This window comes from Xenopus laevis, chromosome 3S (genome assembly GCF_017654675.1).
Source record: "Xenopus laevis strain J_2021 chromosome 3S, Xenopus_laevis_v10.1, whole genome shotgun sequence".
NCBI classification, from domain to species: Eukaryota; Metazoa; Chordata; class Amphibia; order Anura; family Pipidae; genus Xenopus; species Xenopus laevis.
The window spans coordinates 81,315,249-81,449,434 of NC_054376.1; the positions used below are offsets into that span (position 1 = coordinate 81,315,249).

General features: G+C 38.0%; 2 protein-coding genes and 1 long non-coding RNA gene across 6 annotated transcripts; 2 read left to right on the forward strand and 1 right to left on the reverse strand.

The window, feature by feature from the left end:
- Nucleotides 1-20,336: 20,336 nt before the first annotated feature.
- On the reverse strand, nucleotides 20,337-27,771 carry LOC108713116. Its single transcript, XR_001935111.2, has 2 exons — nucleotides 27,421-27,771; nucleotides 20,337-20,599 (listed from the first exon to the last, which is right to left on the reverse strand). It is a non-coding gene; the product is annotated as an uncharacterized LOC108713116 (long non-coding RNA).
- On the forward strand, nucleotides 26,860-39,553 carry gpr85.S (G protein-coupled receptor 85 S homeolog). Of its 2 annotated transcripts, none has more exons than XM_041588548.1 (3): nucleotides 26,860-26,951; nucleotides 29,763-29,808; nucleotides 38,780-39,553. In XM_041588548.1, the coding sequence occupies exon 3, from the start codon at nucleotides 38,838-38,840 to the stop codon at nucleotides 39,021-39,023; it is 186 nt and encodes a 61-aa protein (XP_041444482.1). In that variant the 5' UTR covers nucleotides 26,860-26,951; nucleotides 29,763-29,808; nucleotides 38,780-38,837; the 3' UTR covers nucleotides 39,024-39,553. The 2 variants fall into 2 exon arrangements, with proteins under 2 accessions (XP_041444482.1, XP_041444483.1); XM_041588549.1 differs by having other exon boundaries at nucleotides 26,864-26,951; nucleotides 38,777-39,553.
- LOC121393077 (probable G-protein coupled receptor 85) lies at nucleotides 26,875-94,808 on the forward strand. Of its 3 annotated transcripts, XM_018255883.2 has the most exons (3): nucleotides 26,875-26,951; nucleotides 29,763-29,808; nucleotides 92,138-94,808. In XM_018255883.2, exon 3 carries the CDS (start codon nucleotides 92,311-92,313, stop codon nucleotides 93,421-93,423), a length of 1,113 nt encoding a protein of 370 aa, XP_018111372.1. In that variant the 5' UTR covers nucleotides 26,875-26,951; nucleotides 29,763-29,808; nucleotides 92,138-92,310; the 3' UTR covers nucleotides 93,424-94,808. The 3 variants fall into 3 exon arrangements, with proteins under 3 accessions (XP_018111372.1, XP_018111375.1, XP_041444481.1); XM_018255886.2 differs by lacking the exons at nucleotides 26,875-26,951; nucleotides 29,763-29,808 and adding an exon at nucleotides 90,577-90,985; XM_041588547.1 differs by lacking the exons at nucleotides 26,875-26,951; nucleotides 29,763-29,808 and adding an exon at nucleotides 91,224-91,432.
- The last annotated feature ends 39,378 nt before the right edge of the window (nucleotides 94,809-134,186 follow it).

Below are 134,186 nucleotides of genomic sequence, written 5' to 3' on the forward strand. Positions count from 1 at the left end.
GCATAGAGGTGGGGCAGGTAATATTTGATTGACAGTTTAGATATTTAAACACCTTTATAACAGGTATGGATGTTTTAATGAAAAATTTTTTTGGGGTTCCATATTTAATTTGGAAAGGACTTTCATTATGCAGTTTTTTATGTGTAGGTGACAGGTCCACTTTAAGAAGGAAACCTTCATTACCTGGTTCCTCATTTGTGTAGAAAGATGAAAAATATGAATTCAGAATCTGCTTTTATTTTGTTTTTATCAACCAGCTGACCCCCCTCTGATACTAAAGGTCCCACCCCTTCCTGCTTCATTTTTTTACTATTAACATATATGGCACTTCTAAACAGGATTTATTGTAGCAGGTTGCTGGACAAAAAGGCATTTTTGTCAAGCAACCTGCTACAATAAATCCTATTCATATCAACCCCCAGCTGTGATAGAATCTCTGCTTTCAGTTTAACATAATCCTTTTCTCCTGTTCACTTAGTCAGGCAAAAAAGTCCAAAGGCACACAGACTGTTCCAAGCAAGGAACACCTTGCACGTTTAATCCGGAAGTACAACATGGCCTGGATTTCTTGCTGTATATGACAATTGATCTAATGTTGCTTTTTCAAGGCAGATTTACTGGCCTCCTCCTATGTATTACTGTGAGACATTAGTAATCTGGTTTCTTATGCAGTGTGCTGTTGCATAGCCATAGCCTCTTCATGTCTTTTCTGTTGCATCATATTAGCCTGAACCAGCATCTTTATTAATTCCTCCATTACTGCTGTCATGAATAGGCACTGCTTATACAGGTGTCCATTTCCTTAAGATCGTGCCCGCATTCCACACACCATATGTGGGAATTCACTCAAATGGTAGTCTCAACAATAACTTGACAATGTAGAAAGGTAAGGACTTCCAGGCAACTTTAATGTAAATCCGTATGTTTTATTCACAACGGAGTGTTCCAATAAGTTATAGCTTGTAACAGAATTAACAGAAGTTGTGCTTATGAATCAAAACAGCCTTGTTAACTGGCCCACTGGTCACAGAGGTCTTGCACTTTTCAGCAATGCTTTAGTCCCACTTAGGCAGTTAAAGGCAAATTCACTAACCAGCGGAGTTGCGCCAGCAATGGCTTCGCCGCACTTCACAGTAGAAAAGTCCAGGAAGTACTCGCACACCCTGGCCTTCACAGAAAGCAGAGACCCCTGGTGCACAGCGAAATGGAGGAAACGGCAACCTCACTATCCAGTGGCGACAAGAATTCACCGGCACACAGGTAATGCAAGCAGGTTAAACCTTGCTAAATATTTATTGCAGCATGCAACGTTTCTGGGTTACCCCCTTTATCAAGCATGCTTGATCAAGAGGGTAACCCCAAAACGTTGCATGCTGCAATAAATATTTAGCAAGGTTTAACCTGCTTGCATTACCTGTGTGCCAGTGAATTCGCCGCACTTCGCCGCACTTCACCTGGCGAATTTTCCCCCGCGCCCCGCAAATTCACTAAAATGCAGGTTGCGCTCAGCGAAGCAAAAGGTAGTGACGTTGCGCTAGCGAAAATTTGCCAGGCAAAGCCAAGTTGCGCTATCGAAGGGGAATTTGCATACAGAGGGAACTTAAAGTTTGAATGGACGCATATGTTACAGCAAATACATAAATCTACACAAGCCCAGGGAACCTTAATAAATGCAAATAGAGATGTTTTATTGCCCTACAAATGTGCCCAGAGAATAGTTTATGTGCCATATGCTATGAAAAGTAGGGGGGAAGCAGGGTACCCAAAAAAAAAAAATTCGTCCTTTTGCAGCCTGTCACTCATGAAAATGGAAAAGACGCCAGCATTTTTTGGGACTTGGAAAAAATTTTACCTTTTTTTTTGAAGTCCTATATACTCTATTGCACTTCGCCAGGTCTGAGCTGGCAAAGGCAAGTCTGGCGTAAGAGGTAACATTCAGTAAAATCCACTTCTTAGTGAATTTGCGTAGTAAATAGCCCTGGCGAAAATTTGCCTGGCGTTAGAGTACGAATTTGCGCTAGTGTCTATCTCCTTCGTTAGCGTATTTTCGCCAGCGCCCATTAGTAAATAGTATCGAACTTACTTAATGCTGGCGAATTATCGCCAGCGTTCACCACCGTTCGCACCTTAGTGAATTTCCCCCTTAGTCTATACCTTAGTCTCCCAGAGACTTGTCCCAGGAGTATATCCAAAACGCTTAATTTTACAGCCCTCCCCTAGTTACCTCACACACACTCAACCTTCCTGCGTTTTGCAGAGAGTTTCCCTCATGCAGGTGGTGACACCACTCCCAAACCTGCAGTGCTAATTAACTGCAGACTGTTCATAGCATCTGTAATTCTCTTTACAGTCTGTGTCTCAAAGATCATTCTGGGAGATATGTACCTTTCGTCTAGAGTTCTCCCAGACACTATATAATAATGTGCAAACTTTGACAGTATAAGGGCATCTCTGTAACATATTAAGTTGGAAATGATTTTCACAAGGTTCAACACAGAACAAAAATGGGACATTTTTAAAATGCTGCTTAATAAATATACATGTCAGTATATTCCTGTTGTAAGCAAGGAATGTTGTTGCAAAACAAAACTGTTGTGGTTCAATAGAAATGTTGGTATTGAGGTGGGTAAAAAAGATCTGCTTTTAGGGCTTTCAAGTCATCTATCAGGTACAAAGAGGCCAATAAATCATTCAAAAAAGCAGACAAGCTAAAATCTATATGGAAAAGGTTATTACAGCAAGCAGTAAAAAGAATCCAAAATAATTTTTTTAAATATGTAAATAGTAAAAAAAATAAGCAAGAAGGGGTGGGACCCTTCTGGACCCTCAGCTGGTTGATGAGTACAGAAAAAAAGCAGAGGTTCTGAACTCATATGTTTCCTTGGTCTACACAAATGAGGAACCAGTTAATGATGGTTTCCTTCTTAGTCCTAGTAATACAACTAATGTTGCATTGTTCACACAAGGAAATTCAAAAGAGACTAGAACATGTAAAGATAAACAAAGGTCCGTCGCCGGATGGTATTCATCCCAGGGTACTCAGAGAGCTTAGCTCTGTGATTGCCAAACCACTTTACTTAATTTTTCAGGATTCATTGAGGTCTGGCACTGTGCCAAGAGACTAGCATATTGCTAATGTGGTGCTGCTATTCAAAAAGGGATCCCGTTCTCAGCCTTAAAACTATAGGCCGGTTGGTCTGACAGTGGTTGGAAAGCTTTTTGACATGGATATTAAGGGATAAGATACAAGACTTCATTGCTAATCATAATAGTTTGAGTTTATACCAGCATGGTTTTATGCATAACAAATCTTTCCTTTTTTGAGAAGGTACGCCAGGACCTCGATTCTAGGAAGGCAGTGGATATGATCTACTTAGACTATGCTAAAGTATTTGATATAGTGTCACAGAGAAGGTTACTGGTTAAATTAAGGAATGCTGGCCTGGAACACAGTATTTGTACCTAGATAGAGAACTGGCTAAAATAGATTACAAGGAGTGGTGGTAAATAGAACATTTGCTAATTGGATGAGTGTTGTTAGTGGGGTACCACAGGGCTCTGAACTTGGTCCATTGTTTATTAATGACCTGGAGGTGGGCTTTGAAAGTGCTGTTTCTATCTTTGCTGATGATACAAAATTGTGCAGAACTATAGGTTCCATGCAGGATGCTGCCACTTTGCAGAGGGATTTGACTAAATTGGAAAACTGGGCAGCAAACTGGAAAATGAGGTTCAATGTTGTTAATGCAAGGTTATCCACTTTGCTGAAAATAATATAAATGCAAGTTATACACTAAATGGCAGTGTGTTGGGAGCTTCCCTAACTGAGAAGGCTCTTGGAGTTTTGGTGGCTAACAAGTTTTCTAATTCTGGGCAGTGTCATTCTGTGGCCACTAAATCAAATAAAGTTCTGTCTTGCATTAGAGGGCATAAACTCAAGGGATGAAAATATAATTTTGCCTCTCTATAGGTCCTTGGTAAGGCCTCACCTGGAGTATGCAGTGCAGTTTTGGGCTTCAATCCTAAAGAGGGATATACATGAGCTTGAGAGAGTGCAGAGACGTGCAACTAAACTAGTTAGTGGAATGGAAAACTTAAATTATGACGGTAGACTGTCAAATTTGGGAATGTTTTCTCTGGAAAAAAAATGCTTGAGAGGGGACATGATTACACTTTACAAGTATATTAGAGAACATTATAGACAAATAGCAGGGAACCTTTTTACCCTTAAAGAGGACCATTGCACCAGTAGCCACCGCTTCAGACTAGAGCAAAAGAAAGGTAAACACCAACATTTTGCAGAAAATCTTTAATCCAATATGTCATATTTGGTCAACAGCACTTATCAATTCTAGTACTATTCTAACAGCTTTTTTATGCTAGATGGCACAGGCCATTCTGTTAAAAAGTTTCTTACTGTATGGACTCAAATACAATGAAATTTTAAAACCTATAAGATTACAACTGACATCAGAATTTCAGAACAGCTTTTTTCCTACCTGTCGGATTTAATCCACTTTCCTATGTGTATAATGAGAGAAAATTGCACATGGTTTAGAAAAGCACAGTCTTGAAGGGAAACTAAAATAATGGATATCTATTGTACATTTTAGCTAGGTAATGTAATATTTAAAGAAAATTGTTGTAAAATGTTATTTATATATGTACTGTATATTGTAAATATTCATTAATGGAAAATCTTTATTTCTATTTCAAATTTTCAATTAACATATTGAAATATTTATTGCTAAGATAATAAAACACCATTGTGTTAAACTCGCCAATTAATGATGAAAAAAGTTTGCCTACTTTGGAGAAAAACATTTCACATACTTGAGTGCACCAAACATGGCCACCCACACAGGAGCTCAGTCCTGGGGCAGGTGGCATACCATTTACAGGGTATGCCAAACATCTTCTTTCCAGATCACCTTTTCTAACTCCTGGAACCACCCTATCTATCACTTGAAATGAAACACAACATTTACCCTCGTGTTGTTCAATCAGATGCTTAGCAAAACCAGAACTTTTGTCCCCTCTGGTGACACAATTCATATGTTCAGATATTAATTTTCTAACTGGTCAATTCGTTTTGCCAATAATTCCACAAACACAGGCAATTAAATAAATAACACATTTCATGCTGCAATTGGCATAAAATCCAATCTTATACCTTTGAGGATTGTTCCTAGCAGCAAATTCCTTAGAAGTTTCATCAGGCCAACAAGACAGTTCTGTAGGTTTATGGTCCAGAAACAAACTGGGGGATTTTTAAAACCCGGTTGGGATGGTAGTACTCTCCAATGTTTTTGTACTACGTTCCGTGAAAATATGGGCTATCCCTAGAATATGTGGTGGTGGTAATACGAGGAAAACTTGAATAGACTACTGAACACTCATGTCTGTCATTAAAAGATGTCTTTGAATTTTTGTCCAAACCAGAGTATACTTTTACTCTGTAAAAGATTCCCATGATTAGCTCCCACGGCTCTCTTAATATCTCTTTGGGCATAGCCCCTTTGCAGGAAGCAATCCCACAAAGACATAGCCAGGTGGTTAAAGGAGTCCCATGTAGTACAAATTCTGCACAATCTTAAAAACTGACCAAAATGCATCCCTGTAGGACATCCCTGAAATTACTACTGTCCGCATGATGCAGAGTATTGTGAGTAATAGGTTTCCGGTACAGATCAGTACCTATCGTATCTAAATCAGCTGTAAATTTAATATCCAAATAAGAAATTTCACTGGGATTCATTTCACTGGTAAATGAAATACCCCAACCTGTGGTATTACAATTACTGACAAATCCTTCAACAGAAGAATGACAATCAAATTTCATTAATACAATCAATGCTATCCCTCAGGTATCTGGGCAATCTGAAAATCATGGGTAACAGTAAACCAATGCTAGATATATTTGTAAACCATATCAGGACTTAATGGGCACACAATATTATTTGTATTGCAAAAAAGAGCAAAACTGCAAAAAAAAAACCTTGATTATGACACTGAATAAATTATACCCCTTATAAATGTACTGAAGAGATTAACTGAAAAATACTGTATTTTATTTTAAAACTTATAATATAGGAATATGTAGCTTGATTTTTATATAATTATAACGAGTTAAGGGACACACAACATAATTTATTTATAGAATTATTTTACACCACCCATGACTTTGCAAAATCTATTGAAATCAACGGGAAAAGAAGGGTGAATATAAAGTATAAACTGTTAAAATTGGCAAATTAAATTGTTTTTATGCCCTACTTTTTAATAAAACTTTTATAAATATCCCCCTATAAATGCCTATGAATGTATGATAAGGTCTTAGTGACAGAAATATTGTGTCTGCATGCTATGTTTAAAAGTTATTCAAATTAGCAATTATAGGAAAAAGCAGGAGAGCTGGAAAGCAGGAAGTTGTATTCTGTTCTGTTATATTAGACATCTGGTCACTTCAGCCTTTAAAGATTACATTTTTGACCAACAATATTAGAATTTTTTTTATTTTGCACAGCCTATTTACCAAGTTTTTATAATGCACTGAACTGTTCCTTTAAAATGAATATATAATATGCTTATTAATGTACTGTAGATCTGGTTTATGATAGCTGAGGTATGTATAGGCAAGAATTTAGCACTGCTGGATGGGCATGTTGCCAGCCAGATGATCTAAGTATTTACAGATATATAAGTCTCTATAAGAGAAGATATAGGCTAGACAAAAATAGCATATTAATAGGAGATAAAGTAGGGGAAAAAAGCATTCATAGTTTTACCCTCTTTATGTTTAATTTTAGATTATAAAATAATCATGGTCACTGTAAATGCTACTGTAACAACTCACCCTGGTGGTCTAGTGGTTCGGCGGGGACGCCGTGCCGCATCTTCCTGTGCACCGGTTCCTTAGGGCGCGAGCTGTGCGCATCCTCTTGTTTTATAGGCGCATTCAAGCTGGCGTGATTATCCCTGGTTTGACCCCTGCCTGCCTGATTAATCTTAATAAGACCTGGCGGCATCCAATTAGCCGTGGGCTCCTCCCAAGGTGAAAGTAGGCTGTTAAAGAGCCGAGACCAGGGAGCCTAGCATTGGTTCTGGATTTTGGGTGCCAATCGTAACAGCAACATTCTAATTATTACAGCATGGTCTGCATATTATTTTTAAAATACATATTAAATGACATTATTGTCATATTTGTATTTTACCTTTCCCCAAGAGAAAAAATATAAACATTAAAAAAATATAAATCAATTTTGTGCTGTATCAATACTAAATTAAATACTTGTAAAATTTTACCACATGTTCCTTAAATATAACTGATTACTTTTTAGGTTCAACAGAAATCTATTGATATGAACACTGCAACATACTACATTTATGTTTTAAGTAATGCCTTTTAACCTATTAACTTTTTTGGTGAAAAAGTAGGTTTTTTACTAATCCTTAATTGAAGAGGATCTAAATCTACTTTAACGGAGAATGATACCAAATCTCTTCAAATACAGAACTCACTATATATACACACAGGGTATTGTTATACAGTAGCAATCGTTAACAAGGATTTTTTTTTAAATAAAAAAAAATGAATGAAAGGAATTCAAATAAATGATGGTTTTAATTTGTGGAATCCCTTCTATGAGTAGATTAAAGTTGCTATTTTCTGCTACCAATATGAATATAATCAATAACTAGAGTACTGTAAAATAGTTCTGCCTTTCCTCAGCGTCATTTTTAAGCAGAATATTAAAAAAATGATACAGTCTGAAATCCAACATATTTTACTGGTATAACAGTGACATCCAGTGGTCATAATGGAAAATGAGTATCATTTGCTGTTTACATACTTATAGGACAAAGAAAACAGGAGACTGCTCCATGTACTGTATCCTCAGAGATTTGGCAACATGCATTATTGTTCTGTGGGTTTCAGCATTCACCACTGCGCTATATATATGTGACCTCCTGAAAAAAAAATCTCCTGCAAAAAGCTCTGGTCAAAATATGAACTTCATGCTGCAACAGCTAAACCCCAACATAACTTCACAAGAACCAAGTTTCCCTGTTTAGCTGAAGAACTAAGAATCATAATAGCTTAAAAGACAAGGCAAAAAGTTTTCAGCACAAGCCCTGATCACTGAGCTCATGTTGAGTTGAGTATGCTGCTCCATAAATGCACTTAAAAAACATCTAGCATTTTCTAAAAGTTTTGTGCTCTTTTACTTTTGGGGCATTTCATGGGGATGATAATTAGGGGCCTTTCTGAGATCTAGTTTTTGCCTTGATTCATAAAATTTCAGCATGTGTGCTCAGGTTTTTAAAATTCAAATATTGAACAATGTATTATATAAAAAATATTTCTAAAACACAACAAAAAAGAAAAACCTGGCAAGATGTCATAGAAGTTATTAGCACTTTGACAAAAATGTACCTCAGATGTACAGCATGATATCTCCCACATCATTAGGTACTACAATAAAAAGTCCCATAGGGGTGTTTGCTTTTCTTTTGCAGAAAACACTGTTTTAGTACATAATGTTGTCAAGCACTGGGCTAAACTGTTTGGGAAGGATTCCCAGTGCACCCCCATTGCTCTGGGAATTGCTATTGTACATGTATGGTCACATACATTTTTCATTAATGTGATTTGAATTAGGAAAATTGATACTTGTTACTACTTTTTATCTATCTATTTAATCAAATTCACAAGTTGAAAATGTCTAAAGGTTTTTTGTTAACATAATAACTACACTATGTTTCTAGCTGCTGTCATTTACTGTTTTCATGTCTGTGCATATTTTATTACAATTACAAATATTTGTTTCCATGGTGCCAAAAATACAAAACGTTCATCATCTCATAAAATGTCATTGTTACATATTAAAATTTAACCACAAACTTATTTTTATATTTTTCCAGACAAGTGAGAAAATAATTTCTGCTCATAAAAAGTATCAGAGGGGTACTGGAGGAGCAATGCATTCAGTAGTTTGTGGAACAAATCCAGGGCAGCAACTTGTCTGCAAAGTTCTTTATTGGGAAGCTGAGTTACACAACATGTTTGTGTAACTCAGGATTTTGCATAAAACGATGTGTTCTATTTTGATAAATGTGACATTAAAGCGCAACACACAAACATTACTACTCCAGCAGAATTGTGCACTGAAATCCATTTCTCAAAAGAGCAAACTGATTTTTTTATATTCAATTTTGAAATCTGACATGGGGCTAGACATTTTGTCAATTTCCCAGCTGCCCCCAGTCATGTGACTTGTGCCTGCACTTTAGGAGGGAAATGCTTTTTGGCAGGCTGCTGTTTTTCCTTTTCAATGTAACTGAATGTGTCTCAGTGGGACATGGGTTTTTACTATTGAGTGTTGTTCTTAGATCTACCAGGGAGCTGTTATCTTGTGTCAATTTCCCAGCTGCCCCAAGTCATGTGACTTGTGCTCTGATAAACTTCAATCACTCTTTACTGCTGTACTGCAAGTTGGAGTAATATCACCCCCTCCCTTTCCCCCCCATTAGCCAAACAAAAGAACAATGGGAAGGTAACCAGATAACAGCTCCCTAACACAAGATAACAGCTGCCTGGTAGATCTAAGAACAACACTCAATAATAAAAACCCATGTCCCACTGAGACACATTCAGTTACATTGAGAAGGAAAAACAGCAGCCTGCCACAAAGCATTTCTCTCCTAACGTGCAGGCACAAGTCACATGACATGGGGCAGCTGGGAAATTGACAAAATGTCTAGCCCCATGTCAGATTTCAAAATTGAATATAAAAAAATCTGTTTGCTCTTTTGAGAAATGGATTTCAGTGCAGAATTCTGCTGGAGCAGCACTATTAAGTGATTCATTTTGAAAAAAAATGTTTTTCCCATGACAGTATCCCCTTAATGTAGCCACACATTTGTGTGCTAAAACTGTACTGTGCTTATGATCACATTATATATATCCTCAGTGGAACCAGACAAGGGTGCCCCCTTTTCCCCCTATTGTTTGACCTAAGCAGGGTGCCCCCTTTTCCCCTATTGTTTGTCCTAGGCATAGAACCCCTGACACAAAGAATTAGAAGCCCCCCAGACATTCATGGTCTTCAAATACAGGAGCAGCAGTATAAGATTGTCTTGTACACAGACTACAGTTATTTTCTCTTTAACTCGTCCTCAGACATCATTCCCTAACTTACTGAAGCTGAAGGAGGGCTGGAGAGACTAAGGTTGAACATAGTTGTGTGGCCAACATAGAACATAGTTGTGTGGATTCTGTATTCGGCCGAATCCTTCACAAAGGATTCGGGGGTTCAGCCGAATCCAAAATAGTGGATTGGGTGCATCCCTAAAAAGAAGACAGGATAGGCCACATGAGCCCATTGGGGGCCAAGGGGAGTTATAAATGTGGTAGGCGTAGGTGTATAAGCTGTCATATAACATATTAAAGTATCTAGGGAATTTGTCAACTGTAAAAAACACTAGCTACAAAATAAGGGATTATATAAACTGAAATACAGCTACAGTGATCTATTTGGTGATATGCCTGAAGTGCTAAAAACAATACGTGGTGTCAGGCCCTTACCGTTTGCGCACGTCCGTGCGTTCCAGCGTGCGTTCCAGCGTCATCATGGAGGACGCGCGTCGACGCGGGCGCGCGTCCGTCGCGACGTAATGACGCCGACGCAAACGCGCCAAACGTGCGCAGCGTCTGACGCCGGCGTTGGTATTTCTGTCCGTTCCAAATTCCTCTCAGTGCTCGGACATCGCTCTAAGCTGTTGTAAGAAGCCTTTGAATTATTCAACTTGAAATACTGGTTTTGACCCTTGCTTTTGCTTTCGACTCTTCTTCTGTGACAACCCTTGGTACCTCGCTGGATCTTCTGATTCCTTGTTGCCGACTTCTGCTTCTCGTTTGACCTCGCCTCTGCTTGAACCCTGGTGCCTTGCTGAACTGATTTCCTGTTGCCGAACCTCTGCCTGCCTCTGATTACGGTCTGTGGTTAACCCTTGATTGACTGTTGCTTCTGTACCTCTGCCTGCTTATAACTAAGTCGTGTTTAATTGACCGGATTGAACCTGTTTACTTGCTGGCAACCCACTTCTGTCTTCACGTCACTACTGGGAAATACCAACTCCTGTGGCATTACACCCAAACCGCTGTGCCATTTTCAACGTACTGTTGTATCCTGAATCTTCGCTCACGGTACTTCCCGGCACAAGACTCTACACTTCACTAACCACAGGCTCCCATACTACACCCCCATTGGTCTCCCTAGTCCCCAGCCAAGGGTGTATTAGTGGGGGAGCCGTAAGGGTTGCCTTCGTACCACGCCAGCTTCAGCTTCTCCTCACCCGTGGTTCCGCCTGGTTCGGTAAGTCTGACAGTATGTCCGAGCCCTATCAACATGAACCACTGGAGGAAGCTGGCATTCTAGAGACTTTGTCCCAGCAAATGTCGGTTTTGACCAGAGCTGTACAAGATTTGCAGGGTGGTTACCAGGACCTCCGTGCCCGCTTAACCGATCTTCCTGCTGATGAGGCTGGGGCATCCTCTCCCGGACGTCTGGAACCGAAGATTTGCCTACCAGAGAGATTTGGTGGGGATCGCAAGCAATTTCGGTCCTTTCTAAATAGCTGTAAATTGTTGTTTGCTATGAAGCCTAGAACCTATCCCGATGAAAAGGTCAAGGTGGGAGCAGTCATTTCTTTTCTGCAAGGAGAACCCCAAACTTGGGCTCATCGCCTGCTGGAATTGGATAGTCCCCTCTTGAAAGATGTAGAGACTTTCTTTGCCTCTATGGCATCGTTATATGATGATCCGCAGCGTCCAGAGACCGCAGAAGCTGCCTTACATGCCCTGACACAGGGGAAACGTCCAGTGGAGGACTATGCGGCTGAATTTCGAAGATGGGCGGTCGACACGACTTGGAACGAGTCTGCCCTCAGACACCATTACTGAGTGGGGCTCTCAACTCAGTTAAAGGATGAGCTGGCTCGAGTGGGTGTTCCGGTGGCTTTAGATGAATTAATTCTACTCACCATTCAACTCGACAGACGCCTAAGAGAAAGAAGTGCTGAGAAGTCTCCTTCATCTGTATCTCCTGTATCCTGGATGGTCCCAAGGGCACCCCTGCTGGGTACCTCGGTTGCTCCTCCCTCTGTTTCAGCAGCCGAGCCAATGCAACTTGGTTTGACTCGTCCCAGCTTGACTCCGGAGGAAAGGCTTAAGAGAAGACGCCTGAATTTGTGTCTTTATTGTGGTGCTGCTGGACATTTGCTGCGGACTTGTCCCCTTCGTCCGGATGGTAACATTTTTTCTACAGACTGTGGTACTAAATTTTCTGTTCAGTCTAAAGACACACACATTTCTCTTTTGCTCTCTCTGCAGTGGACAAGAAGACAAGTGCAAGTCTCGGCGATCATTGATTCTGGGGCTAGTGGTTGCTTCATCGATTCTACCTTTGCCCGTAAGCATGACATTCCTTTGCGCCCTAAATCCAGATTAGTGATGGTTCGGATGGCGGACGGCTCACCCCTCAGTTCTGGACCTGTTTCCCTAGAGACTAAACCTCTAAATGTGTCAATAAACGGGTCACATCATGAAATCCTTAGTTTTGACGTGGTTTCTTCGCCTCTGTTTCCAGTTATTATTGGGCTACCGTGGTTAAGGGTTCATAACCCATCTATTGACTGGGGCTCTGGAAAGTTATCTTTGTCTTCTTCCTTTTGTGTTAAAAATTGTGTCCAAGTGGAGCCATCCTCTTCTCAACAAGCCTTAGTGTGTGTGACCAAAGATAATCGAAACATGTTAACCGTGATTCCAGCTGCGTATCATGAATTCTTAGACGTTTTTAATGAAGAACAAGCTGACATTCTTCCTCCTCACCGGCCTTATGATTGCCCTATTGACCTATTACCTGGTTCACCCATTCCATTTGGTCGCATTTTTCCTCTTTCTGAACCTGAGCTTAAGGTATTACAAGAGTACATTGATGCGAATCTCGAAAAAGGGTTTATTAGACCCTCTACTTCTCCAGCTGGGGCAGGAATTTTTTTCGTGGAGAAGAAAGACAAGTCATTGCGCCCCTGCATTGATTATCGGGAACTGAATAAGGTCACCATCAAGAACAGGTACCCGCTTCCCCTTATTCATGAACTTTTCCAGAGATTACGTTCTGCAACTATTTTTTCGAAACTAGATTTGAAAGGGGCCTACAACTTGATTCGTGTGAGAGAAGGGGATGAATGGAAGACGGCTTTCCGAACTCGATATGGACACTACGAGTATCTGGTTATGCCGTTTGGGTTGTGTAACGCGCCCGCAACGTTCCAACACTTCATTAATGACATTTTTCGGGACATCTTGGACTCTTTTGTTGTGGCATATTTAGATGACATTTTAATCTATTCTTCCTCTTTAGAAGAACACCGCAGACATATGCGTGAGGTTTTTTTTCGTCTTCGTGCACACTCTCTGGTGGTTAAAGCAGAAAAATGTGTGTTTGAGAAAGAACAAATTGAATTCCTGGGCTTTGTCATCTCTACTGGTGGTGTGGTCATGGATGCAAAGAAGGTTTCAGCTATCCTGGATTGGCCAATTCCAAAGGATCGCAAAGCAGTTCAGAGATTCATTGGGTTTTCCAACTTTTATCGTAAGTTTATACGAAATTTTTCTGGTATCATCAAACCTCTTACTGACCTTACAAACAGAAAATTAAGTTTCAGTGGTCAGTGGCGGCACAATCAGCCTTTGATCGCCTGAAGGAAGCGTTCACCTCAGCTCCAATTCTCGTTCATCCGGAACCATCTCTTCCTTTCATTGTAGAAGTGGATGCATCTGAAGTTGCAGTGGGGAGCTGTCCTATCTCAACGATCTATTCCACAGGGGTCGTTACATCCAGTAGCCTTCTTTTCAAGGAAATTGTCAGGAACGGAACAAAATTATGATGTGGCTGACAGAGAATTATTATCTATCAAGTGGGCCATAGAAGAATGGAGGCACTTTCTGGAAGGTGCGGCGCATCCAGTTTTGGTTCTTACCGACCATAAGAATTTAGAGTACTTACGCTCCGCCAAAAGACTCAGACCTAGACAAGCTCGTTGGGCACTTTTCTTTTCACGTTTTCAGCTCCACATAACCTATCGTCCGGGATCAAAGAACATTAAAGCTGATGCACTGTCTCGGATGTTTTCACAAGAGTCCTCCCAGTCCTTTGAAGCCGATCCGGTTCTTCAGCCAAAATTTTTTCTTTTACTGCAGAATTCTTTTCTTCAAAGAGTGAGAGAATGTTGTACTCCGAATTCCACTCCCAGTAACCCGATATTAATAGCCCAAGATGGGTTGTTTTATTTCAAGAACAGACTTTTTGTACCACCGACCCTCAGGGTAGAAGCTTTAAGTTTGGTTCATGATCTTCCACTCGCAGGACATTCTGGGTTTCGTAAAACTCTTGATTTGGCACGACGTTATTTCTGGTGGCCCACGTTGGGAAGCGATTGTGCAAAATTTGTACGCTCCTGTGAGATTTGTGCTAGATGCAAGGGAATCTCCTCCAAACCTTTAGGTCTCCTTCATCCTCTACCTGTGCCTGATCGTCCCTGGAGCTCAATTTCAATGGATTTTATCACAGATCTTCCACATTCTGAAGGTTGTTCTGTTATATTTGTAGTCGTTGATAGACTGTCCAAGATGGCTCATTTTGTTCCTCTCTCTAGCATTCCTTCAGCTTCTGCATTGGCCAAGACGTTTATTCAAGAGATCGTTCGCTTGCATGGAATTCCGAAAAACATCGTCTCAGATAGAGGGGTGCAGTTTACATCAAGATTTTGGCGAGCACTATGTGAAGGTTTACGCATTGACCTATCCTTTTCTTCTGGTTATCATCCTCAAACAAATGGCCAGACAGAGAGGACGAATCAGACGCTAGAACAATACCTGCGATGTTTCTCGTCTTTTCTTCAAGATGATTGGTTCTCACTCCTTCCTCTAGCAGAATTTGCCTACAACAATTCCATTCACTCCTCCACCAAACAGTCTCCTTTTTTGCCAATTTTGGGTTTCACCCAACGATGATTCCCGGGATTTGTCAGACGGTTTCAGTTCCGGCGGCTCAAGAGAGACTTCAGTTTTTATCATCTAACATTGAGACCATTCGCCAAAATCTGCAAAAAGCTCAGTCAAGCTATAAATTCTTCGCTGACAAGAAGAGAGCTCCGGATCCAGGATTTAAGGTGGGGGACAAGGTTTGGCTTTCAACTAATAACCTCAAGATTAGTTGTCCTTCTAGAAAACTGGCCCAACGTTTCATTGGTCCTTTTAAGATCATTCAGAAAATTAATGCTGTTGCTTTCAAACTTGCTCTTCCAGAAACCTTGAAGGTTCATCCTGTGTTTCATACAGCATTACTAAAACCTGTGGTTCCGAACCAGTTTTTGGGGAGAAGATCTTTTGCTCCTGATCCTGTTGTCATTTCAGATCACGAGGAATATGAAGTTGAATCCATTCTGGACTCCAGGGTTAGAGGCAAGAAGCTTCAATACCTAATTAAATGGAAAGGGTATGGGCTAGAAGAAAATTCGTGGGAACCCGCTTCACATCTTCATGCTGCTGACCTTGTAAAAGATTTCCATCGAAAATTTCCAGCCAAACCCTCTCAAGTTCACGTCCAGAGGCCGCTCCTAAGGGGGGGCAATGTCAGGCCCTTACCGTTTGCGCACGTCCGTGCGTTCCAGCGTGCGTTCCAGCGTCATCATGGAGGACGCGCGTCGACGCAGGCGCGCGTCCGTCGCGACGTAATGACGCCGACGCAAGCGCGCCAAACGTGCGCAGCGTCTGACGCCGGCGTTGGTATTTCTGTCCGTTCCAAATTCCTCTCAGTGCTCGGACATCGCTCTAAGCTGTTGTAAGAAGCCTTTGAATTATTCAACTTGAAATACTGGTTTTGACCCTTGCTTTTGCTTTCGACTCTTCTTCTGTGACAACCCTTGGTACCTCGCTGGATCTTCTGATTCCTTGTTGCCGACTTCTGCTTCTCGTTTGACCTCGCCTCTGCTTGAACCCTGGTGCCTTGCTGAACTGATTTCCTGTTGCCGAACCTCTGCCTGCCTCTGATTACGGTCTGTGGTTAACCCTTGATTGACTGTTGCTTCTGTACCTCTGCCTGCTTATAACTAAGTCGTGTTTAATTGACCGGATTGAACCTGTTTACTTGCTGGCAACCCACTTCTGTCTTCACGTCACTACTGGGAAATACCAACTCCTGTGGCATTACACCCAAACCGCTGTGCCATTTTCAACGTACTGTTGTATCCTGAATCTTCGCTCACGGTACTTCCCGGCACAAGACTCTACACTTCACTAACCACAGGCTCCCATACTACACCCCCATTGGTCTCCCTAGTCCCCAGCCAAGGGTGTATTAGTGGGGGAGCCGTAAGGGTTGCCTTCGTACCACGCCAGCTTCAGCTTCTCCTCACCCGTGGTTCCGCCTGGTTCGGTAAGTCTGACACGTGGGCTGTAAAAATAGTGCATTAAAAATAAAAATAGTTATCATGTTATTGTGGTATTGTCCGCTATTGTCTTTTTTCCCTTTTTCCTTTTTTTTTTTTCTTCTCCTTTTTCCTTTTGTTTCTTTATGGTTCTTTCCTATCTCTTCTCTCACTAATGTTACAGTATTGTGGTAATAGTCTCCGACTGTATTGTTTTAGTAACTGATGAGACTGTTGTACGAAGACAAGCGACATAATGTATCGATTACTTTACTTGTACTTTACTGTGAAAAACAATAAAAATTGTAAGTTACAAAAAAAAAAAAATAGTGCATTAAAAGAACGGATACAAGAACATCTAGGTCAAATTAAGAATCCAAAAGCTATTGAAAAAAGTAATATAACAAGACATTTTGCACAGTGCAATGGAAGCAAAAGCGCGTCAGGCGCAACAATTTTTTAATTGTTAGGCAGGGACATTGTTTCCAGCTTGGGTCGGTGAATGGTTGCAAGGGTAGAATGGGTGGAAGAGGGTGATCTGAGTGCCGCTCAAAGTACAACCTAACTCTGCCGACATCTGTAAATCTTGCAGAGGTCCTGGGTGACGAACACTAAAGGAGAAGGGTGGTGTGGGAGGAAGCGGGCAGTTGGCTCTATATCTATTCCTCCTTACTGAAATCCAGTTATTCCTCCGTTAACAGGATACAGGGTCTAGCGTTAAGCAGAAGGGTGATGTGGGAGGAAGCGGGTAGCTTCCTCCTCACTGAGATGCAGCTTTACTTTAGGCGAATGACAGATAATGCCATTTGCATATATATAGAACCTGACTGATGCGATATAGGACACTGCACCTGATTATAATATAAGAATAGCACGGCTCAGCCCACAGTATAACTCTCTATTTATCTGAGGCACTGGGTGGAGCGAACTCACGGGGCCCCATTACAAGCATCTCAAGTGAGGTGTTTGGGGTGTATCAGCAGTGCTGGACAGCATGCACGCTTAGATAACTGTGATGGTGATATCCATCGTTCTGTATTTATATATCTTAAGTGACGAATGCAGGTCGGACTAACAGTGCCATAATCCAAGTATACACACCACCAATTTCGCTCTAATACATGATATCACCGACAATAGATTTAGTCTAGATTGTATGTATTGTGATTATTAATCAAGCTACAATCTAACGTTGTATATACTGTCTACAAGTTGTTGACTTCGAGTCTGTACAGCTTCCTCTCCTAACCTTTCTTTTAAAGAACATTTTTGGGTATTTTATTGTTAATGGTCATAAGTAAAAGTTACATTTTATTATTCCAGTGGGATCTCAGACTGAGACAGTGGGAAGGTGCAATGGGAAATACTTTTTCTTTTCTTTTCCTAATCTATATACCATGTGACCCTGCACACAACTAATTTGTGCTTATATCTCCATCAATGGAAGGTGCTACCTACTAATCCACTAACTTTTAGCAAAAAGGGAAGTATTTTGGATCTTTAACCTACATACTCGCTTACCACTTGGTCTTAACTATGAATTTGACGTGACATGTTTTACTTAACTTATAGCGAGGTTATATGTAAGGCAAAGGCAATGAAAGTGAGTATGTATGTAGACTCAATTGTGTTTGAGCCAAGAGAGTTGAGCATCAATCCTGATCTATACTCTTTTTGCGGTACTTACTGTTTTAAATGTTTTAATCAGGATTTATATGCTCTTTGATACACTGAAAAACTTTGATACATTTTGCTATTGATTTCTCGACTGTGCTGAATGTAGGCATACTAAAAAGAAAAAATCAGACCCTAACTACAGTATTTATAAGTATAATGCTGCTCTGACATCTGAGTGTGATGTGGCAACATGTGATTGGTTTTAAACTATTAAGGGAGGTATTTTCTTGGGTTTAAATACTGTGGATAAAGTTGATATCATTAATGTCTATGAATAAGTACCAGAGAATATAACACCAGTTGGTCTTTATGCCTAATCTTTTAATTCTATGCTAAATAAAAGTTAACAGAGTTTTTGGGATATAATTTTGTGTTTGATATATGTGCCCTGTGAACTGGGGGCTATATCCCAGCAACCATGACCCTTTAGACAGGCCTTCTAGACTGCAGCAGATAAGCTTTATTTCATTTTGGATTCACTGGGCTGGTACCATACCCCATTATTGCTCCATAAACTGTTCCTCTCACCCGGTATGCTGGAGATGCAAGGAACAGGAGGACTCTTTATTACACACGTTGTGTGGGTGCTGTAAACCAACAGATTCTGTCAGAGGGTCGAGGAATACTTAGAGAGGGTGATCAGAATTTTTTTAACTTAATCAATTTTGCCCTCATGGTACATTTTTAGTAGGTAGAAAAAGTGATAGATGTGGATAAATGTTGTCATATAAAGATATATTTTTATTTTGTAGAAAGTTGCTTTTAAAAAAACACTTTTCTACAATTGATGAATGAAAATTTAGTGAGTTTAATCCTATTTCACATATGACAATCCTTTTGATCTATATACACATGAACAAGTCTTGAATCAGGGTGATTTGATGTTTAATCAAGCTTTGGGATATAACTTCGAGTTATCAATTCAAACCCCAGAGTACATTCAGCCCAACTGCCCAAATTAGTCCAGCTGTGCAGATATTTGGTGAACTAGTAATGAAAGATTTCAGTTTATTATCTGATAGAGGCTTCTCAGATAAAAAGAGAGAATGGCTATTAGCGAAATTAAAAATGGGATGATGTAGTAATCAAGGCTGCTGACAAAGGGTGCAATATAGTTCTATGGTCAGAAACTATGTATATAGCTGGAGAACTCAAGCAACTAAATGAGGTCAGTTGTCATCAAGAATTACATTATGATCCTACAGACGTACAGCAGACAATACCATAGTTTGCTAAAAGACGCTAGAGCTTCAGGATTTATATCCAATATTAACCCAATAATTCCAACTTTGTTGCCAAAGGTACACAAGAATAAAGATAAACCTGGCCGGCCAATTATATCTGGCAACGGTAATCTATGTGAGATTGCAAGCAATTATACTTGGGTAACCATGGATGTCCAATCACTGTATTCTTCTATTCCACACACAAAAGGTCTAGAGGCTGTAAACTATATGTTACTTGATTCAGGTCTTTACTCTCATGAATGTATTTTTTTTTAGTTTCAGCCTTGGAATTTCTTTTAACACCCAATTATTTTTATTTTAATGTATCTTACTATCTCCAAAAACGTGGAGCAGCAATGGGTGCTGCATTTTCATCGTCATATGCCAACCTATATATGGGTTGGTGGGAGCATATCCATATTTTTGGGGATGGTAATCCGTGTAGCAACTGTATCGTTTAGTATGGTTGCTACATTGATGATCTTATATTCATTTGGCGTGGTTCATCTACCAGTCTAACCACCTTTTTTTTTTTGTAAACACCAACTCTTTAAATTTAACATTCACGTTAATTCAAAATCCTAAATCTATAGAATTTTTAGATATTACACTTATAGGTGTGCCTAGTCTGAGAGGGATTGAAACAAAAGTATAAACAAAACCATCTGCCGGTAATACCATTTTAACAGCTGACAGTTGTCACCCCCGGCATACTAAAACCAGTATCCCTTTTGGTCAGTTCCTGCAATATAGATGTAATTGCTCTACATTGGAATATTATGATGATCAGTCTATTGTTCAAAGCAGAAACTGATCAATAGAGGTTATTCTGTAGATGTAATTGAATCGGCTTATCTTAAAGCACGTTCATGTGACAGGAATAGTCTTTTTTCGGGAGCAAAGTACTCTAACAAAAAATTCTGATTGAATGGTAATAAGGACAAAAACAATCCGATTTATTTCAGTACGGAGTAAAGTTTAGAATATAATGATATTTGTAAAACAATACATAAACATCTCCCAATATTGTATAATGATCCCATAATGAAAGACATTTTGTCCAATAGTCAATTAAAGTTAGTTTCTAGAAGATCCTGTACCCTGGGAAATAGGCTATCGCCCAGTATGGTCTCCAGTCCCATTTCTTCTCCTTCAGACAATTGGTTATCCACAAAGGGCACCTACAAGTGTTGGAAATATCCCTGTAAAACATGCAAAGTTATCTCAGTTAGCTCTGAATTCATGTCTAATATTACAAAGTATTCAAAAAGCGAATGTATAACGATTGCTGCAGTAACCATGTAATATATCTATTGGAATGAAAGTCACGCTTGAAACAATATGTTGGCCGTACAACCTGCCCCCTTAAGGATAGGATAAGGGAACATTTAAATGTCATAGAAAAAGGTGACCCTAAATCCCCTATATCAAACACTTCAAAACATGCAGCAGATGGGGTACTTGGGATCTAGGTGCCAAAATTATTGAGAAAGTACACAACCCACTAAGAGGGGGAGATCCACTGCGCCTTTTAAACACCCGTGAGGCTTTCTGGATATTAACTCTACACACACGTAGTCTGCATGGCTTAAATACTAGATTTGAGATCTCCCATTTTATATGAAGTGATTAGTCATTTGCTTAATTGAAGTAGAAGAAGAACTTTTGATTTATTTATAGTCAATTTATTAGTCGTTTGCTTAATTGAAGTACAAGAACTTTTGATTAATTTCTATACACTTTGTTATTATCTTATAATATTTTTAAAGTAACTTTGTATTTATATTTGACTAGACAACCCTTTTGAGTGGATAGAAACATTAATGTCGATTTCATCTATGTTGAAATCTAATTACCAAACTCTGCCACTGGGGGTCACTCTGGCATCGGACTATTTAAACTGTTTCTATGGTATTTGTTTTATGCTCATGATTAAGGGCAGCTGTGCCCGAAACTCAATGAGCTAGCCATGCTACGTGTTTTTTATATATGGATTAAATAAAGATTTTCGTTTTTTTAGCTAGGTCTGGTGTGTGGAACTCCACTATTCTCTTCTCTACTATGTGAGATTGCAGGCCAATTTATTGATGTGAAACTGCCCCCTTTGTGGTATCTTTACCCTCAAGGATATTTGGTAGATGTTCTGCGAAAATTACAAAACATCAGGGTAAATAAAAATACATTACTAGTCACGTGTGATGTTACATCACTATAAGCGAATTATGAATTAAACATAAAGCAGGCATTACAGCTTTTAAGTCCTTCCTTGAAGGTGAGAGTAATTATGCAATAGATAACAGGACTTTTCTTACAGATCTTTTAGAATTCTGCTTAAAACACAACTATTTTGTTTTCAATGACAAATACTATTTACAAGTAACCGCAATGGGGGCCCCCTTCACGCCCACATATGCAAATTTGTTCTTCGGATGGTGGGAGCAAAAAAAAATGTTTTTGCTGAGAAGACAGTGGACTTGCTATATTGATCAATGGTTATGGTATATTGAGGATCTGCTTATTATATGGGTAGGTTTGGCTAAATCTTTACAACAATTTTTCAATGCTTAGAATGATAACAACTTGAATCTCAAATTAACTTATACTTATAGTGTTCACAAATAGATTTTTTGGATATCTCTATAATAAAGGATAAAGATGGCCTCCTCCAGATTCTTTCTATAGAAAAGAAACTGCAACTAATTCTACCATGCATTTCTTTTGTTAAGAAAGCCATTCCAGTTGGAGAATTCCTACGAGTTCGAAGAAATTGCTGAATTTATTGTTTTAAAAAAGATCACGTGAATTATCAGATAGACTAAAAATACGTGGTTACAGTAATAAAATTATTAAAAAAGGGGAAAAAAGGGCACAAACTTTAGGCCCTAAAAATACTGCAAATTCTGAAACTGCGAGATTTATTACAAATTACTGTAATTGGTGGGATACCATCAAGACTATTCTAAAAAAACATTGTCGAATACTGCATATAGATTTGCGATTACGTGATCATATTGGAGCTTATCCACAGGTTAATTCAAGACGTGCCCCCGATTTACAAGAATCACTTTAATAACAGAAGAAACTATCACATTCCCAGAATTGCCCTAAAGGTACATTACCATGTGGATCATGCAATATATGCCCATATATCAATAATATCAAAGAAATAGAGGACAGATATGGTACGACACATTACCTTAAACAATGGAATAATTGTAATACTGCAGGAGTAATAAACATTGTCACATGCCCTTGTGAATCATATATTGGGAAAACAAAAAGAACTTTAAAGAAAAGGATTTCTGAACATATATCTAGCATAAAATCCACATATATTACTTTAAGTAACATGCAATCTCAGGGACAATCCAATACAGGAACAGATTGAATAAACTGAAAAGAGTGACTCCTTTAGGGAATAATTTTTATTTACATCATGAAGGAAACCCTGATGGAATAACAGTGACAATCTTAAAAAATATTTCGCTAGGTATCAGAAAAGGCAATTTAGAGCGAACACTTTTGTCTAAGGAATGCCGATGGATCTATGAACTTATTACTTTGACTCCATGTGGATTGAATGAAAGCTTATCATTACATACCTATATTGGTAGATAACAAAAAGTTTTTCACAGATATGTGATAATCAATGTAATATGGTTATGACTTTAGGGGTGTAATATTGTTTTGTTTATAGCTAAAGTTCCTTGATTAATGTGATTAATTTGCTCTAGGCCAGGGGTCCCCAACCTTTTTTACTCGTGAGCCACATTTAAATGTAAAAAGAGTTGGAGAGCAACACAAGCATGAGAAAGTCCACGGGGATGTCAAATAAGGCCTTTGATTGGCTGTTTGGTAGCCCCTATATGGACTGGCAGCCTACAGGAGAGTCTGTTTAGCAGTACACCTGGTTTTTATACAACCAAAACTTGCCTCCAAGCCTGGAATTCAAAAATAAGCTCCTGCTTTGAGGCCACTGGGAGCAACATCCAAGGGGTTGGAGAGCAACATGTTGCTCGCGAGCTACTAGTTGGGGACCACTGCTCTAGGCATAGAGTAATAATTGCGCTCAATGTTGTTATGAAAAAATAAGCACAGAGCAACAAAATCATGGCAGCATAATAGAAATCTGTATATTGCATTCTATCGTTTTAGTTACTCCCTTATAGAGTTGTCTTTAAAACATAAACTCCAAGGGGATCATGCCATGGTCACTGTTCACTAAATGCTCACACAAGAAAATACTAATAATGATAAATTCAGTATTGTGGCCTTTTGTAAATTTTAATGGGAAAGAGATTCTCAGCATCTTCTCTAGGCTACCCATATAGCCAGTATGTGTAAGAAAATAGCTTTTTTATTTTGTAATACTTGTTTGATTTCATTATATTATTAAGAATAGACTCTCTGAGTCTGAATTTTCTAGTAGCTGGCAGAAAATGAGGACTAGATTATACCATATTTTTATTTATAAACAACTGCAAATAGAACTTTTCTATGCAATGTGTTTTTTGCACCACTGATAACGCAAATATACTACAGGTAGTAAATGCAAATAATTAAAGACAATCAAAAATAACTAAGATGTCCAGTGATTCAAAGTGGCAAGTGTGTGATCAAATTAGTAAACAGATCTAACTAAAACTTATCAGCAAACTTTACCCACTGAGAAAACTATCTGCTATAGAAATGTAAAGTAAACACTGTTATTGATAGAATAGCTTTGCACATTGGTACCTAGTGCAACTTTCAGCATTTTTCCAGAAGAGGGCACTAAAACTCCAATTAGAGAAAAGATTTGGTAATAATATGAGTTCTCGGCTGAAGTGTAGATATCTAGAGATTATTTGCTTAATTAATTTAAAATTAAAGTATCTGAGCAAATGACAAAACAGAAAAAAAAACTGCAGCTCCTGCATCCACAAATTAATAACTAGAGAATTCTGAGAAATGTTTTTTTCCCCCAAAAAAAGCTCTTCTAAATGTAAAAACGAAAATCTAGTTAATCAGTACACGGCAAAAAAACGCCTCTGGTAACTTAGAATTTTATTTTATAACACGGTACCACAGTTTTTGTTTCATATTTTAACACAGAAATTCTGCCCTGCTAGCGATGCAGCCCCCCCCCAGACCCACACTGACGCTAAAAATTGAAAACACGGAGCGAGAGGGGGGGCTGCTAGGTGCAAGTTATACATGTGGCTTGTATTAATTGCACAAAGAGCATGGGCAAAGCAAAGAAGGAGAAACAATAGCAAGAGATAACACTGCCAGCTTGAAAGGCAATAAAAAGCTACACATAGCTATTTAACAATTGTTTTGTCATGAAATCAGGGCCGTGGCCAATTACAAGAGGAAGCAGAAATCGGAAAGTTGGCTCTGATATTGAGCTCTCAGCACTAGCGTTGCACCCCCTTGATCCCTTTTCATCATAAGTTCAATGAATTGAGCTTGTGTTAAACTTACTTTTTGCAAATAGTTTTTAAAAAGAAACTATCTTTTTTTGCAGTTTCTTAGGCTAAGCAGGGCAAATATTGCTACAATATTAGGAGTGGCACAATCTACAGTTTGGTACATCCTGAGAAAGAAAGAAAGAAAGAAATAAAGCACTGGTGAACTCAACAACGCAAAAAGACTTGGACGTCCACAGAAGACAATGGTGGATGATGGCAGAATCATTTCCATTGTGAAGAGAAACCCCTTCACAACAGCCAAAAAAGTGAACAGCACTCTCCAGGAGGTAGGCATATCGATATAAGTCTACCATAAAGAGACTGCATGAAAGTAAATACAGAGGGTGCACTGCAAGGTGCAAGCCACTCATAAGCCTCAAGAATAGAAATGCTAGGTTGGACTTTGCTAAAAAACATCTAAAAAAGGCAGCACAGTTCTGGAAAAACATTCTTTGGACAGAAGAAACCAAGATCAACCTGTACCAGAATGATGGCAAGAAAAAAGCATGATCCAAAGCATACCACATCATCTATAAAACATGGTGGAGGCAGTGTGATGGCTTGGGCGTGCATGGCTGCCAGTGGCACTGGGACACGTGTTTATTATCCATGATGTGACACAGGACAGAAGCAGCCGAATGAATTCTGAGGTGTTCAGAGACATACTATATGCTCAAATCCAGCTAAATGCAGTCAAATTGATTGAGAGGCCTTTCATAACACAGATGGACAATGACTCAAAACACAGCAAAAGCAACCCAGGAGTTTATTAAAGCAAATAAGTGAATTGAGCATGTATTTCACTTGTTGAAGACTAAACTTCGGACAGAAAGGCCCACAAACAAACAGCAACTGAAAGCCGCTGCAGTAAAGCCTGGCAGAGCATTAAAAAGGAGGAAACCCAGAATCTGGTGATGTCCATGAGTTCAAGACTTCAGGCTGTCATTGCCAGCAAAGGGGTTTCAACCAAGTATTAGAAATGAACATTTTATTTTCAGTTTCTTAATTCGTCCAATTACTTTTGAGCCCCTGAAATGAAGTGATTGTGTTAAAAAAAAGGCTTTAGTTCCTCACATTTCTATGCAATTTTTTTGTTCAATCCACTGAAATAAAGCTGAAAGTCTGCGGTTCAACTGCATCTGAGTTGTTTCATTTAAAATCCATGGTGGTAATGTACAGAACCAAAATTAGAAAAAAAAGTTGTCTCTGTCCAAAGATTTATGGGCCTAACTGTATATAAGATGGAGAAGGGCTAGGAAATGGCTAAACAAGACTTTCTGTGACAGGCCCAAATACACAGATGCATATATAGCAAAGCATGCAGCAACTACTATAACAGGCAAAGGTGATTTTCATGAAATAATCCCCTAAACTAGCATTTCATACTATTTACCAAGGATAAAATGATATAAAGTTTTTTTTTTTCTCTGGCTGGCATCCAGTCCACTTCAGTCTCATCAGGCAGCCATTTCCCTCCCTTGGCTGCACAGCACACATCATTTCACTGCAAATGTGAACTTGCTTTTCACCTCATTTTCACAGTCAAATACAATTAGTGGAAAGAGTGGATTAGAGGCTTTGCTCTTTCAGCACAAAACACGAAAATGCCCTGTTTTTTTCCCTCAGTATCCTCACATTTGTAACTGTAATAAAACAGACTAATATCTGAGCTACGCAATAAGTCACACTTCACAAATTGCATTGGATGGGAATGTCTGAACCCTCAACCTGCCAAAGGATAACGCTTAGTAACCCCAATTATTCGTTTCCTCGACTGTACTACATGCGAATGTTTGCTTTTTTTTTTTTTTTACTTCATCGTGTGAATTGTAGTAATTCCTCTGCGGATGTCTATGACTTTACTGTTGTTCGCTAAATTCTCCGGTAAATGTAGAAACTAACTACCCTTTAAAGTATTTAGTTCAAACACTACGGAAGCCTTTGCTTCCGGGATTCGGCAAGAGCCAATCTAATCGCAGTGTTTGGCGCGTGTATGTGTGACGTCAGAGAATTAGTGCAGGTGGGGATCTCGGGAAGTACCTTGTTGAGCGGCCTCAATTCGCCAGTGAGTGGGTGACTTTGGCCAATTATCTCTGCACAGGTAACCGAAGGGACAGTTTTTCTATGAGTTTTTTTTATTTTATTCAACGCTGACAGAAAGTGCGAACGTAAAACATTTGTAAAAAGGAAGTTGAAAAAGGCAGCGTTTCTTTTGTATTTGTTATTTCCTTGAAAATTGTCCTCTAGTGGCGCAGGCTTATCGCGGGTTTGTTTTGCTTTCACTTACCCTTTATTTCTTTCTCACATTATTATACAGCGTGTAGGTAAGTGTTTGTCTCGGTCGTGTGGAAGATATTATATAGTAAACATGTATTGCCCTGATGACATATGGTTCCTGCGCTTACAAATGAGGCGGCTTCATTACATTTTAATGGGCTCAGCCATTAGTTGGCTCTGGAAAAAAATCTTTCTATATATATATATATCTCTTTTTTTTTCCTTATTAATAACATTGGGATCAACTATGATTGGCAACCCTAGCCATTAGCCTGCGTCAATCCCAACCTTACCTGCAATTTGTCGACTTCAGTGAACAGCCCCGTTCTGCTTCCTTTGTTGTCTCATCCACATTATAACGCACAGATATGTCTTTGGGTGATTTTGACACACAGGAGGATAACCTTTGTTTCCCAGAAGTCTTGTGAGTGCACATGCAATATGATTCTACACTTCCATGTGTAAAGCATGGTAGAAATGCCATATTTTTGCTAGGGAGGAAGTAGAGGAAGTCACCTGTGTTTATAGGAAATACATTTTACCACAGTTAGTACAAACCGTAGTATTAGCCATTATGTAGCAGTATATAACCCACAAATAGCAACACTCAATGGTTGGGAACAGGGCTGCCATTAGAAATCACTGGGCCCTGTACAACAAAAGTTTCTGGGCCCCGCCCACACTGGCGCCCAAGCCCCACCCCAGATCCCGCCCACTCCACCCAAGCCCCACTCCATCCTGCCCAAAGACCACACAGACATCAGCGCTAAAAAAGGAACCCCCCCCCCACACACACACACAAGTTATAAAAAGCTATTGATGGTCAGGGCCCCCTTATAAGTTAAAAAAAACATTGGAGCCAGGGCCCCCCTTACAAGTTAAAAAAAAATTGGGGCCCCAAAAAATATTTTTTAAAAAAACATTGGTGGCAGGGGCCTATAGAATATTAAAATAATACATTGGTGGCCAGGGGATTAAAACACAAATTGGTGTTCAGTAGAGTTGAACTCGTGGCTTCAGGACTTCATTTTCGCCTCCTTTAGTGACTTCGGGTTTTTTCGCCGATTCGGGCTTTGCCTATTTTCGTAGCTTCAGGAGTTCAGCTTCAGCTGTTTCCGTGGCCTTGGGTCCTTCGGCACTTCCGCATTTAGGCTCTTCGGGATGGCCGCACGGCTTCGGAGCTCTCAAGGGGGGCCCGGCTCTTTCAAAACTGCAGCAATGCCGGGCCCGGGACACTTGTCCTCCCCTGATGGCGGCCCTGGTTGGTAAGGAAACTCACCATTTTAAGGGAATTTTTCTGAACCCAAACAGTAGTCTTAGCCTTTATGTACGTTATATAACCCACAAATAGCAACATTCAAGGGTTGGGAAGGAAACTCATGGTTTTAAGGGGACCACAATATAGCAAAATAAAATTATGGAAACTTAAAATCTAGGAATGTAAAATTGAGGTTTCATTGAATGTAAAAAAAAAACAAAAAAAACACAGTAAGACGTAGGTGACAGATGTGACATCACTATTATTCAAGAATGCTGGGGAGCTCAGTTTTATTCTTTTTTTTATCACCACCTGCAGCCTACCTGACTACCTCCACTGGGCCCCCACAGATCACCTGTGTAGTCAGGAAATTGGTGCTTTTTCTAATGAAATCCTCCTTGCAAACGTGCAGTCCCCCACATATGGGATGAGCTCATGATGCAAGCAGCCATGTTAAGGCAAATAATGATGTGTCTCAATTTCTTATTATGCACTTGATTGTGATGTAGGTTTGGTCTAAGCCTCCACCAACTGTACAGCATACGCACATAGCAAGGAAGCTGAGGCGCTCTCAGTAATGAGCAGCTATGTTGGGATTCACACATGCACATAGTGAGTGAGTGCACAGCTCTCTCATTATACAGGGATGCAGGATCAGTACATACATTCCATGATCCTACATACATATGCATAATGAGCAAGTGATAAATGCCCATCACCATTTCACCATTCCTTAAGATAACCCACCTTCACTGACTCACATTAGGAAAGAATTCTTTGCAGCTCTCTATTATATTGTATAATTATACATATCTTAAAGTTAAAGGAAAATGATGCTCCCAGAATGAATACAATTTATATTATTTTAAGTGACCTATTAAATAATTTTATCATACTGAAATGTATATTTTAATATTGCCCTTTTTGTCCCTGTGGTTTGGGTTATGTGAGACAAACCACTAGGGAAATCAGAATCCAAGAACACAAAAGTAATATCCTCCCATTCTAAGAGGTTCCTCTGCTTTCCAGAGAATCAGTGCACCACCCACTTTAGAAAATGTTATGGGTATCATGTTTTCCCTTTAATCTTTAAAAGCCACCGTTTTAACAAAAGCTATAAAAGATTAAAATGTATATATCAATCTGTAATTCTATCAATTCTTACTAAGTTATATCAGGAATAGTGATGTGTGAATTTGACATGCTTTGCTTCACTGCAAATTCACAAAATGGCAGCAAATTTTTTTTTGATGCGTGACAATTTTTTTCACCCATTTTAGTATATGGGCATCCTTTACGTGGCGAAAACTGGACTTCAAATGAATTAAAAAAAACTCCAAGATTATGGAGGCTGATTATGATGTTTTGTCTTTGCAGGTCTTGAAGAGTATAACACCAGCAGTATAGCCAAATTAATATAAAGGTAAGAACTATATTGATGTTATATAGCATTATATGTGATGCCTAATCAACGATATGTGTAAGCTTAATTGAAGATCTGAAATGAGTTTACTGTTCCTAGGTAGGCACGGTACACATACAGAACTAATCAAGGTCATTTTTCTTTTAAGGAATACTATATATTTTGCACATAGTTTGTTATCCATTGATGATTTTGGCATTTTGCTGTTACTGAACACAGTAAAGATTGGTACAATAGTATCACACTATGTAAAATCAAGTCTCAAACTTATTGAACCATGTGTTAAAGGGGCAGTTCATATAAACTTTTTAGTATCATGTAGACCGTGTTATTCCAAGGCCATTTACATTTGGTCTTCATTTTTTTTTAATTTTTTTTTTTAGCTTTTTGGCAGCTCTGCAGTTTTAGATGCTGGCAGTTATTTAGTTGCTAGGTTTCATTTTACCTTAGCAGCCAGATTTATATATGACTGGAAGATGAATAAAAGAGGGTCTACAAGTAGCATTGTAAAGGTTAACCTGGCTCTATTTGCTCTCAGGCACGCAGACAAGAGTTTTTCAGGGACTATGGATTCTATGCATACTAGTATTTACAGAATTTCTTACTTATATATAAGGTATACATATTCATTTTTGTACATTTTCTCTGTTCATCCCTTTGGAATATTAAATATAAAATGTAATAAGTTGCCCTGTTCTATACATACAAACCCATAACCTGAAAGAAAGGGTGTAATTGTGACTGTGCCTCGTGCTTTTATATGGTCATGGAACTCCTCGGTGTGTGTGTGTTGGAATAGGAAAAAAAGTTATATCTTAGGTTAGTTCCCCTTTAAATGACAATTCGCTACTTCAAAGCGTGGAAAGTATCCTGCGTGAGTTCCCCTTTAAAGGACCAATAAATCTTCCAAGCATGCGTGTGTGTGCTTATTTCAGAAGCTTCCACCAGATCTGGCAAGAATGCCTACTTATAAGGTAGTAGATTTTGTTATTGCATATAATAACCGCTATTCTCCCCTTCTCCTCAGCAGCTCCGTTATGCTCCAACATAGAAATACAAAGATTCCATAGCGTAATACTGTTTTAATATTAAACATTTAAAAATGTGGTAAAATGTTGCACTCGCATTTAGTTTCCATAAATATAATCATCCATAAGTAAACTTTTTAGCAGGTTTCCCCCGTTGGATCTTGGATAAGAGTATTGCTGGCATCTCTTTCTCCCTCGTGGCTTTTTCCTTCAGCTCACCATGATGTCCCTCCTGCCTGATGGATCTTGGGGATGTTTGGTTATATATAGTATAAATTCACCTTTCTTGGACGTTTGTCAGTTTCCCAACTTTCTCAAGGGTAGTGGAGTGCTGTATGTGATCAGCTCTGAGATCCGCTCTTAAAAATAATCGAATTTGGGGCAAAAAAACATTGTGGGCAGAAAAGGAAATTGAAAGTAAAATGGACAATGTCATGTAGAATAAGTCAGATGTCTGTCCTGCTGCACCCGGAAGTCCCATAGCATCAAGATAAGAGGATGTAAAAAGATGACCACCATATGTTTAAAGAAAGACTGCCAAAAAATATAAGTTAAAAATATTAAAGCCTTCGCAGCAAAAGAAAATCATAACATAAACAGACATAAATCCAAACTTTGAAACAAATCTGTTATTTTAGGCCAGGGGTGTCCAAATTTTTGGCTTCCCTGGGCCACATTGGAAGAAGAAACATTTTCTGGGGCCACACTCGAAATACACACAAACACTAACGCTAGCTTTTGACTGATTTTATTGTAATAGTAAAAGAAAAGAGGGTATCATAAACCTAGTGAGATTTTTGGCATTGTGTTTGAGAAACTAATTTATCAATATCTGGTTCAATGGAAGTAGTTGCAATTCTCAGTGAATTCTCAAGGTGCTCATCAATTTGGTTCTAATTTTACTCTTAGGGGCAGCTTTATTAAGGGTAGAATTTTGAAGTAATGGGAGTTTTTTTAAACTCTCATAACTTCGAAATTCGAATAAAAAAAAAAAATAGGTTCTAGGAAGTCCACCATAGGCTAAAACACCAATTCGGCAGGTTTAAGAATGCAAATGGTTGAAGTCGAAGTTTTAAAGAGACAGTACATGATAAATTTCTATATTCAAGTAGTCAAATTATTTTCAAATTTGAATCGAATTTTGACCTATTCGATAGTCGAAGTACACAAAAATAACTAGAAATTTGAATTTTTTTACTTCAAATTTTCACTTCGACCCTTGATAAATCTGCTCCTTGGTAAAAAAAAAATACTTGAAAAAAGTTGCTCACAAATGTAGGAGCTGCATATATTCCTAGCATAGCGGGTGATCCCGCTGATGAATGCCTACCTGCCTTTGTGAGTAACTGTATGCTCACTTGTTAACTGCTTTTCCTGCCACACACCGCACATCCCATGTAAAATTGAAAGCACACAATTGGCAACCACGCACATACGCTCTCTTTGCGTGACATTGCAACATGACGTTCCCTAGATTGGCAGAAGTTCAAAGTGGGCCACATTCATATCCATCCTGGGCCGCATGCGGCCCTCGTGCCGCGGGTTGGACACCCCTGTTTTAGGCGTTAATATTCACATAAGCGCCATCTATTGGTTAAATTAAGCATTACCGAGTAATCACCATCTGTTGATTATGATAGGAATTACTGAAGAGAACATTTGTTGGTTATAATGAACATCCACATCTATGGATTATTCTAAAGAACTGCAATTATACAAATCCTTAATACAGACAAATAGTCATTTGGAGTAAAGGATATAATGTATAAATGTACATTAATGGACATAAGTTCATAAATACAAAAATAAAACATTGATTTAAAGTATGACAGTCTGATTATTGTGGAAGGGAAAGGATTTTTATATCATAAATCCGATAATTAATACAGGTATAATTATTTCCAATTTAACATATAAGTTATTTAATGTGTAAAACCTCAATTGAACACCTGCTAGATCACTGTTATGTACTTAAAGGTGTTTAGACAATATTATCTCCAGATATTGTATTAGTATTTTGAGAGAGTTTACGTGGGCCAATATATCATTCAAATTAAGAGCTTCTGTGAATGAAGCTCTCTGGAATCCAAACATGATTGTAAATATGGATCAGACTTTATATCCAATATTACATGTAATACAGAACATGGGATTACCTTTATTATTAAATTTCTTTGCAAGTGAATTGTTTGTATGAATCCTTGTACCCATTTTATATTTATCCATGGTATTCTCAATCCTGTATAGATTTAGATCAATGGTGGACATATTAGACCTAATGTATTTGTCTGTTTTTAAGGCATGTTTTATAGCTTTATCATTTAACCAGGTTTTATACCCTATTTTAATAACATAGTAACATACTGATTTAGGTTGAAAAAAGACACACGTCCATCACGTTTAACCATTTAACTCTATTTTAACCTGCCTAACTGCTAGTTGATCCAGAGGATCAAGAGGATACTGGTAAATAAAGCATTAGAGAGATGATTATATGATCCCCTTATATATTTATACATAGTTATCATATCACCCATTAAGCACCTCTTCTCCAGTGTATACATCCCCAATTTGGCCAGTCTTTCCTCATAGCTAAGATTTTCAATACCTTTTATCAGCTTAGTTGCCCTTCTCTGTACCCTCTCTAATACAATAATTTCCTGTTTGAGCACTGGAGAACAAAACTGTATCGCATATTCTAGATGGGGCCTTACCAGTGCTCTGTACAGTGGAAGAATAACCCCCTCCTCTCGTGACTCAATGCTCCTTTTAATACAGCTCAAGACCTTATTTGCCCTTGTTGCTGCTGACTGGCATTGCTTGCTATAGCCAAGTTTATATCTACAAGGACTCCAAGGTCCTTTTCCTTCATGGATTTGCCTAGTGCAGTCCCATTTAGAGTATAAGTGGCTTGGATATTTCTATATCCCAGGTGCATATGTTTACATTTTTCAACATTGATTTCATTTGCCACTTAGCTGCCCAGTTTGCCAAGTATCCTGCATCCGGGATGGAGTTAATAAGATGTTTTACAAGTATATTGGCTAGGGATGCACCTCATCCACTATTTTGGATTCGGCCAAACCCACAAATCCTTTGCAAAAGATTTGTCCGAATACCGAACCGAATCCTAATTTGCACATGAAAATTAGGGGTGGGAAGGGGAAAACAGTTTTTACTTCCTTGTGTAAAAAAAAAAATAAAGTCACGTGATTTCCCTTCCTGCCCCTAATTTGCATATGCAAATTAGGATTCGGTTTGGCCAGGAAGAAGGATTTGACCCAATCCGAATCCTGCTGAAAAAGGCCTGAACCGAATCCTGGATTCGGTGCATCCCTAATATTGGCTTCTAATTTATTAAAGTGTGAAATACAATTCCTTCTCAGCCTCAAGTACCCCCCCCCCCCAAATGATATCTGTCATCGATATAAAATTTATTGATGAACAGGTTTGCACGCCACTCATTGGTGGGGCCAGCTGTAAGTATGTTTCCCATAGGCAGAAAACAAATTGGCGAACCTGGTCACCATTATTGTTCCAGAAAAATGCCAGCAGCACACTGAATAAGGTTGAAATAGTGTTCAAAGATGAAAATTTATTAAGCGCATATGGGCTTAATACATTTTCATCTTTGAACACTATTGCAACCTTATTCAGTGTGCTGCTGGCATTTTTCTTTTTCTGAACATTGATTTGACCCGGTGACAGGAGTAGGTCTCTCAGTACAGCACCTGACACTACAAAAGTTTGATTTGAGGAGGTGAGCGCTTAATAAAAGTGAGTTTGACCATTGTTCCACATATTTGGAAATATCAGTTAGCATATACTGAACAATCTAAAATAAAATCACTTTGCTTTTAAAGGGCTTGTCCACCTTCAAACATTTTTTTTTAGTGTTTTCAGATAGTTCACCAGAGTAAGATTTTTTCCAGTCATTTTCTATTTGTGACCATTTTTCTAATACTGAAGTGTAAAGTTTAATTTTTCATCTTCTTATGTCTTCCTTAAGCAGCTGTGGTAAGGGTGGTCGCCGAAACTGTTCTAAATTGATACATATAGTTGATACTTTTTAATCTGCTAAACAGAATCCCTGAGTTTCATTAAAGACAGCTGTTATAATTTATACAACAGTTGCTAATCCACTGATTCTGCTGAGAAATATATCAACTAAATGTAGCAAATTGTAACAGTTCAGAATCTAATAATGCAGTAAACCAACTAAAGTAGAGTTTTACAGTCAGTGCCTGGGGGTTACATGTAAACAAGATGTATTTAAATAGATAAAGTTACAAGGATGATTTTTTTTGTAAATATTTTTGTGAACTTGATATTTCACATTTTTAAGTTTAGATGTAATTAAAAGATTTAATACATTTTATGAGTATTTGAAAACTGATGTATTATAAGGATTGAGCAATGATTATTTTGTGTATTTTCTCCTTTCACACAATATACAGACCAGTTGTAGTGGTTTGAGATGTTCATTGGATGCCTGGAAGGCATTACTGTTTTTATTAATGTTATTCTCAGGTAAGTTGAAGACATTTGTCGAAATCTGAACACCCCGTGTCAGTAAAAACATTGTTTTCCCAAATCATTTTTTTTTTAATATATGGCTTTAATGATGCAAACCACACATCACTGATGCTAAAAGTCTCTTTGTTCTTTCCTCAGGCAGAGGATTGCCAACGCCAGTGCCTGTGTGACATTTACGACTGAACTGGTACTGCTCGTGCCTTTCCACCCCAATCTTGCCAGCCAGTCTTGTCAATATAATTCAAGTTAAACTGGAGAGGAACGGCATGCACAATTCCATTTCAGTCCTGAATTTCCTTATTGGGTTCCTGCAAAATACGTGATGCTCCGCTTATTTGTATCTTCAAAACGGAATATTTTTTTACAAAAAAGAATATTTTAAAAAAAATTCTGACAGGGGCTGTTCAAATTTGGACAACTTGAAGGTACACATTCTCTTTAAAGTAGAAGAAAAGGTAAAATCAGCCGGGGTATATGTCAGGCAACCCCAGTGTTTACAATCGCTACATTGGCCCCCAGGCCGGGGGTACTTTTTTTTGGACCCCCAAAGCTATTTAACATAATAACATAGCTCTGACAGTAATGTACCCTGTACCTGTGTATTCTTCAGCAAAAAGTTTCAAGGCTAGTAATCATAATCACTATGGGCTGTCTCACAAATAGTCCCCCCTACCCCCCCCCCTTGTGCTTCTAACATTTTAGAGGCAGAAATAAACTGAAGGGCATTTTGTGCTCTTTAAACATTAAGTGTTTAATAACACTCTGGCAGCTAATAAATGAGTAAAGCACCCAACTGATTATTCTGTGTGTGCTGCTCAAATTTGCAATACATTCTGATGCATTAATTTCCTTAGAATAACATGAATAAAATCTATTATGAATGAATTCTAAGTTTATCATTAATAAATTAAGGACAATGTTAGCAAATGTGCAAATAAAATGTATAATATACTTTTGTGCTAATAATTTTTTTCGTTAGACTTCTTGGAGTTATGAAAATGCAAAACTCAGCAGGCAGCAATAATTGTGCTCATATCAAAAAGGGTTGCAGTGTTATCTACTTTAAACTACTGTACACATGCAGTGGGGCTAAATTGGCAAATCGTTCCGTTTTCATATAACAAAAAAAATGCAATACACAGTGTGCCTCTTACTGATAACCATAAAACATCTAATCTAAAAAATATGGTAATTTCTATTTGCTGTTCTTTTAACACTTAAGAATAGTACAGCTCTTTGAATCAGATGAGCTCTTTTCTTCCATGAGTTTCAATGAGCCATTTTTAGTTAAAGAACAGTCCACAGCTCTTTTATAAACTGGCAAAGAAGTTCTGTTTTGGTGAACAGGGGCAAATAATCCACTCACCCTGTGATAAAATATCATTGTGTCTTGCTTTCTGTGTTTATCACATTCAGAACATGCAACACTTTCAACTCAAACTTTCAGTTCTTCACTACTGTCTCACTTAAGAGGTGTAGTGTTGTGCTAAATCCCTACTAGGGCTGCCACTTTTCTGCCAGAGCCTAACTGGCCAATGATTTAGGAGAGGAGGAGGGACTGAGATGGGCAAGCAAATTACATGGGGTGGAGTTAGCACTCAATCTGGGCAAGACTTTGACAAACTGGGTAGAACTATGACGTGGATGACCAGCTAAAACCAAATATTCTTGAGGAGACAAGATTGAAAGGGTGTAGGCGAGATGGAGGTGGTGGGAAGTAGGGATTACAAATGTATTGCCAAATTCTTTGCCGGTAAATTTATAAACCCAGCCTGGCTGGTATTTTACCATCTAGGCTAGTGAAATAGCGACCAGGTGGCAAGTCTATTCCCTATTTATGCATGCCCTACAATAGTCAAGACCCTGGTCTCAATCCATTAGAGATATGGAGTGCATTTGTCATCCTTTTAACTTAAAAACCAGAAGTACTTTAAATCTCAAATAATACTGCCGGAAATCTCGTCAGAACAGTGTCCAGCATATTAATGTTATGTTACATAAAACAAATTCTAAACCATGACTAGAAATAAAGAACCCAGCTTTATGCAAATATCCATATACACATGGATCACAATTCAGCACCTGGAAACAAATATAGAAGTAAACTTAGATCTACAAAAGGGGAAGAATTATACTGTGGTAATTTCAGAAATGATCTGGGCATCAAAATAGCCAAAGTGCTTTGCAGAACTCATGTAATTTACAACATACAGGGGGTTATTTATCAAAATCAGAATTGATCTGATTTATCTAAAAAAAGAAGTTCGACCAAACTAGAATCCAAGATTTGACCTTATTTTTGTTTAAAAAAAGCACAATTTCATTGGATTGGGGAAAAACTCGATGAAATTGAGCGAAACCCCAAATCATACAATATGTTTGGATCATTTTCCTGAATCAAATAGGTTTCAGATTTTTTCAGGATGAATGGGGCCTCTCCCATTGATTATATACAACCTCGGCAGGTATGAGATGCCCGATTTTCGGAATCTGAATATTTCCATCCTTCGAGGTATAATAAATCTCGAAAAGTTTGATTTTGTTTTCACTAAAAATTCGAATTTTATAGTAAAAAAAAAACCCTTACATTTTTCGAGTTTTTGTCATTCGTACTTCAATAAATAACCCCCACAATGTGTTGAGTGCATCTAAACATAGAAAGTGCTTGGGGCAATCAAAGTTCCAAATTACAAGAAGTCTATCTTCTATAAAACAGTACATGTATAGGACCTATTATTCAGGATGCTTGAAACCTGGGGTTTTCCAGATAAGGGATCTTCTAATAATAATAATAAGATGGTTTTGCTTCCAATAAGAATTAATTATATATTATTTTGGATCAAGTACAAAGTACTGTTTTATTACAGACAAAAAGGAAATATTTTTTTTGAAAAATTGGATTATTTGATTATAATGGAATCTATGTGAGACTGCCTTTTTGTAATTCAGAGCTTTCTGGATAATGGGTTTCTGGATAACGGATCCCATACCTGTACTATGTCCTTGATCCTAACTAAAATATAATTAATCCTTATAGGGGCAAAAAAGAAAAAACACGCTTTGGGGTTTAATTAATGTTTAAATGATTTATTAGCAGACTTTTAAATTATCTTTTAGGCATGGAGATCCAAAGTACTGAAAACCCCTTATTCAGAAAACCCCAGGCCCCAAGCATTCTGGATAATGGGTCCCATACCTGTACTGAGAAGTAATTTGTTTTTGGATCAAATGATTATCCTACAGTTGTTTTCAGGCACTAAATGGTGACTGTGTGAATATATGGCCTGAATATGTTTGCAAGCTACCATATATATCCCATCTAGAAAAATAATTGTCTGTAAAATACAAACCTGATATTTAACTAAACATGTGCTTCAACCTTAATTTTTTGTTTTCTTTTTAAGCAGGAAAAAAAACGTTCCTTTTGGGGCCCAAGTGAAAGCAGACCTTATAAACTTGCAGTAAATGGCTTTCCCTGGAGAAATGTACAAACTGTTAACAGCTTTTGCATCACTGTTCTTTATGTTACCAGTAGCTGAAGCAATGGACGAAGGAAATACAATTGCCTTGCTACTTGGAGTAGTGATTACTGCAATAGGATTCTGTGCATGTTTAGGATACTATGCAAGAAAGAGAGATGGACTTCACTAATAATTTTCAATAACATGACAAATTGAAACCGATGACTTCAGCTTTTGGCTCAGAATTAATAAACATATAATTTTTACAATGCATAATATTTTGTATGTAGAAGAATAGTACAACATGTTTTTTTCATATGCTAAAACTAGCCAAAGTAAAACAACAACAACAAAAAGAAAGATATAATATGGGAGTTTTTTTTATTGCCTGCTTTTTTCTTTTGCATATTAGATTTCTTAGTTCTTTTCCTAACATCGCAGTTCTTGCTGCTGTGTATATGGTAAGCTATTCCTGAGAATGCTCTGGTACTGTATATAAAATTACTACCATATGATACCATAACATTTTTTAGTGAGGATGGGAGTGCTGCAGGTTTGTTATTTTATAATGGCCATGAGCAAGAGATGTCATTTTGTTATAGATATTTGCCTTTATTGTTGTAAAGAATATAAACAGAATTTTTGCATATGAAATATATTACTTTATTTGTTGTTGTAGTAAATTGCTTTTTAATCTATTTAATAAAAAGCAGCTACATTCATAAAGTGTCCCGTAACAAAAATACTGAACATAAATAGAAATCAATATTAATTTTTTTGGAATTTTTTTAAAAATCATTTTATTTATTGCGAAGATAAATGAGCTATTGTGGTATATATTTAATATAGTCTCCCAATACCATCTTGATTGCAGTTAATTGCGTTACTGTCACGGGACTATAAGACCAGCTCATCAAATAAGTATAGAGAATGAAACACGCACCTTAGAGCATGTCAGGGGCTATTCACCGTATCTGAACTACCCCCCTGCCTTGTTATTCCAACATTATTATCATAAAAGAAATACACTTATATCACTAGCTTGAGAACGAACTATACCAAATAAGAAGTAAAGATTATTGTACATTACAGTTATGTTCATGAATATTTAAGTGTTGTTCACCTTTGAGTTAATGTTTAGTATGCTGTAAGTTCTGAAACCATTTGGATTTCATATTTTATTTGAGTTTGTTGAGTTTATTTAGCTTTTTATTCAGCAGCTCTCCAGTTTGCAATTTCTGTAATCTTGTTGCTAGGGTATGAATTACCATAGCAACCATGCATTGATTTGAATAAGACACTGGAATATGAATAGGAGAGGGCTTGAATAGAAAAAAAAATAATAGAAAATAGCAATAATAATAATGTAGCCTTACAGAGCATGTGTTTTAAGATGGGTTCAGTGACCTCCATTTGAAAGCTGGAAAGAATCAGAAGAAAAATTAAAATAATTAACAAAAAAAAAAGACCAGTTAAAAAGTTGCTTAGAACTGGCCACATTATAATATTCTAGAAGTTAATTTAAAGGTGAACCACCCCTTTAAGGTAAGATTGCATATTTACTGCATATTTATATTTTATAGTTTGGAGAAGCTATTGATATAATTTTGAGTTAGAGTTGGGCTATACAACTGGAAGTTCATGAGCCATTTGGGTTCCAGAGAATTTCATGGACCCATTCCCCCCCCCCCCAGTTCAATACTTTTTATTTCTGTTTCCTCTGTGATAATAAAAAGTACATTCTACTTGATCCTAATTGGGTTGTTGGGTTCATTAAGGGGGTTATTTACTAAAATCCGTACTTTTCTCATTTTATTAAAACAAATTTGACAAAAAAATTCCCATCAACAATTTTACCTTGTTTATCAATAAAATAACTTCAGAAAAATTTGGTGCAGGAAAAGACTCAATAAAACTGTGAAAAAATTTGAGACATACAAATTATAGGATTTGATGCCCGAAAACCACAAATCGCAGATCAGGATATCTTCCGGTTGTAAATGAGACACATGCCATTGACTTCTACATGACCTTGGCAGATTTGAGATGGAGCATATATGGATTCAAACTTTTCGCAGTCTCAAAGTATAATAAACCATGAAAAAAAAAAAAACATTTCCCCAACCAGAAAAATTAAGATTTTAGTAAATACACCCTAAATGTTTAAATGATTTTTAGCAACTTGAGGTTTGGTGATCCAAAAATATAAAAAGATTTCTTATTCAGAGAACACCAGGTCCCAAGCATTCCGTATCCTATACTGTACCTGTAGAAGAGAAATTAGATATGGGGCGTGTAAGTCAGTTAAAAGTAGGCACAAATTTCCTTACATATGTTAATTTTATGTTGGGTTTACTACAGATGCAGGAGAAAGTTTAGTACACTTGAGAGGGGCACTTCATATATAGAAGATATAGTTATTTACAACATTTAAAGGGATACTAATATGGGGGAAAAAAAATCAAAATTAATCAGTTAATAGTTCTGCAGAGCACAAGTCATGTGATATCACCCCCTCCATTTCCCCCCCCAGCAGCCAAACAAAAGAACAATGGTAAGGTGACCAGATAACATCTCCCTAACACAAGATAACAGCTGCCTGGTAGATCTAAGAACAACACTCAACAGAAAAAAACCCATGTCCCACTGAGACTCCTTCAGTTACATTGAGAAGGAAAAACAGCAGCCTGCCAGAAAGCTTTTCTCTCCTAAAGTGCAGGCACAAGTCACATGACATGGGGCAGCTGGGAAATTGACAAAATGTCTAGCCCCATGTCAGATTTCAAAATTGAATATAACAAAATCTGTTTGCTCTTTTGAGAAATGGATTTCAGTGCAGAATTCTTCTGGAGTAGCACTGTTAACTGATGCGTTTTGAAAAAAACATGTTTTCCGATGACAGGATCCCTTTAAGGATTAAAATCTGTAAAGTCAATTAAAACAAGCAGTGCCAGCTCATTTGGCATAAATGTCCAGGTTCTTCTGAGATTTTATTCTTTCGTTTTAACTAGTTATTATTAAATATTGAAATTCTCTGAACCAGTTTCAAGCAATATAAAAATTAATGAAAATATTTTTGATACATATTATTTTGATACATATTATGCCAGATTTTGAAACATATTATCAGGCAAGTATCCTGGCTAAAATTCTAGAATACAACAAAACTAATTCTAGCATTCAATGGAGATACATGGAGGACATGTGGATAAGGGGGTTATTAAAAGGTTTAATTTGGAATAAGAAAGATAAAATCCCTAAAGAAACAAATTCTCATACGTTGATACACAATTGTTTAGTCATATGGAAAAAATTAAATACACAATATGAATTAGCCTCATATCCTTCACCCTAAGTCCAAAATGTTGAATACTTACCAGGTAAAATTGATTCAGTATATGATATCTTTCGGCCTTAATAATCACATGATACAGAATTTTCTTTCCCTAGAGGGAGACCCAGTCCCTAAGGTGATGAAAAATAAGGACCAATGAATCCAGGGTGACAACTGGAGAATCCAACAGGTGAATCACTATCTAAAAGTTTTGAAATTAGATAAATCCAAATGTAGGAAGCTAACAAGTACTATAGAAATGGATATTAGATATTGACAATAGTCTATAAAGTACTAAGAGAAATCAAGTACAACCAACTCCCATCGTTAACAAAAGCTTGCGAATTAGAATTAAATAGAACATTTACAAATGAGGACTGGGTTAAAATTTTTCATACTAATACAAAATGCTCCATAAGTAACCGTTTCCATGAATACTCTTATAAATTATTGACAAGATGGTATAGAACCCCAGCAATGTTATATAAATTTAATTTACTACCATCAGATATATGCTGGAGATGTAACTCAGGAACGGGAAGCCTGGAACATCTGTGGTATTCTTGCCCGAAACTCTTAAATTACTGGTCCCAAATATCAGAAATCTGTACGAAAATTATTAAAGCACCAGTCATTCTGGATGCTGCTGCAATAATGTTATTTTATAGATATGAACCAAAAGATACTATGAAAAAAGTTCTCCTACTTCAACTACTAATTGCGGCAAAAGCTTTAATACCTATGAATTGGAGAAACGAAAATCCACCAACCTTAGAGAATTGGTATCCTTTGGTAAATGAAATATGCTTAAAGGGATACTGTCATAGGAAAAAAAATTTTTTTTCAAAATTAATCAGTTAATAGTGCTGCTCCAGCAGAAGAGCAAATAGATTTTTTTATATTCAATTTTGAAATCTGACATGGGGCTAGACATGTGACTTGTGCTCTGATAAACTTCAATCACTCTTTACTGCTGTACTGCAAGTTGGACTAATATCCCTTTTCCCCCCCAGCAGCCAAACAAAAGAACAATGTGAAGGTAACAGATAACAGCTCCCTAACACAAGATAACAGCTGCCTGGTAGATCTAAGAACAGCACTCAATAGTAAAAACCCATGTCCCATTTAGACACATTCAGTTACATTGAGAAGGAAAAACAGCAGCCTGCCAGAATCTCCTAAAGTGCAGGCACAAGTCACATGACCAGGGGCAGCTGGGAAATTGACAAAATGTCTAGCCCCATGTCAGATTTCAAAATTGAATATAAAAAAATCTGTTTGCTCTTTAGAGAAATGGATTTCACTGCAGAATTCTGTTGGAGTAGCACTATTAACTGATGCGTTTTGAAAAAAACAAGTTTTCCGAGGACAGGATCCCTTTAATGGAAGAAATAACAGCTTCCATTCACAACACCTACTTAGATTATATTGCTCTATGGTTGCCGTGGCAGGAATATATTGAAAAATAAATCCGGGCTAAATGACAGAAGAGAAAAATAAATACTAGAAAAACGTAATAATATATTATACTATACAACTATACGATATAACTATTAGCAATACTTGCCTAATAAAATGTAACGGTCTATTAATATAGCTACGAATTATGAGAGAGAACATATAATAAGATTAGGAATAAATCAGTGCCTACGCAATTTATATACTGTATTTTGATATGATCATTTGATAAGTGTTTTTTCTCTGTGTGTATGTTTTCATATGTTATTTCTTTTGTTTTGTATATATGTAAAAATGTTAAATAAAATTCTTTAAAAAAAAAATAATGAAAGGAGACATGTGGTCAGAAGACCCTGTTCATGAGAGTTTACCAGAGGAGTCACAGCAGATAGTAAGAGGTTAAATAAGTAATGCCTTGTACATAACTAATCATCCTACCTAATTGTCTGTTTCTGATAGTTTAGTTGCTATATCACGAAACAGAGTGTCCTTAGTTTACAGAAGATACTGTACCAGAAATGTCATTGTCTGCAGGGTAAGACATTAAAAGAAAACATAGAAATCTATGCAATACTTTTGCTCCATTCTAACAACCGTTTGTTCCTCTCTTCTGTTTCAGTCCTTGCTTTCTCTGATAAACAGAAAATGTATAAGTTTTTCACCTGCAGTTTCTTTCTATATTCACCTGTGAAGGTTTAATTCACATATTTATGTTCTGTGAGCCAGGTTTCCTTTTTATGAACTGTTATCTTAGGGATGTTAATTTGAAGTTGGATAGGGAGAAAGAATCTGCCATGGTACCATGATTTTACTTTTGCTGGATAACTACAGATTCCCATCCTTTTTACAGTGTCTTAGAAGTTAGCCACTAGATAGTTGATTGGGGTGTGTTTGAGCTTTTGAAGCTTTGGGAAAGTTCTTTCTAAGTTCTTTCTAATGGGGCTGGTAATATCAGAGGGGGGTCAGCTGGTTGATGAGAACAGAAAAAAAGCAGATATTCTGAACTCATATTTTAGTCTGTCTACACAAAAGAGGAATCCGTTAATGAAGTTTTCCTTGTTAATAGTCCCAATCCTAGTAATACAACTAATGTTACATGGTTCATGCATACAGAAATTTAAAAGAGACTAGAACATGTTGAGATAAACAAAGGTCCAGCCGGATGGGATTCATCACAGGGTATTTAGAGAGCTTAGCTCTGCGATCTCCAAACCACTTTACTTAATTTTTCAATATTCATTGAGGTCTGGCACGGTGCAGAGAGACTGGCATATTGTATTGTAATAGTGGTGCAAATCATAATAAATCATACTATTAGTTTGTGCCACTATGGTTTTATTTGTAATAGATATTGCCAGACCAATTTAATTTCCGTTTATGAGAAGCTGAGCAGGGACTTCGATTCTGGGATGGCAGTGCATGTGATTTACTTAAAGTTGCTAAAGCATTTTATACAGTACAACACAGAAGGTTACTGGGTAAATTAAGGAATGTTGGCCTGGAACATATTATTATTATTATTAACATGTATTTATATAGTGCCAACATATTGCGTAGCACTGTAAAGTAAATGTGATTATACAACTAAATCACATGAATTACATACATAGAACATATGGAGTAACAAACATCACAATCAATACAAGTACAAAAAGGTGAGGAAGGCCCTATGCATAGGCATACAGTCTAAAGGGAAGGGAGTAATACACAAGGTGTGGGAGTGGGCAAGATCGAATTAAGTGGGTGAGAAATGTGGTATTGTATGTGGTGTTGTGTTTGGTAGTTAAGCAGAGTGAGGGTAGGCTTCTCAAAAGAAGTGCGTTTTCAGAGATTTCTTGAAAGCAGAAAGGTTGGGAGAAAGTCGGACAAACCGTGGGAGAGAGTTCCAGAGGAGGGGTGCAGCCCTTGTAAAGTCTTGAATGCGTGCATGTGAGGAGGTAATGAGGGAATGAGTGGGATTGTTAACTATGATGGATACTTCCGGGATGTTACTGGTGTTAGTTGGAGGAAAGAGAACCATTTCAGTTTTAGAGAGGTTTAATTTAAGGTAGCGTTGTGACATCCAGGTAGAGATAGTGGACAGGCAGGAGGAGACGCGAGTTAGGAGTTCTGGGTTGAGATCAGGAGATGAGAGATAGATCTGAGTATCGTCAGCATAGAGGTGGTAGTGGAAACCATACGAGTTGATTAATTTGCCGAGGGAGGAAGTATAGAGGGAGAATAGTAATGGTCCCAGGACAGAGCCTTGAGGAACTCCAACAGAAAGAGGTAGGGGAGACGATGATACTCCATTGTGGGAGACACTGAAGGAATGATTGGTGATGTAAGAAGAGAACCAGGACAGGGCTGTGCCACGAAGGCCAAGCAAATGGAGGGACTGGAGGAGGAGAGGGTGATCTACAGTGTCAAATGCGGCTGAGAGATCAAGCAGTATTAGTAATGAGAAATGATTGTTGGCTTTAGCGGTTAAAAGGTCATTAGTCAGTCGAGTCAGGGCAGTTTCCGTGGAGTGTTGTGGCTTAAAACCAGATTGTAGGGGTCCAGCAGGTTATTGTCAGAGAGGAATGAGGTTAGTCGGTTGTAAACTAGGCGCTCAAGTAGTTTAGAGATGAATGGTAGCAGAGAGATAGGTCAGAGGTTGTCAAGATTGGAGGGATCAAGAGAGGGTTTTTTCAGAATGGGGGTGACAAGAGCATGTTTTAGCTGAGAAGGAAACAGTCCGGTTGGGAGCGAGAGAGATTGAATAGGTGAGTTAAGGCTTTGATTAGACAAGGGTTGGTATTGTGGAGAAGTTTTGAGGGAATTGGTTCAAGCGGGCAGGTGGTAAAGTGAGAAGAGGCCAAAAGATTTGAGACTTCCTCATCAATGACAGGGGTGAAGGAGCACATTAGAGACTGGGGAGGGTGGAGGAAGTCTAGGGTGGTTGAGTAGTGTAATGTCCCTTCTGATAGTGTCAATTTTGTTTTTGAAGTGCTCAGCAATATCTTGAGCAGAGACAGATGTGCATGGAGGGGGTGGAGAAGGGGAAAGGAGAGTGTTAAAGGTGGAGAAAAGTTGTGCTGGTTTTTTAGAAAGGGAGTTAATGAGTGAAGTAAAGTATGTTTGTTTGGCTTGGAAGAGGCTGGTGTTATAGGAGCGCAGGGCAGATTTGTAGCTCCAAAAGTCTGATTCTAAACGGGATTTGTGCCAGCGACGCTCAAGTGCACGTGAGTGTCTTTGGAGCGCTTTTGTATGAGCAGTATGCCAAGGTTGAAGTGGTTTGGGTCTAGAACGTTAAGTTTTTATAGGAGCAAGCTCATTTAGGGCAGTGGTGAGAGTACTATAGTAGACAGAGGTAGCCACATTAGGACAAGAGATGGCTGAGATATTAAAGTGAAGAGAGTCAAAGGAAGAAGACACATCTACAGCTTGCAAGTCACAGTAAGTACGTGTTTGGGGAATAGCAGGGGGTGAGGAGGGAGTTAGTGAGAGTTGAAATGTGAGCATATTGTGATCAGAGAGGGGAAATGGTGAGTTAGTATACTTGGTGGTTGAACAGAGTCTGGTAAATATGAGATCCAGAGCATTACCATTGGAGTGAGAGGGGGAGTCTGAGCACAAAGATAAGCGTAGGGAGGAGGTTAGTGAAAGAAGTTTAGAAACAGAAGAGTTGTTAATGATGTTAACGGGTATATTAAAGTCACATAATATGATGGATGGGATGTTAGATGAAAGCAAGTAAGGAAGCCAGGCAGCAAAGTTGTCCAGAAATTGTGCAGTTGGTCCTGGTGGTCGATATATAACAGCAATGCATAGTGAAACAGGAGAAAAGAGCCTAATGCAATGAGCCTCAAATGAGAAGAATGATAGAGAGATACATAGTATGTGTACCTGGATAGAGAACTGGCTACATAGATTAGAAAGAGTGGTGGTAAATGGAACATTTTCTAATTGGACTAGTGTTGTTAGTGGAGTATCACAGGGCTCTGTACTTGGTCCTTTGCTTTTCAACTTGTTTATAAATGACCTGGAGGTGGGCACTGAAAGTACTGTTTCTGATTTGGCTGATGATACTAAATTGTGCAGAACTATATGTTCCATGCTAGATGTAGCCACTTTGCAAAGTGATTTGACTAAATTGGAAAACTGGGCAGCAAACTGGAAAATGATGTTTAGAGTTGATAAATCAGTTTTTATTTTCACACTGAACTGTTCCTTGAAGAGTGGCCTGGGTGATTTCTTGGACATGCATAATATCCAAGGCTATTGAGATACTAAACTCTATAGTTGGTGTATGAGTATATATAGTTTATGTGAGCGAATGGAGGGGTGTGTGTATGGATGCTGCATTTCATTTGGAGGAGTTAAACTTTATGGACTTTGGTCTTTTTTTCAACCCGATCTAACGATGCAACATTCATATGCAGTGAGATAATGGCACTGCTGTGGCATATCTAAATTGCCAAGGAGGCATACAGAATGCAGCAGTGCTGAATGAAATCAATCACGTCTTGCCAATTATAGGACATGCCCCTTTATCTACACAGTCATGAGTCAGTTATTATACTCTGCTATATCAGCGAACTATCTATGGCACTGTCTACCATCCTTACCTAGCACATGAACTTAAGCCTGTATACACTAATTATACCTTAATAATAAGGTAGCTGATTAAAACTATATTTACTGTTTATATTAAATAATCCACAAGTCTAAAAGATGCATCTTGGTTATTCTATTTCTCAAATTCTAATTTAGATCCTATGTTGCTTGTAATGCAATGCCTAAAATTAGTTGATGTGGTCATGTTGCTATAAGAGAAGCCCATTTATAGTATGCCATAAGTGACACAATATTCTTAATTGTGTATGTCTTCTATTTATCTTATTTTGTCATGTGTCCTAATGTCTTTAAGTTAATTTCCATTTTTATCATAATTCTTCTTTGTCCACAGTTGGATACAATGCAAAATCTTTCCTTGATGTTGGATTGAAAGTGCTAATGCTTCATATTGTATGAGTACGAACTTACTGCTAGATGTGAAAGGTGCAAATATTAATATCATTTAATTAGTATGGTACTGAGTGGGCAATATAGCATTAGGAGGCTTTCCTAGTTTGTCAGCCTGGGCGGTCCATGACAGTGAGACAGTGTAGAAGTCAGCGCATACTACCGGTGTCAATTTGCGCATTACCCTTAGTGTGATCTTCAGTGATCAGCGGGACATCCGTGACGGCGAGACAGTGCAGAGGTCAGCACACTGCCTGCACCACTTTGCACATCACCCTTAGCATGATCTTCAGTAATCTCATCGGTCAGCAGGGCATTCATTACAGCAGAGGTCAGGGCATGCTACCAGTATCACCATTAGCGAGATCCACAGTGATAGCGAAGTAGATGTCGCACAACAGCCTGGCCCAACGCAATAGTCATTGTTGATTTGGGACATTTGCAGCGCATCCTGGGGGGGTTGATCATGCATTTTAAAACTGACTGTTCACCTTAACACAGCTCCTCATCATGCAACACAACATCTCTGATAACCCTGGCGCGATCCTCATCCACAAGGGAAAGTGGGGTTGTTGAGAAATCACTGACTTCTGCCTTAGTGACTTCTATTCTCCCCACCAGTGCCCAGATGCCCAAGAGATCAGGAGGATGAGGGGGAACTGTGGTCAATAGGTCACAGATTATTTACTATAGCAGAAAAGGCCAGTTTATTTGTATTGAAATAAAAATGAAATACAGACATAAAAACAAAAATCATTGGTTGTCATGAGTAACAGCAGGCCAGTAAGTGAGATGCTTTATTGGACAACAGCAAGTGAAGAGCTTTTATATGAAGCTGAACCTATTTGCTGCTCAATAATGTTATAAAAGCAAAGCCTTGTGTATTAAAATATGTTTCTTGATGTAATGTGACCCTCTATATTTGACCAAATAGCCATTGTCTGATCATTTGATACATTTGACTATAATCATAAAATATCAAACCATTTTGTTTCAACATCAGCACTTATGATTAATGTAAGGTAAATAATTGCCAGACTTGGTACATATGGTTGAGTGCAATTCATTGCTGCCACTGCTGTTATTTGTTGAGATCAGTGCTGTTCAAATGGTGGCCCGTGGACCAGATGCTCCCTTGTATGGCCCCCATTAAATCTGGCTGCAGTGACTGGCTTACCTTGTGTAACTGGCCCTTGCATTGCTCATACCCCAGATTCAAGATGTAAGGCCCTGCATTGTTCACATCTGCAATAACTTGCATTAATCACACCTCAGAGTCTTAACAGTAAAATGCCCACATTGATCACCCGTTCACATCTCAGACAAGCTGTAGGAGCTGTCTTTTTATCATTGTATGTAGTAAAGCATGGTCTTGATAGGTTTTGCCATATTTTGTCTGCCGTATGCTCCCTGTGTGTGTGTGTCATACTCTATATTCCCTATCCTGAATATATGTGCCATACTCTGCCCTACTCTGTCTGTGAATGCCATACTCTACCTGCCCTATGCCGAATGTATGTGTCATACTATGTCTGCCCTACTCTGCTTGTGTGTGCCATACTCTCCTTAGCCAAAACCATACTAGGTGGAAAATGCTTTCATTACTACTTCAAACTAAAAGTTCCAACACTTATCCAAAGTTAGTATGTATTAAATTTCTGAAATTATCGATAAATAACCTCAAATACAAAGGATACAGCATATAGGATAGGTACCAGCATAAAACATCATTGCCAATATCATTGACTATTAAAAAGTTTGATGCCCATTGTGCAAAGGTTTATGTATGTGTCATGGTATGGACCCAAAGTAAAACTGTAAAGCAAAGCTAAAAACACACAATGAACAATAATGCAGGAAGAAAATGTAAATCACACAGACATACAAAAAAATCATATCAATTAAATAACTAGACAATACAAAAGCGAGATTAGTGATATAAATATCATGTTGATTTCTGTTTTTTTTCCCCATTTTAAATCTTATCTATCCAGTATATTGTTGTTAACTTTATTGATATATTTTTTTCAAATGTTTATTATTTAAAAATGTATGTACCTATAAGTGGCACAATGTAATGTTATTTTTCTTTAATCTTTAACAGTCATTATGCCCAAGTGCATTGTTCGTGATTGCCCACATGGATGTTCTAGAAAACCATTTAGCACTATTATGCATGTATTCTCGAAGGACATAAAGAAAAGAAAATCTTGGCTTGTAGCCACAGGCCTAAACTTTAGAAATATAGATTCCATTGCAGAAAAGGTACTGAGTGGGGAAAAAATTACCCATATAGACTTTGTTCAGCTCACTGTACAGATGAGTCTTATATTTGTAAGGGTTATAGAAATTTAACAGATGTTGGTGTTTCCTTTGAATGGCAGCACCTTCTTGGTTTTTGAACCATGTCTTGATAAACTGTTATAGGCTGCCAGCTGTGTTCATTATCCATCTTGTAATTCTTCTATGAGGTGACTGAAGAAGTCCTTTTCTGCATAATTTCTCTCTGTTAGAGCTGTTTGTCAATCAGAACATCATTTCCATTTATGGGACAGCCAACCCCACAAAGTTCGGTAACAGTTTGGTAACATTCTGATGGCTTCGGCAATTTTACTAAGTGGTTCCAATTTCTTCAAGGTTTCTCAAATGAACCAACTTCTAAATCTGCACCAGATATTGACTACATATTAACACATGTTTACAGTAATAAATCATCATTGGGCGAAAGAACAGCTTGTTCAGACCTTTAATGGTTAGGCTGTTGCTCTATCTGGTGATGGACATTGTGACAGCCCAGGATTTTCGGCAAAATAATGCACATACACACTGATGAAACAGACAACAAAAAGATGATCCATTTCTGTGTTGAACAAATTTCTCCACCTATGACCTTATCAAACGTGGAACCAATTGCATTTGAGAAATCCGTTGGCCAACTTCTACAGCAAAATATCATTGTCAAGATGATCTGCACCGACCTCCACTCCTTAATCCGGAAAATCATCAATGAGTTATATACAAGAATAAAACATCAATTTGATATGTGGCACGGGGTGGATCCACTTCTCTCAGCTTGTAAAAGAAAAAAGGCTGAGAGCAGTGTAGATAATATGTATGCCCAAGGCCTTAGCTGCATCTTGCAGAGGTTGTAGACATGCTTTATAATAAGAATGCAATGTAAAATTAAAGCTTTGCATATGGTATACACAATAGTACAAAGTTTAGTTGATATAGAACATTAATTGATTTTCTAATTTACTGGTTCTTTAATTCAAGTAATGCTTTAAGTTTTGTATAACTCATTTTTGTAAATATACGTGTCGCACCTGCAATACAGAATAAAATTCCTCATTAAGCAAATCCCAGGGGGCAAATTGACTAAAGGGCGAAGTGGTCGTCGCTAGTGAAAATTTGCCAGAAATCCGCAGGGACATCGACTATTTACTAACAGGCATAGAGGTCAATTCACTAGCAAAAGAGTACATCACTATTGAAGTTTTGCGCCTTTTGCCAGACGAATTATCACTCAGGTGAATTATTTTTACTCAGCAAATTCACTGTGCGAATATTCCATTATGTTTCCCCTTTTGCTAGAGTTTCCTTTGCCAGGTTATTCCTGCCGAACTGCTAAAATGAAGTTACATCCTCCTCAATCTTATGTCAGTGACATCATATCCTGTATGCCCAAAAGTTTTTTCATATTGTAAAGTGGGATTGTGTTTAAAACTTGTAACTGTTAAATATTTTTGCTTTAATATTTTCTTTAACCATTTGAGGGGTATGCCACATTTGTTTTAGGGTTGGCTCATGTATAGGGCATTAGAAGATCTCTTTTGTCTTTATTTTCCTTCCTTGGACATTTTTAATAAGTGGCCACTTGAAGCATTTGTACCACTATCACTAATAAAGACATATATATGACCTACAGTATTTGTACCCGCCCTATTTAAATTGACCCAAGCGTAAGAGTACTATCGAAGTTTCGCTAGGCAGAAATGAACGTTAGAGAAAGTTTGCTATGAAATGTTCCCGCTGATGAATTTACGCTAGCGAAACTTCAACAGTGTTTGGCTGCCGAGACGTAACTTAAAATTTTGATGAATTAGCAATCTGAATTAACATCTGAAGTGTGGCAAAGCCTACCGAGGCAAAAATTTGCCCATTAGTGAATTTCCCCCCCTAGAGTGCAACAACTTTTCTGTTGATATATGTACAAATTACAATCGTATATAACGTAGGATACCTTACTAAACCACCAGCCTTATTAAACTTTCTCTTGAAAAAAAAGCACAAACCGTATTATTAATTATAATTTATTTAAACATGTTATTATGATATTTATAATAGTTAAGAAGAATGTGTAAATGCAGGAACATTTAAATATTTTATACCTGGTCCACACACAGGGAAAGTTTTGAATGGAATAGATCTTGCATAAAGGGTGCTTAAATAGAGAGGAGCTAAGGAAAGGGGTTAGTTGTTCTTTAAAGGGGCTGAATTAGCTTTTCGTATGATGTAGAGAGTGATATTCAATTTGCAATTGGTTTTCATTTTTTTGTTATTTGTGGTTTTTGAGTTATTTAGCTTTTTATTCAGCAGCTCTCCAGTTTGCAATTTCAGCAATCTGGTTGCAAGCTTTGTAATTACCATAGCAACTATGCATTGATTTAAATAAGTGACTGGGACATAAATATTGAGTGAGTAATAAAAAGTAGCAATAACAAGACATTTGTAGCCTTCAACAGAACAGCGCACTGCCCAGTTTTTTTATGCAGTGGTGCTTCTTTCCTCTTAGACTTCACCGCAAGTCTTCAGCATACATATAATTAGAAAAGTGAGGAGAGCAATCCAGGGCAGAAGATCTGCAACAATGTAGTTTATTAGCAGCTACAAAACACACTGTGTGTTTTGTAGCTGCTAATAAACTACATTGTTGCAGATCTTCTGCCCTGGATTGCTCTCCTCACTTTTCTAATTATACATTTGTAGCCTTACAGAGCATTTGAAAGAGTGAGAAGAAAAGGTAAATAACTAAAAAACTATATTAAAAAAAATAATAAAGACCAACTGAAAAGTTGCTTAGAATTAGCGATTCTACAACATACTAAAAGTTAACATAAAGGTGAACCACCCCTTTAACCAATTTAGCCATCGATATGCAAGGGAAATTGGAATTATCAAATTTTTTAGCCCATGGATTAGGTATATTCTTATCTTATCAAACCTGACTGACATCTGGTCATTTACCACAAGTTAACTGTTGGTAAAGCAGACAGACATGACACAAATGTGAGCAGAATAGCTGCCAACTCAGTCTGGATGGGAACATATCCTTTTATCCTCATTATGAAATACAGCATCTAGCTGTGAAAAGTGTAAAACTATTAGAATGTCTTCTATTGTTCCACCAATGAAATCTCTATACTCCACAATTCTAATTGCTTTAGACTTATCACTACTAGATATCTTTTGGAAACAAAGTATCTTCACCACAGTAGCTTCAGCCTGGCAGAGTCTGCACTCCATAAGCACCTAATAAAATTGTATAAAATTCGCTAGACACCCCCAGTGACTAATGGCTTATCTCTTACCTTTGGCCTATGCTTCTCCTCTATGAAAAACCCACAGGCCCAGGGTAATTATCAGCAAGGCTGGCTGCTGCCACCGACCCCTACCTCCTAGAAATTGTGTATTTTAAATACTTTCTTAAATACATGAAAAAACATGCAATCAATGTAATTTTTTTAAAAATCATGGCAGCCAAATTAGACCTCCAAATGTCCAATTTGCAATACTTCAGCCACTCTGATACTTCTTTTACAAATTAAAACTCTTTGATACTTTACCTGGGAGCTCAGTTGTGCCACTGATCATGTGCAGATTGTGCTCTTTCAAACTTTAAATTAGTAATTTATTTTGAAAAAAAGACCTGTTTGATCACAAATGTATGCTGCCTTTGAATAACGGCCACACCATCTAGTCATAAAATCCAGTCAATTTTGTTCCATGCACATAGTCAACATGTCAGGAACAGTTGTTATGCCAATGATCCCCAACCAGTAGCTCGTGAGCAACATGTTGCTCTCCAACCCCTTGGATGTTGCTCCCAGTGCCTCAAAGCAGGTGCTTATTTTTGAATTCCAGGCTTGGAGGCAAGTTTTGGTTTCAAAAAACAGGTGCACTGCCAAACAGAGCCTCAATGTAGGTTTACAATCCAAATAGGGGCTACCAAATGGACAATCACAGCACATATTTTGGCACCCCAAGAACATTTCTCATTCTTGTGTTGCTCCCCAACTCCTTTTACTTCTAAATGTTGCTCACAGGTTCAAAAGGTTGGGGATCCCTGTGTTATGCAAACAATTTCTCCATCAAAGTAATGAGCTACCGGATATCCTGAATTTAAGTGCAGCAGCAGGACTCATACCTGGTTGGCATAGAAATACGTTTTCCACATTTACACCATAAAGTGTTTCCTTTTCTCTCATATGGAGGTGTATTCTGTCGAGAATCTAATTCCTCCTCACTTTACTCTGGGTCATCTTGAAAACAAGGGTCATTTACACTATCACCAAGCATATGTTGTAGGTCTACCATAAGCTGTTCCTCCTGTAACAAAATTTATTACAATATTATAAAAAAAAATAATATTGTTAAAAAACTAGAATGCTCATTTACCAAGTGCAAAAGGTTGAGTTTATGAACTTTGGCATTCTGCCTTACACTTAACACAACCAAAGCAGGTCTTTGTGCTCCTTAAGGTATAGAGTACAGCAATGCTCTGGACAGAAGTTCTGGGTAAATGAATGCTAGGACTCCATGGACTCCATTCATGTCATAGGTAATTGAGCCCTCATATTGCATCTTACCAATGCTTGCTCCTGGTTTTCAGTCAAGGCTTGCTGTATGATTTCTCTCTCAGTCATTCTTAAATACTAAAAGGTAAACATTTTAAATTAAAGAGTATAAAATAGTCTACCTGTAAAAGTCAAACAAGATGGTAAAAAATATGATATGTGTAATATGTGCAAATTCTACCCACCAGGCCCAGACTGGCAATCTTTGTGCTCGGCCAAATGCCAGATGGCCCGCTGTATTTACTGGTGAATTGGGCCGCTTGTGAAGTTAATCTCTAACCAGGCGCAGCTGGTGGCACCAGTAGCCTTTAATAATTCTGCCTGCTAACTTTCTCAAGTCTCCCTTGCTGTCATTCTCCCTGTTAACGCTGGGCACAGAATGTTATTTATGTTTAAAACAGGTTAAATATAGCTTATCTTCTAACAGAGTGCTCCTCTTCCGCATTGCAGTGCGTGCAGCACGAGTGGACAGTTTGCATATTATTGAACTTTGAACCTCTGTGCTCCCCGTCCAGTAGCACGTTCAAACAGCACTGTGTAAAGTTGGCCATAGATGCAAAGATCCCATCGAATCCTCGTACGATCAGACTTATCGGACTTCCCCATCTCCCGATCTGCCACTAACCTTTCAGATCAAATAGAGTAGAAAAAGAACAGATCAGCCGATATTCTGCCCCTACAGCAATTGTACCAAAGTTTATTTTTATGTTCAACAAAAGCTAGTGACAGTCTCCCTTTGAAGATCAGCAGATCGGCAATACATGCAGAGATATTATCGGCAGCCAGACAGAAATTTTCTAACCTGTCCAATCAACTGAATGACCGATCAGCATGGCACGACAGATGTAAGGACACTTCACACACGATCCGAAAATCTTATGAATCGAGGAATCATACGATCGGATCTTTGCGTCTATGGTCAGCTTAAGGAAGAGTAGCTAATATATATTGCATATTGCATCTTACCAATGCTTGCTCCTGGTCTTCAGTCAAGGCTTGCTGTATGATTTCTCTCTGTCATTCTTAAATACTAAAAGGTAAACATTTTAAATTAAAGAGTATAAAATAGTCTACCTGTAAGAGTCAAACAAGATGGTAAAAAATATAATATGTGTAATATGTGCAAATTCTACCCACCAGGCCCAGACTGGCAATCTTTGTGCTCGGACAAATGCCAGATGGGCCACTGTATTTACAGGTGAAATGGGCGGCTTGTGAAGTTAATCTCTAACCAGGCGCATCTGGTGGCACCAGTAGCCTTTAATAATTCTGCCTGCTAACTTTCTCAAGTCTCCCTTGCTGTCATTCTCCCTGCTAACGCTGGGCACAGAATGTTATTTATGTTTAAAACAGGTTAAATATAGCTTATCTTCTAACAGAGTGCTCCACATTGCAGTGCATGCGGCACGAGTGGACAGTTTGCATGTAGCACGTTCAAACAGCACTGTGTAAAGTTGGCCATAGATGCAAAGATCCAATCGAATCCTCGTACGATCAGACTTATCGGACTTCCCCATCTCCCGATCTGCCACTAACCTTTCAGATCAAATATAGTAGAAAAAGAACAGGTCAGCCGATATTCTGCCCCTACAGCATCGTACGAAAGTTTATGTTCAACAAAAGCTAGTGACAGTCTCCCATTGAAGATCGGCAATACATTCAGAGATATTATCGTCAGCCAGACAGAAGTTTTCTAACCTGTCCAATTGACTGAACGACCGATCGGCATGGCACGACAGATGTAAGGACTCTTCACACACGATCCGAAAATCTTATGAATCGAGGAATCGTACGATCGGATCTTTGCGTCTATGGCCAGCTTAAGGAAGAGTAGCTAATATATAGTTAACTCATTTTTAATGTAAATAACATTCTATGGCCAGCGTTAGCAGGGAGAATGACAGCAAGGGAGACTTGAGAAAGTATGCAAAGAAAAATGGATAAAAAGAAATTGGGGCTAAATAAGGCATTAATGAGGGAACACAAAGAGAAATAAAGAGAGTAGAAAGAAGAAAGGAAAAGCACAGAATGCACAGAAAATAAGAGAAGTAGACATTCTGTTTTTTAAGTTAACTTTTAGTATGTTCAAGAATTTTTTACCCACTTTGTTGCTTTTTTATCTGTTGTTTAAAGTTTTGTAAAACATTGTTACATTTCTAACAACATTGCAATTGGTCCTTAAAATGAGGGTCACTGACACAGGCATCACATTTTATTTTTTAATGGATTTATCTGTATGGTGTATGATGCATGGATTTATTGGCTAACCTTATTATTGAAATTGCCTCTAGCATCTTGCCTTTAATAAATACACTGGGACTGATTTACTAACTAAAGTATTTGACTGCAATAGTTGTAGCAAGCAATTTCAGTCAGCAGCAAACATCAACAAGAGAATGTTCACCTGTTTAAAGTAAACATCTTATTGGTTGTTATGGATTACTGCTCCTGTGCCTTTTATATATGCATATGGGGGATGGATTCCTCATGTATCCCTGGAATGAACTAACAAAGTGTAAATTCTATATTTCAGTTGTGTGAGTAAATATTAATAGAATGACTGTTTTACAGAGCTCCTGCTTCAAACAAGTACAGTATAGTGTGGCTTCATAATGTACCTATACCAAGATCCAAGGATTGAAAAACTATGCTAAATTAAAGTTTCTTCACTGTAGCTCAATTAAAGTTTCTTCACTGTAGTAAGCATTACTGTTTCTGGCACAGCAGATCCACATGCTGCCTTCCTCCATGCATACCTCGCTTGTGCTTGAGGTGCATACCTTTAGTGCAGAGAGCACAATTTCTTAAACCTGGGTCTGCCTCTCCTGATAGTCTCTGGTACATCCAGAGTGAGACGTCCATTGTACCTTAAAGTACACAGCGAACTACAGATCTTTCTTTAATCGCTTTAACAGAAATTTGCTACAAACTTTTTTTTATCACAGACAATTGAATTTGGCCTTAAGACAGAGACTTAGGGGCCGATTCACTAACTTCGAGTGAAGGATTCGAAGGTAAAAAAACTTAAAATTTCGAAGTTTTTTTTGGGCTACTTCGACCTTCGACTACGACTTCGAATCGAAGGATTCGAAGTAAAAATCGTACGACTATCGACCCCCTATTTCGCCATCTAAAAGCTACCGAAGTCAATGTTAGCCTATGGGGAAGGTCCCCATAGGCTTGGCTAACTTTTTTTGATCGAAGGATATTCCTTCGATCGTTGGATTTAAATCGTTCGTTTCGAAGGATTTAATCGTTCGATCGAAGGAATTATCCTTCGATCGTTCGATCAAACTATCTGCGCTAAATCTTACGATATTCGAAGTCGAAGGATTTTAATTCCTAGTTCAATATCGAGGGTTAATTAACCCTCGATATTCGACCCTTAGTGAATCGGCCCCTTAATCAATGATACAAAGCCTGCTATAGAAAATAGCACTGTTCTAAATAAACAGAGAAAAGAATAACCCAGTGATGCGAACACGGATATAAAAACTCATGTATTGATTACAGCACTGTTACTGTAGTTTTAGGCAATATTATTCAGTAGAATTCAGATGTCTTTAGAGCACAAAATAAAACATATGCATTTATATGCCATTTAGCATCCTTATAACAAAATAAACCTGAAACCACACTAAAATCCATAGAAACTACAGCATGCAGTAGGATTCATTGTTGAGTACTACTGAAATCACAGAGAGCCCAATTATTTCACAGAAAAAAGCAGATATCACTCTCCACTTACAAATCAATAAAAAAATAAAATAAAGCAGACTAGAGTTCATAAAAAAAATCTAGTATACACTACTAAAATGTATTTTTCTAAAGCTTACAGGAACATCAAATCAAGTTCATAAGTCAACATAAGGCTATATATGCAATACAACACAACACATACAACAGTTTCTTACCAAGGGTGAAATATTGAAATTAATACATTTATCAATTAAGTGCTAATAGACCTATGAGTCAATAATAAGAGTACAGCCAGGGGTATTTACCATGGACATACAGTATAACATTCTTACATGGTGTTCATCACCGTTATTACAGGAATTTCGATATTCAGAAAGGCATCTTTTTTCTTTGTTGCTAACCCCCCATCGAAAAATGAATTAAAGGAAATATAAACTCTCAAAATAAGTGATTGAAAAATCACTCTTCTGAGCATTTTTTCCATTTATATTCATGTTTTCTAATTTCCAAGATATTAGCAGTTTTCAGCACCCATCCTTTTCAATGAAACAATTAAGGAGCAAAGGCTTCCCCTTTGAAATTGATTAAATACTGGGTATGCTATTCTAGACCATACAAAAGAACACCTGGTCTAGGATGTTAAATCCCATAGAAAACTATGACCAATCATAATTATATTTTCTCAGTGGATTGAATCCATATCAGTATTTATGGCACCCGCTGTCCTAGTGATGATAGTAATCGTTATAAGTTAATTTGATTAAAAATATTTTTCTATCTCAAATGATATTTGCATCATGATCCACTATATATAATCTCTTTATTGAGTTTATACATCATTCACATCTGTACCTGCCTCAGCAAAACAATCTACCGTTTCTACCACATTCACACACACACAAGGGCCCATTTTATCAGCAGCCGTTAAACTTACATGTATGTTTTTAGAGTGTGGAGGAAACCATATCAAGATATACTATCTATTTAATGATAGCATTATGGATATCTTAAGATATTGAACAGTGGTGCTATGGTGAGCATTGTTGCCTTGACTATACACACACATTTATAAGGACCCCCTTTCTAACATATGACAAGGTCTTTAATCCATTAAGCATATTTTAATTATCGAACTTGAAAGTATGGGGGGAGGGGAGATATTGACAGATATTTTATATCTTGCTATACTACCGATATCTGATTTCTATAGTTTCTGACATAAAGGTCATATTAACAGGTAAGTGTTTTAATCTCCATTAGCACAACCACTTATTTTTATAGTTCACTGATGCAACGATAGTTGGTGTGCATTTCTAAGGAGAAATATTGAAGTAAGAAAGAAAGTGAGAGTTGGTTGTCTGATAAGTAAGTATAGACAAGTGTTCCGCAAACTGAATGCTAATCCAGTATTCATTGGCATCTGTCAATTTGCTTTAGAAATGTGAAGGAACTCATAATCAAGGAAATGAAACAGAAATGGATTATTAAATACATAGTTAGACTGAGAGCTAGATGGGTGGGTGGATAGATATATAAAAAAAACAAAAGATATATATTATGTTGAGCTTTATCTGCAGTGACTGGACTAACTATTTAAATCCTTCTATTCTAATGCAAGAAAATCCTGTAAACCTTAAGTAAACCCAACAGGCTGGTTTTGCTTCTAACACTATTAAGACCTAAATTCCCTTACTGGCTTGATTTCATTTTGTTAAAGGGGTAGTAGACCCTATTGCACTGCTCAACCAAACTTTACTCAGTTGTTGCTAGACTACAAATCGTAGAATAATGTAACATACAGAAATACTCAATTCCAAAAATGTCTCACTATTTTCTGAAAACCACTCCAACCAAACGTTTTTACTGTTATTCGCCAATTAATTTTCATGAAAAAGTCTGGTGTGGGAAAAGACTTGTTAAAATCGTGAAAAAAACGCCCAAAAGCCACAAATTCTTCAGAATTCTGGGCAGTGTCATTCTGTGGCTACTAAAGCAAACTCAGGGGATGAAAACATAATTATGCCTCTTTATAGGTCCCTGGTAAGGCCTCATCTGGAGTATGCAGTGCAGTTTTGGACTCCAGTCCTTAAGAGGGATATAAATGAGCTGGAGAGAGTGCAGAGACTTGCAACTAAACTGGTTAGAGGGATGGAAGACTTAAATTATGAGGGTAGACTGTCAAGGTTGGGGTTGTTTTCTCTGGAAAAAAAGCGCTTGCGAGGGGACATGATTACACTTTACAAGTACATTAGAGGACATTATAGACAAATAGCAGGGGACCTTTTTACCCATAAAGAGGATCACCGTACCAGAGGCCACCCCTTCAGACTAGAAGAAAAGAACTTTCATTTGAAGCAATGTAGATGGTTGTTCACGGTCAAGACAGTGAGGTTGTGGAATGCACTGCCGGGTGATGTTGTGATGGCTGATTCAGTTAATGCCTTTAAGAATGGCTTGGATGATTTTTTGGACAGACATAATATCAAAGGCTATTGTGATACTAAACTCTATAGTTAGTATAGGCATGGGTATATATATATATATATATATATAATTATGTGAAAGTATGGAGGGGTGTGTGTATGGATGCTGGGTTTTCATTTGGAGGGGTTGAACTTGCTGGACTTTGTCTTTTTTCAACCCAATTTAACTATGTATAGAACGAAACCCATCACAGATCAGGATTGTAAATCCGTTTGTAAATGGGACATCTGCCATTAACTTCTGCATGCAGGTTTGAGATGGAGTACTTTTTTTATTCTGACTTTTAACACCATTGAGGTTTAATAAATCACATAGAGTTCACGTTTTTTTTCCCCTACGAAAAAATGGTGTTTTCCCCTTGTCTGACCAGGAAAAATCAGACTAGCATGTTGAGAATTGTAGTAACATCAAGGTTGTATTCTTAAAGCGATATCACTCAATAAAACTTTTCCAAAACTTTCCCCCAAATCTCTACAGTCAGCAAATGCTTTAAAGGAATTGTTCAGTATAAAAATATAAACTGTGTAAATAGATAGGCAGTGCAAAATAAAAAATGTTTTCAATATAGTTAGTTAGCCAAAAATGTAATGTATAAAGGCTGGAGTGATTAGATTTCTGGCAAAATAGCCAGAACACTTCTTCCTGCTTTTCAGCTCTCTTGGTTTCTATATCAGTGACCTGAGGGGGAGCCACATGGGTCAGAACTGTTTGCTTATAAATCTGAGCTGCATGCTAAGGATCAATTTTAAACTGACTAGACTGTTATGTCCCATGTGGCCCCTGTTCAAGTCGCTGACTAACTCAGAGTTAAGCTGGCCAGAGGCGCAAAGATCTGATCGAGCATTCGTATGATTTTCGGACGGTTTGTGGAGAGTCCCGACATTATGAGTCCGGCGGAGATCGGTCGTTTGGTCATTCAGACAGATCTGTCGGCTGCGGGTAATATCTCTGCATGTATTGCCGATGGTACGATTTTCTGAGGGAGACTGTCACTAGCTTTGGTCGGACATAACTTTCATACGATTGTATGATGATTTTTACGATCAGATCTTTGCGTCTATGGCCAGCTTTAGAGGGCTGAAAAGCTGGAAGTTGTGTTCTGTTATGATAGAAATCACCTCACTCCAGCCTTTATACATTACATTTCTGGCTAACTAACTCTATTAGAACAATTTTTTATTTTGCAGAGCCTGTCTATTTACCCAGTTTTTATTTTTACACTGAACTGTTTTTTTAAGGTGCAAAAAAATCCTCTGATGAGAATCCCAGCTGATGTAAGTATGTAAATCTGGCTCCAAGGTCTTTGTTCCTGCAACTGGAGTTGGAAGCGTTAAGCACAGTTGCCAAGCACTCAACAAGCCTGTCCTTTATCCCCATGTCTGATTCCAGTGTTAAATAATGAAGAAATAAAAAGCATAATTATATCTGTATATAAGATAGCTGCAAGATGCCTGACATAGAGCTGGGAATCAGCATTCTCGTTAGTCATTTTTGTGTTTATAATGAAGCTTTTGATCAGTAGAATTCTCATTGGTGAATTTGCATCTATAATTAGGTTTTTTGGCAACTTCTATAGAAAACTAGGGGGAGCTGTGGGACTATGTTATGGCTGGGTTTACAACCCCTTTTAATATTCACAAAGCTGAAAAGCGTTTACATTGTATTTATATTTGTACCTTCCCAATTTTAACCTGCACCTTCAGAAACCTGGTTTTGTAAATAGGAAATAAAAAATATATTTTATCTAAGGTGTATCTCTATGGCATGAAAAATGATAGCATAAAACAGATCTTGCCATAAACACGTGTAATAAACCTGGTGAGAAGCATCCCGAAAAGGTTTAACAGTTCAAAATTCATCAGGGTACAATATTTTGTCTGAGAATGTGCTCTTTAGCTATGGAAACTCTATTTTTCAACTGTTAAAGCAGCTGACCAAGAATGTCTGCTGATTATTTTGATTCCACGGTCAGTCACCTTACCTTGATAGTTCTGTGAAATGGCTACTGCAATCAGGTGGAACGGATTATTAGCTGGAGTTGTGTTGCCAAGCAACACGTACAGAGAATAACAAATTGTGCCGTTTATAATGTGACAACAAGAAGAAAATCTTTGGAAGAGCATTTAAAATGTAATTAGGGACTTAAAGATGATAGATGACAGATGAATTATTGTTCCTGTTAAAATAACACTGTTTATTTAAAGAAAATATATTCATTATTTATTTATACAGCCAATCCTGGAATTTACTTTAATTTTTGTCAACAGAATACATACAGTAATGTATGCATTACATGAAAGTGAATATATTTATAGCACAGTATATTTTGTCTAACTTCAGTATATAGAACATAACTAATGAATATTCACATGTTAACAATTTATTTTTAATCTGCAAACAAACATAGACATTAGAATTGTATGTGCATCATCAAGGAGCTTCATCACCATGTAAAGGCAAAAGGCCACAGGTCTGGTATGGTTGAATTTAATGAAACTACCTGACCATATTATTAGACTCCTGCCCACCTTTAGATGGCCATATGGATTCAGGGTCGGACTGGGCCGGATCCGCACCCTGAGCCTCTTTTTCCTGTAGCGACCGGCCCAACACAGTGCGCTCGCATGCTTACACGCAGAGCTGGGCGACACACACAGAGGGGGCGGAGGGGGGCCCTGCAAGAGCAGCCCAGATGGGCCCCGGGCCCCCCAGTCCGATTCTGTATGCATCCCATGCATTCTCTACAACATTTACAGATGAACTACTATTTTCAAAATTGCAAGGTCATTCCCAGATATCTAGGCTATGTATTTGAGGCCAGAAAAGATCACATAAATAGCTGCTCTGAGTCCTCTGTCAAAAGAAGCACTGCATTTCTTTCCTTCTATTGTGTACATATGGGCTTCTGTATCAGACTTCCATGTGCCATAAGTGACAATATGTTGATTCAAAGTTGCTTTACAGCACCTTTTCTCTCACTATTAATTTAGTAAAGAGATACCCCAAATTTTCCTTTTTTATAGAGTATGAATGATATGTGGCTTCTAGTGTAGATTTGTATTATAAGTAATTACATTTTAAGATCACTGGTGTAATAAAATAAAATATTCTAATATGTCTTTTTTGGCCCAGAATGTATAGGTATAAAATCTACAACTTACTTTTTATTTTCCCATGACTAGTGATTTAAATTGTAAATTTTCAGATCACTGGTTAAGTTTATTGAACATTAAGATGTTTTCCCCTAAGATGTAGTCATGCAAGGTTTTATTTCTGTACAGCCAATCTAATTATCCAGCCTACCCAAGGGCTGACTGGAATTATCATTACACTGATAATAGAAATAATGTGAATCTAGTATGAAAGTCTGGCAGAAACTGAGAAGAAATAATTGCAGTTATGGAAGAGGACAAATGTATATTTGCTCTCTGGAGCTGAAATAAGGAGAGCAGTTAAAGTGTTTTGTCTTTAAATTAAGTGGAAGTTTATAACAGAGGTAATCAAATTAATCTGTTTTTCTGTTATGTGCACATATCCATACTACCAGCACATATCACTATTCATTAAAGTTTTTTTCTTTGCAGATGGTATACAGTTTTTGGTTGCTTGTACGTTGTTCCATTTAGGCTGTAAGTGATGGATCTGGTATGTACTGAGGATGGAATATTTTAATATAAATTGGAGAGTCAGTGGGATTAACTAGCACTAGCAAGAATGTGCCTGTGGATTAATCAAAAGGAGGAAATTAAAATTATTCTGATTTAAAGGGGAACTATAGCGAAACTTAAATTTTAATATAAGCTTTCTCATACTGAAATAAGAAACTTTGTAAATACAACCAATTAAAAATGCTGTACCGTTTCTGAAATAATCAAGTTTATGTTCACTCTCCCTCTCTCAGCATCTGTTTCTCTTCATTTTGTCTTCATACAGCAGTTGGGTGTCTGATAATCATTGACAATTAGATCCAATATATCTTATAGGTGGGCTTCCTTTCCTAGCAGATGTATTAGAGCTCACTCAAATAACTGATTCCAGTACAAACAAAATCTAACAAAATCTAACAAAATAACTGCCTTTTGCACAAACCCTACATTTAATAGAATGAGCTCTAATACATTCTCTATGCAGCTTAAATTTTTCATTTTCGCAATTGTTCCCCTTTAACTAGACCAATCAAAGCTCATTGTCAAAGAGCTCCTATGGGTTACTGATCACCTACAGTATATGACTAAATTAGGCCTAGTAGTTTGTTTTAAAGGGTGTGTACTGAGGTATATTTATATTATTACCATAATACTAGTATGCAAGAACCTGCCTCTCTTGAGTTGTCTTTGTTATTGAAGGGATTCTGTCATGATTTATATAGTATAGTTTTTATTACTAAATTACACTGTGTACATTGAACTTAATGCATTCAATCATTTAAAAACAATGTAACCAATACATCTTTTAGTTGGAATAGTGATGTGTAGGTAGCCATCTCAGGTCACTTTGCCTAGTCATACAGTATGCTTTCAGAAAGAGCTATCGCTTCACAGTGGAACTACTTTGAGACAGGCTATTGTTGCTGTGGGGGGCGGTGATATTACTAAAACTTTCAGTGCAGCAGAAAAGAGTGACTGAACACAAGTCACATGACTGGAGACACTTGGGAAACTAACATGTCTAGTCCCATGTCAGATTTCAAAATTAAATATAAAAAATGTGTTTTCTTTTTTGAAAAATGGATTTCAATGCAGGTTCCTGCTAGAGTAGTGCTATTAACTTAGCATTCTTTTAAAAAAGAACATTTTCCCATAACAGAATGCCTTTAAAAAAAGGAAGAGTAAAGGAAATCAGAACAACCTAATTAGAAGGTCCACAAGATTTTGTAATCACTGAGGGTATAATTGATCTATGAACCAAAACCAATCCTGACAAAAATTAAGCCTTGAAGGCACCCAGCCTTAAAACTTAAAGTAGATTTTACTTTCAACAGTTTTAAAACCTATACAATTATGTTTTATATGTTCCCTGATATAAATAAGCAATGTCTTTACAATGGATATTGGTATTATTGCATATTAAAGTGAGAAAATGGAAATTGTGTCATTCTTACAGTGATCTTCCTTTCCTGGCCTACTCCATATCATCACTGGGACAGTCAAGCTGTCTGGGTGGGTAAAACATAGATTAACAGATCATATTAAGCAAAAAAAGTTTTATGTGACATAACTGGCAGATTTCAAGATTCTGGACCCAAAGTGTGAGTATACTGAAAATCTGACATCCAGTTTGTAGTAAGATATGGAGGTGCTCAGAGAAGTCTAGACGGCTGCTTTGCCAATAACCTCCATTGAAATATCTGCTTCTGCTGCCCTCAAAGTCACCTGCCCCAGATTGACCAGATCCACCTAGAAATGGTAGAGTTGAAGGCTGCTGATTTTCTTAGAGTGGTCATTGCTTTACAGTACGTTTTCACATGTTCTACCACATCTAACTCTTTTGAGCCTGATGAGCAAATGTTGCAACCACAATTATATCTTTCATTTGGAAAGGAGAAACCACCTTTGGCTTGAACAAAGGGCAGAATTTTAATACCAATCTGTATTTGGTATTAAAAGGGATGTAACATACAGTAAAGCCTGTAATTCTCCCACTCTTTTTGCCAAGGTGACTGCCACTAGGTACACCACTTTAGGAGTCCGGAACCAGAGAGACATAGGGGTTGTGACTGAGAACTGGCCTGAGTACAATGGTAAATCCCAACTTGTACATGTCATTCTCTTGGATGGAAGCATTCTAACTGCTGCTTTGGCTGACAAGGATCATGAGCCCATCTGAGACATGAGTTGCCAATGTGCTCACACTCAACCCTTTCACCAGGCCTGAAGAAACTCCAGGACATTTGAGTCTATGGATTTGGTTCACAAATTAACCCAAAACCTGGCTTGCCTATTGTTGGTTTTAGATTTCCTAGATTGAAACAGTATTTAGATAACTCTAGGAGAAAGACTCTGGGCTTCTAACTTCTGCCTTTTCAGCCTCCAGGCTATGAGGGCCCGGTCAGAATCCTCCAAGGTTGGTCGATTGACAATTGGAACAGATCTGTGCAACAAGGCTCCCAGGCCATGCTGGAGCAATACATATAATCTCTGCTTGATCCTTCTTGATCTTTTGACTACAGAGGAAGGAAGAGGAAGAAATATCAAGCCTAAATAGAATGTCCAGGCTTGTGTCAGGGAATCTGGTACCAGTGATCCTAATTCCCTGAGTAGAAACGAGGACACTAGGTGTTGATAGAAGAGGCCATTAAGTTTATAGTCTGCTAAACCCAACCTCTGAATCAATGCTCTGAAGATTCTTTGACGCCATGTTTATTTGTGTCTTTCCACAAAGCTTCTGCTTAACAGGTATGCTACTCTGTTTAAAGGACTTGGACCATATACTGAAATCCACCAGAATATTCTTCTGCCCATTGAAAAATAGGTTGAACATTGAAGGAGTTCTTGTGCCCCCCTGTATTCTTATGTAAGCTACTGCTGTGACATGGTCTGATTTGATTTTTAGTCTTGTATATCTGAACTGGTCTTTAAGCTTGCAGGATTGGTGTTAATTCTAAGATGTTTCATGGCACACTTGATCCAACAACCTTGAGTTACCCAGGACCCAAGCTCTGCCTCCCCCCCAGCCTAAGCCCAACATGTCAGTTGTTATATTAAGCACAACTTCACTAGTTTAGACATGAACACAATAGGTTAAATAACCAAAAGTAGTGCATACAAACGGAGGACAGACCCAGTGTACTGTACCTTGCAGTATTATACAGACATATATGTTTCCAATACGGTGTGCATAGAGTAACTGGCGCTTTGTCCTCTCAGAGGCACCTAAGTATCACTAGTGCAAATGCAACACCGAAAATTGGAAACGGGCAAAGCCCAAAATTAAGTCTGTGCGAGTGTTGGTAACAACATCGCCGGTCTGTTACAAGGAAACTGCTGCCACCATTCAGCCCACCCTCCAGAGTGCCCCCTCCCCACCCTTAGAACGCTCGATAGAGCAAACACCTGATGTACATTTTGCCTGTATAGGCTTTCTCAAAGGCAAAATGGCGCTCAAGTCTCGCAATATTTACATCCTCTTGGTTGCGGCCATTGGTTATCAGTAGTCATGTGATCATTAGGTAATTCTCCGGTTTCTTCAGGGTCCTAGTGCCGAATACTGCTGTAGTAAACCATGACAACCAATCCAATTGTTGCATTCATTGTTCTACGTGCAGCTGGCTTTAAAAAGCTAATCACTGATTGGTTGTTAAGGTAACTGCCCTTGGGCAAATTTGCCTAGTGTTGATAAATATTGCCCACTGAGTCCAGTGTCTAGTCTATCCTATCTGATAGCTATCTGGCCAAAAATCAGGCAGATATTGATTGGCAGGTTTGATTTTCCCATTGCCATGGCCTACATTAGCAACAACTGTGGCATGATCGAAGGTCCAAGGGCCAAACGTTCGAATCAGCAACTTAAACAACATAGCAAGCTAACTAGTTGGAGCCAGTTAGCAAGATGAATATATCTGAGCAAGCTCCCTAAACAAGAATGCAATGTATCGAATTCCTATGAGCAGACTGCAAAGTGTGGAAACACATAGGGGTATATTTATCAGAGAGTGAAGTTAGAGATCACCACAGTCCTCTTGAGTGAAATTCCGACACTCTCCATTCATTTCTATGGGATTTTGAAAGGCCTATTTATCAAAGGATGAACTTTCACATTCACCCATTGATAAATAATCTTTTAAAAATCCCATAGAAATGAATGGAGAGTGGCGGAATTTCACTTTAGAGGACTGTGGTGATCTCTAACTTCACTTTTTGATAAATATACCCCATAGTCACTACAAAACCAAGAGCTATTTGTAGAATGTTCGAAGAGTCAACAGGCTGGATTCTACACTGGTGTCTAATAAAAGGGCAGCCAAGTATGGAGGTTTACTTTGAAAGCAGCAAGTTAAGTTGCAGGTAATACCTAGTCCCTTTGTAAAATGTATAATGAAGCAATAGAATTCTTAATGAATCAGATAAAATTGAGCATAGGACTGGCCAGATATGGGATGACTTTGACGTAGTTGGCCAGCTTAAATATATTGCAATATATGGACAAACAATCCCTGTTTTGTTTAAAGGGTAAGGCATTTTTTAGTAGCAGTATGCACAAAATGTCGCTGTCTTAAATATATTGATAATGGGTTGAGTGCAGAGGACTCTTGTATTTGACTATATGTATTTTGTGGTCACAGCCTCATTGCACCCCCGCCTAATGTTTTTAAAAAATAGTGGTGAGCACAACTTTCCCTTGTTTGTTATGGATTCTACACTAGACATAAGGACAGTACCAGGGTTGAGAGAGAGCAGAGATTCAGGCTACGTGATGCAGAGGGAGACGGGTAACCAAGTTGATGGCAGAAAAAGAGTCCGAATATGGTCCCAGTCATACACAGCATATTACTAACACAGTACTAGGGGTTTTATAGGAACAAAATCAGGCAGGTGAAGATTCAGAAACTGACTGGATTTCAGCTACAGCCTTACAACCACACTTTGAATGTTGTCACTTGATCAAATATATTATTCCTTTAGTATTGAGTGACGACCCAAATGTTTACATTATGCTTTATAGTAATAATGGACTTATTATTAACTTTCTACTCTTCAACTATGTATTAGTCATTATGTCTGAGGACAATATAACACAAGAGGAATGCATTTTCTTACTTTTTTTTAATATGATGCTTCAAGCAATACACGACAGCTGCAATGAAATATAAAATACTGCATTGTCCAAGTAGATGTATTCTACACATCATGCCACATCACTGTGCTGACAGATCTTGAATTTAGAAAGCACATTGGGTGTGATGTTGTGCTCTGTACTAGACGAGCATGGTCTTTTTTTTATGAAAGAAAATTAGTTGCATTTCAATGTACAGAGAAACACTCTATTGTTCTTTAAGGGAAATATTTTAACTTAACTGGCCTCAATCTACAGCAGTTTTTAAATCTCTGAAGAACAATATGTGCTTTATTATGTTTTATCTGTTGCCTTTCACCATTATTACAGACTAAATAATACATTAGGGGGGCAACTGTAAACTGACAGTACAATAAAAAGCTGTGATGTACAGAGATAATAAAGAGTAGCCAGAATAGGTCATATATCAAGTGAACAAGAGTTAATGCTGCTTAGGTTTTAAAGAAAATTGTGCAGTTAAGACAGTATTGGGGAAATGTTATATGTTTTGTTAGTGCCAAAAACATTGGCAAACACAAGAGTTTCATTGTTTGCTTCCCTTATGACCAATCTGAGACATCAATGACTTCCTCGCAAAGTCTGTGAACAAATGGCTTTTGTGAACATATGCAGTATATGTAATATAATTTCACAAATTTGCAACAAAACATTTGATGAAATATTTAATGAAACTCCAGAGCAGGTGTTAAAGCCAACCTTTGCTTAGCAATAATGAGCCATGTAATATCCACCAGCAAATGATTTTACATTGCGCGCAGCACTAAACCTGAACAAAAACACCATTTTAACCAACATTTTGGATTTTAATTACATTCCCCCTTATATCTTTAATCTTAAATGAAACCTGTGAAGGTACAAGACATACTCCCCGAACACATACAGGCCTATATATTATGAAAAACACCAAAAAACTACGTAAAATATCACTTTGTTCTTACTGCAGCTGACAGTGGTGTTTTTGGTTAAAGAATTTTTTTTTAATAAATCTCCTGAGACTTTATAACACTATTTCTTACATATATTTACCATCATATATTTACCATCAAATTTAACAGTAAAAAAAAAAGACACAGTTTTTAACCAAAACCAGATGATTTCTTTTTTTAACATCTTGTACATTTTGTAGAAAAATAAAAATGTATATTTTACAAGTAGTCAACTTTTTCCAGGATCTCCATCCTTTTTTTAAGCATTCGTAGCTCTCTCCACACTCTCCACACACTCCTGGCTTGCTCCATCTTGGCTTGCTCCTTGGGTAGGCTGATGTGCTGGCTCCTCTATAGCCTCCTGGATTTCCTCTTGGGCTGATATCTCCAGGCTTGGCTCTTGTGTTGCCATTTGCATTTCTAAGAAAATATATATTGCCTTTTCTTTATCTATAGGCATTATTTTCCTATTTATTTTTTCCCCTCTATTTTTTGGCCTATCTTTTTGTCACAGTTTTTTCAATACAATGTTTTGCCTTATTACCAGATAAAGTGATGCAAAAACAACCTTCAATTAATACATTCATATTACAAATGACTTCAGATTTTGGGCTCGTTCTGCCAGACTCCATGAAATCATCAAGGCAGATGTCTATGAAAAATGTATGTAAGAAATGTTAAATTTCATGAAATATTACATCACAACACAACATTTAAAAAAACAAAGACATACTAATGCATTACTATACTAATCTCTTTTCACAAACATTTAAATCAAATGTCAGTGTAGGCCATTTTTTATAATATCTTTCCTAGCGAGAATATACATACTGGAATAGAAAAGATAAATGTCTATGTCCCAAATAATTACCCTTAACAGTCTCCAACAACTCTACCTTCTCCTCACTTTCAGCCTCTGGGGCACTAGCTTTAATCTGATGCTCCTTCATCTGGCCCTCTGCCACTTCCTCCTGCTGTTTAGGGTCAGCTTGTCTTCCTCATGGAAAAAAGGGTATTTTGTAGCAGATTCTTAAAGGAGAACTAAACCCTAAAATTGAATATGGCTAAAAATACCATATTTTATATAATGAACTTATTGCACCAGCGTAAAGTTTCAGCTTTTCAATAGCAGCAATGATCCAGGACTTCAAACTTGTCACAGGGGTCACCATCTTGGAAATTGTCTGCGACACTCACATGATCAGTGGGCTCTGAGCAGCTGTTGAGAAGCTAAGCTTAGGGGTCGTCGAAAATTATCAAGCAGAAAATGAGGTTGTCCTGTAATATAAGCTGATGCTACAGGGCTGATTATTAAATTCTGATGCTAATTGCACTGGTTTCTGTGCTGCCATGTAGTAATAGGGAGCTACAGGGGCATTCTTGGAGACATAGATCTTTACTGCTAAAGGGCTGTGGTTGCCTTGGACTGGTACAGTAGCCCAAAAAATAATGTACAACATTTCTAGCTACTTCTTTATTTAGGCTTTAGTTCTCTTTTAAGAATAACACTTGTGGTAGAATTCAGAAGAATTTTGGTTGGCTAATTCCCATGACTAGTGATATTAAGTGCTGGAAGCGATCAGTAAGAAAGAATAAGACTGATAGCAGCTTACACATCCCAGGCACAGCATGGCTTCTATCCATCATAGCTCCAGGCCTCCATCAACAATGTGTGTCTGGGCATATGCCTAAGGGATAGTTTGTGGGTAAGTTGCCCTTGTGTTAATAGTAACCAAAAAAACATACTAGTGTGTGTGTCTATCAATTAGATATGATTTTATGAAAATTGTTTATTTAGCTTAAGCAGGGTTTTTACTGGTTAATGCAATATATTTTCATAGAGGCCTACATTGTTCGGAAGTATAGTTTTCCTATAAACTCACACCAACATGAGCACAGATAACCAATGAAGATGCAAAACACAATCAGTAATGCTAAATCCTGTACAGGTAACGTTTGTGTTTTGCTGTTGTCACAAAAATGTGGTGCTTTTGATAAGGTAGTGCTTGCAATTCCACATAAGTGTGCCCTGGTAGTAACACCTCCCCAAGGCTTAATTGTAATCATAAATTGTGCAGTTAAAACTGTATTGGCAGACTGTAATAAAAAGTCTATACTTTAACAATTTCACAAAGTTACCATCTTCTTTCTTCCAGTGTTAATAAGAGTGCACATTTTATAGTTTGGGCCATGCAGTGTTATGTAAAATGTGCTATAGTTACATTGGGTTGAAAAAAGACAAAGTTCTTCAAGTTCAACCCCTCCAAATGAAAACCCAGCATCCATACACACACCCCTCCCTACTTTTACATAAATTATATATACCCATATCTATACAAACTATAGAATTTAGTATCACAATAGCCTTTGATATTATGTCTGTCCAAGAAATCATCCAAGCCATTCTTAAAGGCATTAACTGAATCAGCCATCACAACATCACCCGGCAGTGCATTCCACAACCTCACTGACCTTACTGTAAAGAACCACCTACGTTGTTTCAAATGAAAGTTCTTTTCTTCTAGTCTAAAGGGGTGTCCTCTGGTACGGTGATCCACTTTATGGGTAAAAATGTTCCCTGCTATTTGTCTATAATGTCCTCTAATGTACTTGTAAAGTGTAATCATGTCCCCTAGCAAGCGCCTTTTTTTCAGCGAAAACAACCCCAACCTTGACAGTCTACCCTCATAATTTAAGTCTTCCATCCCTCTAACCAATTTAGTTGCACATCTCTGCACTCTCTCCAGCTCATTTATATCCCTCTTAAAGGGGAAGGAAACCTCCTCGGCGCTAACCCCCCACCCCCCCTCCCGTGTATTGCCCCAACTCCCTCCTCCCCCCTGGCCTACCCCTCCCGCTGGGCAAATGCCCCTAACTTGTTACTTACCCTTCTGCGCAGGTCCAGTCCAGGGAGTTCACAGCCGACATCTTCTTCCACGCGATCTTCTTCCTCCTTTGACCGGCGCATGCGCAGTAGGATCATTTCGCCGGTACGATCTACTGCGCATGCGCGTGACTTTTGGCGCATGCGCAGAAGATCCGTACCAGCGAAATGCTCCTACTGCGCATGCGCCAAAACGCCGGTCAAAGGAGGAAGAAGATCGCGTGGAAGAAGATGTCGGCTGTGAACTCCCTGGACTGGACCTGCGCAGAAGGGTAAGTAACAAGTTAGGGGCATTTGCCCCGCGGGAGGGGTAGGCCCGGGGGGAGGGGGGGCAACACACGGGAGGGGGGGAGGGGGGTTAGCGCCGACGAGGTTTCCTTCCCCTTTAAGGACTGGAGTCCAAAACTGCACTGCATATTTCAGATGAGGCCTCACCAGGGACCTATAAGAGGCATAATTGTGTTTTCATCCCTTGAGTTAATTCCCTTTTTTATGTAAGACAGAACTTTATTTGCTTTAGTAGCCACAGAATGACACTGCCCAGAATTAGACAACTTATCTACAAAAACCCCTAGATCCTTCTCATTTAAGGAAACTCCCAACACACTGCCATTTAGCTTATAACTTGCATTTATATTATTTTGCGAAAGTGCATAACCTTGCATTTATCAACATTGAACCTCATTTTCCAGTTTGCTGCCCAGTTTCCCAACTTAGACAAATCACTCTGCAAAGTGGCAGCATCCTGCATGGAACCTATAGTTCTGCACAATTTAGTATCATCTGCAAAAATAGAAACAGTACTTTCAATGCCCACCTCCAGGTCATTAATAAACAAGTTGAAAAGCAAGGGACCTAGGAAGGATTGTATTGGTCATATAACAAATAGTCCACAGTGCCCTGTAAGGAGCAAAGCTGTTCACAGTTACTTTGGATTGTAAAACACAAATGTCCATCATACTCACCCCTCCAAATGATCCCAAGTTGCATATACTGTATGTAAAAATAAATATTCCCAAAGGAGGAGCACTCAAACAAATATTGTCTGCCTGGGTGTTGGTAACAAATAATGTAATAGTTCTGCGAAGTACAGCACTCAACAGGTCAAAATAAGGTTTTTTATTTAATTTACAAGCCAAAGTTTCAGGTTACAAACTTGACCTTGACTGTGAAAGGCTACAGCCAGTCGCCAAAACGTTAGGTTTGTAAATTTTGCACAAGACCTGTTGAGTGCTGCATTTGGTGGACTTAAATATATATTTATATACACTAATATACATACATACATACATTGCTTTATCTTTCTCATCATGAAAAATCATTTATAGTGCTTCAATTCTATGCCAATATAACCCCCCCTCTATAATGTCTTCTAATATAGTTAAGAATATTCATGTTTGTGTTATGTTTTGGGTAGCCGAGTATGAGTAGAGTATAACAGTGCTTTATTAGCAGACTCATGCAGGCATTACACAACAGTAACTTTCACTTTTAAGCTGACAGGAAGTATGCACAGTATAAGCCTGGGCACAGTGACATCTACAGGCCATTTGTATAAACACCACGGGGCACATTTACTTAGGGTGGAATATCGAGGGTTAATTAACCCTCAATATTCGACCGTCGAAGTAAAATCCTTCGACTTTGAATATCGAAGTCCAAGGATTTACCGCATTTCCTACGATCGAACGATTTTCCTTCGATCAGAAAATTGTTAGGAAGTAACTGACCAGTTTCAGGGCAGGTGCAACAAGCGGATCTTTTGCAAAGTATTTCAAGAAAATATCCGTTGGTAGTATAGAAACAGCTGAACCTGTATCAAGCATCAGGTTAATGGAGTGTCCCTTGTCAGCAGAAGCAGTACTGACACTGACAGTGCATATAAACTTGTCTGGAATACATGTACCAGCTTTATCCACACTTAATACTGTGACATTTGTAGTAGTGACATCATGAATATCTTTAGAAGAACTATGGCAGATCTTAGCAAAATGTCCTACTTTTGTGCAGTTGCAGCACCGTTTAGCTTTTGCAGGACATGTAACATGATTTGCAGTGTGTTGTGTTGAAGCACAGTGAAAGCAGTATTTTCTATTTGTATTTGCTGTATGATTTTGCAGTGTAGGTGATTCCCTTTTCTTAGCACTGTATTGTGCCTGTGACATTATTAGGCCACAGTGTTGAATTCACAGTCTGTACATTCCCAGCAGTTCCCTGACTGAGAGTTTTAGCCTCTGCCACTGCTGTTTCTTTAATGCGAGGTGAGTTTGTTTTTTCCACTATTAGGTCTCTTAGCATTTCATCTGTTAGATTCCCAAACTCACAGGTAAAACCAGCTCTCTCAAAGCTGCAATAAATTGTTCTGTGGATTCGCCATTACGCTGTCCACGTTGGCAGAATTGATATCTTTCAGCAACCACATTTACTCTTGGCACAAAAATTTCTTTATAGCAGTAAGAGCCGTTTCATAAGTATCATCAGGTAATGGTAATGTATAGAATATACGCTGTCCCTCTGCTCCCAGGCAGTGAATAAGTAAAGCACACTTTCTAGCAGAATAAATCTCCCTTTGGTCAGCAGCAATAATGTAATTTTCAAACATACGGATCAAAGCAGTAAAAGGTATGGTAGGCTCATCAGGGTTTGGAAGAAAAGGTGCAGGCTGCTGCAGAGGTAGAACAGCCATCCTGTCGCCAATTGTTATGTTTTGGGTAGCCGAGGAGTAGAGTAGAGTATAACAGTGCTTTATTAGCAGGCTCATGCAGGCATTACACAACAGTAACTTTCACTTTTAAACTGACAGGAAGTATGCACAGTATAAGCCTGAGCACAGTGACATCTACAGGCCATTTGTATAAACACCACAGTTTGCTTGCATGCTCTTATTTCCAAAGAACACAACCATTTCCTTTCATAATCTTTCCTTATTTAATCCTCATTTAGTTGTTCCAGTCCCAATACTAATTAAGTTGCAGGTCTCTACACTCTTTGTGGCTCAAAAATATCCTTCCTAAATACTGATGTCCAAAACTGCAATGCATGCTCAAGGTGAGGTCTTGCTTTGATCTATAATGAGAAAAAGGTTATGTTTTCATCCCTTTATTCACTATATACAAGAATATGCTTCAATAGACACGGACTGAAACTGCCTAGCATTGCAAAGTATGTTATTCACAAAGCCCCCAAAATCATCCTCTAAATGCAGTGATCCCAAACCAGTGGCTTGTGAGGAAGATGTTGCTCGCCAACACCTTGAATGTTGCTCCCAGTAGCCTCAAAGCAGGTGCTTATTTTTTAATTCCTGGCTTGGAGGCAACTTTTGGTTGTATAAAAAACAAGTGTATTGTCAAAGAGAGCCTCCTGTTGGCTGCAAGTCCCCATAGGGGCTACAATATGGGCAATTTCAGACCTTTTTTGCCAACCCCAGGGACTTTTTTCATGCTTGTGTTGCTCTCCAACTCTTTTTACATGTGAATGTGGCTCACGTGTAAAAAAGGTTGGAGAACCCTGCTCTAAGTGGAAAACGCTTATTCGATTTACATATAACACTATATAATGAGCATTATATGATCATTAAGAAAACAAACCCAAGTAGACTATAACCCCTCCCTTGAAGGTGATAGGAAATTGCCAAAAGATGGCATTGTTTTGTAAATGTTGGAAAATAGGCAGAATATATCACAATGCCCTTCAAAGTGCAAAACTGAAAATTCTGAAATTATAGTTTACTGCACCCTTCATATAAAAGTTGTCTCAAGCTCCCCTAAACCATTTTAATTCAATATCATATTGTTAGGAACCATATTTGCAATTCAAAAAAGATTACAAAGTACATCTATTCATTATGTACAAAAATCCAGCATGGTTAAAATGATGAGAAATTAATTCAGGCTCATTTACCAAAACTGGACAGATACCAATGGCAACCTCTTAAATTTTTTTGCTTTCGTTATTTTACCTGCAACTGGATGCACAAAGCTAAACAGTTACTATCTGGGAACTCACAACCACTTAAAGTGATAATGACACTAAAAAAAACTACATTTTCAAAATATGAATGTACATTAAGAGGGTTATTTATTAAATTCCAGTTTTTTTTCTGGTTGGACTTTTAAAGGGGAAAAACTATTTTTAGTAGGAAAAAAAATTAAATATTTTGAGATTTATTAAACACAATGATGTTAAAAGTCTGAATAAAAAAGTACTGCAACTCCAGACCTGCCGAGTTCATGTAAAAGTCAATGGCAGATGTCCCATTTATATTCTACCCTGATCTGGGCTGGGTTTCATTCAATAATCCAAAGATTTTGTGGTTTCAGGTGTATCCAAAAAAGTTGCAGGTTTCGGGCATCAAAATCAGTGACTTGAGGGGGGGGGGCACATGGGTCATATCTGTTGCTTTTGAATTTGAGCTGAATGCTGAGGGTCAATTGCAAACTCACTGAATAGTTATGTCCCATGTGGCCCCCCTTCAAGTCACTGACTAACTCAGAGATAGAGAGCTGAAAAGCAGGAAGTAGAGTTCTGGCTGTTTTATTAGACATCCAGTCACTTCAGCCTTTATACATTACATTTTTGGTTAACTAACTATATTAGAAATATTTTTTTTTTGCACAGCCTATTTATTTAACCAGTTTTTTTATTTTTGCACTAAACTGTTCCTTTAAAGCATTTTAAAAACTGGACAGAAAATCCAGCCAATTGTATCTAAGTTATGCCCCAGTTTCATAACCCCACACAGCATCATTGTTCTTGCCTCTGATATCATCATACCCACCCCAGCATCACTGCCCCACCCCCTATTTCATCTGCCCGCCACAATGTTTGGGTTTAGCCACTGACAAAGGTGGCAACTCTAATTCCATGTGCATCACCCCATCTATCATGCAGTATCTCTCAACCATGTGGCTAAATGTTTACACTTCACAGATCGCAGATCCTGCTTATGAGTATCTGATTTCTTATCCTTTCCTTCATAGATTCAAGTTTGTTTCCAAGCAACTGTTGCTCCCTTTATTTAGACAATCAAAATGTTCTTGCCTGAAGCTTCATATGCCTCCCATAGGCTGACTGAGCTCTACTGGTGGAAAGAGATGAGAAAGGAGCGTGTATAAAATGGAAGGGGGTGGTTATTTTTAGCCTGTTTATCATAACACTATTATCTGTCTAACAATATATTCCAGTAATTAAAGGAGTTCACCTTTGAGATAACTTTTATTATGATGTAGCGAGTGATATTCTGAGACAATTTGCTATTGTTTTTCATTTTTTATTGTAGCGCTATAGTAAACTGCTTTGTATTTAGCAGTTATAGCTACTTTCCTTTGTGGGCTGATACCACAGATGAGCTCTCTTTCTCAGGAGTAAGCCCTCGCAACGCGGTGGAGGCAGGGTGTAGTGTAACTGTAACTAGGTGTGATAGCACAATGATGGGCGCCAGTAGTTCTTTAACGGTTGAACATAGAACTGTATTTATTGAACAATAGTACATAGATCATTCAGCACATTGATCCACAATGGGGCATAGAACATACACAGCAGCATAAAGGAGTAGTAAGTTGGCAGCGTATGAGAGGTATTGCCCAGTTTTCAGGATATCTTCCAGTGGCAGACTAGGGGAATTCCTATCATCCATATCTCAACACTTTAGTCCTTACTCCGGGTCAGTAATACCCTGGGATCTTAATCCCTCTAATCTCCTCGGTGGAGCCTTGAGCTGCTCAACTAAATAACCTCTCTATCACTCCTAGAGTGATCTATAATTGAGTATAGCTGTCTAATTATTAGGGCCAAGGCGCCTAAGGTCGACACTACCCATTCCCTTCCAGCCTGCTTGGTTGGGCTAAAGCAATGGACCCAGAGCACATGGTTCCTAAACCTTTTATACTCTGGCACAGTGCCATCTGGTGTACACTGTGTGAACTACAGGGGTTACACAAGCACAAGGTCCCCATAAGGACCCACTGAGGTGTCCATATAACTAGGGATGTGCCTGTCTGTAAAGTGTAAGGGTGTCTAAGATTTTCACATCCCTAAATTATTATTGAAGGTTTTTGAGTTATTTAGCTTTTTATTCAGCACTGCTTCAATTTGCATCTTAAGCACTCTGGTAACTAGGGTCCAAATTACCCTAGCAACCATGCATTCATTTAAATAAGAGACTGGAATATGAATAGGGGAGGCCAGAATAGAAGGATCAAATAAAAATTAACAATAACAATACATTTGTAGCCTTACAGAGCATTTGTTTTTTAGAAGGGGACAGCGACGCCCATTCGAAAGCTGCAAAGCGTCAGAAGAAAAAGGGAAATGACTATAAAAAATAAAAAATGAAAACCAAATAAAAAGTTGCTTAGAATTGGCTGTTCTATAACATAATAGAAGTTACACTGAAGGTCAACCACCCCTTTACTCAACACACACAAGCAAACTAGTATAAAAGTTTAAATGCATATTTATTTGGAGTACTGATGATGATTAGTGCACAAAGTTCTAAACCATTTTCACTGTTCATTACTGCCTGGAGACCTGTCGGGTGAGGACTGCAATATGGTCCATGACCAGCAAGATTTTCAAACCTGCCCAATACATATCTGGCCAATGTCACGGCTACAGAACATAGTCTGACTACCTGCAGCTGTTGAAACATACAAACCCCATAATTTCAAAATACCTTTGTTATGGAAAATTGGATCTTAGTATATTTTTGTTGTAAGGCCACTGTTTTATATCTAATACACACCTTAAAGGGATCCTGTCATCGGAAAACATGTTTTTTTCAAAACGCATCAGTTAATAGTGCTACTCCAGCAGAATTCTTCACTGAAATCCATTTCTCAAAAGAGCAAACAGATTTTTTTATATTCAATTTTGAAATCTGACATGGGGCTAGACATTTTGTCAATTTCCCAGCTGCCCCCAGTCATGTGACTTGTGCCTGCGCTTTAGGAGAGAAATGTTTTCTGGCAGGCTGCTGTTTTTCCTTCTCAATGTAACTGAAGGAGTCTCAGTGGGACATGGGTTTTTACTATCAAGTGCTGATCTACCAGGCAGCTGTTATCTTGTGTTAGGGAGCTGCTATCTGGTTACCTTCGCGTTGTTCTTTTGTTTGGCAGCTGGGGGGGGAAGGCAGGGGGTGATATCACTCTAATTTGGGGCAGCTGGGAAATTGACAAAATGTCTAGCCCCATGTCAGATTTCAAAATTGAATATAAAAAAATCTGTTTGCTCTTTTGAGAAATGGATTTCAGTGCAAAATTCTGCTGGAGCAGCACTATTACCTGATTCATTTTGAAAAAAAAATTTTTTTCCCATGACAGTATACTTTTAAGATGAACAGTTGGATGTTAAATCCTTGTATAGGAACAGTAACACCAAAAAATTAAAGTGAATGTGAATAGTGCACTGTTGACCTACACTGGTAAAACTTGTGTGTTTGCTTCAGAAAGACAACTACAGTTAATGTAAACCAGCTGCCGTGTAGACATGGGGGCAGCCATTCAAGCACAGGAAACAGTGCAATGCAACAGTACATTATATTTTCATTACAGTAAAACATTTTCATTTTTGGTGTTACTGTTCCTTTAAAAGACCAGAAACATCATTTTCTAATATTTGTTTCTACTTAACGGAGAAAAAAAAACACAAAGGCAGTTTTAACTTTCAATTCACAAAGTCTTTATTAAGAAATTACTTACCGATTCTCTGCTTGCGCTTCTCTTCAGAAACGGCGACAATGCGATTTCTCCTCCCCGGCTATCACCTATAGAAGGCAGGGAGGAGAAATCGAGTGCCGCACCATGGATCGTCGCCCTGTCGCCGTTTCAGAAGAGGAGCACAAGCAGTTACTGGTCTAAAGTTTTTTTGTGGGCCCCTGGTCTAAGGTTTTTGGGTGGGCTCCTGGTGTCCCAGTCCGACACTGAAGCCACATACCATTCACAAACCACAAATTTGGGGTATCTCTTTACTAAATTAATAGTGAGAGAAAAGGTGCTGTAAAGCAACTTTGAATCAAAATATTGTCACTTATGGCACATGGTGTTAGGGGCGCTCCGTCAGTGAGGTGAGTTGAAAAACTCGCCTCAGGCAGCTTACAAAGGTTACAAGTGGAGGCAAAAATCTGCTCCTGGTACCTTTAAGAGAAGAATTTCTGTTTTTTAAACCAAAGATTCGGCTTTACTAGACAGTGAGAGTGAAATTGCGCTCTCCGCACTAGTGTTGTGGCCTCCCCTCAGACAGTTAAGCGGATGGGGGGGGGGACAGCATCGCAGGAGCCACCTCAGAAATGGCCCTGCGTGGTGTTAATAAAGGCATTAGCACTACCTGCAAATCTGGCAGGAATCCGATGATTCCCTACAGTCAATGTGAGCACTTGGGCATAATTCATCAGAAAAGGTTGAGCAGGGCTTACCGGTGCCCCTCACAAGTATTCATAAATACAAGTACTGTGTATCTTTCCAGATAACAGTTAATAATGGTGTCAAATGTATTGAATTTATAAATGAGCCCTAGTGTGTGTGAAAGCAGGGACTGAAACGTTTGCCACAAAAATTTGTAAGCACTATTTAATTGTAAGGGTCTCTGCATTCCAATGTCATAGGTAAATGTTGTATCAAAGTATTTGTCTTTGTACCCAACATCATGTGGGACCCAGGATGTTGAAGGGCAACTTTTGAGGAAATTTTGGGGTGTTTTATAAAAACCCAATCATTTACCATAGCTTTGAAGTTAAGTAGTTTGGAGTAGAAAGATAGGGTAGATGGGCAGTGGGGTTAGTAAGGGGTCATGGGGGAGGAGTGAGGGGGGCATACAGTTTACCAGCTAAGGAGGTCCTTCTGTTACAAGGAAAACAGAATAATACTAACTTAACATATAATTCTCCACTAAGTAATGCAAATTTCAAAAGTAGAAGTAGTAACCTCCGCTGTATGCTGGCAAATGCACGGAGTTTGTCAGGTAAAATGGGAGACCTAGAATTAATTGCATGCTCTAAAAATTATGATATAATTGGTATCACTGAGACCTGGTGGGATGAAACATGGGACTGGATTGTGAATTTAAATGGTTACACTCTTTTTAGGAGGGACAGAGGGATTAAAAAGGGGGAGGAGTATGTATGTAAAGTCTGAATTAAAGCCATGCGCTAAAGAAATAACCATTGCTGGCACTGGTGAGGGTGTAGAATCCCTCTGGGTAGAGATTTCGACTGGGCAAAATGTTACAAAAAGAATTATCATTGGTGTATGCTATAAACCACCTCGTATAAGTGTATGAAGCCCAGATACTTTTGCAGATACAAGCGGCTTCACAGCTGGGTCAAGTTGTTGCTATGGGTGACTTCAATTATCCAGACATTGACTGGGGTAATGGGGTTGCTAAGACAGAAAAAGCTAGTAGGTTTGTAAATATGCTGAATAACAACTTTTTATTCCAGCTCGTTCAAGAACCTACTAGGCATAACTCTCTTTTGGACCTTGTAATAACTAACAATACTGAACTCATCTCTAACATTTGTGTGGGTGAGCATTTAGGGAATAGTGATTATAACATGGTCTCCTTTGAGATTCTGTTGCAGAAGCAATTCTATAAACTAAAACACTAAATTTCAGATGTGCAAACTTTGACAGTATAAGGGCATCTCTGCAACATATTAAGTGGGAAATGCTTTTCACAGGGTTAAACACAGAACAAAAATGGGAAGTCTTTAAAATGCTGCTTAATAAATATACTTGTCAGTATATTCCACTTGTAAGCAAGGAACATCGTTGCAAAGCAAAATCTTTATGGTTCAATAGAAGGTGGGTAAGAAAAGACGTGCTTTTAAGGCTTTCAAGTTAGCTGGGACAGCCGAATCATTTATAAGGTACAAGGAGGCTAATAAATCATGCAAAGAAGCTAAAATTGATATGGAAAAGGATATTGCTGCAAGCAGTAAAAAAAATACAAAATAATTTTTTAAATATGATGGTTGATAAAAACAAAATAAAAGCTCAGATTCTGAACTCATATTTTTCATCTGTCTACACAAATGAGTAACCAGTAAGTGAAGGTTTCCTTCTTAATAGTCCCAATTCTAGTAATACAACTAATGATGCATGGTTCACACATAAGGAAATTCAAAAGAGACTAGAACATGTTAAGATTAACAAAGGTCCGGGGCCAGATGGTATTCATCCCAGGGAATTTAGCAAGCTTAGCTCTGTGATTGCCAAACCTCTTTACTTAATTTTTCAGGATTCATTGAGATCTGGCATAGTGCCGAGAGACTGGCGAATTGCTAATGTGGTGCCTCTATTCAAAAAAGGATCCCGTTCTCAGCCTCAAAACTATAGGCCAGTTAGTCTGACGTCAGTGGTAGGAAAAGCTTTTTGAAGGGTTAATAAAGTATAAGATACTGGACTTCATAGCAAATCATAATACTATGAGTGTGTGCCAGTATGGTTTTATGGGTAATAGATCTTGCCAGACTAACTTAATTTCTTTTTATGAGAAGGTAAGTAGAGACCTCGATTCTGGGATGGCAGTGGATGTGATTTACTTAGACTTTGCTAAAGCATTTGATACAGTGCCATACAAAAGGTTACTGGTTAAATTAATGAATGTTGGCCTGGAACATAGTATTTGTACCTGGATAGAGAACTGGCTAAAAGATAGACTACAAAGAGTGGTGGTAAATGGAACATTTTCTAATTGGACCAGTGTTGTTAGTGGAGTACCGCAGGGCTCTGTACTAGGTCCCTTGCTTTTCAACTTGTTTATTAATGACCTGGAGGTGGGCATTGAAAGTACTGTTTCTATTTTTGCAGATGATACTAAATTGTGCAGAACTATAGGTTCCATGCAGGATGCTGCCACTTTGCAGAGTGATTTGTCTAAGTTGGAAAACTGGGCAGCAAACTGGAAAATGAGGTTCAATGTTGATAAATGCAAGGTTATGCACTTTGGCAAAAATAATATAAATGCAAGTTATACACTAAATGGCAGTGTGTTGGGAGTTTCCTTAAATGAGAAGGATCTAGGGTTTTTTTTAGATAACAAGTTGTCTAATTCTGGACAGTGTCATTCTGTGGCTACTAAGGCAAGTAAAGTTCTGTCTTGCATAAAAAAGGGCATTAGCTCAAGGGATGAAAACATAATTATGCCTCTTTATAGGTCCCTGGTAAGGCCTCATCTGGAGTATGCAGTTCAGTTTTGGACTCCAGTCATTAAGAGGGATATAAATGAGCTGGAGAGAGTGCAGAGACGTGCAACTAAATTAGTTAGAGGGGTGGAAGACTTAAATTATGAGGGTAGACTGTCTAGGTTGGGGTTGTTTTCTCTGGAAAAGGCGCTTGCGAGGGGACATGATTACACTGTACAAGTACATTAGAGGACATTTTAGACAAGGGGGACCTTTTTACCCATAAAGTGGATCACCGTACCAGAGGCCACCCCTTTAGACTAGAAGAAAAGAACTTTCATTTGAAGCAACATAGGGGGTTCTTCACAGTCAGGACAGTGAGGTTGTGGAATGCACTGCCGGGTGATGTTGTGATGGCTGATTCAGTTAATGCCTTTAAGAATGACTTGGATGATTTTTTGGACAGACATAATATCAAAGGCTATTGTGATACTAAGCTCTATAGTTAGTATAGGTTTGGGCATATAGAATTTAATTAAAAGTAGGGAGGGGTGTGTGTATGGATGCTGGGTTTTCATTTGGAGGGGTTGAACTTGATGGACTTTGTCTTTTTTCAACCCAATTTAACTATGTAACTATGTAACTATATTTACCCATTTTGAATTGGAAAGGCTATAGAGTTGCTAAAAAAAAAAAAATATGAAAAGTTGAGTCAAATTCCTGTTAGTGGCCTTTACGCCATATAAAATAGGCTCAGTGAAGGCTCCGAAGCATCAGTACTTACAATTTTAATGTAGTATTCATATTTTGGGGTCGCTGTATATTTTGAGATTTCATAATTTCGGTAATCATATGCATTTGTGGCATCAGTATTCAAAATAGCTGTAGTATTTACAGAATATTTGTAGTGTATTGTCTTTCTACAGAAGAACAAGGATAGACATTTTGTAAAATACTGGCTTTCCAGGGGTTAAAGGCAGGGGCGCTCCACCAATGAGGCGAGTTGAGACACTCGCCTCAGGCGGCAGCGCCCCCCTCGTTACCAGGGGCGGCAAAAATGCCGCTCCTGGTAACTAAGAGCCGAATTTCCGGTTTTCAACCCGGAAATTCGGCTCTTCTAGTGCAGAGAGCGCAATTGCGCTCTCTGCACTAGCGTCGTGCAGCGCCCCGACCCCCTCCTGCGCAGAAAATGTGAGCGCCGTGAGGAGGGGTCGGGGCGGCAATGGAAGGCCGCCTCAGGCGGCATTAAGGCGCCGATCGGCGCTGGTTAAAGGAGAACTAAATCCTAAAATCAAATATGGCTAAAAATGCCATAGTTTATATACTGAATTTATTGCACCAGCCTAAAGTTTCAGCCTCTCAAAAGCAGCAATGATCCAGGACTTCAAGCTTGTCACAGGGGGTCACCATCTTGAAAATTGTCTGTGACACTCACATGCTCAGTGGGCTCTGAGCAGCTGTTGAGAAGCTAAGCTTAGGGGTTGTCACAAATTATCAAGCAGAAAATGAAGTTGGCCTGTAATATAAGCTGATGCTACAAGGCTGATTATTAAATTCTGATGCTAGTTGCACTGGTTTCTGTGCTGCCATGTAGTAATTATCTGTATTAATCACTAATCAGCCATATATTGTGACATTTCTATTCTATGTGTACTGTATATTGTGAGTGAGTCCCTAAGCTCAGTAAGTGACAGCAGCATAGAGCATGTGCAGTGAATCAGCAGAAAAGAAGATGGGGAGCTATTGGGGCATCTTTGGGGCACAGATTTTACCTGCTAAAGGGCCGTGGTTGCCTTGGGCTGGTACAGAAGCCCAAAACATTATTTACAACATTCCTAGCCTACTTCCTTAGTTAGGCTTTAGTTCTCCTTTAACTGGTTTGGTGTCTTTTACCACACATACAATCATTGTTACAATGATGCCTTGTTATTTAAAACTGCAGTACAGGAACACCAAGAGCCGCAAAACACACAAAACAATTGTTGCTACCCCTTGTGTAGTGCAATCTGTGCCAGACTGAAAATCTGGTGCAAAACACAGAGGGCATATTTATTAACATTGGAGACAAAAATCACCGGTTATGTTGCCCATAGCAACCAATCGGAGCTTTGCTTTTGTTATCTTTTCCTTTTAAATGTTTTTATTTTTCAGATAAGCATCAAACATATTACCCTCAAGGGCCATGTCATTAACTACAAGTACAAGAAATATCAATAAGTAGTTTTCATCAAGTATAAAAATTAGAGAAAAAAAAACGTATATCCGTGACGACATTTTTGCTTTTGTTTACGAACTTGTAGGTGACTGCCCAAATTTAACTGCTGATCACCAGTGATGTGTGTAACCAGTGTTAATAAATATGCCCCAGAATGTAAAGCTGACAAGTCCAATGTAGCTAATACACTTGCTTTGGTATGAAATAAGACTCGATCTTCTTATTTCATGAATGATATGCAAGCTAGAGGTTTGCCAGGAAATTAGTACATAAAGGGGCTTCTATAAACACAGGCAAATTTGCACCTGGGCAGTAACCCATGGCAACCAATCAGAGGGTTGCTTTCATTGCTCAATCTGAGGATGGCTGGAAAAAGCCACTCACTGATTGGTTGCTATGGATTTGCCCTGTGTTTATAAATGAGCCTTAATGTCTGGTCTGTTTGCAGAAAGTCCACGGTGCAGGTAAAAAAAAAACCCAAAAAACATTTTTTCCTTCTTGCACCAACTCTTGTAATTAGGCCAAGTGTGTTTTGTATGCCGGGTCACATTTAAGTATTCATGTGAATATGTATTTGGCTATCCCACATGCCACTGTGTAACAACAAGCATATTGGATGAGCTACTATTCACAGCGTTTTACTGTAAAGTTATGAGACTATTTTCTCAAAACTTTAGCAATGATTTGCAGTTGATTTGCATTCTTTAGATTTGGAGTCTAAAGAATGTAAATCCATTCTGGATTTTTAGAATGTGTACTTTATACAACTACTTGGTTTCCTGGGGTTCACTTACTATTAGGTCTTATATGAGTAATGAGTTGCTATATGGGTTTTTATGTAAAAATACAATAGTGGGATTTCTGTGTTTTGAACACATTTTCTGGGGGCATATTTTACAATTTGCCATGTTAGTTGGCCTTGATGTGTGCCTATTTCTGGTCTGATGCTTTGAAAATTTTTAAACTTCTGCAAAAATATATATTTGGTACTGGCATTCACAAATGTATGGGGCTTTCCAAATCAGTTCCATTTTCCCCTGCAAATAAAGGAACATGTAAACATTTTAGAGAAATATTATCTCGTTACAGGAGTAAAATTAGACACATATTGATGCATATTTACAAAGCGTGTCCTGTCCTTCCCAGGAAATGCCCCTAAATTTCAAAGTACAAAATGTTAAACATGGAAAAAAAAATAATCTTTTAGGAAGCCGTCCTTTCTATACCACATAGTCAATCCAGAATATACACAGCAGGGGTGTAACTAGAGAGGAAGCAGACAGTGCTTCTACCCAGGAGTATAAGGGGCCCAACAAGTCCATAATTAATGAGCAATTTCAGTGTATCTTGGTAGAATAGGTCTACTTACCAATGTTCTGGGGCCCTAAATTGCATTTGCTGTGGGGCCCAGTAACACCTGGTAATATCAGAGACACACAGGTTCTGCAACATAAAAACTCAAAGGAAACACATGCTTTCTGTGAAATTCAATGCCTGTACCTACAGTATAATGACATGTCAGCAGAAAATATTCTGGACAGAGTTAAAATTGCAAAAAAAAAACAACAAATATTTGCAAGATTTAAAGGAAAAGTAAACCCTCCGAATTTTTTCCTTTGCCGATGTTTTTCACAGTTCCTCCACTGGATCATCAAATCAAGATACAATTAAAGATCAGTGCCGCAGGCTATGGAAAAAACAAATAACAGAACCTAGTGCAAAATTGTTAATATTCAGTGCAACCACCAAAGTGTTGCAACACTAATCTGTGTGTGTCTTGAACCATAGAGATTCTATGCACAGATTTTTTGTGTGTGCTATAGTTATTTTTCCAAAATGAAATTATAAATAAGTCAAACAAAGTGCTTTTAGTGCTTGCTTCAAAAGGTAAAATTAATTAAAATAAGGTGCAATGGTGTTTTCTTCAATCAGTAAAAATCAGCATGTGGCTTCTTCACTCTCTGGTGGGATTGGCAACTTACAAGATTCCTGATTTCAAAACAGCATATCAATATCAATATCCAGGGTATTAGAGACCTCTGACAAAGCTGACCTCAGACAAATGCGTCAGGTGTGACATCACTTCCGGTCTCAGCAGTGAATGTACAAGTGGAACATACAGGAGAGGGAGATGCCGGCGGAACCCATCTCTTTGTATTGCAAAAGTTCACTTCCATGATCTGCACTATAAGACTGGATTGTTTAATATGCGCTCAGAAATGTGACTTATAAAAAGCAATACCCTGGAGTTGATATTGATATACTGTTTTGAAATCAGGAATCTTGAGTTGCCAATATGACAGAGAGTGGAGAAGACACATGCTCGCGTGGAGTATGCGGGTGGGCTAGGACCTCATAGCCAGGCACCAGGACCGCGCGGCCTCAGGGCACCAGCCCACTAAATCCGACGCTGATTCTGGATTTCACTGATCCAGTTCTGCTGACATCTCACTAGAGTTAAAATAGTGATTGCTAGTTCACCCAGGGCCGGATTTCACGTAGCGGCGCCCCAAGGCCGCGTGGTCCTAGCGCTGGCAGAGCATGCACGAGCAAGTGCACTTTTAAGCACTGGAGCACTGGGGAGCTTTGAGTCCCCAGTGCTCCTCAGGAATGCGGCTGGGCCGCATGCTGCCCCTACATTTTTGCCACCTCGAATATTATGATTTGCAGATGTTCATCTGGCACTAAAAGAGTTAAAAAGGACCTACTATGGAAAGTTACCCCTTCAATGTGCCATTGTGACAGTTGCACTTTATGACTTAACTACCATTTTAAAATGGTCCAAAGATAATGCTGCTGACTTTTTGAAGTGGCAAAAAATATTATGAAGCTGAAAATACAAATAGCTAAAAACAAATCCATTGATCAGCCTAAACAGTAACAATAGCACGGCTTGGGAGTGTAAGAGTTAAACGGTGAAGCTCAGCCATAAATACATTCAGCACCATGAACAGCCCTCCATGAAATAGGACCCTGCAGCCCCGCTTGCTCCTGTAGCACACAAAGCCACGCCCACTAGGCTGCCTGGATACAGAATCTGTCAGCTTACAGACTTTGTCACAAGCCCGAATGAATTGTCCGAGATGGGATGGTCGAGGTGTTTACGGTGAGATGATTGTGGGAGCTGCAGCAGGTACGCAAGGGGCAGCCTGACGCGCCCTCAACGAGACAAGTGAGGGGCTGCTGCTGCTGTTGCTGGGAGAGTCTGTGCTGCTGCGACAGGGGAGGACGAAGCCAGCAGCTCAAGGAGCTGAGCATGCGCCGTCCACTCCACTGACTATATTCTCAGGCAAGCTACCCAAGGAAAAAAAGCAGCATTTTATAGAAAGAAGAAACTGCTCCAGAAAAAAAATATAAATATATATCTTCTTGTGAGGATATTTAACGCCAACAGGTAGGCATATTTCATTCCCAGCTTTTCAATTTGCCTTTCCATAGAGACAGTGTTACTGTGAACCCCAGTGTTCATTAATTGAGGGCTACTGGGCATAATGATACTAGAAGCTGACTGGCAACTGCATTATGGAAGCCCACACCGACCTCAATATATGGACTAGAGCAACAATCAGCCCCTGGATTGCAGGACATCCTAACAAAGGGACGTTTTGTGTTGCTGTATATAGAGCATCCAATTGTGCCTGTATATAATACACTCATCTACACAGAGATATATAGCCCATATGCTCTATACATATATATACATGCATAAAGTGAATATGTGTACACCAGTGGATTACAAAGCAGCAGCACATCCCTGATCACTCTTATCCATTCAGAGCTGAAAGTGGCATAGTAACGGCAACGGGAATGCTATGAATAATGGAGCCTGATCCCTAATGTTGTGAGCTCTACTGGAGGCATTGCATTATCTTTATTCTGCATGAATACTGCATGTTGGATTGCTGCACGAACATAGCAGGCTTAATTCCTTACAAAATATGCTCCGATTTATCCAGGACCAAAAATGGCTCGCTACAGATTATGCTGATTTCAATATTAGGGTGTTTCCTTTTACAATACTTGCATTACCCCCCAGCCTGTCATTCATGGGCTTGGATACATTTATAAATGCATTCATCCCCCACTGTTAGCCAGTTGAAAGGGCTGGATGCCATTGTGATTCCTGCATAATGTACATTTCTCCATATTAATTCTCTCCTGTGAGAATGTTGAATGTTATATCATATTCTGCATGATTTATGTAGGAGGGAACCATGTTGTGCTGCTCTGTTATAAATCTCAGCATTCGTAATATACAGGCTGAGAATATAGATATTGAAATTATATGTGTGTGGGATAATGCAGTGCTAAATAGAACCCAAACAGACAGGGATTTTTGTTATTTGCTGCTAGTCATCTACGCCTCACATTATCTCCAGCATTTTGAGGGACAAAAACGTATTTTTCAGCCCTACAAACAAAAACAAATGGTAGTACTAGACTGTGTCTCCCTTTGCTGCCTTACATAAATTATCATTCTTATGTTAGCACTGTCTCACATCCTTACTTGCTATCTGAAAACTGATAGCTTCGTTTTTTTTTCCAGATCTATTGACAGCATGACACACCAAAAGGAAGAAAGAGCAGAATGTGTGCCTAGACATCAGCTCGCTTGTTTTTGTGGATTACATTTGCAGTAAAATGTATGGATCTATCTTGTGCTTGACCCTGTATATAGACCATGAGACTTGACTGAAGCAATATCTATATCATCCATCTATGGCGAACGATAGCCATGCAGCTGACAACATTCTGCAAAATGTGTCTCCTTTAACAGCATTTTTAAAGCTGACTTCATTGGGCTTTATAATAGGAGTCAGCGTGGTAGGTAACCTTCTAATCTCCATCTTGCTAGTGAAAGATAAGACCTTACATAGAGCTCCTTACTACTTCCTATTGGATCTTTGCTGCTCAGATATCCTCAGATCTGCTATTTGTTTCCCATTTGTATTCACCTCAGTAAAAAATGGCTCTACGTGGACGTATGGGGCTCTTACTTGCAAAGTGATTGCATTTCTTGGGGTGTTGTCCTGCTTTCACACTGCTTTCATGCTCTTCTGCATAAGTGTGACCAGATACTTAGCTATAGCGCACCACCGGTTTTATACAAAAAGATTGACCTTTTGGACTTGTTTGGCAGTTATTTGTATGGTTTGGACCTTATCAGTAGCTATGGCCTTTCCACCAGTCCTAGATGTTGGTACCTATTCTTTCATAAGGGAGGAAGACCAGTGCACGTTTCAGCATCGTTCCTTCAGGGCCAATGATTCCTTGGGATTTATGTTACTTCTTGCCCTCATTCTTTTAGCCACACAGCTTGTCTACCTCAAGCTGATATTTTTTGTTCATGATCGCAGGAAAATGAAGCCAGTTCAGTTTGTAGCAGCAGTGAGCCAGAACTGGACTTTCCATGGTCCTGGAGCCAGTGGTCAAGCAGCTGCTAACTGGCTAGCAGGCTTCGGAAGGGGTCCCACTCCACCCACCTTACTCGGAATAAGGCAAAATGCAAACACCACAGGCAGGAGACGACTGCTGGTTTTGGATGAGTTTAAAATGGAAAAAAGAATCAGTAGAATGTTCTATATTATGACATTCTTATTCTTAACCTTGTGGGGTCCCTATCTGGTAGCTTGTTACTGGAGAGTTTTTGCAAGAGGTCCTGTGGTACCAGGAGGATTTTTAACAGCAGCTGTCTGGATGAGCTTCGCCCAAGCTGGAATCAATCCTTTTGTCTGCATTTTTTCAAACAGGGAGCTGAGGCGCTGTTTCAGCACAACCCTTCTTTACTGCAGAAAATCCAGGTTACCAAGGGAACCTTACTGTGTTATATGAGGGAGCTCCTGCAAAATCTTTAGCCTTGTGAAACACTATCTCTGCTAAGCAATTGTGGCCTGTAGCCATTTCTTGAGAAGAAGATCAAGAATGGAATGTCAGCAGCATTGTGCACACTTTGCAATAGCGCACCTGTAATCCTATTTTAACCTAAAGTGTTCCTGCTGGCCACCAGGGAAGGTTTGTAATTTGAAACAGAGGACACAACCACGTCGCTAATTTGGTTTATGTGGTTAAAAGCTAGATCATGAGAATGGCAGGTGCTAGGAATCACTGCTGAATGCTGTGTATATCACTACATAAAGAACAGCAAGAAAGGTTAGCAATGGACATTTTAAATAATTGAATTGAGGTAAATGTGTTAATAAACATGCTTTTAAGAGTTTGAAGACTCTTTGAATATTTAATACTGTTTGAGGGTTTTTTTGTCCTTTTTTTCAAAGATTGACTAATGGGAATTAAAAGTACTGTAACTGATGAAGGATGTGCCAATCATTATTGGATTATCTTACTAAGAGGTTTCTTTGCCTGTAAGTAAATCTTAGGGAGCATTCCAAAGCAGTATTTTTTTGTTAAAATTATATTCTACTTTTTCAAGTAATCTTTCTATAAAGCAAAGGTTTTCTTTAACAATGAAATTTACATTTAAATATATTTGTGTTCTGACCCCCCCCCTCTTTTTGGCAATTTTTGTTTTTGAATCTCATTTAAAAGAAAACCTAGATCGTAGTGAGAATGGCAACGTTATATCTTATATTTTGAATCCCCTGGGTATCCGGAGAGGCATTTAACAGGTTGAGCTGGGTACTTCTCTGGTGCCTCAGCAGCTGAAGGGTCTACTTACTGAGCACTAATACTAAATCTGAATAAATACATGTTGCCTTAATTGGTTATCTAGCATCTTCCATTTTGTTTAAACTTGGATTAATATCAATGAAAACATAATGTCGGGTCAATCTTTTTGGGAGTGCATGAAAGAAAGCTAAAGTCACCTCTCTCCTTTGGCTCCCATTGTTCTCTAAATCAGTTTGCACATCACTTGGATGAGATCAGCCTTCCAGATGTGCTGCCTGTTCTGATTCACTCTAAGAAACACAGACGGTTGAACGTGTTTATATTTGAACTCAACTGTTGTGGGGAGACAAGGGCCTTGGTATTATATTTTGCACAAGTTGTGAAGCATTTATTCTACTGAAGGCACAGTCTTATTTATACTTTCTGCACATTTTGGTGTATTGGTTGTTTAAATGATTTCTTTACTCCCCACCCCTTCTTGTGAAAACATTATTTTTTAGTATTTTAGATTAACATTAGAGTCTGTGAGTCTTTCATTCTTTAAATTACAGATGTGTGTGAAATTTAAATATAAAGTTGCATTTGCCAAATTTTTTCCTGTGTAGCTTGTTAATTTTCCTGGAATAAAATTTTACATTTTTCCAGTTATGCAACTAACCTTTTTCTCCTATTTTGTCTAGTGATATGGAATGAGCTAGCGAGAATGGGAATATGGATTTTTCTTTGTAGTGATTATTGCCACAGCTGTAGATGCATGAATGATGAACACAACAGTATGTGTCTTATAAAGATACAAATCAGGAAGCATAGCTGGCATATTATATATTCAAAGGGCATATTTTTCATTGTCCTTGTGAATATTGTGAATATGTACTGACAGTGCTGATGTACTTCTCAGTGGTCCAGCAGCCCTATGATAATCTTAACCATAAACTCCAGATTTGGTATACTTATTGTATATTGCTTTAAAGAGGGTGTATAATCATCCCATTAGAATGCCAATAGATATGTGTTGTTGTTTTTTCTTACTGCTGTAAAGACATACAACATAGTTTCTTCTGCACCACCAGGCAGCCTCAGACAGCAACCACCAGACATGCTGTTCTCTCAGAGCAGCTGAAACCTGATGAAATAGAAAATACACATCCAACAGTGAATATACTTGCTTCCAATTGGCTTCTACTTCATACTGAGGACTGTGCTGTAGGAGACCAATCAGATTACTTTGGAATCAAAGCATAGGACTGAGGCTGGCTGTGGCAGCGGAGCAAACTAGATTGTTTATCTTTACAAAAGAAAGAAAGAAATAATGCTTATACAGGTATGGGACCTGTTATCCAGAATGCTCGGGACCTGGGGTATTCCAGATAACAGATATTTCTGTAATTGGGATCTTCATACCTTAAGTCTACTAGAAAATCTTTTAAACATCAAATAAACCCATAAGGCTGGTTTTGCTTCTAATGTGGATTAATTATATCTTAGTTTGGATCAAGTACAAGGTATTGTTTTATTATTACTGAGAAAAAGGAAATAATTTTAAAAATTTTGGATTATTTGATTATAACGGAGTCTATGGGAGGCAACCTTTCTGTAATTCTGAGCTTTCTGGATAATGGGTTTTCAGATAAAGTATCCCATACCTGTATATGCTTGCAAGGATTCAAACACAATCCCTCAATTTAACGGGATTACTATACATCCCCTTTAATCTTTTGGCCTTGCACATGGACCAAAGTATATTAAGAATGAATAAAGCTGGCCACAGATGAAAAGATCAGATCGTACGAATCAACGTACGATCGGACTTCCCCATCTCCTGACCTGCCACTAACCTTTCCGATCAAATAAAGTAGTAAAAGAACAGATCAGCCGATGTTCTGCCCCTGACAGCAATCGTACGATATCTATGTCCAACCAAAGCTAGTGACAGTCTCCCACTGAAAATCATACGATCGGCAATACACGCAGAGATATTATCGGCAGCCGACAGAAATCTTTTAACCTGTGTGATTGACCAAACGACCGATCTCCGGCGGACAAAAACATGCCGGGACTCTCCACACACGGTCTGAAAATCGTACGAATCCTTGATTCGTACGATCAGATCTTTGCGTCTATGGCCAGCTTAAGGAACCAAAGCCTATGGAAAGGAGTAAAGCTCTGAAGGACATAGATCTGCAAAGAACAAATTTGGTAGCCCTTCCCTTCAGCGTTGACTTTGCTTTCATTTTAAAAGTGCTCATTGTGCCTGTGACCAGAGAGCAATATCCATTTCAATGTTACTTTCTTAGATCTGCATAAAAATGTAATTAACTGTACCATTTGGAATATCACGTGTGGTGTGTACCAGTCCAGCTTTCCCCCTACTAATAATTTCCAAATATTAACAATTAAAGTTACATTGTAAGACCAATTATGAATGAGTCATAACAATAGAAGTAAAATATGATTTGCTATTGCACCACATCTTATCAATATCTCACCACTTATTGGATCATTTTCAAACTATGTATGGAATTTCCAGTTTACCGCAGTAGGTGAAGCAGTTAAAAAAAACACAAAGTTGTATATGAAAAAATAATTTTTGCACCAAAAAGCAGTTTTCCTTTAATCTTTGTAAAAAAATATTCCCTCAATTGTTCCATAAAATAACCATTTGTCCATTCAAGCAAATTGTGTTTTGGGAGTGCTGTGGAATGTAGTGGGGCATTATTTAATCAACAAATGCTGAACATGGAAGTTGATTTTATATTTTCAATGTTTGCATGTATGTACTCTTTTCACAAAATGCCTTACCAAAATTTTAGGGATGCACTGAATCCCAGATTTGGTTCAGGATTCAGTCAAATCGGACCCTTTTTAGTACGATTCAGCCGAATCCAAGAGCCTGACTGAATTAAATCTTGACCCAACACAAGGGTAAAATGCATGCATCAGCTATACATCGGGATTTTCTGGGGAAGCCAAGGGTCCGGATTCAGTTCTGTATCTGTCCGAATCCATTCCCCGGGATTCTGGGGTTCGTCTGGGTTAGGTGCATCCCTTTAAAATACATATGAAAAACATAACATGCTGGTATTGTTCTAATGTTATATATATGTGTCAAACTGAGTATTAGTTATTTGGCTTGTGTAATTTCTACTATGGATTAGTGAATGATAATATTTCAGACTATTTTCAAGCTGTTGTGACATAAGAATACAGAAAATGGAAAACAGTACAACTGAACTGTCAGACAATGACATCAGACATTATTGCCTCAGAGTCCAGCACATAATCTCTTATAAGAAATATTACTTTACCAATTTTACCGATTTTGCTTTAAAAATAAGTTAAGGAAACTCACATTGTTTGGTAGTACAACTATACTAGGAAAGGATTTACAGCAGTCATTTGACTACTAAGATCTCCTGCCTGTGTCTTTCTGCTCTCTCCTTTGATCCAAGTTGCTAAGCACCTGTAGGAACAAAGCACAACATGGACATTGTAGATGTCACATTACAGGAGAACGTATGGGATGTGTTCTTCTTTACCATAGTCATATTTCAGAGACCATAGGGCACCTTTTTGGGGCAATATTTAAGGTGAGGATGACAGAATTATGAACAGGAGGATAGAGTAAACTGTAAATAAATGTTTACCATGCAACCTTTATATAGCATTTACAAATGGAACAAATTCTTCCAGAATCTTTTGCTTTTATTATGTGTGATGTTAAAAGGGACCGGTCAGAAATTCCAAATTTATTTCTGTTTTTTCTGTTACTTCTATTTCTGTTAAATCTTTTTTCCTGTATTCTTTTGGAATCCACAATTAGAGCACTTAAGATGGTCATACATACAAGCCAAACAAGTGGATCTCTCCCCAATATGCCCTCCTTGAGGTGGGAAATATCGGGTTGTTTGTGGGCCCTCGGGACCAACAATCCGTTTACAACAAGAAGAATACAGGTGGTCAGATTAAGGATTGCATCAACTAATTGTTGCGGTCCTCGATCCAATGGGATTTTTAAACATACCCGATTGACATCTGCCTTATTCTTGGCCAGATATCGACCAGGGAAGCCTGTCAGAGGGCCCCATACACTGCCCAATAAGCTGCCGACTAAATCTGTCGGCAACTTATATCAGCCCGTGTATGAGGACCTTCAGGCAAGTGCCATTTTGTGAACAATGTTAAGAAGGTAAGTTTTGTATCATGCCAAAATCTTTCTTATGCACCAGTGTGGGGGACCTGATACACATGCACAATTACATGGTGAGAAGGGAGGGTAACATGAGAACTGAAAGTGAAAGCAGGCATAGAGGCGGGGCAGGCATTATATGATTGACTGTTGAGACTTTTAAAAAACTTAATAACTGGTATGCATGTGTTCATAAAAAGAACAATTTGGTCTCTTGGAAAGGACTTTCATTATTATACAGCTTTTTATGTCTGGATAACAGGTCCCCTTTAATAGTGGATTCTGGCTTGCCAAGTTATAGATATTCCAGGCTGTTGCAAGTACAATTTTGCAGTTTGTGTTATGTAGTCTTTTTGTTTTCATAGCTTTCCCATTTATTACAGATGTTTTTATAAAGTTATTTGCTTATCGGGCATATGAACATGATCATCAGAAGTAGAACCTTAAAGGAGAACTATCACGAAAATGAAAAATTTATATAAGCTTCAGCATACTGAAATAAGAAACTTTGTAAATACAATCAATTACATATTCAGCATTGTTTCTGAAATAATCAAGTTTATGTTCACTATCCCTCTCTTAGCATCTGTTTATCTTCATTCTTTCTTTATGAAGGAGTTGGGTGTCAGATATTCATTGACAGTTAGAGCCAATATATCTTATAGTGGGGCTTCCTTTCCTAGCAGATGTATTAGAGCTCATTCAAATAACTGATTCCAGTACAAACAAAATCTGACAAAATTATTGCCTTTTGAACAAATTCTGCATGTAGAGAGACAGGATTTCTGGTGATTTTAACAGAGTGAGCTCTAATACATCTTCTAGGCAAAAGGAGCTCCCCTATAAGATATATTGGATCTTACTGTCAATGATTATCTGACACCCAAATCCTGCATGGAGACAGAATGAAGAGAAACAGATGCTGAGAGAGGAATAGCAAATATAAACTTGATTATTTCAGAAACAGTACAGAATATGTAATTGATTATATATAGAAATATTTCAGTATAATGAAGCTTATATTAAATCTTCATTTTCACAATAGTTCCCCTTTAATAATTTTCAAATGCCCTACCTCAGCCCTACTGCTATGCATTTCATACATTTAAAACCATTAAGCACTTAAGCATCCCTTTTAAAGCTGAAGTTTGTCCAATTTTAGCATATGGAAATGAAATGTTGATGTTCCTAGGCTCTGCAATAAATTAAACACCGCCTTCCATCAAATTTTGCTGATGAAGAACAATGACTTGGAATCACAACTGTAAACATTTTCTTACAACAACAGTAATACTGATATTAACCAGCATACTAGGATTCCCAAAAAAGCTTATCAGAGGGCTCCCTAGAATTACACAGACCAGGTCTGTTTGCAGCTCTTCCACGAATCATAGATTTTCGGTGGTTTCTAGAGAAATAATAACATTATTCAAGTGTGTAGTTCTGTGCCTGCACTTTAAATGACATTTGTTTCTTTTTAAGTTCCCTACACTTGGGCTATTCTATCTTTGACAACCACGTCGCCCTAACAAACCATAACAGGCAAACTGAAAATCATTTCCTAACAAGGTTAAACCTGATGTCCTCGAGCTACCTAAATGATAGTGTTAATGCATACTTGTTTGTCATTTTACTTGTGGCCATGAGCATGTTTTTCTATTGTATGACAGAAATTGCCTCCCACTTACACCCTGGTAATATATGCATATTAAACCTTACTCTAGAGCAGTGATCTTAATATTTGTAGTACAGGCCTCCCTTTGAGGTCAAACATTGTCCCCACTGGCTCATAACGAGGTTACAGATATATATTATCAGCATTGTTGTTTCAGCCAATCATAGAAAAATATCTGGGGCAGCAAATGCTCATTCATCCACAATCAACCCTAATTACACTTCAATCTGGCATTTAAAGAGTATTTAGCAATGGAAAAAGGCATTCATGCCGAAATCTCATCCTTTTCTGCCTCTTTCCATGTACCTCCCCAACAGCAAGCAACTGCCACGTTAACCTCATAGTTATTGATGTATTTGTAATAATTATACTCTAGAGACTGACACAATCCATTTAAGAGTAAACGCATCTTCAGTCTCTTTGTTCATCAACCACATAACATTTAGAACCAAATCTTGCACCAGGAGTATTGGACTGAAAACAAACACGGAATGAAATTGCAGTGTTATACCCCAAGTGGCATCTTCTCGTGTCTGAGGCAGGTGCTATGGCCATCCTGTTTCTATTTACCCCCTTTACAGAATATGCTTTTGCAGAAGATGTATGAATTGGATCTCATACAGACTTAAAACACCGATTTGCACATAATCCTAGAGGGCAATGTTCATGCAGCTGTAAGCAATCATTGCCAGTGTTCAGTGAACTGAGAAAAATGAGTGTATCTGCTGCAATGACTTTCCTAGTAACGCTTTTATGTGGCTTTTATAACACAGCATCATATACTGTATGTATATATGTGTGTGTATAAACAGCGTATGTGATTGCTTATATAAACATACATATATCATATATATTTGTTAGCATATTGAATATTCTTGTGATGCTATGAGGCTACAAGCTTCAGCCCTCTGTAGAGCAGTTCCAGTCCTCCTAATTTGAAGAACTTGTAGATACTAGCACTCAATGCAAATGTCCAGTGAGTAGATAAATGCAAAAGAGTGAGACTTTATAAAAATCTGTAAGTTTTATTGTCAATAAACTCCCAATATGCTCCAGTTTCCTGTTCTGATATATGTCTGTAACCAACCACTGCAGTAATTACTTCTCCATGTTGCTGTTTGCCCCAATATATGTTTTAAATATTACCTTGCATAAAAAGTGTACTTACACTACTTGGTGTACAGAACAATATGCATGAAATACTCCAAGTCCTCGTTTCCATACCTCCGTCCTGATCATAGACATCTGTGCATTCCAGCATTAATACCTCAGCCTCCTGCGAGCTGCACTGTCAAGTCTGGTTTTCTACACTACTGATAATCCTACAGCCAACACATTTCACCTGCCAAATTTCTCAAGGAGTCTATCTCTATCTATCACTCTAGATTGCCCATCTACCTATGTATCTATATATACACCTTTATACAACATATGTCTGTATGCAATATGTTTATCTTCTGTATCTACATGTTTATGTATCTATCTATGTTTCTGTCTGTCTTATTTATCTATGGAAATTTTTGGAGTTTGGGCGACAGCCTTTACATTCATAAAAAGTAACAAGTAGTCTGCAAGAAATGTAAAACATGTGCGCAGTTAGCTGACTTCCTGGTGACCACTTTATTATTTCAGCTATTTGTACCAAAAGGAAGTCAACAAAACCACAAAATTAATCCTTGCTAGACTGGCAATAAATACAGCAAATACATACGTGGGGGAAAAAATCAGCAGCACTTGAATACCAAGATATTTAGCAGCTTCACGTCTTTCTACCAGTTCTCTCACTGGGTTATATTTATCAAAGAGTGAAGTTAGAGATCGCCACAGTCCTCTAGAGTGAAATTCCACCACTCTCCATATCATAAATTGGGATATATTTATCAATCTAAATTATCCATCAACTATATGCCTCTGTCTCTATACGCGTCTCTCTCTCTCTCTCTCTCTCTCTCTCTCTCTCTCTCTCTCTCTCTCTCGCTCGCTCATCTGTCATCTACATGTACTTTCTGTATGTCTGTCTATTCATTTTTCTAATTTGTCTGACTGTATATATATTTTTGTTTATGTATTTATTCATACAGCCCATTTATCAATATTTCTGTCTGTCTCTAAAGAGATACTGTATATATATATATATATATATATATATATATATATATATATATATATATATATATATATATATATATATATATATATATATATATATATATATATATATAGTATTTCTTCAACCATGCAACTGGGTGAAGTTAGGAAGCGGTGTGCCACCCATTATTTATATATATATATATATATATATATATATATATATATATATATATATATATATATATATATATCTTTATATATATATATATATATATATATATATATATATGTAGAAAGCTGACGCACACTGGGATTTTTCAAAAATGAATCATATTTTATTGGATCGACGTTTCGGTCCTCACATGGACCTTTATCAAGATATATATATATATACACCAGACTTTAACTCCAGGTGCTCCTTATTAAAGACATTCAGAAGCACTCACAGATGTAACAATAAGTGAATTTTATTGAATTGAATATATATATATATATATATATATATATATATATATATATATATATATATATATAAATATATAAACAAACAAAACAAAAAATATTTATTTTAACAGAAAGTATTTTCTGTTTAAATAAATCTTTTTTGCTATTTGCAGCAGCTTTGTTCATTTTTATAGGTTTTTTGTTTCTGTCGCACCCGGTTATAGATGTAGTATATGGTATGCACAGAGTGGACTATATATATATATATATATATATATATATATATATATGTAGCATAGTACCACACTCAGCGAGAATACTTGTGAAAAAAATCACCAACTGTGTTGTTTCTCAAGTATATATACACTCACATGATTTGCAAATGAAAATGCATAAATATCACGTTTCGGTCTCCCGCTGAAACTTTCATCTGTTGCTGCATATGGAGTGCAGCTGTTGAACTACTTTATTTGTAGATATATTAATTTCATGTATTTATCTTCTGTCTGTCATGCAATTATCTGACTTTGTAGCTTTATCTGTATGTATCTATTGACATATCTCTACATCTAGCTCTTAGTATAGCTATCTGTAATCTCTCGGCATTTTATCTAGTTATATATCTGTATCTCTATTTTGGGGTTGCCATCTGTCTGGTTTTCACTTGAACAGTACAGTTTTTTGGAAGTTCTATCCAGGTGAAAACTGCGTAGAAATTCTAGATATTCAGATTAGGACATATGAACAGGACTATAAATTGAATGGCTTGCCAATCAGCCATTCACTGATCTCCACATCATAACCCTGCGCACTGATGTTGTAGATCCTCCCAAAAATACCACCCACCCTCCCCCTGAAGTCATCTGCTTGCCCTGTTTTCATTGGTCCTGCCCCCAATCTGGACCCAAAGCCTAAAAGGCTCTAGTCTCTTTTTTTTCGTTCTTCATCTAATTCTATTCACTTAACCTTTGCATGCTTATTTCATCAGAATAAAGAATATTAGATTTAAGTAGATAAAGAAAACGTAGTTAAACAAACGAAACACAAATTATTATATTTGGTCATGTATTTATTGAAAAAAAAAATTCAATAACATTTCTGCATGAGTAAGTGAATCTGTATTTATCAGTATTTGGTGTGAGTGTAACCCCATTGTGCAGCAATATTCCTCCATACAGAACAGCTTAAGATCTTGGGTGTTGGTGGGTTTCCTCACATGAACTGCTCAATCTAGGTCTTTCCACAACATTTCTATTGGATTAGGATGAGTACTTTGACTAGGTCATTCCAGAACATTCACTTAATTGTTCTTTAACCATTCTTTGTTGTATGTGTGATCAAGCAGATATGATCCAATGCAGATATCATACAATAACATATCTGCATGTGGCATGGTGTGTTACACATTGAATCTGAAGATGAAATCAGCGTCTGGTGGTTTCAGTCAATGGGATGACAATTAGGTGTAAATGTGAGACCCTGCTTTATTTAAAGATCCAGCAAAGCCTGATCTTGCATACAACAAATTTGTGTATCATGGCTCAAACAAAGGAGGTATCTGAGAACCTCAAAAAAAGGGTTGTTGATGGAAAAGGTTACAAGACTGTCTTTAAAGACGTTGTTACCCTATCCAGAAGTGGTCGACTATCAAACTCCAAACTCCAACTGCAAGGTGTCTAATAGGTGTCTAGAGAGGTTACAAAGGAAAACAGGGTAACTTCTAAACAACTGAAGGCCTGTCTCACATTGGTGAATGTTGATGTTCATCAGAACACTGAACAGCAATGGTATGTATGGCAGGGTAGCAAGGAGAAAGTGAGTGGTTCATGTGAGAAAACCCACCAACATCCAAGAGCTGAAGCTATTCTGTATGGAGGAATGGACTAAACCTTCCAAGTCGACATGCAGGACAATAACCACAATTGTTTGCATTTATTGCTGCGCAAGGGGTTACACCAAATACTGAGAAAAAGTAAGTCTGCCACACCCAGATATTTTATTGGATCATATTTTTTCTATAAATACATGACCAAATATAATAATAATTTTTGTTTCATTTGTTTACCTAGGTTTTCGTCATCTACTTTTAGGACTTGTTTGAAAATCAGAAGATGTTTTAAAAATAAAAATAAAGAAAATTTTAAAGAATCCATAAATTTTCAAGCACCACTGTATGTATGCAAAAACTATAATATATATATATATATATATATATATACAGTATATATATATACAGTATATATATATATATATATATATATATATATATATATATATATATATATATATATATATATATATATATATATACATACAGGTATGGTAGTTTAGTAGGTAGCACCTCCCATTGATAGTGATTTGAAACAAAAATAGTGGTGTGCAAGGTCATTAATAGTTAAATATAGAGAAAAAAGAGAAAAGTATGACCCATAGATTTGCACCATCCCACACTGGTTAACTGGATTCCCAAAGCAACAAATTAATGTAATAAAATATAACTTTTATTAAATATATCCTAAAATTGTAATGAGACAAAATAAGGGTAAAGCGTACATTAAAATCAAGGTTAGGTAGGGGAGCTGAAGTAGACTCAAGATCATCAGCTAATAGACGGTATTTGCTTGTCAGAACAATGCGGTTTACGTTCAAAAGTGCGGTGAGTTACCCAAGACTTCACTCACAGTCTTGCGGTACTAGTGACCCACCATGTATATGTGGATCGGGTGGAAGTAGGGTTAAGTGGTACTATATGTGTAACCCCGAACTGGTCCGTGAATAAGTTCCAATTCTACAGACCTTACTCTATTTGGGCAGTTTGAAGTCTCTTATCCTTTAATAGCCTTAATGAACTTTGTATGTTTCTAAGCCAAGAGAGACCGAATCCGCCGAGTTGCGAGATCCGTCTGCTCTGTTTAGCTAGACAGAAAATAATTATACTTGGTGTGCGGACCGTCCAGTACATGCAGAGAAACAAACGCCCGCTTACTCCATTACAAATAGCCGTCAACGCCGGCAAGGAGAGGAGGCTTCTCTAATCAGATTTAACTGTCGGCTTCAACCCGCACCACCCTTCCATTAATGAGACCAAACCGCCGGCTGGAGAGTAACAAAGCCACGGAGCAGCGCAGCTTGTGTCAGTATGCCGATATTACCCACATCATCCTTCCGCCCTTCCACCCTTCCGTTTTGTTAAGCCCGCAGTTACTCAAGACACCGTCCCTGCCTAACAGTTTTAAAATTCTAAGGCGCTCTTAGAATTTTAAAACTGTTAGGCAGGGACGGTGTCTTGAGTAACTGCGGGCTTAACAAAACGGAAGGGTGGAAGGGTGGAAGGGTGGAAGGGCGGAAGGATGATGTGGGTAATATCGGCATACTGACACAAGCTGCGCTGCTCCGTGGCTTTGTTACTCTCCAGCCGGCGGTTTGGTCTCATTAATGGAAGGGTGGTGCGGGTTGAAGCCGACAGTTAAATCTGATTAGAGAAGCCTCCTCTCCTTGCCGGCGTTGACGGCTATTTGTAATGGAGTAAGCGGGCGTTTGTTTCTCTGCATGTACTGGACGGTCCGCACACCAAGTATAATTATTTTCTGTCTAGCTAAACAGAGCAGACGGATCTCGCAACTCGGCGGATTCGGTCTCTCTTGGCTTAGAAACATACAAAGTTCATTAAGGCTATTAAAGGATAAGAGACTTCAAACTGCCCAAATAGAGTAAGGTCTGTAGAATTGGAACTTATTCACGGACCAGTTCGGGGTTACACATATAGTACCACTTAACCCTACTTCCACCCGATCCACATATACATGGTGGGTCACTAGTACCGCAAGACTGTGAGTGAAGTCTTGGGTAACTCACCGCACTTTTGAACGTAAACCGCATTGTTCTGACAAGCAAATACCGTCTATTAGCTGATGATCTTGAGTCTACTTCAGCTCCCCTACCTAACCTTGATTTTAATGTACGCTTTACCCTTATTTTGTCTCATTACAATTTTAGGATATATTTAATAAAAGTTATATTTTATTACATTAATTTGTTGCTTTGGGAATCCAGTTAACCAGTGTGGGATGGTGCAAATCTATGGGTCATACTTTTCTCTTTTTTTCTCTATATATATATATACATACATATAATTTACAGAAATATATCAACAGGCCGTTCCTGAATCTATTATTTCTTACAAGCAGAATTATGAAAAGTTTGAATATCTCTAATCTCTGTGATGGTTAGGGAGGCATCACAAATATAATATATATTACTGTATATTTTGGCATGAAGAACTTAAATGCAAAAAGCCAAATTCAGTAATTCAGCAAAAAGAAGCACTAGCTCAAGAGCCTAAGATAAGTGATTATAATTACTTTATGTGCCAGGCCGGCCGGGCGCCCTAGGCAACCCAGCGGGCATCCCCCCGGGTGCGTGCGCCAAGAATGGAAGAGCGATGGAAAGAGAGACAGAGGGAAGGGGGTAGAATGTGACAGAGGGGAGTAGTGGGGAGGGAGGAGAATGCGACAGATGGGAGGGGATAGCGACAGAGGGGTGGGTGACAGAGGGAACAAGAGGTGCAAACTCGGCTAGGGGTAGGCAACAGACAATTTTAGAGGTAGCTGCTTAGTGCCCCCCCTATCATTGGCCCTAGGCAACTGCATCTTCTGCCTACCCATAGTTCCGGCCCTGGGGTGTGCCTAAAAGAAATGGCATCCCTCTGTAATTAAGCATTTCCTTTCCCTTAATTCTGCAGCTTACCTGCTTGAGCTGGCTAGTTACGTTTGACAAGACACAAACATAGTAAATCTTGCACATATACACCAGCGTTTACTATTATACTTACCAACAATTAAGTCACTTGAGATTAAATAGTAAAGCCATTGATTCACTTATCTAGTAGGCTATTTGTACGCATTTTATTCCTGTGATTATATGTTCTATATTTGAGAAAACATTTATCTTATATTCAAAACAAGTTAATCCATGGACAGAGCATGATATAATATATATTATATAAGTAAGGTAAGGAACCTGTATCCAGAATGCTCGGGACCTGGGGCTTTCTGGATAACGGATCTTTCTGTAATTTGGATCTGCATACTTTAAGTTTACTAGAAAATCATGTAAACATTAAATAATGACAAATAGGCTGGTTCTGCTTCCAATAAAGATTAATTATAACTTAGTATGGATATTGTACAAGATACTGTTTTATTCTTACAGAGAAAAATAAATCATTTAAAAAATGTTTATTATTTGGATAAAATGGAGTCTATGGGAGATTACCTTTCCGTATTTGGAGCTTTCTGGATAACAGGTTGCCGGATAACGAATCCCATACCTGTATTGCTTTCATAATGTACAATAATATGAATAGAATTATCTGCAAATAAAATATGAGTTATATAAGGAAACATTGGCCCAGTTCAGTAACCCCCAGCAGCCAGTAAGTATTTAGCTTATTCTGATCTAATGTAGTCTGAATACTAAAAACACACATCTACCTGGTTGGCAGGTGTTCTTGACCTAGAAAAAAATGTGCCTGTGTTTCTGCAAAACCGTTTAAAGGGGAACTGTCACAAAAAGAAAATGTAATATGAGCATCATGTTATGTAAATAAACCTTCTAAATATAATTCATTAGAACCCTAGGTAATCTTTAGTATCCCCCTCTCAGCAATCTGTCTCTCATCAGTCAGGAGTTAAAGTCAGACTTTGATTGACAGCTAACTGAAGACAATTAGCTCTAATACATTAACTAGTCAAAGAGGGCATGCACCAATCATGTATTAGCACTGTCAATCAAACTCTGACCCTGACCCATGAAGAGGGAATAAAAAGCAAAAGAAACACATTGCTGAGAGGGGGAACTTGTGCAATATTTTTAACTGATTATATTTAGAAAGTGTCTTGTTTTCATGAGATGCTCATATAAAATTTTTATTTTTACACTAATTACCCTTTAAGTTTGTTTTTAAAGAACATGAATGCCAGCTTGTGGCTAGTTTAGTTCGGTTGAAAAAAGACCATTAAGTTCAACCCCTACAAGGAATCCCAGTGCACATATACAATATACACAGCTTTATACAGCCTCACATATACAGTATAACTATATAAACCAATACCTATACTAACTGGATCATAACATCAAAATAGCCTTGGATCTTATGCTTATTCAATAAATCATCCAAGCCACTCTTAAAGGTATTAATTTGACGTATGTGAAAAAAAGCCAATACCTGATTATGCAGCAAACGGGGTGATCCCAAATTTATTCCTTCCTCAGTGATTAATAGAATTTGTCGTCACAATATCATGAAGATTTAGGGATCGCAGTTCACGGCAGCTTTGGTAATCCGAGACTAAGACCGGCAAAGCGGCGCATGTGCAATAAGAGCAATTTCATGTTTCGCGCTGAATGCACATGTGCTGAAATGGACGGAAACCACGTAGACCCGGAGGATGGCTGTGGTGAACTGTGATCCCTGAATCTGCACCGAGGGGTAAGTAAAAAGTTTGGGTCATTTCCCCGGGGGGCAGCTAGGCTAGGGGGAGGGGGTCTACGTAGGGTAGGGTTTTTTTAGTTAATGGTTGAATTCTCCTTTAAGCTGATACATTTACATGGCAACAAATGAGAACACTGTACAACAGAAAGATGGGCAACTCCTCATATTGTATGAACAATTCACCAACTCTTGTGATATCAAATCCCTCCAAGTTAGATACATATATATCAGATAGGGCAAAGTTTGTTTTGATATTACAATGTGCAGGTGCAAAAGAAAGTTGTGGTGTAGGCATCAGAAATAATGGTTACAACCAGAAAAAGAGTTTCAACCTTCAACAAATCATTTTCTGTATAACTAGCAATTTGTAGAAAAATTTACTTTAACACGGCTCTCTTTCTTTTTCAGGAATTACAAATCGCTGGGGTTTTATAGTTCAGAACTGCAGCTGAACTCTTACACCCCACAGAAATCAACTGTGTTTTTTTTCTGCTCAAATTAATGCTGATGAATTGGCCCATTTCAAAGAGGCCAATATGAATGTCAATATATTAAAACATTTTCCTGACTGTCAAGAAAATGTTACTAAATGAGTCTGAATTTCTAAGAATAACTAAAGACCCGGAAAAAATAAGACTTGAACTGCTATTCCTTTATTTTGGACTTCTTTACCAGCACAGCCCATTTGTGGTGAAAATCTGTAACTATAAAGATACCTTCAGTAGTTTCTATCTTCATTTCTCCTGCTTTATGGCACATGGGGGCCTTATATCTATATAGGCACATAAGGGTACCTGCCTAAAGAGAGACAGCTTTAAACAGAGGCCCTCAATTTCCTATATAGAAAAAATGCTTTAAAAAGCAGTTGGCACATGTGAAGATTGTCCTGTACATAATCTGATCAGCAAGGGATTGGGGTTAATTGGAGGTCTGGCGCCGGACCCCTAAATACAGCCCTGAACACATGCTGTGGCCTGCATAGAGACTAACTAACAATATACAGTTTATATAAAAGTTACAATACAAGGCTGCTTAGTAATTCAGATTACTGTCACACAGCAGTATAGAAATCAGTACATTCTGCCTCCAAATGTATTAATAATCAGTTCTCTAGCATCATCTTCATTGACAGACGCTACCTCACTGTCTGTTTTACTGATTTCTGACAACACCTAGGGGGTTATTTATCAAAATCCAAATGTTTCTGTTTTTTTTAAATAAAAAAAGTCTTCCCAAACTAGAATCCACGATTTACCCTTATGTATTAATAAAAAAAAAAATTGGAAAACTGCAACTTTTTTGGATTGTCATGTGAAAAATACGAATTTTTTGACGCCTGAAAAGTCCAAATTGTTTGTGAAATCGCCCGAAAAGCTTGAAATGTTCGGATTATCGTACTAAACCCAGCGCAGACAATAATATCTTCAAATTGCAAATAGGACCTCTGCCACTGACTTCTACAGGACCGCGATACGTTGAAGATGGAGTGTTTTCAGATTTGAACTTTTTGCAGCCTCGGGGTATAATAAATCTTGAATAATTCTATTTTTTTTTTTTCCACTAAAAATTCAGATTTTATAGTAATTCAGACTTTAATACATACCCAATAATGAAACTGTTGTTTAGGGTCCGCAAGTAGAAATAAGTAACTCAGCACACTTCGGAAGTGGCCCAGATGCACCGCCCTGAGCCCTCAGCATGGGGAGCAGACAAGCCTATGATTAAGAGTTTATCACGAAACACGTAAGGCCTTGGACACAATAAACATCACTTTGATATATATCTGCCTGGTGGAAGATTGCCTTCATTGAGTGCCTGCTCCAATAGTTTTAATACATAAGCCCCTTAAACTTAGTTTTTCAACAGCAGCTCAATGGCTTGTACATTATCACACGGACAATGGCCTAACAAGATCAGCAGAGCTGCTAAGGACAACTCTAAAGGCATGGATCTTTACATTATAGCGCTGTGAAGCCATTTAGCTGGTCTAGTTTTTCAGTATATTTAAAAATAGCTGTCATATAATTGCTTTTTGGTTTTATCATATTGTTTAATTACAGTGTAAGGTTTATGCTTAACACAGAGGTAAGACATAATACATCAGTGGGTTAAAATGGGCGTGGAGGAATATTTATATAAAATATCCATATGACCCAAGCAAGGTGCATACAATTAATAGCAGCCAATTGTGGCCCGCATGAAAAGAGGTGTCCACATTTACTTTATATTGACATATTTCCCCACAACCATATGGGACTTAACCTCTAAATGCGAATAACGAAATTAGATATCCAGGACCATGCAGATTATACTAAAAAGCAATATTTATTGTCACCATGCCAAATAACTAAAAACATTTAAAATAAGCAGCGCTGCTTAGGGGGTGGGGATCCCATTTATCCTATTTTGCAAATGTTACAATACAATACAATATAAGAAACTGCGTGCACGCTATAGATCAAGGCCTCCAGTGTATGTGGATTGCAACCAACTGGATACATCCGTAATTAAGTGTTCATAAGATGAGGAGAGCGAAAATCATCGCGGCTGTAGTATAAGTAACCATTAGGGTGCTCAATTTGATGGTAGAGAAAGTGCTTAGTCGGATTCAGTTATGAATGAGATATCAGAATTAAAACGGCATGTGAGGGCGGAGCCGGTGTGGGGTTAATTCTTTAGTGCCCAGAATGATGCAGTCTTATATGGTGTGAATATGGGCAATAGAAGAGGAAATATCCTCTATGCACATCCAATGGACATTCGGATCCCGGTACTCTGGTGGTATGGCAATCGCTATGTGATAATGTTTATCCCATAGCGATTGCCATACCACCAGAGTGGTATTTTAAATGTTTTTAGTTATTTGACATGGTGACAATAAATATTGCTTTTTAGTATAATCTGCATGGTCCTGGATATCTAATTTCGTTATTCGCATTTAGAGGTTAAGTCCCATATGGTTGTGGGGAAATATGGGAATATTTATATATTTACAGTCACACACACAAGACCTTTTCACATATAGAAAGCAGCCAGTGCCAGTGTCATTCTTGCATAGCCTAGGAATACTGGTCAGAATGGAGCTGCAGCATTCAAGCCTTTGTCACTGCCCTGTGTCTGACCAGCTCTAGTAACATTCCCCAGCAATTAAATCAGAATGAGCTCAGTCTTGGTGAGTGATGCATAGAAGCAGGAGGGAGGGAGCAAATCTGTGTGAGTCATGCCTGGTACTTGAAGTAACTGAGGAGCCAGGGTGAATGTATAGCCGGGGCAGCATTTATCCAGCTCTCCTTCAATGCAGATGTCTAAATAATTATCCCTCCTGCAGCTCATACATAAAAAGAATTCAGGAGAAGTGAAACCTTTTAACCTATGTGACAGTGCATAGGTGGGAGCTATCATCATTTTTTCTTCCATATATTGCCTTAGATCTATAAAAGGAGATGCTCAGAGAGAGAGAACAGTGTGTTAATGTGCCTGGGAAGCTTTCTCTGTGAGGGATGCTGGTGAGCTCCAGTCTGCATGAGATAGAGTTAGGGTACCCCAAATATGTGTCACACACAGAACCAATGTGTCTTGCCAGGTATGCTTTATCATGTGGACAAAATTGCTCGTTCTGTTGCAAAATGCTAGAGGATGTGTCTGTGTTTGCCTTCAGGCTGACTGCATTGCTTGTACACTGATCTGATCAGTTAGTAATGTGCTTTCCTTGCTTTATAGATTCCCAGAACCAAGAGTAAGTGGTAAATTTAATGTGGTGTTAAAAAAAAATGTTTTGCCAATCATATCCTTGTTTTTATTTAACAAGTCAGTTTTTATTTAACCCTGAGTTTAAAAATAAACACAACAATTGCTAATACCACCCTGTCCTAATAAGCCTGTGCCTTACAGTTGTGCAATAAAATTGCTGTTAAACAGTATTTTAGTGAGAGTTCCTTCCCTAGTGATTTTTTTGGGGATCGTATAATAATCTCTCTAATCCTTTATTTCCAGTATTTCCATCTGACACGAGGTCACCCATTCCGATTAGAAGAAAGGAGGTTCCGCCTAAATATTCGGAAGGGGTTTTTCACAGTGAGAGCTGTGAAGATGTGGAATTCTCTCCCTGAATCAGTTGTACAGGCTGATACATTAGATAGCTTTAAGAAGTGGTTGGATGGCTTTTTAGCAAGTGAGGGAATACAGGGTTATGGGAAATAGCTCATAGTCCAAGTTGATCCAGGGACTAGTCCGATTGCCATTTTGGAGTCAGGAAGGATTTTTTCCCCCTCTGAGGCAAATTGGAGAGGCTTCAGATGGTATTTTTTGCCTTCCTCTGGATCAACTGGCAGTTAGGCAGGTTATATATAGACTTAAAAGGTTGAACTTTATGGACGTGTGTCTTTTTTTCAACCTAACTTACTATGTTATTAAATATAACATAAGATCCTGTGTCAGTACATTGCTGCAGGCATATCAAAGCATTGGGAAATATATTTATATAGAGAAAGAAAAATTACAATCAAAAACATGCAAAGGCCTTTCATTATTTTCCCCAGGGACAATAGAAAAACATTTTGTTTACTTACCATACATATATACTGGAGAAACTGAAGTCACACACAACTGAAGCTGCTGCTGCCATATATAACAGCATGGTTTATTTAAAAAGCAAATGTTTCATTTTAAGAAGAAGACTAAAAGAATATTAGTGCCCATTATATGTTTTCAGGTTTCAGGTTTGCTTTAATGTGCAGTAAATGCAATCATTATGAGTAGGGATGCACCAAATCCAGTATTTTGGATTCGGCCGAACCCCCGAATCCTTCACTAAAGATTTGGCTGAATACCGAATCCTAATTTGCATATGCAAATTATGGCTTAGGAAGGGGAAAACATTTTTTACTTCCTTGTTTTGTGACCAAAAGTCACGCGATTACCCTTTCTGCAACTGATTTGCATATGCAAATTAGGATTCGGTTATGCTGGGCAGAAGGATTGACCGAATCCGAATCCAGCTGAAAAAGGCAGAATCCTGGCCGAATCCTGAACCGAATTCTGGATTCTCTACATCCCTAATATGAGATAGCTTCTATTTTTTTCACAAAATGACTTTTCCAGTAAGACGTGTTATTACTTACAAGGGCTCAGTTAAGACCAGTAGTAACCAGATCAGATTTTGGCTTTCATTTTGTAACTTGTAGTAGACTTTTCCTAACGAATTGCTGATTGATTACTATTGGCATATGTGTCAATTAGCACCTATGTTTGTAAATGATATCCACACTGCATTGCTGTCATGGACAAGTCACTAATAACTTCTCCAGGTACCCAAAATGTATATGTAATTGAAGGTTCTTTCTTTTTTCCATTAATGCCTTTGCATTCCACCATGAGATCCTTTATACAGCTGTTACAGATTAACATCTTTCATTTCAAATGTAACGAATTTGCCTTAGGAAAAAACTGTAAATCCATCAACAGGTCAGGTAATCTACATTTATTAATTGAACATTTCAGTAGATGATAATTACATGGAAAGACAGGGTATCCCTATATAAAATGATTACACACTATATTACATTGTTTACTGCATTCATTGCTGGGTTCTTCTATGTTTGTAAATCTATACATAAAAAAAATACATTGTCACTAAATAGTGACAATGCACAGCTTCATGTTCTTTAACATAAGCAGACTGCATAACAGAAATTTAAAGGAGAACTAAACCCTTAAAATGAATATGGCTTGAAATGCCATATTTTATATACTGAATTTATCGGACCAACCTAAAAGTTCAGCATCTCCATAGTAGCAATGATCCAGGCCTTCAAAGCTGTCACTTTCCCATCTTGGATTTTGTTAGGTGCATCAGTGACACGCACATGTCCGTATGTTCTGTGCAGCTTAGGGGTCGTCTCAAACTGATGCTACAGGGCTGATTATTAATTTCTGATGCTAATTGTGCTGGTTTCTGATCTGCCATGTACCTATTAATCAGCATAAAAGAAGATGGTGAGCTACTGGAGGCACCAAGTTTTAGTTGCCTTAGGGCTCTTACACACACTCAATTATTGTGAAGGGGGCTGTACTTACTCAGACGCATGTAAACACCAAACGCAGGTGGGACACAGCATGTTGCATTTCACCTGCATTCAGCGCATACATGCATCTGTGTCAGTACAGCCCTCTTCACAATAATTGAGTGTGTCTAGTCCTGCGCTCCCCTGCGGCTGAACAGAAGAAAGAAACCACCCGTGTGTAAGAGCCCTTAGGCTGGTATAGAAGTCCAAAACATAATATACAACATATATTCCCTACTTCTTTAATAAAGATTTAGTTCTCCTTTAATGCCCCCCCCCTCCAAAAGAAATGCTGTGAAATGCTGTACTTTTGGGCCCTGCTTCTTTTTCATGGCCTGTGTCAAAAGGAAAATGGAATAAAACTACTTTACCGTTATTCACAAATTCTGTAGGAAATGAATACCTGAAAATAAGTATTGACTATAAACATCATCAAAAAAAGAAATTGCTGCTTTATAAGGAAATACATTCATAACATGGTATGCATAGTCTTTTGTGTAACACTTTGTAGCAATAAAATATCCATCTTTTTTTTCCTTTTACCTTAAATTGGCCTTGATACATGCTGCTATCATTGGGGGGGATCACGTGGCTGAATAATAATACAATATATACAATTAACTTTTAAAAATATTTTTTTAATATACGTTATATACATATTAGCTTTTAAAAACATTTTAGTATTTCTTTGTACTTTTTTTTTTCAGGAAACAGCACATATGGCTTTGGTACTGTGTTTGACAGTGGAGAATATCACAAATTATAGACAAAACGGGTATTATATGGATTCACCTATTAATATTGTCATTAGCACAATATAGAGATAAACTATTTTTCTTGAGTACCACATTCATGGGAATATGTTGCCCTTTTTCTGTAAATTATATTAATTCTGTGTCAGCTTTTTTATAGAAACATTGTTTCTCTCGTATCCCTTGACAAAGAAGCTGTGTGTAGGCTGTAGTAATGAGGTGGTAGAGAGAAAGTAAGCTTTCTCCTGGTATTTTACTCATTGCACCCAACTGGGAAGAAGTCTAATTTGCATTTCATCAAGCTGGGGTTTTCATCCTACGTGGCTTTAGTATATGGAAATTGTAACTGCCTATCTATCAAGATAATGTAACAGCCTTTCCATGCATATCCAGTGATTCATAATGCCCCTTCGAAGCAAAGTGAACATTAGTGCAAGATTTATGAAGGAGATTAAAGAGATGTTGGGTGATCACTATTTTATAAAGACAGTTTGTGTGAGGGGGATACACTGATTCCTTAGCAAAATACTATAATGCTGTTAGGGCATTTCTGGGTATTTTTGAAAAATGTGGACAATGTATTTTACATGACTGTAAACTACTGTGAGCAGTGCACTTAATAGAAGCACTATGTGGACTGTAGAGACAGGGTATTTTATGGCAGAGGTGGGTCCCAGACCTTCATTTTTAAATAGAAGTGTGTAGGTGTATCATATAGTAAATAAACACTGCAGGAGAACTCCTTGATTTATCAGTGGTACAGTATGTATAGGTCACGTGTGCATGTTTGATTTTGCTTTTCTAGACAGCATTGACCAGATTTACCAGGGCTGTTCCACCCAGATGTTCAAAATAAAAACAGTGAATGAAACATGGCTGCTTTGCCAGGCAACTATGGCACAATCGCTTGCAGGAGATTTTGGTATTAGTTATTGGCAGTCTTTTCAGGGCACCGTGTTTTTAGTTACTTAACTTAAGAGTGCCACTCGAAAGCCTCAAAAATATTGCATGTGCCATTACCTTTAGTACAATTTATAAGACAAAACCCCAAAAGGCACAAGAGCAGATGGAACCACTCACTGATTTGTTGGTGAGTTGACCCTCACCAAGTCTAGTTGCCAATACCATTTTTACACCTTACATATTAATAAAAATAGACTGTAGTCATTTTGATTTATGCTTTTTAGCTCCATTACTGAATTACATGTTGTGCTCCAGGGTTTTAAACTGATTTTCTTATCCTGGTTGTTATTTTTACTGCTATTTCATATCTATATGGTGCCCACACTTTGCCAATAATATAAGCCACATACTCACATTTGCGTTTAAAACAAAAAAAAAAGATTCTGGCTAGCACATGTATTGATTGTGTTTATGTGACATTAATCTACTTACCCTGTACCTTTGTTCATTATGGATAATTGTATTCTGCCAGTCAATCCGCATTGCAAACTTCATTATTGATTCCTGTGTTATGCCTGTGACATCAGTCAGACTAAATGGATGATCGCTGCTAGGTGAGCCTTTTACTTCATCTGTGATATTTCAGTATAACGTAGTATTAATTGATTGTAACACTAATGCTACAAAGAAATTTCTTTGAATCATCAATGTTGCTCATTCATATGTTCCAAGACAGTTACATAGTTATTATACCTTTTGTTTTTCTTGATATTATTTAAGAATAATAAGGGTTGAAAGTATTCTAATGCTCAGACAAGGTTGACAGCACTGAAGATTTTATAAAAAGCTGAAAAGGTGGGGTGCAATGAGGCTTTGACCACAAAACGTATACAGACACAGGCAAGAGGTCAGTTGTGGGTATTCCAGCGCACTGCCCAAACAAAATCCCGTGGTGCTTCTATCCTCTTAGACCTCCTGCCAGGCTATTGGGGGTTATTTATCAAAACCCGAATTTTTCTGATTATTTAGTTTAAAAAAGTCCAAACTAACTAGAATCCACAATTTGACCTTATTTATTATATAAAAAAAAACACAATTTAATCAGATCTGGGAAAAACTCAATAAAATCAAGTAAAAACCTGAATCGTGCTATTTTTATGGATTTTTTTCTTAAATCGCTCTATTCTTTCTGGCTTTTTCCTGAATAGTCTGCATTTTTCAGATGTTTGCCCTAAATAGTCGGATTTTCAGGCTTATTCCAACATAGACCACAGAAACTTCCAAATAGGATAGGGACCTCTCCCACTGACTTATATACAACCTCGGCAGGTCTGAGATGGCGGATTTTCAGATCCAGACTTTTTGTAGCCTTGGGGTATAATAAATCTTGAAAAAAATCTAGTTTTTTTCCACTAAAAATTCTGATGAATGTTTTGAGTTTTTAGCATTCTGACTTTAATAAATAAGCCCCTTAGTGTATCTACAAACAATTGGAAGAATGAGGAGAGCATCCCATATGCAGAATTCCTGCTGCAAGGTGTTTTTTTTATTGCTGTTTGGTAGTCAATAAAGCACCTTGCAGCAGGAATTCTGCATATGGGATGCTCTCCTCATTCTTCCAATTGTTTGTGGGTACAGGCAAGAGGTCTTCTGCACTGCCTATTATCATTATAAATAGGATATTGAGACATTTTGTTCATTAAATTAATAAATGCCCCCCCCAAACAAAACGCATGTCCTCTCATATCATATACAGTCAGTTGATGACCAATAAAAGGACAATTATTTGGGAGTTTTAACCTTGAAAGCAAGCAAGTTGCAGGTAAAACTACTGTAGTTGTAATTGAGCATAAAATCCACCACTGATATATTCTGAAATGCTAGTAGCAGGTGGCAAGTGATCCACAATACGTCAACAGAATGGGAAGCAATCTGGTCCTGAGTGGCTGTGTTTTCGGTATCAGCACAAATAGCTATCATCAAATCTCTGCATGTGGCCTGGCCCTTACAGCAGAAAATGAGGAGGCGAGTGTTCCTTATGTAAATCCTTAGCTATTATTGCTTTTCATTACTGTAGCTAAGGATACATGTACAGTTAAAGGCATACTATCATCATGCTTCCCTGTTCATTTCCCTATTTATTAATCATTTCATTTAAAACGTACATACATTGTTAATTCTACTTGTTTAGTTTTTTAGTCTGTGATCCATTTTTATATATTAAAAAAAGTTTTGTCAAATTGTTTCCATGCTGTTCTTTATTTTCTTATCCCTTTCACATTTCTTGTATAGAAAGTCTTGCTCAGTGACTGAGCACGACTGAACTACAATAACATCAGTGACAGGAATGAACAGGACGTTATCAGGACAATATTTTCCATGAATGATAAGATTTTGTTGAGCAAAGGCCAATGGTCATGAAAGACGTAAAAATTCCACTTCAGAGGAGTGCAAAGTAGATCGAAAAATTATACTTAGCAACAAACTGCTAAAATGAAATGCATAAAAAAAGAGTGACTTGAGCCTCAGCTGAATCAGATATGTTTTTTAATGATTCCAAATGTGGTAAGAATGAGTATTCTAGATCGTCCTATTATTATGATGTTGGGACCCAGTCTTCCTGTTGTAAACTTTAATTAATAAATTAGGTATTGAAGGTATTTCAAGTGCCAAGGGATGTCAACCAAGATGTGTAATAAATATAAGCATTTTCATATCATGAAGAACTCGAACATTTTCAGATGCAAATCACCATACCCCCACACAATGCCAAGTTCCCCCCCCCCCAGACTTATAGCTTCACTTTGGCTACATGCTACGTTGTGTCCAGCACAACTGCACGCAATGCAACAAAATGCATGCTAATTACCTTGCACGTTTTTGTGAACTCGGAGCATGTTGCGGCTAGCATTTGCGAAGTGCAATCGCACTTCAGGCTCCCCAACGTGCCCGGACTGGCAATTAGTAGGTTCTGGCAAATGGCTGTTGTAAGGTGCCATAAACAATCATTATTTAGTTGGCTGGTGGGGGCATTTTGGGCCTCTGTGTACCTGAAATGCCAGGGCCTCTTTTGATTCCCAGTGCAGACCTGCTCCCCAATGTGCGTAGCATTGCTATTGAAATCCTGTAACTACTATCACATACCGTATATACTCGAGTATAAGCCGAGTTTTTCAGCCCCCAAAATATGCTGAAAAACTCCCTTGGCTTATACTCGGGTCAAGCGCAAAAACGGTCGCCGGCGCCTAAGAATAGTCGCCGGCGTCCAAGAATAGTCTCCAAGAATATTCGCCGGCGTCCAAGAATGGTCGCCGGCATCCAAAAACGAGACGGCGGCACCTCCAATGGGAGCAGAAAGCCTCAATTTTTTGATTGAAACTTACCAGAAGCTGCTGCATTTCTCACCCTCGGCTTATACTCGAGTCAATAAGCTTTCCCAGTTTTTGGAGGTAAAATTAGGTACCTCGGCTTATACTCGGGACGGCTTATACTCGAGTATATACGGTAATCCAATGGTTTCCTGGAGTCAATGCATGTACTTGTGCACTGTTTGATGAGAACTGAAATTTACTTTTAGAACAGCTCCTGCTTCATGAAATCTCACTTTCCTATTTGTGCTGGTACTTACTGGGGAGTAACCACATTTATATTTAACATATACAAAGCCACACCTAAAAGAAGGCCACACGTATGTATGTTATATATGAATAAATAATAATAAATATATAAAACAAGTGTAGCGTTCATTTTCTCCAATAATATAGGTGTTCATCCTTGTTTTTACAATTTCATTTTATCTAGAATCCAATCTATCTGTAGAATGGTTACACAACAGAATAGAAATTTCTTTATACAAACTGACTTTAATATCACTGAGAAGATTTCAACTTAACTAGACACAAGACTAAAAAATGCTCCAAGGCAAACTCCCCACTAACACATACAGATATGGACAGTCCTATGTTTAGCTGTCATTCAGAGGAAGCTGAAATGTATGATGGAATTAAAAGCTTTAGTCCTAATGATGTAGCACGCTTCAATGCGCAAAAAGCCAACTGACAAGATCTTTTAGGATTCCACATCGAGTATGGCAGCAGTTTATATAAATACACATGTACTTCAGATAAACTAGGGTAACATTTATATTTCTAAATGTTAAATGGGGCAATATTAGTATTATACTCTTATTTATAATGCTCCAGTATATTCCACAGCACTGGACAATTAATGGGTATATACACTAAACAATGATATTTACATACAAAGCAACCAATATGGTACTATGTTACGTTACTATGTATATTTTAAGGGGTGGATCACTTTTAAGTTAACTTTTACTATGATTTATAATTACTAATTCTAAGCAACTTTTCAAATGACTTTCAAATGGGGCTCACTGACCCCATTTAAAAAAAAACAAATGCTCTGTATGGCTACAGATGTATTGTTTTATTACTAAATTTTTACTCAGGTTATCTCCTATTAATATTTTAAGTCTTTCATTCAAATCAATGCATGGTTGCTAGGGTAATTTGGACCCTAGCAACCAGATTTATGGAAGAACTACTGAATAAAAAGCTAAATAACTCAAAAACCTTAAATAATACAAAATGAAAACCAACTGAAAATTATCTCATATTTTTTTATATAAATTCTGTTATCTTATTTGAATCCCTTTAAGACAGAGGGAAAGGAGTTTTCACTGAAGTGTCTTAAATTCTGCATTCTAGTTCACATCTCGCAAAATGCCAAATAAACTTTTTTAGCTTCATGTCTGTGCTTTGTTTTGTTTAGTTTTGTTTCTCAGTTCAGGGATTTCATTTCCTAATATAATAGGCAAGATTCATGCAAGCAATACTTTGTTTAGGCACAAAAATAGAAAACATCATGTATGTATTTGGTTACCCCAAAATCCTAATCTTCAATTGTTGTGCACATATAAATAATGAAAAATACAAAGTAACAGTAACATAGTATGTTAGGTTGAAAAAAGACACACGTCCATCAAGTTCAACCTTTTAATTCTATTTAACCTGCATAACTGCTAGTACCGGTATGGGATCCGTTATCCGGAAACCCATTATACAGAAAGCTCCAAATTATGGAAATGCTGTCTCCCATAGACTCCATTTTATACAAATAATCCAAAATGATTTCCTTTTTCTCTGTAATAATAAAACAGTACCTTGTACTTGACACTAACTTTGATATAATCGATCCTTATTGGAAGCAAAACCAGCCTATTGAGTTTATTTAATGTTTACATGATTTTTTATTAGACTTAAGGTATGAATGAAGATTCAAATTATGGAGAGATCCATTATCCAGAAAGCCCCAGGTCCCAAACATTCTGGATAACAGGTCCCATACCTGTACATTTAAAATGTTTATATCTGTTGTGCTTAGATTATTGTTATTATTATTATTATTTTGCCCTGCATTCCCCTATTGTTATTGTGCAAATTAAATCTGTAGTTCTGATACAGGAGATGTTAAAACACCCCTTTAACACCCACCTATAAGTGACATAAGTTAAACCTTCCTGAATTGTTGGTTCTATAAATGGAAAAAAATCCCTGTATACAGTATATTCTACTGAATTTGCAAGTTCTCTATCCGTAATAGAATGGTATAATCGAATGATCAAGAAAGAGAATAAATGATGGTAATTCTTGCATCTGTGCAGTCTTTCAGTAAAAGCATCCAATGCAAATGGCAGGTTTGCTGATGAGGGATGCACTTTGGACTTACAACGTATAAGTCTAAACTTTCAATAGCTGGATATATGGTCTGTTTCTAATCTTTCCCATGGATTATTAATTGGTCATATATTGAATAGTAATATGTAATTCCTATTGTCAGCATTAGCATTGGACAAGACACCGTTATGTATGTGGGGAAAATCTGTTACAGTACTCATATGAATAATACCAGACTTGATATTCTGTACAGATCAATATACCATTGCTTTGCAAGCACTAGACATTAAAACAACAGAAATGTTTATATGTTTATGTCTACTGTACAGTGAAGAAGATGAATGGGAATGGTTAGTATTGTGGCAAATGTAGGTAGTGTTCTGAACTGTGTATATAGTTGTCATTTGAATATACATAAAGTCTTTACATCTTTTTTTGCATAATGAATGTGATGGGACAAAATTTAAATATTTCCACCAAAGCCAGACCTAGGGGTAGGCAGAAGAGGCAAGTGCCTAGGGCGCAAAGGTAAAGGGGGGGGGTGTCATGATACAGGCCTGTAAGATTTAATATAACAGGCCAAGGTATCATGAATAAAAACATTTGCACCAAAACCAGACATGAAACAGGCCTTTCTCTGATCACCTGAAGAAGGGGCCAGCCCCCAAAACGTTGTACATCACTGTGACGTCAATAAACACGTAAGGGGATAACCCCTATTGCATATGCTCCTGTGTGCCGGTTCCTCCTTTTGGTTCTCTCTCTGGAATCAGCCATATGTAAAGGGTCACAGCCTGTGATGTCTTGCACCAAGCCCTGGCTGATAAGAGCCATTCCATGTGGAGGGGTGAAAGCCCAAGAAGGAGAAACTTAAAGTTCACAACAAGGCCCCTCATAGGTGACATGGAGGTCACCCTATACCTCAACCTCAAACATATTTATCAGCCCAGAATCCATACCTGTTGTACCAACGCCATAAGAAAATGGTTATGTATTCAATGCCACCTTAGCTTTCAAAAGAGTCCACACATGACTCTTGGCTTACCAGATGGGAATATCTGGGCAGGGACAGGTCACACTGTATTGATATTTGGTATCTATGGACCTAGTAGGAAGAAATATGACCACTACAAATTATATAATTTCAAAAACAAACAAGGTTCTGAGATGATGCAATGCTTATCTTAATAACAGTGTCCATAAAATGGCTCCTGTCTGCTTGCTATAATTATAAATTCCCAGACTGAAGGAAACAAGATTCAAATAATTTATACAGTGTAATTAAAGTTTATTTTGCTTCACCGTCATGATAAAATAGGATTTGGAATAATTTTTTTGGGTGACGGGTCCCCTTTAAAACTTAGTATACGTTTTCTATGTTGTTCCTTTAAATATTATAAACTGTATGTGTGCTCTCTGGTGCCCCCAACTGATGTCTGTGTGCAAAGGAGCTTGCGCATGTGGCCTAGGGCACTCGGCCGGCTTGGCACGGCTCTGATTTCACCCATATAGTGCACCATTTCTTATGGTGTGGCACAAGTGGCAAATATAGTACTACAAAAGGCGAGAGATCAAATTTGCCTGCAGTGCCCCGTTTTATCAACCAAATAATGAATATTGAACACACTATTATCCTATGTGAAAAATAATTTTAACTTGTGAAGTGTAACAATTATAAAAGTTTCCCAGCAGTTTTGCCGTGGTCATTTCGTACATAGCAAAAATGGAGAAAGTTGTGCTCACCACATTTTAAACCATTAAGAAGCTGTGACAACAAAATTCATATAGACAAATACAAGAGGTCCTGTACACTCACCCATTATCAATATTTTAAGTACAGTAAGCTACAAAAAAATGCCCCAAACAGAGATTGTTTGTCCATATATTGCAATATATTTAAGCTGGACAACTACGTCAAAGTCATCCTATATCTGGCCAGTCCTACATTCGTTTATATCTAATTCATTAATATTTTTTTCACCTGCAACTTGCTTGTTTTTAAGGTTAAAACTCCCAAATGGTTTCCCTTTTATTGGCCACCACTGGGATCACCTGACTATAGCTGGGAAGAGTGGGAGCTACAACATGGAGCTGGTCACTGCTCCTGTATAACTATAACTAACAAGGGAAAGTTGTGCTCACCACTAAAATTTAAACCATTAAGTGGGGTGCAATGAGGCTGTAACCACAAAAAAATCATACAGACAAATACAAGAGTCCTCTGCACTTAACCCATTTTCAATAGCTACAGTCAGGTGATCCCAGTGGTGGCCAATAAAATGGAAACCATTTGGGAGTTTTAACCTTAAGAAAACAAGTTGCAGGTACAACTTAGTCCCTTTGTTAAATGTATAATGAAGCAATAGAATTCTTAATGAATCAGATGAAAATTGAGTGTAGGACTGGTCAGACCAGGGATGACATTGACGTTACTGGCCAGTTTAAATATATTGTAATATATAGTCAAACAATCCCTGTTTGTTTAAAGGGGAGTAGCTTTATGCACAAAATGTCCTTAATATATTCATAATGGGTTGAATGCAGAGGACCTCTTGTATTTGTATGAAATGTGTACATAGCCTTGCTAATGCCTCCTAGTTTCACCATTGATGCTACTCATTCATCTTGCTTACAATTTCGATATAGGTGGACAATGTTTTACAACTTCTTAACAATTAAATTAAGTATAACTGCATGCATTTGCCTTTCCCTTTAAATTAGTTTGCAAATTAAGAGAGAGTAAATTAAAATATTTAGTTTCCCTCTGGAGGGTATTTTACCAGCCTGATCTGTAAAAATTATGCTGAATTCCAATGTTATTAATAGGGATAAAAAATAACAAAGATAGAGCTATCATTTTTATTAGAATAGATGCCAGTCCTATGTATTCATGAGCACCAACATAGCAGCAACACCTTATTATTTTCTGTGAATTTACTTTGTATTGATTCTTCTCCAACAGTGGACTAGAAGACATTTTTACTTTAACCTTCATATGGTTTTTTTTTGTATTTGAAGTATCATAGAAATCCTCTAACACTCCACTGAGAACATTACAGTATGTCTATAAATAATTCTAAAATTTGAAATAAACAAAGCAGTCTCTCTCTTACAATACCATTTCTGATTGCAGCTGAGTCTCTGTATATTCCTGTCTTAACTGTTGTGATTCTATAGAAAACTATAGAAGCAGAGCTGAATACAGATTGCTTTGCTAAGCAATTACAGTATAACAATAATAATACATTTTCTTAGTAGTTTACTTAGTAGTTTACAACAGTTGCAGCACAGACCCTGACCCTGTTTGGTTTTAGACACCACAATGATATTACTGTATATCAAGGTTATTAATAAACTGTACTTGGTCATTGTTTTTCTCCCTGTACATTCTGTTTTTGGAAGATCTCATCCGATTATTTGGCTTTAATTATCATCTGTATGCTGATGATACCCAAATATATTTATCCACCCCTTTATTAACAGCTCAAATTGGATGAACCAGCGCCACCTCAAACTCAACAAAAACGGAACTAATCATCTTTCCACCTAAGCCTGGTCCTACTCCCCATTTTACTAGCTCTATTGATGGCATGCTTATTAACCCTACCAATTCAGCACACTGTCTGGGGGTAATCTTTGACTCCTCTCTCTCCTTCTCTGATCATATTAACACCACTGTCAAATCCTGTCACTTTTTCTTACGCAATATTGCCAAAATTCATCCCTTCCTTTCACCTGATATGGCCAAGATGCTCATGCATGCTCTCATTCCATCCCGACTAGATTACTGTAACCTTCTACTAACTGGCCTCCCTAACTCCCATCTCTCCCCTCTACAGTCTGTATTAAACACTGCTGCCAGAATTATCCTCCTCTCACCCAAAATGGTTCAGGCCCCTCCCCTGCTGAAATCCTTATCATGGCTTCCTATAAAACAAAGAATAACATAAACTCCTCCTCATAACCTTCAAAGCCCTTCATTCCTCTGCACCTAACTACATCTCATCTCTTGTCTCTCTATATGTTCCTGGTCGAAACTTCTGCTCCTCTCAGACCAACCGCTTGGTTGCACCCTCCACTACTACTGCTGTTTCCCGTATCAAACCCTTATCTCTTGCAACTCCTTATATTTGGAATGTGATTCCTGAATCTCTCAGGAGAGAATCCTCCTTCAGTGTTTTTAAAAAAAGACTACCTCTGGGAGCACCTGGATAACACCTGAACTGGGAACTGGCACTTATACGACAGTGTCACCCACTGTGACCAACAGCGCTTTAATACCCCTCCAAATTGTGTCCGTAAGTTACCCTCCCATTTAGACTGTAAGCCCCACGGGTTAGGGTCCTCCATCTTTTTGCCTCCTTGACACTGAACACTTAATCTGTATTGTAATTATATTTTATATTTATGTGATTTGTATTTCTAATAATGCACTTATTGTTACTTATTATTGCAGTGACCCCTTGTTTGTCACTACTAATTTATTGTTTTGCTGTACAGTGCTTTGTCCTCAAGGAGCGCTATACAATGAGATGAGGAGACGGGGCGATGAACGGCAGTGGACCTAGGGGTGCCTGCTATGTAAATCCAGCCCTCGTACTTGCAAACAATTTGCAAAAATAATCAAATATTTACTGTATTTGAAACTGTGCAGTAGATATTGAATATCTTACCATTTTACTTTGCTTTTGCTCCCAGTAAAATACTAAACAGATGCTCATTTGAGAATGAAATAATTTTTGCCCTCAGTAATTCACAAGTCAACAAATGTTTTACATGAGAAAAGTTTTATATATGTACATTGTTATTAAGATTTCTTCAGTGATTATCTTAACTTTTACAAAACTATTATTTAAAATGAATGATACATCTGATCTCTAAATTTTCCACACTTCTTTTATTCCACTTGTATCTTTCAAAAATCTTCTTGTCATATACATCTTGCTAAGTACCCCTTTAAACTCTAGGCTTCCAATCAAACCAAACTTTGATCAAATTAGTAATACTAACTTTCTTGCACTCTTCCCCAGCAAATCTGTTGCATTCTTTCTAACTGATACTGCTACAATTGACTTACAATAAAGCACTCTGTAATTGGGTAAAAGCAGATATTGCATATTATCAGTAAACATCATCTTGGCAATGTTTTGTCTACCTTGATACATTGTTTACAAATAAGCAGACTTTAGCTATTATATAAATATTTTGCTCACATATATAGAAAATTAAAAGGCTCACTTTAATGGATGATAAAATATTTATCAAAATGAAAAGCCATGTCAGTCTGTAGCAATGCATTAAGTGGTTTACCAGAACACAAAGATGTGCTTATATATGCAATAAGTGAGTATGCCTTTATGCATAAGCAAAATATGTATCAATAAGATAAGTGATAATATAGTAAGGACCTAGTTAGCTTTAATAAGGGGTTAAATTAGAAAAAGCCCAAATCACTAGCTTGTCTGTTCCTCTATAAATAAAAAATGGATACTAGATGTACTGAGTTACTTTACATCCAACAAAATGTCTAAATGTGTTAAAGTGGGTTTTGTGTGGATAATGACTAAATGTACTCGAGTATATTTTTATAGAGTAAAAGTACAGAATAGAACTGTTCTTTTTTTATTTGAATACACCAGTTATACAGAGAACTGCCAAACTCACAAGCACCTTTAGGGGTGATTTATCAAAGTTTGAATTAGAATTTTTGCCACAATTCAAAAGTTTTTGCACAAAAACGCACAAATTTGAATGATATTTTTCAAAAACCCAAATGTCTGTTATCTACTGTATTAAGCAAAAAAAGCTTGAATGTAAAAAAAGCATCTAATAGCTGGTAAGTTCATGTAGGAGTCAACTGGAATTGTCCTAGACAAATTTTTTTTTTTTTAAATCTTTTAGTTTTTGAGTTTGTAAACTCACAAATTTGAGTTTTTTAAGACTAGAAAAGAAAATTTTGAGGTATTCGAGTTTTTTTCATGATTGCATTCAATCGTTTTTTACATTCAGATTTGTACAAGTTCTTGTATTTGCACAATAGAGCTGCATAAGTCTAGAACTTTTAGTGCTGTTATGTTGCAGGCTATTGGGGGCTCATCCATTTCTGCAAGTGCAATTGGGATCTCCACAATTTACCCATAGTCAGTTGTGTGTGAAACAATTTCATTAAAGGTAATTGCATAAAAATGCACTCCTTGCACTTCCATATAGTAGCGCTCAGCACCGCTCAGTCCCTCCTGACTTCAATTCCACCTATTGAAACATGAGAACCTTGAAGTTACCGCCACCTCCTGACCAGGCAGTAGCTCCAGGTTTACCTTTGTGTCCAGCATCAATAGGTGAAGCACACTTGAGCCTAAAGAATCAGGCAGACATCACTTGCACACCGAACACCAAAAATTACTCTGTAAGGGTACCTGGTGGTCTAATGGGGTGGCGGGGACCAAGCATAAATAATGAGGGTAGACTGTCAAGGTTGGGGTTGTTTTCTCTGGAAAAAAGGCGCTTGCGAGGGGACATGATTACACTTTACAAGTACATTAGAGGACATTATAGACAAATAGCAGGAGACCTTTTTACCCATAAAGAGGATCACCGTACCAGAGGCTACCCCTTAGGCTAGAAGAAAAGAACTTTCATTTGAAGCAATGTAGGTGGTTCAGTGAGGACAGTAAGGTTGTGGAATGCACTGCCGGGTGATGTTGTGATGGCTGATTCTGTTAAAGGAACAGTTCAGTGTGAAAATAAAAACTGTGTAAATAGATAGGCTGTGCAATATGCAATATATGCCCACACCAAGTGCAACATCCCCTTGAGACTACAATGATGCTTGAATTCTAGATAAAAATGCTGCATTTTGGGGGGAAAAAATGGTGATTACACATGAAATTGCACTTTGCTAACTGCACTTGCAAACATACATGTGTCTTATGATCTCAACCACAAATAGGGAAAAGTAGAAATGTGGAAGGTTTTTGCAAGTTCAGTATTAATTTGCAAACAGCAAAGAACCCTTTAAAGACTAGCATAGTGTCTCCCTTGTTTTCTGTGTTTGCTGCTTATTCTTGCATTTGTGCAGGTTTAGCATGCCTGTCTTTCTGAGATGTTGTTGGCAGGCTGATTTCTGCTGTGTCACAGCTGTGTTTCTCCCACATCAAGTCCTGCTGTAAAAAAGAAAATATGCAGATTCTTGTTTTCTTTCAAAACGGAAAATTATTCTAAGCGTCAATGTGAAATTTCCATAGTAGTTTCATATCAGAAGTAAAAGGAGTTGAGGAGCAACACTAGCATGAAAAATTTTGTTGGGGTGCCAAATAAGTGCTATGATTGACCATTTGGTAGCCCCTATATGGATTGTCAGCCTACATTGAGGCTCTGGTTGACATTGCACCTGGTTTTATGAAACCAGAACTTGCCTCCAAGCCTGGAATTCAAAAATAAGCTCCTGCTTTGAGGCCACTGAGAGCAACATCCAAGGGTTTGGGAAGCAACGTGTTGCTCATGAGCTACTGGTTGGGGATCACTGATCTACTCTTTTCTTTAGCAAGTTGCCCCTAACAATAACACCTCCCAGAATCCATGCATACAGTTTTCAGGGAAATTCAATTACCATAGGTGACAGAATCCTCGTCTGAATTCACAAAGAGACAGAACTCTGAACAAAGAAATAAAAGGGTTTTTATAGATTTACATGAAAAAGTATGACATTAGAACGCATGAGTATGGGAATAAAAGGGAGTTACTGGTTGGAAAGTATAGAGATGTCTCTCTACAGAACAAAGAACTGCTCTTGCAGCCAAACAGTTTTTTCTGTACTCAAGCAGAGGGTAGTAGTGAGGAAGGTTAGCCTGAGAACAGGATCCATCAAAGTCAGGGGGGACTCTACTGGGGAATGTGCATAACAAAAAAAAAATTCTCACACAGTTATTGTTGGATCTGCTCTATTTTGGGGTGTCAGGCTAATGACTTGAGACAGCCTGATATTTAAATAAGTGGTATTTATTTACAAAGGCATTAAAATTTAAAACATAAAAAGGGAACTTACTAAGATGGTGGAAGGAAGAAAGGGATACTGGTTGGAAAGTATAGAGATGTCTCTCTACAGAACAAAGAACTGCTCTTGCAGCCAAACAGTTTTTTCTGTACTCAAGCAGAGGGTAGTAGTGAGGAAGGTTAGCCTGAGAACAGGATCCATCAAAGTCAGGGGGGACTCTACTGGGGAATGTGCATAACAAAAAAAAAATTCTCACACAGTTATTGTTGGATCTGCTCTATTTTGGGGTGTCAGGCTAATGACTTGAGACAGCCTGATATTTAAATAAGTGGTATTTATTTACAAAGGCATTAAAATTTAAAACATAAAAAGGGAACTTACTAAGATGGTGGAAGGAAGAAAGGGATAGGGAAAGGTTTAATGGAGGGGAGTGATCTTTATATACATACACATGAGGAAGACAATTCAAACAAGCATACTACTCTTTCCCCAGGACAGCCACACCCAAAAGATAGTCCCAGCCAAGCAGATATCTGTAAACCCATTGTTTGTATGGGGATTACTGTGAAATATCCAAAATCCAGTACTGCAGTTATCATTTACCTTTTGTTACAGTTCCTCAGTTCACCCTTTATATTTCCTAGGTAGAAATTAAATAGTAATGTCATCCCCCTCCCCTTTTTATGAATTGCTGTATCTGCCACAGAACAGCATAATAAATATTTAAGTGCCAACACATTCTGCGGCTTGTAAAACAGGAGTATGGCATACACATGAAAACATACAGACTGTGCAAAAGAGCAGAGCACAGACATTAAACTATAAATACATTTACGTAGCGTTCATATTATGAATTGTGCCTAGGACAGCATGTCTCCTGTTCATCTTTATATGCTACATCTGTCTGAGTCACCTTAGCCGCTCTTCATCTATAAAGAGTTTCATCAAGGCAATTTATTAAAAGCATTAAGAACAGGCAAAGTCTGGTGCAGCGAAACAGAATTGTACTCAAGTCCAGGCACAGTGACTTGAGGTCAGTGCAGACAGAGTTCAGGACAGTCAAAAAACAGGCATTTGTATCAGGGTGGGCTTTAAAGGGATCCTGGCATCGGAAAATATGTTTTTTTCAAAACGCATCAGTTAATAGTGCTACTCCAGAAGAATTGTGCACTGAAATCCATTTCTCAAAAGATCAAACAGATTTTGTTATATTCTATTTTGAAATCGGACATGGGACTAGACATTTTGTCAATTTCCCAGCTGCCCCTGGTCATGTGACTTGTGCCTGCACTTTAGGAGAGAAATGCTTTCTGGCAGGCTGCTGTTTTTCCTTCTCAATGTAACTTAATGTGTCTCAGTGGGACATGGGTTTTTACTATTAAGTGCTGTTCTTATATCTACCAGGCAGCTGTTATCTTGTGTTAGGGAGCTGCTATCTGGTTACCTTCCCATTGTTCATGTGTTTGGCTGCTGGGGGGATAAAGGGAGGGGGTGATATCACTCTAACTTGCAGTACAGCAGTAAAGAGTGATTGACGTTTATCAGAGCACAAGTCACATGACTTGGGGCAGCTGGGAAATTGACAATATGTCTAGCCCCATGTCAGATTTCAAAATTGAATATAAAAAAATCAATTTGATCTTTTGAGAAATGGATTTCAGTGCAGAATTCTGCTGGAGCAGCACTATTAACTGATGCATTTTGAATAAAATTTTCCCATGATAGTATCCCTTTAAATATAACAAGTTTGTGGCAAATGCAGTGCTAATGTGTATTCTGTGCAGTCATCTCATTACAGGTGCAATGACTTCAGTGTCTGTGCACCAATTCTGCAGACACCACCTTACAAAGAACAACTGTGTTTGTAATACAAGTAATGAACTACAGCAAGGTAGAGTAGTACATTTACACGATTGGCTGCTATAGGCAGTTAGAATTGTAGCAAACCGTGCACATTGTATTAAATAATCCCCTCTTTCTTCTGTGTCATTTCAGGAGTAAAAATAATTAGCAGATACAGATATCCATATACTTTCTTTTTTAATGAAAATACAAACTGCAGTCTGGGCATCTTACATTTTCCCTATTCTCAGATGATGGACAGTGTAATTATATTTTATGGTTGGCATATTCTTTCTTTTCTCATATTTAGTGGCCTAAAACCAGCCCCAGGAGTGAGAAATATCTGAAAACAGTACACAGATCATCATGCACTATAAAAGCAGTTTAAAACATAAACTACAAATATTTGTACTGAACAATGCCATTTACTTGTAATCTTTTCAGTGGGTTATGTTTACAAAATGTTTTGGATGACATATTAGGGCAGAATTTGTTGTTTTATGCACATGGCGCATTCTACAAAGGAGCACTTCAGTCTAAATAAAATAATGTCTTTAATTAGCAGTGCTGTATTCAGATGTGGCATGTAGCAGGTGTAGGGGACATCAGGGGCCCCAAGTGCAGGAAACCCCTGTACTTACCATATGACTATACACAGTGTAGTGCAATTCTCTCTCTACACAATGCACCAGACTTACACAGGCCCACATGCATGCCCTTTTAATGGCAGCCCGAAAACTGAAACTAAAATGAGTATTTTGTGATTTTCACAGTTGCAGGATGTAATTAAATTCATAGGTGTTAAATGGAGAACATATTATAGATGTATATATTAAATACATAATGTTGCTGTTTACTAGTAGCAGCCAGTGGCCGGCCAGTATACTGGATCATTTTCATTTTGCTTCAGTAGATTTATGCGCCCTGCATATGTTTATGTCCCTACCTTTAAGGTCATGAAGCTGCAGACTGAAAACAGAACAGTAAACACGAATAAAGCCATGAAATGACTGTACCAGTAGTCCTAAACTCTGACTGAAAAGCAAGATTTCCTCTTAAGGGGGGAGTTAAGGACAAGGTATAAGGCTGCAGGAGAGCAGCAAAACATATTTCTGAAAAATTGCAGCACTGTATTGTGACAGATTGGAAGTCATTTACACAAACGGAAAGTAGTATAAGACAATCATTTAGCAAGAACTTCATTCCCTAGTCTAGCTGTGGCTTGCACCTCTGCATTATGGGGGCACATGCCAACCCTGTCCTTACTGAAACAGAGCACAAAGTAAGAAGGCAGTGTGCATAAGGCCTTGAAAGTAACAAATGTTGTCTTTAACACAAAGATAAGGGTCATATAACAGAACAACATTTGCACCAGATTTAGTAACCAAACAAATCAATATTTAATTATAGACTGAGGGTCAGGTTCAATTCAGTAAGAAAAAGTTATCTCATGGTTTATCACGTGAAAACTCATGGATGAGATTCAATTTCTCCAAATTCAGTTCCAGTTTTTTTTCCCATTGACTTCAATGGAGTTTTCATGCGATAACCTGTGCAATTAGTTTTCTGAATTGAAATGCATCTCAAATAGAGTCTCGACCATGAGTTTTCGTGTGATAAACCTTTTTCTCACTGAATTAACTCTGGCCCTTTGTTGGGCAGTTTGGCTATTTCAGACCATACTGCCCAACTGTCTGGACATGTATAACAACATAAGGGACAATTCTTACAGTTTGTGATTCTATTAATCTGTATTTACTGAAAATGTAATCTTGCTGATCCTCTTGCTTTGGAGGGGTTGGGGGAGATGGGGCATCATTACGAGAGG

What these genes read in the sequence shown, in the direction of transcription:
- LOC121393077 (XM_018255883.2), top strand. Translation starts at nt 92,311, where the DNA reads ATGGCGAACGATAGCCATGCAGCTGACAACATTCTGCAAAATGTGTCT.
- gpr85.S (XM_041588548.1), top strand. Translation starts at nt 38,838, where the DNA reads ATGGCTTTCCCTGGAGAAATGTACAAACTGTTAACAGCTTTTGCATCA.